Raw genomic sequence first — 128,626 nt, 5'->3', positions numbered from 1 at the left:
CAGGTACGGGGTGACTGAAAGATGCGTTGTATTAACTAGACCAAGCAAGCAATTGACGAGCGATCGGCGCAAATCGGCGAAGAACCAAACACTGATCGCCTGTCATCCAAGCCAACAAACTTCAAACGACACATATTAGAGTTTTGTACACCTTTTTTTCCCCAAAAAGTTGATTGCAATCAACACCGCCGGTTGTTTGTTTATTTGGTCTTTTATTTGCTTTTGCTTGCATAATGAAAAATAACTTATTGCTCGGTGTGGAGTTTCGTGAAAACGAATTAAATGTTCTACCAAAGGTCGCGATAAGATGTCGAAAACTGGCCCACTCGAGGGATTCAATTTTATTCCATTTTGATGTGCGCAACTTTGGAGAGAATGAACTGTGGAAGATATCAGTAGAAATAAAAAGGTGGAAGAATACTTCCAGAATTATCCACCAGTGTTGGTTGATGGAAACAGATAAAAAAAACTCAATGCCCATTCGTGGACGAATAATGGGCTGTAAAACACAAACAGCACGGTTTCTTAAGATATACGAAGTCCGACATTCAAAGTCACGAAAAACTCCTTGTGCTTAATGCACACCAGCAACGTGATAAGTAGAGCCCTTAATATCTGTTATCAGATTAACTAGAAATTTTTCGCCATTGATGCAGTTCAAACTTTATGTCAATGTCCAGAACAGGGGTCGGCAAAGATAGAAAATTTTTCGAGACCTCAAAAAACAACGCAAGATCTCTTTTACACACTTGACACTTGAGTTTCGCGAATTCGTCTTTTGGTATGTCATCAGATCAACTATTCAAGTATTCGGCTTTGACGAAATTCTCTCGATCTCTCTATTATTGGACGGAACCTTTATAAGTCACCTAACGGCTGGATCTACACTAAAGTAGTATCTGATGTAATGACGGCCATTGTCAGTTGAAGAATTGAAATTGAAGTTTATCACAACTTTTAATACCTAAAAATTCTTTTACAAGGATCTCAAATCTTGTTGATCAATTTCTCAAGGATATCCGATGTCACTCCATCGCATAGAGCGAGTACTTAGACATCTTATTGGATCATGTATTCTTCCAACATTGTTTATTGGGTGATTATTAAAAGTTGAAGAGTTCATCCTTCAGAGTTCGATGTAATGCCTCGAAAGTCAGAATACGAATTGCATCAAAGTAAGTCAAGATAGGCGATTATATTCCAGGCATCACCAATCACCGTCCCTACCGCCTATTAACGAGTTATCTATCACGTCTCTCTTCTCATCTCGCAGGACAATCAAACTCTCACTGATTCACCACCAACCTTATCCAGAAGAACTCCGTATCTTGCCGGTGCAAAACACACAACCGATCATGGAGAGCTCTTAGGAGAACGCTAAGCAACAACAACAGCAACAAAACTCCTCAAGATCGGAAGCAACCGTTCGTGGTGCAAAGCGTATACGCCCTGGGGGCGCTATTTTCGTCAGCCCGATTCCCCAAGCCAATTTTTACTCCAGGTGCCAAGCGAATCGCAAAAAAAAAAACACACACACAGCGAAAAGGTAAATAATAATAAAAAATCACCATTCAGCTTTGACAGAATAAGGCAGCAAACAGAACAACATCGTAAGCCCCCCCAAAAACCCGAAAGACACGCCCGGGTGGGACTATCGGATTGGGGCGGACCGGCGTACATAAATCAATATTAACGATACACCTTAACCCGTCCGACGGGACCTTCATCTCCTGCCTGTAACCTTGCCTCGACGGTGGTGCCGGTGTTGCTTTACGAGAAAATTTATATGAGAACGGGCAGCCTGTCCCTAATTAGTATGTTAATTGTCAATTTATTTCTAACATGAAAATTGATTACTAACCAACGAGTGCCTGGAACCAATCGGGTCCGGTGCAGAAGCTGCGTAACGCTACCGGTCCGCAGACATACCTGCGGATACCGGTGGCGGAACGGGAACGACGCGACGAAAACATTGTAATAACTAAAATAATCACCCATTCTCATTGTTCGTCACTAATTTCGGTTCGGTTTTGCCGAGCATTTTTTGCCGGACGCGGGTCCGCGTACACGGACGGCTGTCAGGTTTTGTTCCGGAAAGCGAAAAACGCTGACATTTTCCGTACCGGCCATAACTCATTCGCACATTTCGGCTGATGATGCATGGTGTGCACGGCGAGATCGTTTTGCATATTTTATGGCGCACGAGGTAGTTGTCCCGGTGGTCTGTACTGGTAGCGAGCAAGATGACACACACAGGACTTTGAACAGAAACGGTTGATGTCCTTCGTGAGCTTGTACTTGTTGAACTTTTTCTACAATTTTTTTACAGCATTGCAAATGTTACCGAGATTACAACAATGAAGTTTCAACAGTCTTCTACACGAGCATATCATAAAGTTTTTTAACAATATCTCGTCTCGTGGAGCCTAGCTTCTATTCGAGCATCTAATAGGATAATGTACGGAAAGGTGAACAAATATGAAAATCTTGAGGTTAAAAATCTCGTTGAAGTAACAGAATACATGAATACGTTGGAGAAATAGGGAACTTAGAAGCTTGCGCTCGGGACGGACCAATGGTGTATTGCTAGCGGGGCCCGGTCTTCACACGACAGGACCATAACCAAATCCCATCTGCAGCAAAAATAAAAACATTTTTCATGCTTTGCTATCAATTAAAGACAGAATAATGAGTTTCTAAGATCAAAAACTAACAGGAAAACTCATTTCCTTTTGATTTGGAAAAAGTATTTCAAGGTAAGAAATCTGTCGGATTTCTGGAAGGTTTTATAGAACTAATTAAACTGATATACTCTCACACTTCATCGAACTCTTAATTTTTGCTGTTTAGTAATGCTAATCTTATTATTAAAACCCTTTTTTAAGTAATTGGACCATGGGTGGAGTTCCTTCTTGGAGTATTCTGGTCAGCGGCGGATCAAACGGTAGGCGGAGTAGGCGGTCGCCTAGGGCCTCGCCGTGTTGGGGGCCCCAATAAATTTGTGCCTATTGTGCGATTTTTGAAAATTTTAAAACAAAGTTAAACCTTACGGCGCAGTACCAGGAGCTACCTCTTCCGTGCATGCTCTCCTGGTATTATACATTCGGAAACTGGTAGTTTTAGAAGAAATTTTTCTCTACCAACGGGAAAGTTAGTGTTTAAATATTGCATACCTTTCGGCGGTTTTCGACCAAAATTGCTGTACTAGGTGCTACCTCTTCTGTGGATGCTCTCCTGGTATCGGCAATCTGAAAACAGCTGGTTTTGTATGGAATTTCGTACCAGCTAATGGCGATCCAAGTAGTGGCATTATGGTTCTCCTTAGCGCATACAAACGTTTATATATAGAGACTAGCTTACTAGGCCCGTTTACAGGGCTACGCAACAGAACTCTAAGATGTACGCAAGGGAGCTTTCTTTCCAAGACTTTGCTGGTGTTGTTACATCATGTTTGAAGTACATCTCCCTAACACCGATAATGCCGTAGCAAAATTATGGGCCCCCCTTAAAACATTCCGCCCTGGGCCTCCAAGGGGATTGATCCTCCACTAATTCTGGTAGATATTCTGAAATATTCAAAGTTTCCAGAGCTATTGAGACAGAGTCGTATCTTATTGTCCTTGCCATATCAGTCACGAAGATGATTTGAAGATGCTCTAATCTAGCTGAATAGAGCAAGGTGTGTTGAACAGGCTACCTGTTGGAGGTGTCCGAAGATACCTTAACTTCACTTGCTGTGCACACCTAAATACAGGCGCTTTGCTGGGCCCTTCATGCTGCAGCAATCTGTGCGAAGCACTCGTCCATCATGCAACCGCAAATTCTTTACCCTTTTCTGCAATAAAACAAAAACAACACCCCAAAGCAAAACCCCAACACACATGCCAACAACAACAAACAAAAAAAACACGCATACACACACACACCGGGACAACAGCGCTTTTCTTTCCCAGGAAGTTCCCTCCCGGGTGGAGCACCGGTGCCCGGTCCGAAAAAACTCGGCTGCTTAAGTACACAAACCGTTCGAGAAAACCAAACATCGTCCTTCACACGCCGGTTCGCGGCAATGGCGAACGGGCAGCGAAAGAAAAAGGCCAAAAATAATAGCACAGTTACAGTAACAGTAATAGAAACAATAAAGTATTAATGGCAAACCGATCCCGGGCGCGCATCAACCCTGGTACGTGTGTAAACAAGAGTGCAGCGCCTCTGGGTAAAGTGCGCGCGAATGTGAGGATCGGGATGGGCGGGGAGGTTCTGGTGTGTTGTGCTCCCTTTCAATCTTCTACTATTTTTTTTTTATACTCGGCTTAAAACATGCGTCTCGCGCACTTGGGGGCCGGCCCTACCTGTCCGTTCCCGAAGGGCGCGTCTGGGACTTCACGAAAATGGGAAAAATTGATAGGACCACCCCTTTAATGAAGCCCTAATTATAGTGTGCGTCCGGAGCATGTGGCACCCACGTTGGCACGGCGTTGAAAATGCAAACCCCGTGCATGTTTGGGGATTTTTGTTGCCGTTGTTTTGCGTATCCCCTTTTAACCAGGCCTTCCGATTTCTGTGGTGTGTCGGACGGCTTGTTAGACGTACGCTGCCTCCAGCACCTTCGCACCGCATTTGCGCCTGCGCTTCCCCAAAGGGCCCTTCGCGGATGAGGAAGGGCGTGCCACCATTCAACACCTTCCGCCTTGCATTGCGTTACCACCCAGCAAGATTGCCTGCCCGTTGTCGAACAAAAAGGCTGCTGCTGCAAGTGCAGCGCGCCGAAGAGTGCGGCGGTTCTACCCCTTCGCAACGGTAACGAGGTGTGCGTGTGTGTGTGTGTGCTGAACTGCATCCCATCATCGCTGCGGATGCTGCGGCGTGCAGGTCATGCGCCGATTTCGGGTCAATCCGGCAAACCAACTCTTGGACGATGTGCAGCGATTAATTACGGTACGACCTTACGGGCGAGAGTTTATCAACCTTGAAGGGATGGTGGTTTTCTTTTCTTTTCCGTTTTTTTTTGGTGGGGGGAGGGCTGGATCTATACCATCAGCTTCGTGGTTCAGGTGGCAATGTGCTCATAAATCTTCCAATACGGCAGCCCTACCGTGGCCGCCGATGGCGCAGATGGCGCGTGATTTGCCACGGGAAGACCGGAGGACCCACCAGAACCTCCGCACCTAGAATGACCAACCGCAACGTTTCTGCGCAGGCTATAGTTTAGGCGGTGTTGCACCCGATGCTTGATTTATCGGTCCAAGGGTAAAAATTGGGATCGTGTATCCTGGTCACGGCACCAAAACGAAGATCCTCCATTTGCTTGCGGCTTCTTCTGTCTATGTGTTGTTTGTGTGTGTGTGTGTGTGTGTGTGATGTTGCTTGAGGTTGGGGGGGGGAGGGTTGGAAGTACATCTCTCGCAGCTCATGATTACCCTACCTCCCTTCCTCCCTCCCTTCCGCCCACCGAACGCTGATAATGAGTGAAGGCGCTGAAAAGCAAATCTCGCGCGGCATTTTCCGCCCCAAAACCAAATATTCGAGGGCAAAAAAAAACGAAATCTCGCCAACCTTTCCCGCATCATATCGTTACCATGTCCAAACGGACCACCGGCAGTGCAGGGCGCACAAGAATTACGAGCTCGTACCAGCTTGTGCGTCCCCCCCCCCCCACCCCTTCGATGACAGCGTGCCTCGGCAAACCGGGTTTGCTCTTGCAGATGTGGTCAAGGAAGTAACCGAGGACGAGGCGAAATTTAATTTCGATATTTATTGCCTCATCGGACGTGGAAGGGTTGCGATAAGATCGAAGTGGGACCGCCTAGCGACGGCGTAACGTACGGTGCTGATGCTCCGGTTCGCACATGAATATTTATACGTGCGGCGTGAAGCGTACCTGCAGCAATTGGGGACATAGGTGCACGGGTGAAGACAATTCACGACCCATGATGAATGGGGTTCGGTATCTTCTTCAAAAATAAAGAGAAGAAGATGCATAACCGGCACTCTTCCTCCGAAGCAAAACGTTATTGGTGTAGGTTAGATTATGCAATGGGAACTCGTCCGCTTTACAAACTCTGGCAGAATTCTGTAAGTCCACAATACCCCAGTGGAGGATCAATCTCCTTGGAGGCCCAGGGAGTTTCACGTAAACCAGGTATTGACCAGTTCCGGAACAACACACCGACTGCAGGTGAGATGGGTCATGTGTGTTTGTGACGATATCACCGGTGGTATAAAGCCGCTAGATGGCGCCACTTGCTCGCAAAGGTACTTGCCATATTTTGCGTTACCAGGCAACAAACAACTTCCAACTTTGTTTGTTCGATTCCGCTGTGTTTATTTTGTGCCGCCAGACTCATCACCGACGGAGGGGAGACCGCGGGGAAGTTTTGGATTCAGTCTACGACCATCGTTCGTAGTGGTAGCACACACCGCAGCTTCCCCGCTTGCTGGGCGATGGCCGGCAAGGGCAAAAAAAAGAAAGGAGCAAAGGATACGTCCGGTGGGGGCAGTGCGGGTGGTAGCGGTGGGGCCGCCGGTGGGTCGAGCACACCGGCCAAGGATAAGCCGGAGGCAGAGGAGGGCGACGAGGAGGACGGTGAGGCAAAACCGAAAAAGGGCAAAGGCAAGAAGGGGAAGGGCAAGGGTGGCAAGTCGTCCAAGTTCCAGGGTGACATCTTTAACGAGGCGGCCATGGAGAACGCGTACTACATCTGTCACAACATCCAGGACGTGCTAAAGTCGCGCGGATTCGCCTGGCCGGAGGGCCAAAAGAAGAAAAAGAAGGGCAAAAAGTAAAAGTAATGTGGAGAAGTACAAGAAGTGCAATGTGCGTGCTAGTGTGTAAAAACAAAGTTAGTAAGCGAGTGTGAGTGTCCGTTAACGCCTGTTTCTAGGCAACCGGTACCATACGTACGGCCTTGCAATTGCCATCAGGAATAAGACTATAAACAAACGGTATCATATACGGTTCGACGAGTAAGTCGAAATACAAACCCCAAATAAAAAGTGATTCGCTTTATACAAACTTTCTCAAAGCACTTTGACACAGTTTTCCCTTTGACGCAGTACATTCCACACTCTGGTGTCTGTCTCTTTGAAGTCGCTTCCAATCCATGCACCTCATCCGTCGTGTCGTATGTCATCAATCAGCTTCTGCAATCCGGCGGAATGTCTTAAAATGAAGCCGCCCGCAGTGCCTACCCGTATCAATCAAATCCCCGGAGCGTTCCCGGTGTGTCCGATTCGGTGGTGCGACCCCCAAAAACGAACGCTTTACGGCAATCAGCTGGAAGCCTTGGTGGATGGAGACGGGATGAAGGCTCTGGAAGAACGTCAACCAGTACCTCGAAAGCCCCCAGAATTCCTTCAGCAGGGCAAGCCAATTTTTCGGTGTCCAGCAACCAGTAGTACCGAGAGGCCACGCATCTCAGACAGAGGTCACGTTTCGAGCTGGAGAACCGAGCGTACCGGGTGAGTTTTGATTGACTGACTCAGCGCTCCGGATACGATAAAGGTCTAAAACAAACACATCACCCCGGGATCCACCGCCGTACTGTGGTCGATCATTTTTTTTAACTCCTTGGCCGAGCAACCAGCGTGCAGCGATGATGGTCCCGGTTCCGAGGCGATCTCTCGCACGCCACCGGAATGAGGCAAAAATGGGTATTTAAATTCGAACCACCCGATATCTGTCGGATGCCTTCGCCAGTACGCTTCGCACACGTTAGGACCACGACCAGGACACGATATATCCAATTCCAGCACCCTCTACATTCGCTGCACAGCATGCAAATTGATGATTAGTAAAATAAAATGGACGAAAGAAAGGGGGGAATACAAATAAACAACAAACGGGAATGTAAAATGAAAAGCAGTAGGTGGTAGCTAAATGGAACCAGAGATAATGCGAATACTGCCAGCGCATTCGCGATCGATGATCGAGTTTGTTGTGCGAGATACCTTAGGTTTTTTTTTTTGTTTGCTGTTGTTCTCCTCTCACAAGCTTTAGGTTCATCTACACTTAATCAGGTTCATCTTTTCCCCCCAAAAAACAGGCACACCAGTGTCACATACTCTCAGGGCCCCAGCCTGTCAGATCGTAGAATGCTACTGAACACGGGTATCTCTGGTGAATTGCTGTTGTTCCGGGTCCCGAATCTTGCTTCACGAAGCGCCATCACCTGAATGCTTCTGCACAGCTGGGCGTTGGGAGTTGTTTAATTTGGTTTGTTTTCACCCGGGGCAGGAACCTTGGTGCCCAAAGCATCAAATGGTAGTCCGTGATAGATGTTCCAGGGACACGCATCCATCCATCCCGGAACACGGAGATGTAAACTGACTGACTTGATTTCGAAGTGATACGATCATCAATCATTGCCAGCCAGCGCAGCGGCATTCCCCGAAGCTGGAGCGAGCGAGGAAGGAAACGAACACAAACGAGGCTCACTAAACCAACGATACCAGCTCGACGTAACTTGACGCAAATCGAGCTGACGTGGGCGTCATATTAGGCTCTCTTAGCCTCTATCGTTCTACCCGCAATGATCGCAGCTTCCATCGCAAGCAAGCTGGAACAAGTTAAAGCCCCGATGGTTGTGATGCTACCGGGAAGCGCCCATTCGGCTCAATACGAGTGGCCAGATTGGAATGTCGACTATCATTAGTTTTGCGACCGGTTGGCCCGGCTGCGATAATAAATAGCGATCCTAACGCAATGGTACACCGTGACCAGATGGGCGCAGCTGTCACGAGCGGATCGCAATCGAACCGGACGTCGAGTAATGAACCTTAATTAAACGTGAGGAAACTGCACACCACAAGCCGATTTGTATATATTTATTGCGATAACTATTGGAGCGCTTTAACAGTACCTTCGGTTCAAGCACTTCCTTGATGTTGTTGATATGATCAAACTGATTCGATGGTTGGAACAGGAAGATTTCATTTAAACTGGTATTCTAACGTACCTAATATCCGTTTCAACCGATCTTTTGCAACTCTGGTGCCAGCGGATACAATGAGAGTCTAACTAGACATCTACATGATCGATATATAAGAGTGGATAGGGCGAAGTGAACGTACTGTTAAAGTCGACTGCGAATATATCTGACGCTACCAAGTAGTGTTAAAAACATATAATTTAAATCTTTTATTATTTATCCTAGTGTCGGGAGACCTCTTCGGGAGAGATTCTTCAAATATTCAAATTCTTCAGTCTTCTTAGAACCTGTAGTTAGCTCATTCCAAAGTTTAGGTACACTGATATCTGACAATTTCTGATAGCTCGTGTAATAATTTGTTGATATATTTCTGGGTCTGTCTAATGTACGGTCCTATGAACCCTGATGCCAGTGCTGCCAAACAAGCACATATTATTACAGCTATTCACCGATAGTTGAAGTGTTACCGATAACAAGTAGTGTTAATATCATTTAGATGCTTTATTAGTCATCCTAAATCTCACGACAGCTTCTCCAAGTATTCCAAATACTCTGACTATTCGAATTCTTCAGACTTTTTAGATCCTGTAGATAGCTCATTAAAAAGTTCTGGACACTGATATCTGGTCAATATCTGATAGCTCAACCACATTGGCGACGACTCTTCTGGCCGATCTAGTAGACCTTCACCGATAGTTTGTACTGGTTGAAATCTTAAATAGGTGACAACGGTAACTCCCCATACATCTCACACACGCACCATTCCCTTTATTCCCAGCATCTGACGGTAGGGAGTTGGCAAGTAAAAGGTACCTGGTTACGGTATCACCGCTCCATGCGGGGATGTATAATTACACCCTAATTTTTCAATCATCTCCTCTTCATCGTCCCATAAATTATCTCCCGAAGGTGCTCTCGGGACGTCGCTTCGGGATCGAGCGTGCCGCACTCGGCAGCGTCGTCGTGCCCGGGCGTGTTGGCATGAAGGCATGCTTTCGCTTCGTTTTGGTGTTGTTTGGTTTTGGGGTAGTTTTTTTGTTTTGCTTTGTTTTGTTTTGCTGGGGCAAGAATTCTGCACGCTCGGTTTGTATTCAAATTTCTTACGGGACAATCTCTTACGCTGGAGAAAACCGGCACACACAGTCGGCAAGAATTGGCAAGAAGACCTGCATATACACACATGTGCAGTGCACAAGGTAAGTCCCGAAATGGGCGCTCGGTTCCAACCGTGCCAGTGGACTTGTTAGCCCAAGCTCCACATTTCCGAAACACTCCTTCCCACCCCTGATCAGCCAGATCCAGGTCTCTGGACGATCATGACGTGCCTGGATGGAGTCGCGTCTTGCAGCAAGGAGGCATATTTTTGTTAGTTTTGAGTTACCTCCCGGTTTTGCTCCACCTCGCCTCGTTCCTTCCTGTTCGGCTGGTATCGGATGCACTGGGATGTACTGCAGCGGAGTTAAACTTGCCGCATGTGTGTGTGTGTGTTTGTGTGAGGTGTCTTGTTCTTTTCGCATCTGCCTTCAGCCGTGAACTGCTCCGTTCTCACAGCGTTGTCTGTTGGTTTTGTTGACGGTTAAGCCCGCAAGGAATAAAGGTAGTTCTGGCGCTGGTCGCTGCTCCATGGCGTCTAGATACTTGCAGGCATTCGCGGCTCTTGTCCACGTAACCACCGCACCGAGCTGTTCAGTGTATCAGTTGGCCGTGTTGCCAGTGTTTGCAATGCATTTCGCGAAGCAGTAAGGAAGAATTAACATAATATCTCCACAGCTCTGCTGCTTCTGCACCCTCCGATCCTGCTGGGACCTCACGAGCTCTCGCTTCCAGATCATCTACCAATCAACACTAATCCACTCCACTCATCCTGTACCTCATCCCTGGAACCCAAATACCGCAGAAGGGAGATTATGTGTTGATTTTCTGCCCGTTTTGGCCTTCATGTTCATTCTCGAGATAGTTTTGTGTTGTGTTTTTTTTTTCTTTCTTTGTTGTGATTATTATGCTATATTGTAATTAAAATTAAAACTGATTTTTAAGGCGGATGAATCTTGTTAAACCTGTCTTTAAGTTCCATACACGCCTCCAGGTCTGTTCCCGTTTGTTCTTGTTGCTGTTTGCTTGATACCTTCCTCTACCGGGACGCGTTTCGAGGAGGCTCCTCACCTGGGATGGATGTTTGCTGGCTATTGATATGCTCTCGCCACTATCTCGCTTATCGCATCCGTTCGCCTGCCGCCCTGCCGTGGTTCACGTCACTCCACATGGCAGAGACAAAACGAAATGAAAACAACAAACAAAAAATACACACACCCCTCACACTCACTCACCGCACAGCAGGGGGTAGAGACAAAACCATCAGATTGAAGATTTCGAGAACCTGAAATACGATACCACCGCGCGAGATGAGCCTGATTGTCGCCGTCTTCGGCGTCTTCCCTACGGTTCCGGCCTGGGCGAACGGCCACCACCGTTGGAGAGGGGTTGGAAAAACGCATCGCCAACTTGAGGTTGGCCCGCAGCTTACAGCCCCGCGTGTGAGGTTTTGCTAAGCACTGCCTCCCTGAGATGTTTCCAGTTTCCTTTCCGTGAATGTTTGTGTGTGATTTTTGGAGTTTTCTTTGTTTGAGTTCGCCATTTTTTCTGTATCACGGGGGAGTTTTTTTTTTTTTATTTGTTTCCCCTCTCGTAACGGAACCACACGAGATTTTTTGACAACATTCCTTCGAAAATACCACGCACCATGACGCAGCGCGCACCGTTATGTTGTGTGAGACACAGGCAGCATCCAGGTATGCCCCGGGAGAATGGTTGCGGATCAAGAAGGGTTTTTCCTTTAGTGTGTACCAGGAACACCGGCACTGACGCAGCAGAGCGTCCTGCAAAACCATCCATTCGGTGTCACCCGTCACGTTGACAGCAATGCGAACTTGGTGACAGTTTTCGCATCGCGAAAAATAAAATCAAACACTTCGCGCCATCCGAACACCCAACAGCACTGCCCCTAGACGGGCGAGAATTTTCCATTAACCCGGCGGTGATCTTACCCCCCTCCTTTACCCTTTGGAGAGACACTTTTCCAAGCGATTTGCGCAACAGCAACATGTGTCAAACGGTCGGCTTCTTCGCGCAATCGAACGCCTCCGCCCGGCAACGTCCCACCGGTGAGACGACGTGCCAAACCAGCCAACTCCCCGTGTACAACGGCGTACCCGCGGTGTAGTTGCGAAACACGGGTACGCGTCGGTATTAGAGATGGGAAAATATGAACGAACCTGGTGGAACGGTTCCGCTCCATCACTGGAGTGAACGACACCAGGTTCAAAACATTTTGCTCCTCAGTTCCAAAATTCACTCCTTGGAACGGCTCAAAAATTCACTCCTTGGAACGGCTCCGAAATTTCACTCCTACGAACAGTTCCACAGTTCACTCCTACGAACAGTTCCATAGTTCACTCCTAGGAACGGCTCTAAATTTCACTCCTAGGAACGGAACCAAATTTCACTCCTTGGAACGGAACCAAATTTCACTCCTATGAACGGCTCCAAAATTCACTCCTAGGAACGGATCGAAATTTCACTCCTAGGAAAGGATCGAAATTTCAGTCCTCGGAACGGTACCAAAATTCACTCCTAGGAACGGCTTGAAATTTCTCTCCTAGGAACGGTATCAAATTTTAATCCTAGGAACGGATCCAAATTTCAGTCGTTATAGTTTATAAGCTAGCCCGTGCATTTTGTTGTTGTGAAATTTATCACTCGTGGGTTTTGTTGTGAAATTTATCTTCGTGTTAATTTGTTAATTTGTTAGAACGTTGTATGAAGATTAAGAATGCATACGAGTTTAATTGGTATGCATCCAATGTTAATTTTATGTTAAATAAATTTAATGCATCCAAGTAATGTTAAATTATTATAAATGTAAGATAAATGAAATGTATAAATATATGAATAATAGTGATATAATATTATGCACATGTTTTGCGATTATCCCATTTTCTAAGGTCCAACAACATTATCCTTTGCATTTTTTTCCAATTGCTGGATGGTCTGATTTGCGCAGTTCATGGGTCCTTTCCGTATCATAGTGTCATGCAAAATTTCGCAACATTTTTGTCTTACCTACTTCTTCCTTGAAAACTTTATAACAATTCGTATCAGTGGTGGATCTAACGGTGGGCGGAGTAGGCGGCCGCCAAGGGCCTCGTCGAATGGAGGGGGGGGGGGGGGTGCTTTTTAGTAGACAAAGGTGTATAGAATGTATGTCAGAAAGCGAAGAATAGAGGGGCCCCGAGGAGTACAACAAGGGACCCCGCGAAAAAAAATGTTCGCGACCCCCCCCCCCCCAGCATTTAATTTGAGGCCCCGACTATCATTCCGCCTAGGGCCTCCAAGGGGATTGATCCGCCACTGATTCATATGCATTGTTTACCACGTTGAGCGGCACGTCGTTCACATGAGCCCGAGCCCGACAGAAAATCATTCTTTGTCACGCTTGCACTTCCACTTTGCGAAGTTCTTCACTGTTTTTGACTATGTCAATGCGGTTACGCCCAGGGGGAATGGTAGGGAACTGCGCTAGGTCAACAAGATTTTAGGAAGTGTTCTCGGCTGCGCGGATGGATTGGCCGAGTTTCCTTTTGAAAGGATTTTTTTATGTAGATCGAGCGTTCGAGCAACGAAATCAACACTTTGTTGACGGGGGACGGACATGTCCGTCCTCGCTCAGCCGAACGTTGTTCACGGGTGACGGGCATTTTCGTTCTCGCTTAGCCGAACGTTGTTGACGGGGAACGGACATGTCCGTCCTGAAGACCGGCGCATCGATGAAAGACGCGTGCGCACATACATGCACACGGGCTATTTCTGATTGTGTAGTTGTTTTCTGTGTTGTGTGTGTAACCCGCGAGGTAGAACATTTTACGAAAGATATTTATTTAACCAGAAATGCCGATCCTCTTAACTGGTGGAAGCAAAATAAAATATTTTATCCTAACTTACATAATCTCATGCTGAAACGGTTGTGTGTTCCAGCTACATCTGTTCCATGCGAGAGAATTTTCTCTAAAACAGGGCAACTTTCCACCGAGCGTAGAAATAGATTAAAGTCCAAAAAAATCGAAGAATTGATTTTTCTGAATTACAATTACGGTAGGTAAGAGTTTGGCAAAAATTCAAAAAGGAATTAAAAGTGATGTCATTTTTTTAATGTTACATGTAAAACAACTTAAACGGTATATTATATTATATTTATTGCCGAAAGCAATATTGATCCCCCCCCCCCCCCCCCCCCCCACCGGTCTGCAGGGTATACATCAGGCTCATACATTTTTTTTTGTAGGACCAGGTTCAAAAACCTGTTGGAGTGATTCCGCTCCTTTCCAGGAGTGAACGTTTTCAAACCGCTCCTTTTTTTTTGGAACTTTTCCCATCACTAGTCGGTATTCCATTTATTTGCACGGCAGACGAGATTTATGGGTGGCGGCTTCGCACAAAGCCCGACGACGCGCACCCTTTAACATGCGGCCTAGAGGTCGGTGCAAGCGAACTGCATTCTCACGAACAGGGGCCTGGGGGGGGTGGGGAGGGGGAACAGTGGTTAAGAAAAGAAAATGTGTAAGATAGGGAGAAAGAAAGAGCGGGAAGGAAGTAAAAAAAAATGGCGCAACAACAAAGCGGCCAATGTATCGACTCGATCAAAATCCGAACCGAAACATTAAATCAATATATGAAACAAACAGCGATAGATCTCTGGCGGATTTGAGAATAATCATTGGAGAAAGATGGCGAACGATGACGGAGGGGGGGGGGGGGGGGGGGGGAAGGGTGAAACAAAGGTGCATCTATATTCCGTACATTCATGTACGGTTGTCCCTTCGAGCAGCACGAATGGAAATGATCGAACGAACCGAATACAGTACACCCGACAGGCGGCCCCCGGAGACTGAGTACGGAACGGAAAACCCATTGCGGCGTATGTTGCCTTTGATGTGAGAGCCCCTGTTTTTTTTTTTTGCAATGGAGAAAATGTGCCGCTTGCCTGGCATTGGTTGGCCAGAAGAACAGCGCTTGCAGGAGAAGGTGTTTTCAGGTTTTTGGCTTCCATTTGCCATTGAGTGGATTACTCCAGGATCTTGTTGGAGCACAACTCGCTAGTGAAGACCTCGGATGCAATCTTCTCCACAAGTCCATGACGTGCGCTGATGGCTTAGACAACATTGGTTGGTGACTCTACTGTGAAGTTGGAGGTTACTAAGATAATCTGCAAATTAGAGATGGTACTATAACCTCAAGAAGTATGTCTAGTCTGTCATCTCTGGCAGACACTGTATCTACCCATAATAGGATAGTTAACTCTGTGAGTGGCCCCTGAGATTGATTGTTGATCGCTTCTTCTTTCTTGAAGCCCTGAACCTGGTTAGGGCTATTTTTTTCTAGAAATCTAGCGACATCTCCACGGTATCATCTCGGTGTTGCTCTTACTTTGTCGTCATCCATTGCTACTGTGGTAAGGTTCCCATGCCTATCTTCATCCGGTCTCGAGGGTTGTCTTCCGGTAGTGGAATTCGCGATGTCGTTCGATGTTATTAGGGTAACAACCACACGTTGGATTCTTCCAGCACTTTGGGGGGTCTCGAGGGTTGTCTTCCGGTACTGGAATTCGCGATGTCGTTGGATGTTTTAAGGGTAACAACATCAAGTTGTATTCATCCTATTCAGCTTAGTTGGAGGTCCCTACAGTATTTGGACTACTTCTTACAGAGACATGACTTAGTGAAGTCTTCTGAGCACCAAATATGTGATGCTTTGAGTGTACAAAATTTGAAGGATATAGTTGAAGGTAGAATACTTCCTTGGAATCGTGGATATCGGGAGATATAGGAAGGAACAAAGAAGCCCAGTCCAGAGCACTTCCTATTGCCTTAAACGATTACCATCTCACTACAAACCTGAGATATCCTTCAAGCATCGTCCTCTGCCGCAACTTTATTCTGACTATTTCTGACGCAGACATGATATATTGAGGCCTTCTAAGTAAGATGCGTGTGAGATTTGGAGAACATGGTTGAGGGTGCTTAAAATCCCTCTTATCTCTTAAGTAATGTCTGATTTCTCATTTTTTTTTAAGCAGAAACAACTGACGCGTGACATCTCTTTCTATTTCAAAGGGGTTCATTGTAGCATTCCTAGTCTAGATAAGGATTTTATAGGTTCAAAGAAATTATTTGTCGTCCCCATGTGTCATTTCTGGCCCTGTTTATGTTTTATCGTCCAATTGCACTACACAAATGGGTCAAAAAACTCAGCTGTATTATGAAAACTTCATCTTCCGAACGGTGTCGTACCAGCTAGTGATCCTCACATTCACTCCAGGATGCGCCAAAGATGCTCCACTGGAAGCGTTGAACGGAAAGCTTAAGAAAAAGAATGAATTAAGCAACAAAAATGAATAAAGAATCCAGCGTGGAGGAGAACGGGCACGAAGAAAGCAATAAGTTATCGGTGTACTTAAGTCGCTTTAGATGAAAATGAAATGGAAAAATATTTCTGTTTGCTTGCTGGTTTCCGAACAAAAAAAAACACAACAAACCCGTCGACATGGTGTCGGTACGCGGTACGCCAGCGGCATTTTCACCGTTCCCAATTGGCTTTTCAGTGCATGCGAAATGTTGCATTTCTGCTGCAGTTTACCAATGCCAACCGGAATGGGAAGGAAGAATATGGATTAAAAGAAAAAAAGGCACACACTCAACACAGCTCGCAGAAAAAAAAACATGATCGAAATAATCAAATAATTCCAGCCGGGAGATTTATATTATCGCAATATTTTAATCCTTATTAAGCGATTTAAATACGTAAATATGTGCGCATGGATGGTGTGGCGCCGTGGCGGGCATCCGCATGAAACTGATCGCGACGCTAATCGAGACGAAACGAATGTTGCATTTGCGGCACAAGGGAAAAATTGAAATTGTTCTCGCACCGGCACCGCCATTACCCCTCCCCACTACCTGTTTATCAGGGCCGTACATTACCGTGGTGGAATGGTGAGGAAAATGAGGCAATGCAAACAAGCCCGCTGTCCGGTAAATGCGTGGCGCACGCTGTAAATGCCGCCCAAAACATCACCTCACGGACGGGACGCGAGCGAGAAATGCCGTGAGAGAGACTGTTTACCTTATGCCATGCCATCTCCTTCACCCTGTGTCCTTTCTGGCGCAACGGAACGGAAGGAGCTGCGTCGTCCAATCCGGAACGGAACCAGCTCCATGCGTGCGTGTGTGTGTGTATGCGACTGCGCGGTGGAAATTGATCATAAGCATAAATCATTCACTCAACTCGGCGGCGGACGGAATCGGAATCGAAAAATCGATTCTGCAGCCCTTTTGTCGGCAAACCGAGTACGCTCAAGTCGGCGACGATGTAAAGGGATGATGCGTTTTGTACTTTTTTTTTGGAGAACGGGAGGAGAAGAGGGGGTGGGAGGATTTCTTTCTGCGGGTCTCCCCACCAGGTAATAAGGGAGGCAGATTTTCAACTTTATATTTTTGGGAAGCTGTATTACACGCATCGGCACTGCTCTTATTCGCGCCAGGTTTTCTTTTCTCCTCTACAATGTTGCCATATAGAAGATTTTTTTTCTTTAAAAAAACATTGACTTTTTACCTCAGTATCTTAGGGAAAATTATTTAAATAAATCGGGCTTTGTATATAGGAAATAATACGGATCTTCTATTTGCCAACCTCTTTAAACAACTATCGAATTTAAAGTTGAATGAAAACCTAATTAAATAATCTTCTATCTCCAATTTGTCCAAGCACTTTGACATGTGTCAAACTTAAAATTAAAGGAAAAAGTTTGTTAAAAAGCAAAAGGTAATTTATTTCTCAAAGCCATTTGACATCTGTCAGCTTTAAAATCAACAGAAATTAAATAATAAAGAACTTTTGTTCCTCAAAGAAAGTTAACATTTTGCGGACTCGTGGTAAATGAAAAAGAAAAAATGATCATAAATATACTCAAGGATACTTTCTTTCCTTCACTTACAGTACGCGCACGCGAATATCTGCTGCATTCAATGAACAAAAAAGAAATGTTGGCTTCTATTTGCATAATTTAGTCACGCTCGCGACCTTCAGCGCAAGGACCTCGGTGCACGTCGCGTGAAACGTTCCCAAAAAAAAACTAACGAGCACCTACGGTGTGTCGCACGCAGTCACAAGTGCAATCACTTTCACCCGCACCGTGTGTCAGTTTGTGCGCACGCCAGGAAGTCGTTAATAAGAAGCGTGCAAGATATGGTGAAAGCTAAACAAACAGTGGTGTATAGCAGTAACGTGTAGCGTATCGTAACCCATTCACCTTCTAAACAGCCTGCCCTCGGTTCTAAACGCGCTGTCGATGTTAAATCTAAGCGTAAATGCCTAAAGTTTTAGCGTGATTGTTTGTTTTTCCTGGTGAAGAAAACCCAAATCCCAATAATTAAGGCATTTTATGTCTTGCTTGTAGTTTGAATACAATTAATATAGCTGCTAAGCAGCGCTTAAGAAGCGCCTTTAAAGCCACACACAAAAGCACCAACCCCATACATATATCCCATTAAGCCATGTTTGTTTACATAAACCCATTAAAAATGGCACCTCTAGCAATAGATGCACCCGCCCCTAAGGGCTCCAAACCCAGTTAACCCCTCAAGAAAACGGAACTTCTGAAATGGAAAAAGGCAGAACAACAGCACAAAAAATAAACAAGCTCTCTGTATGCAATTATTCACGGTACGTTCGATGCAAACACTCGATCGCAATAGACAGACGGGGAAGGGAGAAACTTTCGGGGTTGGCGTGTCGTGGACGGTGCTGAAGTTCCCGCGAGTGCGTGCCGTGCCACCGTCCCCACCGTTCATAACTGTTTTGCATGAAATTGAAAATGAAATACGTCCATCGCGTGCTAAATTAAATTCACATTTAGTTATTGTAACGTTTCACCCTTCTATGTTGCAGGTCGTGGAGAAGGGTGCAGGTTGGGAGCTATGGTGTTTGTTGTTGTTTGCTTTTGCTTTCCTTTTTTTTCTGTTGGCTTTTTACTCGCTCGTAATACTATTATGGAGCACCTTCATACTTCGTCTCCAATTTTTTAGAGCACACGGTTGACCAACTATGTGGGATGTTGTTGTGTTCTCTTTCCCTAAGATATTTAACACAAGGGGATGATGTAAGTGATTGTAGATGAAAGCAGTCTCCAAAGATGTCAGTAATCTTTTGGTTTTAACGAAATATTCATTACTCCAAGAAATTGCCGTCAGATGCTTCCAGAACTCTCGATATAAAATAAATCCTTCCAGATTTCTTTCGGGAACTTCTTCCAGAACTGTGGATATAGAAACCATTTATCCAGACCTCTCTTTAGAACTTCTTCCAGTGCTCTAGATATATAATAAATTCTTCCAACACTCTGGATATAGAATAAATCCTCCCAGAGCTTTTTGTATAACTCTAGATATGGAATAGATCCTTTCAGAATTCATTTCAGAACTTCTTCCAGAACTCCTTCCAGAATTCCTTTCTAAACTCTAGGTTTGGAATAGATCAATTCAGAACTCCTCCCAGATTTTTTCTCCAGAACTCTGGATATAGAAGAGATCCTTTGGGAACTCTGGAGGAACTTATGCCACCGGTTTCACGCCATTACCAATACAGCAACTGCACTAGTTTGGTAAACCAGGGATCGATTGTTTGCGGATGCCTTCTAAAACATCAAGGTCCTCTGCTGCAACTCGCAACCTTGTAGTTACCAATCTTGACTCGGGATGGTTTATCTGTCCCCCGTTGCATCCCTGCACCACCGGACACGTTGACTTAATTTATTCTCCCATATTACGAGATCCTTTTTCCCTCACCAGGGGTGTCCGAGTGCAGCAAAAACGAAACAAAAACCCCGCACATAAACACACACTTTGCCAAAGCCAAGCCAAACAGACCCAAAAAATGCATCCGGTCAAGAATTATGACCATGGCGATAAGATTCATCGCATCCTGCGCGACGCCGTCGAGTTACTTCAAACAAACAAAGCCACCAGAAGTGTAGGCACGGGGTCAACGCGAAAAACGGGGATCCGTTTGCGGATGGGGCCAAAACCTACAACGCTTCGCACACGAGGCGAAGTTTCGATTTCAACGACAACCTACAAGCACGGTTTGGAATTCAAAAGGGTCGCGCCCCAACTGCCCCCTTTGGGCTGCTCCTTTCCCACTGCGTCATTCCCACCGGGATTTGGTATCGCGACCGCAAAGATACACCGGAGATCCTTGTGCGGTTCGGTTTTAAGAAATATTGGAAGCGGAAGGGGGGAAAGATGTACAGTACAGCGATGAAGATACCGCGCCATATTTGAGCCCGCTGGTTGGGTGTCTGGTGGGTTTCAAGGGGCTTTTTTTTATTGCCGTTGCTGTTGGTGCTTTCCGTTTGTTTGTCCATGTTTTCTGCGTGTGCATGTTATCTAATATTCATTCCCCGAAACGGTCCGCCACTCGTTCGGTGTCGTCTGCTTCGAAGCGTTTTCTCCAAACGGCGATGAGCAGGACCCGGCGCACAAGTTCCCCGCTATTGGAGTGAAGGTTTTTGCCTTTTAGCAGCGGTTCCGAACTGTCGCAATTCTTTTGACAGAGATAAATTATCAATTACGGATGAAAAATGTCCACAGGTGACAGGCAAGCGAAGATCGGGTCGCCGAACAAGCCCTCCGCACCGGTGGATGAGGTTTGGGCCGGGCGGATGGACGCTTTGGATCAAATATCAGCGCAGCGGTTGTGCTATTTGGAGGGCTTTCCGTTTGCGATTTCAATCGACGTCTCAGGACACACGGGTGTCAGCAAAACAATGGTCCGGGCGGGACCCACCAGAATGGCGAACTTCGGCGCAGAGCGGCGGAACGTTTTTATTCAACGATTTTGATGCTGTTTCCTTTCCGTTTCTGGCGGCACACTGAATCCTTTCAGGGTTGGGATTGTTCTCGCGATGGACGCTTCCTTCTTGCGCTTGCCCGTTTCGCGCTATTTGACGACGAACTCCAAGAACGTCCCAAGAATCGTCCGATTCGAAGGGGTGGAAAAAAAACATTCTCCTTCATCTCATCTTCCTGTTTTTTTTAAACCGACAAAAAAATTAATACACACACACACACGCACCCAACACTGTATCCTTTTCGGTTCGCGCTTGCCGCGCACCCCGCACCCCGTAAGGATTGAGTTACGGTCTAAATGAGAACATAAAGTGCCATAACAAGCGATAACATGCAAACAATAAAACTCTACAAAAGCACCCCGTCGCGTTGTTGTACGCGACCGCGGTGACCGTTCCGATCCTTTTTTTTTCCTCTCTCCCCGTTCTTCACGCCGGCTCTTACGCAGGGCATGCACGCAGGGCAGATCGCGACCACAGCAACCCAGTAGTCAAGCTGCGGTGTATAAACCGCCGTGTGCCCAAGCCCAAAACGGTACCGCCCTACGGGTACTTTATGACCCCCGACACAACGCGACAAGATGCGCATTGTCGGAATGAATTTGTTTTGACAGGTTAGCAGGGACATGCGGACTACGAGGGTGGACTATAGGAAGGGCACGTTACCGTTGTACCGGTATTAAGCCAACGGTTGTTCGCCATCGTGTGCATATTTCGCTAAACATCCTGCCCGGTGCATCACTCCGCTGCGTCACTATCGATGATACACAGCTCAAATATCTCAAGGATTTCTGCAACAACAACAACAACAACAACTTCACGAGGCCACTATGCCAAAATCGACTTCGTTTCGTGATGATTGTCTAATTAGGCCCCGCAGAGTTGGCAGAGATTGGCGGAGGGTTAGAACCCCTCCAACAATTGGTAACTAGATCTCGTCCACACATGCTCTCTTTTTTTTTTGGTTTGATACATTGTACTGCTCTTTTTGCCTAGCTTCATCTGTTCCCTATTATCACCCAACGCTTGATGACAAAATGAACAAGGGAGTGGAATGGATAAGCCGCGAGCACTCTTATCGTTCCATCTCAATCTCGACAAGAAGCTGTCATCCAGACATCATACACCGACCCCCGGAATTCCAAAATAAAAACAATACAGCACTCTCTTACTAGCTCGCAGAATACTAACCAGCAATACGTACAGAGCAATGTCTGTGACATTAATGGCGCTACACCGAGATGTTAATCCTGGAACTCCTCCGGATACGCACACCCGTCCAGGGAGGTTTTTATTGGGTTACGGTGGCGGTACGTTACTACTGGTAACGCGTGTACGAATTCACTCCCTTCAGCACGATTCATTGGACTCCGGTAGAATAGAAATTGGATCCGGATGGTGTTGTCCGGGGTTTAGAGTTCACCCTAAACATGACAACTTCCAAGACTCCCAGGGTGGTTCCGTACCGGTTCTGCTTGATCTAAATTTGATTATGTTGCATTAGATGCGTTGGGTGGAGTGCATTAAAGGAATGAAAATAATTGTACCGTGTCTGTTTGCTACTTCCCGCAGGGGTTGAGACACACTGTGAGTGGATGTAGCAAACAATGCGAATTGAAGAAGAGAGTACCTAACATTCACAACCTTATTCAAATACAAAACATCAGAATCAATTACCGTACTTTCGTCGTATAAAATATTACACTTAGACATCTTTTTTTCCAGAGAAACACTTGCATGCCTTGAGTATCTTTTCATTGAAGATCATTTCCTCAAAACCATCCAAATAGTCTCGTCAAACATCTCTCAAACAAATTGTTTCCAAATCGATATTGGAACCGAAAACAAAACAGAGCCTCCGATTATTTATTCCCACCTCGACCATTTCGCTGTAGATAGATGGAATCTTTCTTTTTTTTCAAATGCCCAACCAGCAAAGAAAAAAAGAAGCAACAACCATTAGATCGTAAGTACATCTCATCACACCATCCGAACCGACCGTGTCGCCGGTACCATCTCGGGTGCTGCTTACCAGGAGCAGCCAAAAAAAAAAAACAGAGCAGAAGGGTCGCCAAGTTTTTCCCCCTCGCTCAACATTGAGATGGAAAATTATTTCACCCGCTACGACACCGTACACGTTCGGGCCTTTGCGTGGTGAAGAGTAATTTGGCTATGATTTATGGTCACTTGATGCTTGAAGTGTACCGAAACCCCTAATGCCGGGGCCCCGGGGTTTGGGAGAAAAATGGCACTCGGTGCGCCAGGTTTTCCGATGGTCGATTTTTCTCACCCGACCGAGGCACCCGGACCACCGATGGCAATGCGTGTCCAATCTGCGTTAGTGCGGACGATGCGGTTCTTTATTCCCCTCCTATCCCGGTTGTGTTTAGGCAGTGTCTTGTAGCAGGCGGGAAAGATGCGATGCGGTCGGGTTCTTATCGCAGCGTCAAGATCCGGCAGCTGGTACGATTCTCCATTGGGAAGGCGAACAATTTCAATGCTGAATTTACGCACCGCGATTGAACTTTCACATCTGTGGAAGATGATGAATGCTGTGCCGTCGATGTTGTTGGATCATCAAAATTAATGCACTGATGTCGATGCGTTTATTACATTATCGCATTTACAAATTTTCCTACCAGTTCCATCGGGTTTGGGACTATTCCTACTGCCATATTAATTCTATCTTGACAAATTCCAAACCGCTACACCTGTCGCATACATCACCACCCATAATTTGTGGTTGTGCCGTTTTGGCTTAAAATAGAAACATCAACATCCACAAGTGTTCTGTAGGCTCCATTCTTGTGCTGCTCCAGAGCCTCCCGGAAACCTCCCGACTCGTGGACTGCAACTCACCTCAACGCCAAGGTCCATTCAATCGATGCGAGCCAACGCATCATCCCCTACCCGTTCCGGACCATGCAAAAGCCCCAGCAGTGCCCGGGGTCTACGATGTAGCCCTGCGAAGTAGTTGGCTGCGCGTTTACCCCCGCACGATGCTGATCGTTATCGTCACAGTACGGCTCCAGTTTCCCCGGGGGCCCCGAAACCCAAACCCCGGGGCCCAACGTTACCACGGGGCCCTCATTGTTTTACAGCCATTTGCATTAAACGATCGTAAACTACGGTATTTTATTAGATAAGTTTTCGATTTATTTGTTTGCTCATGTTACGGTTGTCGTTCTCCGCTCGGTCTCGCTTTCCTTGGGTCGTGTTCCAACCCTCATCCCACCCCACCGTCCCTCTTTGCTTGGGCAGGTTGCCGCGTCATCCATTTTGGAGGTGGAGGTGCTCCATATTGACTTCACCTTGCACGGGCGCACAAAACCCATCGGCGAGGCATCTGCTGCGGACTGGTGCATCTGGTTTTCCAACGGTATCAGCCACGAATAGGTTTGTAGTTGTACATCCATACACATTTTATTAATTGATTTTCATTAAGTCGCATCCAGCCGAGCAGGATCACAAATCAAGCGTGAACGCACTGCCTCAGACACCTTCATGTAAGCTGAGCGTTCCGTTTCTGGTGGTAGCTGTTCGGGGTGTATTGTGCCTCCGTAGATCCCCTTATTCTTCTATCCCCCTGCGGTCCTAAACCACATTCAACTTGATCTTTTGTTTTAACTATCAAGAAGACTGGGATAGGACGCGAGACTCAGTGGGACTCGACGGCAGTACGGCAGCACAGCAGCCGGACGGGTTCGGACCGGTTCCGTCCGAAATTGTTCCCCGCCGCCCATAGACATCGACATCGGGGGGAGACGAAAATAGCTCCCATAATTAGCTGAGGCGCGCTTGTCACGCCTTAGGGGCCTCCGGGGCCTATTGCTATGATAGTTTCCAATTAGGCTGCGGATTTCGATGAGATATCCTGAAGATAACGTCGCTTTGTTTTCCTTTCCTTTTTTTCAGGTCCACATTCTCCACATCTTCCACGGGATGAAGAAGAATCGTCTTGGTCGGACCCCAAACAGGGAGCCTCCCCTAGTATCGACGATCTGTCAAACGCACCAGTCTAACGAATGGTCATCGCCTAACCCGTCAGCTAAATCTCGGAAACCTTCACTCTCGATGAGGTGTACCGGGCGATGGTGGGAATAAGCTGTTTTGCATGTTCATTTTCGTACGGGTACGATATTTGTTTGGTTTTTCTTTTTTTTTCTGTGTGTTCTGTGTTCTGCCTCGCAGTATCATATGTCGCTGGCCGTACCGACTAATTGGTAGCTGTCCCTCGTCTTTAAGTTTCTTATTTCACTCATCAGCAGGATTATTGATCGGGTCCAGTATGTGTTAAATATCGCCCCAAACTCTGACCAGCTTCGAGATAAACGATCGCATCCAACGGGCATCCGGAGGCTAGCAGACATTTCGCAGTTGTTGCGTACCATTCGGGACACCCATCGTTCGTCCGCGAGTGACACAGGTTTAATAGCTTAATAAATGTCTTCGGTTTTTACTTTCCCACTCGGGGCGAAACATTTAATGTGTGCGAGGTTGCCATATGCACAAGCAACCTTTCGCAGCGGTCGCTTCCGGACTGGTTCGGGCAAGTTTTATGATGCACTCGATTTGATTACCGAACGCCCACCATTAACCGTGCGTTTGTGCTGAATTCCGAGGGCGTTGCTCTGCCCAGTTAACCTTTAATTATTCGCTGGTTCGCTAATAAAATGGTGCAAAAATAAAACTTCACCAACGCGACCATCATTAAATCGACCAATCCAGCCGGCTGGCTACCACAAACACTTACAGTACTTTCCCGGTAGATATTTCGTTTCTTATCTGGCGCACATTCCCGTGCGTACGTGGACATACGGTACACGCGGCAGGGAGATTAATAATGCAGCAATCTATTCCGAAGGCTCGTTCCCACTGTTTAGGAGACTTGTTTTGTGATAAAAATCAAATATACTTAAGCGCGTACAAAAACTCGGTTGTTGCGACACGCACGAAGGTGGGGGAAAGAGTGTGATGGAGAAACTAGACAAATCGTTAAAACCGATAGCTATTATCCCACCCCTATCCCATATAGACCTCCAGTAGAATATTGAAGTGATAGCTCCTGGACGACCAGCCGTATGTCGGGAAAGTAGAGATGAGAATAATCACTCTTTTCAATGATTTGAATCAGAGTTAAAGAGTGGGTTTAAAGATTTGAAACCTTTACTCACTCTTTTGAGATTCATTACAAAATATTACACTGCATTAATGTTTTTACTCTCACTCTCACTCTCTGTGTCGACTAGAAACTCACTCCGGAGTGAGTAAAACTGTTTTATCACTCTTTAGATTATAATCACTCTGTAAGAGTGAGTGAAAGAGTATTATCACTCTTTTGAGATTGTAAACACTGATGATGAGTGAGCAAACGTGTTTTGCCACTCTCTTCGGATTTTACTGCCCGCCAGAGGATTTAGGGGTTAGTAAGAGTGAGTGAGTGTTTTATCACTCCAATTTGGATTCAAATAATTGTGTACGTGTGATTATAGATTAAAAATTTATAAAGAATAGTTAATCACATGTACAGAATTATTTCAATCCAAAAGGAGTGATAAAACAGTTTTACTCACTCTTTCAGAATGATTATAATCCAAAGAGTGATGAAACAGTTTCACTCACTCCTGAGTGAGTTTCTAGTCGGCACAGAGAGTGAGAGTGAGAATAACAAGTGAGTAGCACAACAGAGTGGTTAAAGGAGTCATAAAAACTCTTCGTGCTGATTTACACTCATTCACTCTCTCGAAGGTTTCAACTCACTCACTCACTCACTCTTACTCAGCGCACCGATACCGATTAAAATTATTGAAAACGAAAAGTTCTACCGAATGCCAGAAGGAAAGTAAGTTATAGCTGTCAGATGGAACGAGAGCTGTTTGCTTTGCCATGGTACCTGTTTTTTTTCCTCCCTTTTCGTTCTCTTTCTTGCCCACTCGCTATCTCACACGCTGTGTCCCTTTATCTGGGCGAGCATTGTTTTAGGAGGTTTGGGGAAGATTATTCCTTTTTTGCTCTTCCCCGAGTTCGAAAGTATTTCTTTTTCGTGTTTTATTTGCTGCTGTTTCGAACCCGCTTCGCTTGGGTCTCCTTTGCATTCTTCGGATACCCATCCGGTACAGAAAACTGTCGTGCCCGGCCGTTGCGGGGAATGGTACGGGCACGTTGAGGTTATGAGATGAAGATAAGGTTCGCTTGTCTTAGATTATTCTTTTCTCGATTTTTCATCTCCCGTAGCCGGCTGCTGTTGTTGCTGCCTACCTCGCAGCCAACCATACGCAGCGGTGGTGAAGGACGCAGAGTTATCTAACCTAGGTGAGGCTGGGAAGCATGTTTTTTGGGCTTCCATGTGTAAGATAACAATGAGATAATGATTGAAATCAATTCCCTCTCTTCGGACTACGGTGTGGATGAGGTGGAATCCAACACACAGCCTGTAGTGTTGATAGGTTCGTTATTGTGTCCCATCGTTTATGGTTGATTTGATTCCAAACCTACCAACCCGTTCCAGCATCGCGAGTCGCTCCGGAGTCGCAACGGTTTGTCCGGGGCTCTCGGCCGCGAACTCCTTGCTCGATCGCCTTACCTGGGCTCTTCCTTTCCGTCGTACACGTCCCAAATGTCGCCCAGATCTTTTTCGTAGGCACGGCAAGCCATATGGATTTCATAGTCCAGTGACTCACTGGCAGTAAACGACAGACGACGACGAACACGGCGTTGAAAGGCGAAACGTGCGCGACCAATCTTCCGCGACTCTTCGCTACTCGGTCTGTGGGACTTTTAACGCACGCACCCAGCAGCTAGCGTGTGCGAGCGAGAGGAAACCCCCGAAAAAAAGCGAACGAAACGAAAAAAAAACGCAACGAACGCAACGAACAGACCAAAGCGGAAAAATAACGCTACCAACATAAATAAAACAGAAACCATTAGCATAATTCCATAATTTAAACTTTTCGTATTTTGTTTACCTTTTATTGTTAGCTTTGAATTGGTCGTTTAAATTAATTTACTTCCAAAGTCAATCCTTTAATTGGACTCGTTTATATATTTATATACACACATGTGACAGCAAAACAAGCCCTCATTTATGGGAAACCCATCAGGCGGAGGGAACCGGTGAGGTCCAGCAGACCGTGTGTGTGTGTTGAGGGGGGAGTTCGAAGTGGTGGTGTGGAAGGAGTGGTGTGCATGTTCGGGGTTACGGGCCGTGGGTTGACAGCTACGAAACGGACAACTGTCACTGGTGAAATAAAATAATCTATAACTTTCGTTAAGTGATCAATTTCCGAGCGAACGGACAGGTTCCCGTCGCCGTTTGGACCTGTGGGAAGGTTCCCGGAATCGGTTGCCTGTTTTCCAAACCACGGGCGTTATTATTCATTATCTGTCGCGGACATTCGAACTTCGATCGCGATCGAACGATTACGGGACGGTATCGTATCGAGAGAGAGAGAGAGAGAGAGAGAGAGAGAGAGAGAGAGAGAGAGAAACAAAAACCCTTACCGGATCACTGGCGGATATCTGGCATGGTAATGTCCCCACGGCTTCCAACTGTCAAACATTGCTGCATACTCGGCTCGGGTACTCGTTGCGCGAACACTTACGCAGTTTGACAGATGTTGAAAATGGTTGACACACACGCGTACTATTAAATGTCGTGCCAGCCCACACACAGGGCGTGCCTCGCGTTTCGCGAGCTTGTACCAACCGAGTGCCACACATTGTCCTCATTGCTGTGCACATTTTATTGTGCGAGCTGTACTGACATTACCCTGCCACACATTGTCCCCGGTCCCGGTAATCTGATCCATCGAACACCCGAAAGCCGATATCAATCCGATCGGAAACTCTCGAAAAGATGAACGATATAGCCGACAGTTTGTCGACCGTAACCTGATGCGGACTAGGTTCGGGTACGGGAATCAGATCAGCCTGATATCTCCGGTCTCGCTGCACGTTCGCAGGATCTCGATCCTGTTGGGAAGACATTGTGCCCTCCGAAAACGGATATGGTAGAGGCACAATACGCTAACCGATCGTAAAGCATACCTCAAACAGTCGCTTGCCAACGGACCGTTTCCATTTGCGTGAACTACCCCGCGGTTCCTCGCTGGCGCTGACACAGTGCCCGTACCGAGTCAGATGAAGCGCATCTCAGTGGCTTTAAAAAAAGGCATTAAAATGATTGCATTAATCCTCAATCCCCGATGGTGTATTGGTGGCCGCAGCAAGAGAGAAAAACCAAGTGACTTAAAAGAAGCGAACGTTAAGCCTTAATTTTAAGCGTTCCACCCATGCCCGTTTGGGACACCCCCGGTCGGACCATCAAACAATGCGGTCGATGACGCTGTCGACACGGCCATTAATCAGTGGCACCGTCATGGCAGGCAAATATACCGACCAGCACCCCGGAAGCCGGAACCGGGCGGTGGGAAAAGGTGGGAATGAGAAAATAAAACTTACGATCCGGTGCGCAAACCAAACCGCGGGGCAGTGCCGGTAACATTGCGCACCGTCGGCGCAACACCCCGAACCGTCCGAAGTCACCGTGACGCGGTGGTAAATGCGCGGGAGCGCTTAAGCCACTTTGACATCTTAATCCTAAGTGGTATTTAAGGTTTCAAATAAAAATCATGATACAAATGTTCTCACATCGTTGCATCCTGCCCTGTAACGCGACTCGTGCCCCGGCGCACCGGGGAACGGTGTTCTGGCGAAGAGTCCGCGCCCGCACGTCAGACCTCCGGCGGTGCTGCCACCTTGTCTGCGCTCGTACTGAGCCCTGCTGACAGCACAGGGATCGGTTTTTAATGTGACCGCGAACAGTACCGTCGTTGACGGCAATTTATTTCCTATTTATTTATCACCACGGTACGGAAGGCACACCTAGCAGCTCGTTAGCAATCGCTCTGTAGAATGTGCAGCTAGAAATGGGGAATACTAGCGTCGAAGTCATCTGGGGGAATCCAAGTTGGAAACTGATGCTTTATTGATTACATTCATTGCTCCAAATATGTTCAATCCTGTGTTGAGTTCCAAGATATTGGAGCTATTGCGTACAGAAGATCTTCAACCTCCTTAAATACCTGAGGTCTTCGATATAACATCAAGAATTTCTCTGGGTATTTCACATTTCACACAAAACATGGTACGGAAAACCCCGTGACATAACAACAAGATCAACGACATTGGCATATCCACAAGAACGCATTCTCGAGATGCCGACAAAATCTCTGAAGGATGTCTTCAGAGCCAGCATCATGTACATCAGCTGTCAGAATGCATACTTCTGCTTTGGCAAATGTCATAAAGAATACTAATGGGGAACAAGATAACGATTTGTACGAGAGTCTGAAGATGTCTACGTACCATCTTCAACTCCCAGGATATCACATATCAGTTGTACAGTATATCAACCTCTACGATATTATAATTCATTAGCTGCAAGATGAATATCTCGGTTGGTTCGGAGCTTACCCTCGCGTCTATCTAGATGATTTGTTGCAAAAGAGCTTACCATTACGCAGGTACGCGAGCGCAGCGTCTATCCGAACCCACCTTCTCAGATCTTACGATCGTACCCACATCGCATTTCATAAATCGTCGGAAATAGATTTTTAATTATTTCACTTAAATCTCTCACTCTCTGCCGTTCTAGAATGGAGCAGAGCAGGGCGAGGTAACGTGTCGGTTGTGGTATACCGCACGATGACGCCATTTACGTCGAAAGTTGACGGTTTTCGCCCGGTCACCGAAATAAAGGTGGCACGGTACGTGAGCCGTTCTAATTCATTAGATTCCTGTCAAGGGTTTTGCTCGGTGTGCGTTGTTCTTCATTTCCTTTTCCTTCTGCGTGTATAATTTGTTCCCTTGCTGCACGAGTTCCTGGCATGGGCATCAATTTCTCTACGCCTCTCGGGTCTGTTCGTGTCGTCGCCGGGCGCCGATATCGTTCACACACTCACACGGTCTCCCACACGCACCAGCACGCAATGTGTCCACGCTCGTCTGCCCGCGATCTTTTCAGATCACTTTGTTCATTCACGTCCACGTCCCCGGGACGTGCTATGAGACCGACTGTCGGGGGGCCGGAGTCGTCTGAGACGTCTTGAGAAAATAAAAATAATATTTACGATGATTATAAAAAGCATTAGAGGCATAAAATATTAACTTGTAGATTTTTGTTACAATTCCCCCGTTTGCCCGTTTGCTTCCGATGGCTTCACCAAACCTTGGCTTTCGGAGACTCCCACTCCCAGCAGTAAACCGAAGCCCATTTGTCGGTTGTGAGATCTATTCTTAGGACCCTTTAGGATGCAAGGGCCCTCACTTATCCCTTGCCTTTCTCTTTCTTTCTCTCTCTTTCTCTTTCTCTCTCTCTCTCTCTCTCTCTCTATCTCCCTCACTTCCTCACAGCCAAGTGTTTGGCGTGTTCGCGATCCAGAAAGATCCCGGTTCCCGGAATCGGTTACAAATGGATGGCAGAGTGAAGATTTATGCTTTGTTTGTTGAAATTGATGCAAACATTTGTCGCCTATTTCTCATGTCGAGCCATGGGAGAAATTGAGACGGCAGACGGCACGGCCGTCAGTTGCCTTCCAGCAAAAGGCAGAGGTCTCCCGCTCATCGCTACCCCAAAAGCAGATTATACTGGAGCTATGCTTCCCTATACTTTGGGCGGCCTCTGTCACAAGTTGGCCGGAAAATGAGATTCATCTCATGCGGTTAATTACTTCATCTTGTGCGTTTTTCTCTTTTTTTATGTTCCACCTCATTTTCCCTTTGCTTGGTTCTCGCTTCTACTTGTATTTTATTGTTATCTTAATCGATCCTCAAACCTACATCTGCCATATATGTCACAGCTAACACAAATTTTTAAAACCCTTTTCCTAAAAAAAGAAGAAATATGGGATGAAAATCCAACACATTCAACAATATTACAGAGCTCCAGAAAAAAACACTGCTCCAAAAGCACCTTCAGCAATGAGGTTGCTGTTTGTTTTTATGTAACACAAAGCTCAACCTTCTTCTTGGTGCTTCTTGTTGGGGGAAAGCCGCAAGATAAGACGGTGAAATTTCGCTACACAGCCCATCCACCATGTGGCGGTGGCTTTAGGGAAACGGAACGGTATAAAATTGCACGGACGTAACAGACTCCGGGACACTCCGCAACGCTACTAACACATTGCTTCCAAAGGTTATTGGTCGTCCAGAATGTTTGGAAGCCTTCATGGGTAGTGAAACCATTGCATTCTAGTTGGCGTTCCCGGCGTAAGACATTTCCTGAGCACGGAACGGGCGGAGTGGCGTTGGGAAATTGGAACCCCTCAAAATAAACAGCTCCAAGCAGTGCGCCTGCACCGTGCAGGAGTACATTTCTGTGCCAGAGCTGTTTGCAAAACAGATTTTTGAGATGCTCCAACTGCAAGTGCGTATAGGGTGTGTACCGGACGTAATTGCTCTGCGGGGCCCGTAGGTAGCACGAAGAAGCGCATGAGGTGAGCTTGGGATTTTGTTTTTTTGTTTGCTCGCTTCTTCGTCTGCATTTACGAACATAATTACATTATTTGCTTTCAACAGGTCTGCGGAAATTGGGTAATTTTTGAAAAGTGGCATGTACTTAAATGTATACACACCCGGGGGTTGTGGAAGATGCGGGATATGTGGGGTGAGGCCACCGATGCCAATCAGCGCACCCGCCACCCTATCCGCAGTGCGTGATGGGTGTTTGATCAGGCACCGGGTATCCACAACAAGTGGCAAACGAGTGTGTACTTTTGGGACCAATTGAATATACCGATGCTACCGAAACTGTTGCGGTTACAGGTTTATGATTTACCGAACCCAGAACCCCATTCACCCTAACGAGCAGATGATCGATGGCCCGGTAATAGAGGATGAAGAAAGGCAAGATCAAGCATCTAATAACGAAACCAACGGATAACACACACACACCAGACATCTGCATACGTGCTGTATGCACGAACAACCGGGAAGCGTCTGTCTTGCTGCTAATAGGCGCATGCGATGCGCTGAACTCACTTATCCGCTGCTTAACCCGAGCACCAAATACACCCAAAGTCAGGTTTGGGGCAGCTGTTTTTCTTTCTTTTTTTCTTTGACGAGTTAGCGCCACTATTCGGACAAAATTGGGCAACGTTTCCCACCAATTATTTCCCACTGCTTAGAGCTGCAATTGGCTTGGCAGGAACTCCTCGTGCATTTTGTGCACTAATATTATAATGATGCACTTTCAATACAGCTGTCAGATGGGTGAATAAAAGGCGGAAAATGAAGCGGCGAAATAAGTTGGAGCACACACAACAACAAACAACAGCTTAATCTATCAAGGAACGGTAGATTCGAGAGAATGACATTTCGCACACTAAGCTACTAGCGCGCTGCTGGACCGCCGTTTATACGTGCGGGTTCAACACTTAAGTATCGATTATGATGAATTTGGCACCGGTTTGGCCACGATGTTTCGGTTGTGATCGTCCCTACAAGTTCTTTTCCTTACCGTCACCTCGTTGGAGCAGTCGCACACGAAACAAATAACTCATTGGTCCTAAATCCGTGCCGGTGCCGCGTACCCAAAACCCGCCGCATGCCTGCGCTTGCTTGATTAATGTCCACATTTGATCCATTACTGCTGCGCGTTCCGTTTCCGAATGGAATGTTTATTTATCGGTCATGCCACGGAAAATAAAGCCCCGCAAGCCGTTCGCTGCAGGCAAACGCCCGTGATGATTCTGGCATTCCCAATCCATCTCCGCAGTGTACGTATCGACGGTGGCAGGTTCCATCAAGCGGGGCCTGATTATTTCCGACCGATAGCACCGCTCGGTTCGCTTACCACCGGCGTAATGTGTTTTCGATGTCGCGCGTTTTTCACTCGCGTACTCGTTCCTGCCGCTCCCTAGCGGTCCAGCTGCGGTGGCTGTCAAATGGCAGACGAACAAAAAAAAAAGCCTTCGAAAAAACGTGTGTGCAACGGGCCAAAGCCAAGCGATAAAAGTTGCGGGAAGGTAGAAAAAAAAAACAACGATCGAAACAAAGCGAAACCGTACGGGAACCGTAAAGAAGCTAAACACTTGGAAGTGATCGATTTTTTACATCACAGGATAGGCAAACACCTTTTGCCGGCAAAAGATTACCACCTCGGTGGTGATCCGAAACCGGGACCGGGATGAGTATGTGCGCGGTCTAAACAAATCATCCGAAAAATCCGACGACGACGACTCCACGATGCGATGCGACGAAGCAAACACGAACCGGCTGCGAACGATAGTGTGGTGGATATGATTAATAAGCGAGTGTCCCATTTATTTATATTTAATAAATTATCTAGCTCTCTTGCTACGCGAGCTCTCCTCCTCTTTCTCTCTCTCTCTCTTTTACCGTCTCTTCTCCCATCCTTTTTGCTTGTTGGGCACGAGTCGGATGGGAGTTAACCAGGGGAGATGGATTCTGATTCACTCAAACTAACTCTCCTGTACAGCTCCAACTCCACGAGCCTGCCAAACGGAGGATAGCAATCCGGCCGACCACTCTTGACAGTCTTAGTGTGCATCGTAGTGACATTTGCCACAAACACTTTGTCGCCCATGCGCACTACAAACTTGTGCACTATTGTCGTATAAATAAATTACCCATTAATTGACGTTTGAGCGCTGGCGATTGAAATAGTGTAATAGACGTACCGTGCGTTTGACATCATGGCCGGTGTGCATAACGGAGCGCCCAGGTAAGTGGCCGGTGGTCCACGGTCGAAGTCTGCCAGAAATGCCACGAGAAATCGTTAGACAGAAAGCCACGGGGTGCAGGCGCCTTGCGCGTTCTGGGGACTGCCATCAAGATTGTGGGGGCATTCCGTCGTCGGGTGCGTTGGTTGGTCTTGTAGGTTGGCATACCTTCCGAGTTTGCTGTCCGGTGGTTGTCGTCGTTTTTTTTTTTTCGTTTCTCGTGTATGTTTCGTGTAGTTTGGATACGGCGCGGGGGAGTTACACCGTAACCGGCTAGTTTTGATGCGTCTCGATGCTGTTTCCCTTTGTTAGAAACAGCATGAGCCCTCCCGTCCCCCACAACTGCTCCAAAGATTCGTTCCAAGACGCACTATTGCCTGCTACAGAATCATTCTGTCAACGTTTCGCTTGTTCACGTTCTGCCCGTTCACCTTCGCTCCGGTTTTTATAAGCCTTCCCTGCCAGTTACCTCTGGAGCTGCTGGTGTCTATTAATTGGATGAAATTTGATACTTTCGCTTCGTCTCTCAACGGGGCCCGTGGGTTACTCCGGTTTTGTGTTTTTTTTTTTTTGTATACAGGCTCACCTCACATAACCAGCCCGAGAGACGAGAGCCCTGTCCGAAATGGAAAGATCATCACGATCGATTTCTCGGTGAGTAGGATCTTTTCCTGGGGTTTGTTTTGTTTTTGCCTTGTACGTTTCCTCATACACCTCTTTCTACTGCTCTTCTGCACACCAGATGATACGATCACGACATCATTGACCATCGCGCAGTTCCAGTTACCATGGCCGTGTTACTTGTTGGAGGTCGTGCCACGCATCTCCCCGAATATTACCCAGCGAGAAAGGTTGGTTTCATTTTTAGTTAAACTACAATATTATCGGTTGTTATTCTCAGGTCTAAGCGTGGATGTGGTTGGTCAATCCTTCATATAAGGTCTAGGTCTAGTCAAGAATTGGGTAATATCCATTTTTTCATGTGTCATTATTATTCCTGTAAAAACGTTGGTTTGCATGAATCTTCAAGATATCCGGTATCAAATCCGCTGCAGACTTCAGCGTTGATTGCTGTATCGACTTCGGAATGGGCTCCGGAATAACTAAGAGTAAACACTGAAGATATCATCAGAATTCATCAGAGAACTCCGGAGTAAACACCGATAACTTCGATGTTAAATGCAAGGTATCAAACCCGGAGTTGCTTGCGGAGTTATCAGGGAGTCAAATCCGGAGTCAACTCCGGTAGTCTTTCGAAGTTGAATCCGATTTTTCGGCTTCGAAGAGTTAAGGAATCCAGGTTTCCCAATCACTAGTCTAGACGACATCTGGAACTCCCTCTGTACGACATAAAATTACCTACCAAACATCTCACTACATATCCATACCCTAATGAGATTTGATTCACATCCTTCGGTATGTTATCGGTACATTTCCATTGACTGCTGAGCTCTTCATGTCCGAATAAGGTATTTTACGGATCCAAAGAGATAGTTTTATGGTAACAATTGTACATTAATGATACACCAAAAACTTGTTATTTCTTATATTTAAACATTGACGAGACACTCAGATTCGAGTGTGGAATTAAATGACATACATGTCGTAAATTCCTTCCACCACTAATCAGCCCAAATGCGGTTCTATTTTCATCGCGATTGTTTTACCCATTTACGACACGATATTGCCAGATGCCAATGTGCTGGCATTTACTGCTTCGCCCATCTAACGCGATGGGAAGGTTTTATGGTCCAATTCTACGTCCGCGTCCGTCATCTTACGATCGGATCCCTACCAGCACCAGATAAACGCAACTCCACCGGGTGAGATGATCTTAATTGAGGGCGGCAATTATGATAGTTTAATTTCGGTTCGCCTTTACCGCCTTTTAGTGGAGTTTGCAGCGTTTGGATTGGTTCGCTCGGCCGTACCATGTGGGAGGGTTCCGGACCCGGTCGGTGTGCTTTATCGCCCTTCGTTTAGTCTCCCCAAGAAACAAAAAAAAATCCCAACATGGCAGACATGTTTTTTTTTTTGGTATATGGGGAGCGCACGCAACAGCAATAAATCCTTTTTGTGTGGCAATGGGATGGAGCGCATGTGGAAATAACCAGGAAAGACTAAGTCAAGCAAAAAAAATACACACACACACACGTCAGGCTATAAATGTTGTAGTATGTAAGGACGTTCGAGGAGAGGGTGGCTTCATGAAATTATTTCTTCGTTTGCTTCCGGGGAACAACCGGAGCAGTAAAATGTAGCCATAATTTTCTTGTAAATGTGCCATATAAAGCAGGATTTAGTGTGTTGGTCCGAAAGGTCCCTGTAAGAGCACGGAAACGCGGTGATGTTCGGCTGGCTAGGAAGAGGACAAGGAATACCGGCGCACACACAGTGCAAACAGATAAAAAAGCAGTAGCGCGCGTGCGGTCAGTATCGTTCACTCAAACGAAATATCCCCATGCCCAGTTCGTCCCACACGGGCACGGTTTTTAGGGGTAGAAATGTGGTGAGAAAGATCCCAAACCCACTCCACTCCATTTCCAGCTGGTGGAAACGATCAGAAGCAGTAGAGCAACTGGTAACAGCGAGGAGAAGCAAACAAAACAACAGCAACAGCAACAAAAACATACAAAATCGTCATCATCAACACTTTATTCAAGTTTTATCTCGCCCTCTTTAACATCTCCTTAAAGTTCGCTACCGTTTCCGTGCCTTTCCCTTTGCGGCATTACCAACCGGACGAAACGTTCCAACCGTCCAAAGAGTTTGAAAGGCTGGATCAGATCAGTTTTATTTGTCTTTCTTTCCCCCCTCCACTCGATTCCGTCAACTTCATATGGCGGGGTGTTTCCCGGATGACTCTTCAGCCTCCAGCATCCGTTCACTGCCAGGGGAATGGGTAGGGAATCAAAAGTCTCCCCAACGACGGGAAGAGTTCATCTGTATCAGTCGCGTTCCGGTGTGGTCTATTGCGGATAATTACAGTGCGTATCACATTGATGTAGTCAGCGGCCCAGGGTTTACCGTGCCGTTTTCGGAAGGCAGAGAATCAAGAGTTCCCCGGTATTCCGAATGAATAACACGATTCTCGATGGTGACGAAACTTATCAATCGCTGTATTGTCGCCTCGTTCGTAGTGGTGGGTTCATCTGTATCCGTGCACACCCCTCTATCGCACTAAACCCCTCCAAGCGTGGGGTTGGTGTTGTGCACGCAATGCGATGGTGGAAGAAAACGCATTGCAGCGCTCGAAGTGGGCGTGGTCTAAACGACGGAATGAACACCGAACGGATATCCTTTAGCACTAGCACAAACTCACACACGCATCGGGTCGATGCGTAGCTCGTCCACGAATCGGAGACCGCGACCGCGAACCGTACGGCGCGACCCCGTTTTTTCGCCGCACGCAACCGCAACGAACGGCAAACATCGGTCAGTAACGTTCGAGTAGTTGCCGGGTACGCAGGGTCGTCGAAATTCCGTCGGTACTCTGCACCGTTGCGCCGCCGTTGTTTGGGGCCCGTGCTGGAAAGGAAACAGTGATGAGTCGACAGTTGCGGACACAGTTTGGTTTTTAACGCATCTCCGGATCTGTTGCCTCGGGTTTGGTGTTTGGGGAAGCAAAACCACGAGCAGTGCACAAGTGTTTTGGGTGTCTATTTTTCCTGTTTGCGTGGCGTGGAGAAGATCCTAAAAAAAAAAAAAACAAAGCAAAACAGTGCCCAACCGGGAAGTGTTGTTGTCGGGTGGGGTCAAAATCGACAGAAAGTGTTTGGGGGTGGAGTGGATCGCACAGACCCAAGCGAGTGCCGGTGACTGCAGTAGGGTGGGTGTCAGTGCAGGAGTCGTGTCAACTGCAGTATCAAACCCTCCAATCAAACCTATCAACCGAACGCGCTGCAGCATCGATGTGTTGCTGTCTGCCCCGATCTCGTCCGAACATTCGACGGGTGTTCTTAGGTTAAGAGGTGACAGAGGCATCATACCGCCACCGTAGTGCGGTGATCTACCAAATTGTGGTCGCTTTAGTGCTACCGTCGTTCCGTAGTGCTTTCAACCTGCCAAAATGCTCGTCCCGCCCGAGATGATAGCGGTCCAGTCGAAGCTTATCTACCAGATGAACAAGTACTGCGCCGACCGGGTGCAGGCCCGCAAGGCACAGATACACAAAACCATCCAGGAGGTGTGCCGGGTGGTGCAGGACGTGCTGAAGGAGGTTGAGGTGCAGGAACCGCGCTTCATCTCCTCGCTCAACGATTACAACGGCCGGTACGATGGGCTCGAGGTCGTGTCGCCGACGGAGTTCGAAATCATCATCTACCTCAACCAAATGGGTGTGCTGAACTTTGTCGACGACGGCACACTGCCCGGCTGTGCCGTGCTGAAGCTGAGCGACGGCCGCAAGCGCTCCATGTCGCTGTGGGTCGAGTTCATAACCGCGTCCGGCTACCTGTCCGCCCGGAAGATCCGGTCCCGGTTCCAGACGCTCGTCGCCCAAGCCTGTGATAAGTGTTCGTACCGCGATTCGGTGAAAATGATTGCCGACACGACCGAGGTGAAGTTGCGTATTCGGGAGCGTATTATTGTGCAAATAACGCCCGCCTTCAAGTGTGCCGGCCTCTGGCCACGGTCCGCATCGCACTGGCCCCTGCCACAGATACCGTGGCCCCATCCGAACATCGTGTCCGAGGTGAAGACGGAGGGGTTCGACATGCTGTCGAAGGAGTGTATCGCACTGCAGGGGAAGAATTCGGCGATGGAGGGCGATGCCTGGGTGCTCAGCTTTACCGAAGCCGAAAACAAACTGCTACAAGGTGAGTTACTGTAGATGGGATTTATTGAAGCCAACCAGCACGAAAGACCTTTTTCTTAGTTAGATAACTTAAAGCAATTTTTGGGGTATTCTCAAAGATCAGTTAACTACCCTTTTGTATGTTCCTCCTAAACGCATCACCTTCGAGAGCGGCAACAAATAACATACAACTCATAAAACAGATAATAACGCATCGCTAGATCAACATCTAAAAACAAACCATCTGAGATTAACCTCCACTAATGGATGTAGACCATCAATTGCACAAGGAACCTTTACGGAACGCCTTCCATATCGCATACACGCACCAGAACTAGTTCAAGTTAATGCGTCTTAATATCGACATTAAAGCATACACGATGACTGAAACGCGATCGTTTAAAGGCACTGCTCCCGTCGTTACGCGGTTAACGTTCGTATCCACATTAAGATATCCGCAGCGCATTATCGTTACCCTGCTCAAAGGCAGCGCATCCGACAACCGCAGATAGTAGCTGGATGGATAGGTTTGAGATAGTTTCGGAATGGGTTACGCGAATGCGTGCTAGGAGCGTTAGCAAGATTTATTGCCCAGAGTTTGTGTTTGCCTTTAGTTTGTGGCGAGAGGAATTGTGAGGTTATAGATCTGTCGACTAATTCCTGAGGAGCGTTGGTAAAGTTGTCAAAAAACGCAATACAAGCTACCTTTTTAAGCAGTTTAAGATATAGATTTATACTTTGATTGATTTGAATAACCATCAAACTATATCAACTGATTCTCCCATTTGTATGTTTAAGTTGTCTTATAGTGAATATCTTGAAGTATCAGGATCTCAGGTGTAGGATCTCTGACTCTCTAATAGTTTAATATTGTTGCAATCTTGCTATTACATTTTTTATCTCAATTACTGCATAGACACAGAAAAACGGCGTACAATCACAGCACTAATCCCCTAATGTACGTGGTTTCCAATTTCCCGCCAGGTGGTTGCCGAAGGCGTTGCCTCAGCATCCTGAAAACGTTGCGCGACCGGCATCTCGATCTGCCCGGCAACCCGGTCACCTCCTACGTGATGAAGACGCTGCTGCTGTACGAGTGCGAAAAGCATCCGCGCGAGATGGAATGGGACGAGAACTGCATGGGTGACCGCATCAACGGGATCTTTCTGCAGCTGATCTCCTGCCTGCAGTGTCGCCGGTGTCCGCACTACTTCCTGCCAAACATGGACCTGTTCAAGGGCAAATCGCCCGGTGCGCTCGAGAACGCATCGAAGCAGGTATGGCGGTTGACGCGGATCATGCTGACGAATTCGCGATGCCTCGAGGAGCTGTAGGGTGGAGTGGGTTGTAGGGCTAAGCACTAGGCTAAGCAAGAAGAATGGGACCGGTGCAAAAGCATGCCTCAACTCGTCTCACCTATCCAGTGGGCACTAAGAAGCATGAGAATAATGCGAGAATAATAGAGAGAGAGAGAGAGAGCCGTATGTACTACTAACTCTAGCGAGGTACTAAATTATTATGCGCGTATACTATACACACTAAGCTAATTCGTCGATAACTTATATCTTAAAAGGTGTTTTAATCTACTAAACAAAATTGGATGTTTACGGGAGGTAGGAGTTGAGTACCACCGCCAAATGCGAATTCGTTAGCTCATCCTTGTTTCCAAAGTATTCGTAGACCCGAGTAAGTCGGCAGCAGAAGAAACGGAAGGTATTTATACACTACTAAGCTGCCTCAGTTGCATCTGACGTTCAACAGGGTTTTAAACAAATTATAAACCAAGCCGAAGCATAGCAAGCAAAAGCACACACCCAGAACAATTCGACAGGAGTTGCTCAAAAGCGGCAGAAACGAATCTCTTTTATGGCTTACGTTCCTTTTATCCAGGCCAAAGCGTTCCCAGCACCAACCGGGGTCGCTGCAGGCAAGTGTTTGCATGGTTCAACGTGGATAATACTGTGAGTACAACCAGCAATCCTAGGGTCTTGGTCGCAATACGCTAAACAAAACCGAATAAAATCTACTAGCATGTAAGGTTACGTTGTAGAAGAAAAAAAGGGACGCTATCGCAACCGACGGTACAGTAGCACCAGCACGCACCAAGTTGGACACATCGGTTGTGAAATTCACAATCTCATGTCCAAAGGAAAGATAAGGAAGTAGACAAAAAAAGCGGTAAACAATTTACATTTAAAATAAACGATTCAATACCCCTTTTTTTCAGTGCAGAAAAAAGGATCAAGAAATGCAGGATAATGGTTTGAAATTTCCGCGGAGAAAGAAAATGTCGCAAGTGCATCACAGCTTCAGCACATCATGTGATGTCGGATTAAAACATCGCGAATAGCACACCAACAATCATTCAACGGTGAAAAGCATCGAACTGCATCAGAAAAAGCCGAATTGAGCTTATTCTCATACCATCCCAGGCCAAGTGTTCCTGCTCGTGTGTGCGGGGGTGCGAATTTTCCTTTCACCCCCCTCAAACAAGTGAAACAAAGTGTCAAAATCCACCACAAAACAAACAGTGTGCAGTTGTTGTGAAACCACAAACAAAACAAAACAAAAAATTACAAATCAAAAATAACACAACCCATTCCCGATAATTATCCGCTTTTGTCTGCCCGAAATCGTGCTCCGCGCAAATGTTTTGTTTGAAAACATTTAAACCATCAGGTTTGATGGTTTTCCGTTGATTTGGTGTCATTTTTGCTGCCATTCCTTGTGGCTGTGGGGGTTTGTTTTCGTTCCGTTTCATTTGTTCATTTTTTCCGCCACTGTCAACACCGCTTATCGGCGTCCGTTATCGTTGCGAACTGCACGAAGCCAACGACAAAACCAAAATAATTCTCATACCGTGCGTAGACGAGCATGTGCGAGCCCGCGCGTGTTTGTGGACAACACCCAACAGGTACCTTTTCGAAATGCAATATTATAATCGGACGGGCTAATAACCGTCTGCACGGGGTTGAAGACGATCCGAGCGTCCGACGTGCCGCAATAAACGCTGACAGCTTCAACGGCCGTACAAACCAATTTACGATTATTGGGCTCATAATTTCTCGTGCTTCTCCCGTGCAGCCGTGTGCGTCCAAAAAGGCGTTAGGCTGTGCCGTTTGCTAACTCCGAATAGGAGAAGAAAAAAAAACCACCTAACAAAAGTGTAAGTTCCCAATGAACCATTGGAAGGGAGGGAGAGAGAGAGAGAGAAGGAGAGAGGGAGAGAGAAATGCGCAGCAGGTATCAGTATACGCGCGCCTAATCGGAGTGGTTCGATTAAAATTCGATATTCAAAAACCGGTGAAAGGTGTCCACAACACCGGGGTAGACAACGGCCAGAATCAAGAAGATGTTCCACCGGGAGTTTCGGTGTCTACGTTTTGCGCTAATATGTAGACGATAAACCACCAACAAAAAAAATACACAACGCACAACAGCTACAAAATTGTTATCCTCCACCAATAAAATGCTTAATCGGAAAGCGAACAATGTTAACACGCACTTTCGCCCATATTCGTCCGCGTGTGGCGCGCGTTCCACTGCCTGTGCGGCAACAGCTTCTTCCAGCACCGGAACACGACGTCACTGCGAGGCAAGAAAAACGCAAATTCGAGCCGAACGGTGCGGAGACGGAGCCGTAAACCATTCCACAAAACCCCGGGCACGTCAACGTCATGCGGACCTGCCATTATTCGACGCGAAGTTCATTTTAAATCAGCAAACTGCAATTTGATATGGCAGGTAAGGGATGTGTGTATGCTGGCACTGTTCCAACCTTCTCTGGCTCACTCTCTCTCTCCGCGAATCGTGCAACTTGTGTTTGATCCAAAAACTCAGCATGAAAAAAAAAACAAAACAAAAGGATAACGCTCCTGAAACGAACAGCGCGTTGTTGATGTTGTTTGTTTTATCGAGACTTTCAACCCTCTATATCAGCCTGTGTGTGGGGAGGTTTTAGTTTTTATTAAACAGGCGGAGTGTGTATACATACAGCAAGCGACAAATTTTCCATCCCTCATTTATTACATCGGTACAATCACACACGGTCAGCTTACACGCCCGAGCAGAACGAAAAATGCCCTGCAACACACACAGAAAAAAGGGCTCACGGTGCAAAGCAAACAATAATGAGCGATAACAATAGAGCGGAATCTTAAATCTGGTCTGTCGAATCTTAAAGTATCATATTTCCCTTCGCTTTGCACGCTTTTCTTTTTCGAGCAGTAGCAGCAAGCAAACTTGTTCACCTTCGAACCGTAAATCCTTTTGCCTCTCTTGGCTGGATTAAATACGTTCAGTAGCGTGCGCTCTGTGCGGTCCCGCTTATAGCGTAGTTGATAGCATGCTCCACTCGCACTCAAAGAGCGAGAAATCAATTCTCGGTTCAACCATCATCGCTTTGAAGCATGAGAAAAGGAGCTACTCTCATTAATTCACTCTCTCAAATGCCCAAATTACACTCTCATCTTACAGCAGCAACACTCTCTGTTATTAAGTGCACTGTTGGTAGTGATACGATTCCATAGAACGAATGTAATATTTATCGTTTAATAAATACTTACGGGTACTGGTGGTCGAGTACTGGGAAAAATAGGCAAAAGAACATTTTGAAGACAGTTGACCTACTCTTCTTACTCTTATGTAAAGATCTTTTTTATTCAGGTCTATTTTATCCCTTTAATTCTGGAGAGCTTTTTACCAGGTTTGTTTTATTGGGGATACCTTTCGATATTCAAATAGAAGAAGACGCTAACAATGCAAATCTTCAAAACATGGACTGCAAATATATCGGATAAATTGGATATTCCACCGCATTGGCAAAGTTTATCACAATACTTGAAGTATTTCTAGTGTCACCTCTTCTTGATTACTCTGAAGAGAGAGAAAGAGAGTGTTCTTCTCCTCTAAAGTCCTTGTTGCAACCGGGGATTGGGCCGGATGAGATTTTGGACCGGTCCTGTCGTGTGAAGGACTGACGCCGCTACCAATGCACCACCGACCGCTCCATCACATACCTAGTTAGCTTAAGATATAAGTTCTTACAATTACCGTTTGATTTCATCCCCCGTCTAGACATTTAAAACCAATGCAAATTAAGATCAGACCTCAAACTATTCTAAGATTCACAAAGATCCGTAGAAAACAATACTGAATAAATAAACAATAATACAATAAAACGTACATCAACACTCAATCAACTTGAAGACCAATTAAAACATTCAAGAAATTTTAGAATTATTACATTTTTAAACATGTTATACGTCTTCAACCCCAATATATAACTTTATCGATCTCTAAACCTTAAGTGCTAATGCCTTAGCTCGTCCAACATCCTTACCCTGGTGGCTACCTTTAAGTTCCCACGTTTGAATAAACCACCAGAACCAACGAAAAATAACCCCAAAATAAAAAAAAGAGGCAGATAGAGAACAGATAAGGAAGACACCCAAAATGCACGCACGCGAATGGTTTGGCGACGGGATCGATTTATGAACCATTAATCAGCCGGTGGGACAAAAACTCATGATCATGATCATTCACGATGATGATGGTCATCACACTCGTTAAGTAAACAAACGGCGAAAGAAAACCCTTAGGGGGGGGGGAGAGGAAGTGGCAGACAACAGCTAAAAACAAAAGAAAAACCCACACCGCAGCGGACATTCTTCATCTTCTGGTTAGGGTTTGGACGGGGCGTAAGACGATACAGCCGATAAACCCCGAAAACTCAAATCGACACTAAAAACAATTAAGCACACGGTGCACCGGTGTCACCGTGTGCCACCCACAACAACCTAAAGCCTCGACACAAGTAAACATGCGCACCCACGCCGGGCTGTCTCGTTGGGGTTCGTATATAATTTTTGTTTTATTCAACTTCAGCTTCAGCGTCCCGTGGTTTTGGTTGTGAAGATTCTTTATGTGTGTCGATGTGGGAAAACGAATCAATTTGAGGTCGTGTAGCTAAGCGATGACCGTTTCGAAAACTCGTCTAGAGGCTGTCAAGCTGTTTAGATAACGATAGATGACTTAGAATGGAATATTTAGAGCAATCTGTATGCAGTTTTTTTTAAACTCATATGTTACACAATTCCTAGCAGGTTGCGATCCATTCCGATAGCCGATATGCAGATGAGAGGAGATCCTGGCATCCAGACAATACACGAGGTATTTCAGCACCCTTTACCCTATTAGCAGGATCTTCGTCCCCATCGGAACACCTCCCACGGATGCGACATCCTCGCTGCAGCTAAGCCAGATCCGATAGGTCTTATTTCAACGCTAGCGCATAAATATACATTAATGATGTGAAACACGAACCGGGCGACCCCGCAGGGAACGCACGCGCACGAACGCCGAACACGATGGGAATGAAAATCAATAATGAAAACCGCACCCCGCCCAGCGGTGGCCACCGGGTCCCGTTTCTGCTCCACCTGCTTCAACCACCACACCCAGCCTCCAGCCTCCAGCCTCCAGGGATTTCCATCGTCTGGTGCTATTGCGCTTTAGCCGTCGCTGAATGTATCGAAATTCCCATCGATTGGCGCGACTCGCGAGAGTGAAATGAAAAAAGAATTAAATGAAGAACTTAGTCTTTGTTGTAACACTACTTAGAAGAAGGAAGAATCACAAACACTAGCATGTGCCATGTGACAATCGCTTGATGCTCACTTTCATCCCGTCTAATCTATCACCCTCCTCCCCACCGAACAAACCTTTCCTGAGCTTGAGAAAAAAAAAACCCGGGAGAAACACATTTATTTACACCGAGCCGAGCACCAGCCCGGTACAGCAACGTCAATATGAAAACATGATAATTTCCTAATTTATTGCCACTATAAATTTAACGTTTAAAGTAAATAAAGCCAAAAGCGCAAACGCGCTTGGAAGGTTTTTGGGGGCGGTGACGGTTGTGGCGCTGCTTTATCTCGCAGGCTCGGATGCAAAATAAACACCTGAAGCATGAATTAATAACACGAAACCGGCGTAGATGAATGGGAGCTACGCGATGGCAGTTGGAAACAATATATGTTTAAATGAATTGATGGTAGAACGATTTGAATGATTTGATAGCGTAGTGCTGTTGCGGTGTGAATCGGCGGCTGTGCGCTGTTTGCGCTTTTATTTTTGTCAACGGGATGATTATTTCGTGATTTCATTCGCATTCGCGCTTGCCCGCCGACCGGACCGGAAGATGATTGCAGTGTGACAACGGTATGTTTTCGCGAAACAGCCGGAACCGGTTAGGAGTGTGTGTGTGTTTTTTTTTTTTTGCTGCTCGGTGCGTTTAGTATTATTGCTTCATTTCGTTTCCTGTTCTGGTTGGAAAGAAAACGCGTTTTTATGGGTTTTTTTTGCGCATTTTTAAATGCTCGTTTCGATTGGCTTTGGAATTTTTTGTGTTTTTTTTTTGTTGCTTATTAATATTTAACAGCAAGAAACTAATTACCAGCGCGTTCGGTTACATTCCGATGGCGGAAGGTACCTCAAGAATGAAAAGGCGTACTTGCGGCGTAACCCTTCCGTGCGCTTGCTGTAGAATGTGGTTCCTTTTTAGCGAAGTGCATGTCGGCTGAACCGAATAGCGTAATCGGTATGCGCGAGAGATCACACATAGAAAAAAAGGGAGAGAGAGAGACAGAGTTCGAATCTCGGTCATTGTATCCAGTGAGATGCATACTTATTCAAATACTTTCTCTCTTATCTGGAATAAACAAGAAAAATAAGTACAAAATTGGAGTAAGTAAAAATTTTAAAATAAAAATAAATTCCGATTTTTCGTTCAAAATGTCGTCGAACATCCAAAATAATCGACCAATAAATTGAATTTTTAAACATTTTATAACGCACCTTGTTACAGAACAAGATGTCCCGTGCATTTAAGAGTTAAGCACCCCATCACACGTGTGTCGCTCGTCGCCGAACTCGAAATCAAATAATTAAAACCCTCGCGCACCGGGCGCACATCCAAGCCCTAATTATGACGTTGAAAGACGACAAAACAGTCATTTCTTCGCGCGTTCCACCGCGTTCTAATTGCGCGGCCTCCACACGGCAGTGCGGGCGAAAGGATGCTGCGGCCCTGCAAGGATGCCTACGGGTACCCCGTTCGTTTGCCAATGTCATGTTTAACACGTGTTTCATTAGGCGTCCGGAACGGAATACTAACCGAGCCGGGCGAACCACCCAAAGGTGACGATGACGAGTCACCCGGGGGTGGGTGACTGGCCAGTGGTGAGTACAGCAGGGGTTGCAAACAATAATAGTAATAATAAAAAGCATCAAGAAAAAATGCTGTTTCGCGCAATGAAGCCATCCGACCGGGGGAATTTGACGCGAATTCCCTGCACTGGCTGGACCCCATCATCGGGGCACAAACTTGCCAAATGTATGAGCTTGCTGATGGTCCCGGTTGAATGTCTATAAAATTAATAAACATAAGCACTGCCTGCTGCTGGTTGCGGCAATACGCCCGAACTTTGCGTTGTTGGTGGATCGGTGCAAAGATTCTTATCCTTCCGTTCGGTACAGTTTTGCTTTTCTTTGGATTCGATTCTTAGGTTGTGTTTTAAGTATTTTCTTCACATCTTTATTTCGTTTTTTTTATCAATAACTGATTTGGCCTTGATTTATGATTTTTATGCACTTTTGGTGCACGATTTATTACTATTTGTTTTTAATTTTTTGTATTGTGTTTTTTTTAGTTTATTTTTATTAGTTTGAAACCCCTGTTTTGGTTGATTTTCAACTTTTTTTTGTAATATGTTCCTTTTTTAATTTTATTATGCTTTTCTATTCTTCATTTATGTCTTTATTACTTTATGCTTGATTTTTCATATGTTTCTTTACAATGTTTATGTTTTAAATCAACAATTTTTTATGTTTTATTTGTATAATTTAACTTTTAAAAATTTTATTCTAACTTTAACAGCGTGTTTTATTAATTTTGCTTTTCATTCTAATATTTTACTACAGGAATCCCTCTACTCAGTGCGTTTAGCTTCGGACGCAGCGTATCTATTCCACCAGAGGCCGGCACTCACGCGGCACTTCCGTATGCACCACGCGTCATCGGGATATCAATAAAATTATTAAATGTAACCGACTCGCGACAGTACGCGCATAAACTGGTTGATGAGTTCCATTGCTTACCGTTTTTACTTTTTCTCTTTGCAAACCTTCGGACGCTCCGTTGTGTTTTGGGTCGATTAAAATGTGATAACTTGCGCCTGCCCGATCGCATACAAAGTTACACACGTATGATGGATGTGCAGAATGTCATCCGTTCCCAGGCACGTTCCAATCGGACTAGCGTTCGGACTGGTTCGTTGCCATTTCTTAGAATTCGCTCAATATTCACTCGATTTTTGCACAAAACATCCGATACTTTTTTAATATTTATGTTTAATATAAACCTTTTAAAGAATGGTGGCTTAATTTGTTATTAACATGCTCCGAAACCCTTCCACTCGCAACGGCAGCTGTTTGTTCCAGCAAACCATTTCCATTGCAAATGCTATCGCCTGATTCCCGATGCAGCTCACAGCACGTTCGCAAGGCAAAGCAAAAAAAAACCGTTTCATCAACCTCTGCATTGTTTGTCATTTTAATCACTCTCTCCGTCTCCTCGTCCCAATAAGTACCCCGTGTTAAACACGATAGTGTTTTTATTTTGTCAACAGTTATATAGAAAATTTAAAAAATTATATTTTGTTAAACCCCTAAATGTATGCAATTACACAAGCAAATGGGTTTAATACGAGGAGATGAAATATTAATTAGATGCAAAAACCTTTTTTTTTCTGTTGAGTGCAATCGGGATTTTTGTTTTAAGTTAAGGTACTCCTCATCCTCCTTCTCCTTCCTTTCCCCCCTTCCTTCTTCCCACTCCTTCTCACCCTCAGCCCACCATCTTCCAGACGCTCTCGTTGCCCCAATTCTAGTTCGGGGTTTCTCTCAAGCAGCAGAAGCAAAACCGAAACCTCATAAAAACGACGCACATTAGCAAGCTCTAAAAAATCATCAAATCATAAAACTGTGACCGTCCACAAACCGGCAGCCAAACGAAGCGGACCCAAAACCGTCCACATTTATAACTCCCCTCTCCTCCCTCCTGGTGGTTGTGGTTGTGTGTAGCATGTTTTATTCTATTTTATTCCTTTATAGTCCTCCCCGCACACGGAGATAGCAAATCGGTCGCTTGTCTTACAATTTAATTGTTAATAGACTCTCCTCTTAGACGCGATACCGATCCCTTAGAGGGGATGGAGCGAAAGGAAAAAAATAAATGTTTCAATGGCAAAAAAAAGCATGGACAGCCCATGTTCCCGAGGGGTCACATTCGTACGATGAGCGCACCTTCATAAATTAGTGTTTGTGCAGTTGGGTCCTGCTTCCGAAGGAGGGGGATTTTCCATCTGCCGATATCCAGAACAGCAGCATGGAACCTTCTTAAACCATCTTTCAGCAGTGTTTGTTCTTCTCCGTTTGACTGCTCCCATTTTTTGTTGTTGTTGCTTCCATGTTTGTAATTTTAATTTTGCTTTTCATTGTTTTTCCCCCCGCTCGTAAGTTTTAAGGCCACCATTAAGAACGTTTTCCACCCGAGTTTCTTTGGCAATGCTCGCTCGCTTTCTTTTCTTTTGCTGCCCTTAAGACCACAGTAAGTGTTGAGCTTTGTTACAAAAAGCAAAAGCTCTACCCACATACACACACACACACACAACATGCTACACGGCAAGCGGACGAAAGATGCCCGGTCTATGGGCGGTGATGGCGATCGTTTTAAATCGTGCCCGGGCTGATATCATTATTAGTGCCGGAATGTGGCATTAATTAATGCGATTAACTACGCACTTTGGGGCGCGATAATTGAATGTTGTTATGCTCGTACCAAGCACGGTTGTGCTGTAGTGTTTCTTTCATTTTGTTGCTCTTGTTTGGTTTGGTTTGATTGTGCGTTAGATTTTATTTGCGTGGTAATAGTACTGTGTTTCCATGTGGATGATTAATCACTTGTAACGAATCTAATATAATAATTTATCAGACGCCAATACTGAGCAGTAGTTTCCCGAAATAAATAATATTATAAATTACAAAATCAATTCGAGTTTATTTTTTTTTAATTCTATCGTTTAGACGCACCTTAATCGTCCTTTTTTGCCTAAATGTCATTTAAGTAAATGTTTTGTTTAAGAATGTCATCAAAAATTTCCCTTGTTTCACAAAATACGATTTACTTCCATACATAAGCGATTACAGAGCCCCAACTTAACACATTTCCCGTTGGCAAAGTGATTGTTTCGTTTTCTCTTAATATTTACACACAAAATTCACGAAACAAACCGATACCGATGGGTACTGTTTTTTGACTTGCACCTTTAATTAAACCGATTAAAAACGGTGTGTTTTTTTTCGCACCACAACACCCTGGAAGCAACCCAAGTAATGGCAACAAGGACACCTTAAACACCTAACCCAAGATATCACGCACAATGTCACTAGTGTAATATGACCTTTATTTCGGATTGGAAACAGAAACAGAATCCTCTAAAGAGAAGCACTAGCAGGAGAGAGAGATGGAGAAAAAATTTAAAAAAAAAACCATTACGTACCATACGACGTGACAACAAAACTAGAATACAATTGTACAAACTAACTTACACTAACTCACGCACGTCACGTGCGTACGCGTCCTAGTATACTGCTCACTCGTTTACTCCGTACACTAGCGATTGATTTAGGAAGTCACTTTAGCAAACAAACCACAAAACTAAGGCAGACACATCGTATACAACGTTTGTTTTCGGCTCGTTCTCCTCTTGCTGGCAACGTTTATAACGTTAAGCGTTTTCGCCAACCACTACACACTCGTCTTCCCAACCGTCTCGTATACTACCGCGTACAACGGGTCCGTTTAACGTCCCCGGGTTGGCGGCTTGAAATGTGTGTGTCCAAGCGACACTCGCAACGGCTCGTTCCGCTGCTGATATGGTCGACAGGGGGCCGATCCTGTGCACTACTACAGCCGATCGAACGCTTTGCTGCTGGTTAGTATGTCCCGGCAGAGGCGCCACACGTGCTTGGACGCGTTGTCCAGTGCCGTCGGCGATTTGCCCTTGAACAGGTCCAGGCTTGGGAGGAAGTAGTGCGGACACCGGCGACACTGCAGGCAGGAGATCAGCTGCAGAAAGATGCCGTTCAAACGATCCGCCACACAGCCCGCATCCCACTCCGTTTCGCGCGGATGCTTCTCACACTCGTACAGCAGTAGCGTCTTCAGGTGGTAGTACCCGATCGGTGCGCCGGGTAGATCCAGATGCCGGTCGCACAGCGTCTTGAGGATGCTGAGGCAACGCTTCCGGTAGCCGCCCTGCAGCAACCGATTCTCCGCCTCGGTGAAGTGCAGCAACCAAGCGTCACCTTCGACGTTAGCGTTCTTCCCCTGCAGGATGACACTCTCCTTCGACAGCAGATCGAACCCTTCGGTTTTAACCTCCGCGACGAGCGCGGGATGGGGCCAGGGTATGTTGAGGATCGGCCAGTGGGCGGCGGACCGTGGCCAGATGCCGGTGCACTTGAACGCGGGCGTTATCTGGACGGTGTACCGTTCCCGGATGCGCAACTTCACCTCGGTCGTGTCCGGCACGAGCTTCACCATGTCCCGGTACGGGCACTTCTCCACCGCCTGGGCGACGAGCGTGTGGAACCGGGACCGGATCTTCCGGGCGGACAGATAACCGGACGCGGTTATGAACTCGACCCACAGCGACATGGAGCGCTTGCGGCCGTCGCTCAGCTTCAGCACCGCCGCACCGGGGAGTGATCCGTCGTCGACGAAGTTGAACACACCCATCTGGTTGAGGTACAGCACGACCTCGAAAGCCGTCGGCGATATCACCTCCAGGCCTTCGAACCTGAAACGGAATGTCTGTTTGTAGCGCCCTCCAGAGCACCCGGGTATTCCAGCTATTCGTCAACTCCAACTTACCGGCCATTGCACTCCACCAGGCTGGAGATAAACCTCGGCTCCTGTACCTCCACCTCGCGCAGCACCTCCTGCACGATCTTGCAGATCTCGCGCAGCACGATGGCGATGTTGCCCATGCGCACCTGCACCTTCTCCGCGTAGTACTTGTTAATCTGGTAGATCGTCTTCGACTGCACGGTGATCATGTCCGGTGGTACCAACATGGTTCGCGGTATATGCCTGCACCCCCAAAGCCACCGTGTTGCGCCACTAGGCGCGGATGTATGTCGCACAAGGATCTCGCACCTGGTTGCTGTTCAGTACCACTGCCGGCAGTCCCGCGCCATGCAGTTGGCTATTGCAGATGCGTGACGCTCTCCACACAAATCAGTGCACAACGCGTATTGTTCTTGACACGGGATGCGATCCTGTTCACGGTACGTCATGTGGCCCGCCGCAGACCATCGCCAACCGTGTCCGGTCGTACAGTACCGGGCGTACGCGTCAGAATGCCCCGGTCACCAGGTTATGATGCCCGCGGGAGAACAAAAAACCGTGCAAACCGTGGCACGATATATCTCAATCTCGTTGTCGCAGCGATACTGTCGGGTATTTACTGACCGGGTGCTTACACGGCATCCGCTCAAACACACATACACACATATACACACGCACGCACGCGCGCGCGCACGCTCGAATCCCCGCTCGCGTATCCCCATGAACCCCCACAACCCACAACCACCAACCAAGGGTGCAAAAGGGCACGGTCACGAAGCGCTACTAACTATGGCGACATGTACGACTCTAGGCATCCCGCGGCCATCCCATCCCATCGCACACACACACACACACACTGGACCGCCATGCTCCCATTTCACCATCCCCCTGTCGCCTACCCCCTCCTTCTCCCTCGTAAACATGCGAATAAGGTCCGCGAGGGCGTAGCCACCCGGTCCCTTACACACGATGTCCAGCATGTCCTGCCGGCCATGTCTCTACCTTCCACCTCCACCCCCACTCAGGTCCTGGATGGGGGTGGACGGGATCTGGCAATGGAGGTCTCACCCCCATCCCCCCCTCCCAAAACATCATGACGAGCTGGCTCACTCGCTCACTCGGTCGCTTTGAGCTCGCTGTTTTGCTCCGACTCCGTCCGGACATATGGCGCCGTTTGCTGATACCATCTCCAAGCTGCCGCTACTGGAATCTCACTCCCACCCCCCCTAGTACACCATCCGATCTCGCAAAATACGGCTGACGAACGAATCGGGCATCGGGTTTCTGCGTATCCCCACCATCGCACCACACAAACACCAACAACCGGGCATCGGAACAAAAAGGATACCTAATTTTTTTTTTTTGTGGGAGGATGGCGGACACGGATAAACACAAGATCTCGTTCAGATAAGCTTTCCACCTTTTTCGGGGGGTATTATCGATTTAGCAGCCTCGTGACGTACGTTAGACAAGCGAGATTCTACAACACCTTCTCCCCATGCCGCGCCATCTCGCTGTCTCCAAGGAATTGCCGGAAGTCTTTCGGGTTTCGGGGTTTTTGGCCACACATCCACCCAAAAATTCCGTAATACCCTCTGTGTGGCAGCTGCATCCCCTTTGCCTAGCACAGGGTTCATTTCATTCATTTCTCAACACACGTGGCCACACGCACGCACACGACCTGGTGAAGGGTTGATGGCACGCGATAAGTGGGCGTGGCTTTCAGCTTCGCTTGCGCGTGTGTGCGGCAGTTCATTCTTTTATTTATGGACGAGTGAATTTTTTGGAGTTTTTACTTCGTTAACTACAATGTTTTATTATTATAGGTGTTTTTTTGTAAAGTTAAGTGCTTTTTTGTCTATAGTAAACTCAATGAATGTAATGCTTAAATTTACTTCGATTAGGCACCATTTGTACAGTGTATTACAAACTTTTGATGTGAAATGTTCATCCAACGTTCATGAAAATTAAATAACAATAATAATTATATTATCTTTTACATCTCATTACTTAAAGTTTTAAGAATCATAGAATATTTTAAACCAGTGACTCTTTTAGCTAATTATCTTTTATATCATTTATTAAATATGTTTTACTCTTATTGCCCTCTTGATCGCTAGATTATCACACAAACACATTATACACACTCGTTCATTCTCAGGGAAATTTTGGGGCGCAAAGATAAAACATGTCACTCGGGGGAGTGGTAAATAACTCATAAAGCTAAACTTTTCTTATTCCAGCTGCGTAGCGGACCGGCACTATCTAGCACTTTACCCTCCTATTAGGCCCGTAATTACTGCAACCGAACCGCGAAGTCCAACTGAACCATTTTACCGGCATTTTTGAAGGCATTTGTGCGTATGAAACACGAGGTAATGAACCTTTGCCTGACTTTATGGTAAAAAACTACCATAAAATGGCTCAATTGAGGAAAATTATTAAAACATTAAACAAAGGAGCACCACAATGTTATGCGTCTATTCAAAACAAATCGTAAATGCACAAAGTCATAAAACAATCACTTGAAAACAGCACAATGGTTATGGTAAGTAATAAATAAGTACGTTTATAAATTGGAAAAGTAAAAGCAGTGGGACTAAACAACAAATAAAGTTAATCAACACAATTAAAAGATAAATAATAAATAATTTAAATGAACTATGAAACCGAATTTACTAAATTAAGTATTCAATGAATGATTGTTTACTAAATGAAGTAGTTAGTTATTGAACGAAATAAGCAAACAAGAATAGAAAACTAAAGTAAAAATAGACATTTTGGTCGTTTTAATGTCCTTTCTGTCTCGATTGACGTTCTACATCAGCTATAACAATAAAAGATTTAAAATATTTTAATTATGTTTTAAACTGCATTCAGTTAAGAGCTTAATGAATTGGGAATAAATTGTTAAACATCCCGTAAATGGTGTCATAAGTTTGGTTCTAACTCGTACCGTCACCGCAATCATCCAATCTTTCCTTTCTTTTAAGTAGGTCTAAATCGAAGATCTTGCAAACAGCGGCAACATCAACTGAGATCAGCACCGGTACGCGACAACCTCCATGCCCATTGATATTCTGGCCCGTGCTGCCAACAGACGACGGTTGCACTTTCGCATCCTGGGCACGCACACACGGCCACAGTCGCTTGCACATGCACGGCCGGTGTCCACATCCGAATCCGTTTATCTGTCATTGGCGATCTAGCCAATGCTGTCAGCTGAACCGAGGCTCATAAATCCTGCCGCAGTGCTGGACGTCGTGCAGCAGGCAGGTGAGGCATTGTCGGCAAAAGTGCTTGGCAGGCTGGGGCAGCGTAACGTGTACCGCGCTGAGATGTGTGTCATAATCTAGTTTGGTAACTAGTTGCTGCTACCGGGGTGTTGACATAAGATAAAAAATTTGTTTGAGAGTTTGAATTAATTTCCCCACTGCTCCCTATGTAACAAACCCCCTCCCCCGAAATCAGCGTTACGTAACAATTGAAGGAGCCCTAGTGTGAGTGCAAAAGCCCCAACTTCATGTCAACTATATCCATTTTGACTACAACCCTCAAGGTTATCCAAAATCCAGTACATTCTAGAACCTAACCCGGAGATATCATCTCTTCTGCTCTCTTATATCAATTACCACACAGTTTTTCCTTACGATCTCTCTGTTTCATGCGACTTTTCTACAAGGTCCCTTTATGCTTAAGATAGTAAAAGATGTTATCCCTGGAACAACTTCCTGGAGTTCTGTCTTAAAGGATTATCACAAAGAATCTCCCTCAAAAGTATTTAAAATGAGATTCTTCAACATCCGTGATGCTGTCACCCAAAGAGTCTTCTTTGTTTTTCTTCTGTTCCTATAAACTTGTCAACATGAATAAGTTTGAAAGAATCACCAATTAAGTGAGACAGGCGTGAAGTTTCAAAGTTTCCAGCTAATCGATGGCAAATTAATTGGATCTCACTGCTCTTGTCACCCCTTACACACGTGTTTGTCGGAGTTTTTTCCTCCTGCATCTGCCCATACTTCACCACTGCATCTTTCATTCTTTTTTGTTTGGTTGTTTCGTGCCGAATGTTCAAGCGACTTTACGACTCTTTATGCAAACTATGAATGCAAAAATGGTGGTGCAAAACGTATCGCACCCAGACACGCATTGACGAGTACGCAACTGATTACTTCCGAGCGTAGTACAAATCGGTTTCACTTTTCCCCGGCGTGTCGTAGTAGTGTGTTCCACCCGAAACCTCCTGCTCTCGCTGTTGATGTTGCAAAACAACTTCACTGTAAGCGCGAACATCGCGCCTAGCGCCAACGATACTACACCGATCGAATCCGGCATCCTCCTAACGCGGTGCGGCCTCACTCTCACTCTCTCTTTCTCTCGCAGAGTACGCATCGGGACCATCGGGTGTCTGACAAGTCTAAAAATGTGATTTCATTTTAATTATAATTTATTCATTGTGACACACTCTCAGCAAACACACAGCAGAGGCGAAAAGATTCTGGCGGCATGGTTTTCTCCCGGTTTTCCTTTTTTTAGCTCACCACGGAGTTTTCCACGTGGTACACCCACGGGAAGGGGTTCAGCAGGCAGGGAAGGGGATGAGATGCACTTTCACCACCTTGCTTCTAATTGCATGCAGGCGACGACGCGGGAGCGAGAGCGCGCACACGGCTGCATAATTTATTGTCTGGTGCCGTGACCAGGATCCGTGTAACGGTGCGGGGAATGATGATTTTCCAGGGCCGAAACGGAAAACTCCCGTGCCGGCTGTGTGTGTCGGTGTTGGCTTAATCATTCCAATATGTTTGTCAGTCATAATCAGTCAGCGCGGTTGCGGAGATCGTTTGCCTTTTCTGGCTATTTCCGTTAATTGCTCGGCGGTTGCAGGCACTCAATTATGATGCCGCGCGACTTCTGGCTGGTGCGATCTGTGCAGCGCACGATCGATGGGTCATTGTGCCTGCCTTTAGATCTTCGTGGCGGTGTTTGCTGCTCGGCACGGTGTGTCACATCGTTTCCCGTGGTATCCGGGCCGATCTTCCACCGAAAGAAGGTAGTTTCGACACTCCAGCAACGCGCATGTACTGGCAGTTGAGTGATTGTTTCAAGGGTAAAAGCAGTGTTCACCCTAACGTAACGGGTCGTAAACAAAGACAAAATCCCATTGTGCCAGTCGGAGGATATCTCCGGTCCCGGGGACACCTTTCGCACACCGACAGCAGCAGTTCCGTCAGGACAGACCGGAGGGTTATAATGGAATTAGGATATTCGGCCATCCAGTTCGGCTGGGTTGGCGTTCGCACAAGTGCATCTAAAATAATTAGAAAGTAATGAAATTATCCGTGTGCACCCTTCGACTAGCTGTGTCGGCAACAATAAATCACAAGCCGGTGTAATTCGATTGAGATGACATAATGAAGAGATATCGTTTTCCGACACCATTTTTCCACGTGCTTGTGTGTGTGTGGTGGTTCGAAGGAAACGATTTGTATTTACTTTACGTTCATAAAAGTAGTTTAAAGAGGGACGACCTGAAAGAAGTTCTACACTTAACATAATTTAAATACAATGAAATAAAACATTCCTACCTATTCGACACTAACAAATGAAGATCACGAAGGGAAAACCTTACTAAAATGGAGATCAGAAAGGAAAAGTCTGCTTAAAGCAAAAGAAACAACACCCCCCACGAGCTTCTCTCGCATCTCGTCAAGCCGGGTCATACGCTCATAATAAGAGGGATTTGGAGGAAAACCGGAACCCCAACAGCCGGGTTAGGAAAATTGGAAAAACTTTGCCCAAACGACCCTTTTTGCTTTGTAATCAAAAGAGACAAAAAAAAACAAGACGGGAAGAAAAATCCGAAAGCAGTGAAGCGAAAAGCCATCTGTAATTCACTTTCGGACCGGCCGTAACATAAAACATTCCCTCCATCTCTTCCCAGCCGACCACCCCTCCCCTTCCCCTTTCTGCCCTCTTCTGTTCCTAATCGTGCATCCCACGGGAACTCTTCCAAGTACCGCCTGGTGCTGGATTACTGGCCCCTTCACTGTCGCTGGTGCTGGTGCTTTCCTTGCCAAGTGCGATGACGTATAATTTGTACCACAAACAATGGAAACATGAAGCCGACAGTTTTTGCGACTTAATGGGGTATAGGGTGTGTGCTTCTGTATGAATGCGATTGTACATTCACCCCGAGGAAAAACGCTTTTCAAGAGTGCGCGAATGATGCTTTTGCCGGTAGTGGCAGATCATCCCGTGCCATCGCTGGGAGAGAGGGGAAGATTATGTTTTTGCCTCGTTTCGGTAAACATTACACCCCCATTAACGTGCAGTCCGGTACGGTGGCTGGCTACGCAACCTTCGAGGGGAATCTTCAGCAACCTCCGCGCACTGCCACTGGTGATGGTGCGCCGTTGAGGGTTTATCTATGTTTTGTGGATTAATCTCAGCGGTTGTGACACCGGTTTGGTGGGTGGGAACGTGGCGTGGTGCTGGAACACTTCAACGACGCGCCTTATCACGACGTGCACCGTTTCGATCAGTTGTCAAACAAATCGTGCCGCGTCCCTAATGTTTTGTGGGTGGGGGGGGGGGGGGAGTTGGTCGGATGCTCTTTTCTACAGGTGGACAACCAGCAGCAGTGATTACCTCCAGAACCACTCCATCCGACAGTTCAAAATTTCACGTGCTACGGAAAGCCTACTTTTAGGCGCATAAAATATCGATTCGCAATTTACAGTGCATTACCGCACTTGAAACGATTTTTGGAACCGAAAGGGGGTAGGAAAGGGGGTTAATCAATTTCGGGGGTAGGAGGAGGTACATTTGGTAGGAGTGCTAGTCAAGGTCCGGTAGAACCTACCGGATGCAAACTCCAGTACATTCCCCAAACGATGGCCATCGGCAGCCTCATCCCAGAACTCCAGAAGGTACAATGCGGCCAGAAGCTGTTAAGAATTATTGCGGAATACCCTCTTATATGCTGAAAAATTGCAGCTCGTTCTTCGCCCCAATCCTCTCCCACTTATTCCATATGTCTGTGGGTGGTGGTTGTTTTCTCTTGCTCTGGAAATCTGTCTGGTTCGTCCGTAATCCATAAGTAAGGATGTCGTGTACTAATATTGCCAATTTTAGAGGAATATTTATTCTATGGAAATGTTATCTACACCGACTTGCTTTCAACCTACGCTGATCCTATATCTTAGACCCTTTAGAAAGTCTCTTCCAATAATAGAGCTTTAAATAGAGCAAGATAACTATAAATACCACTGGGAATCTTCGTTGTATTTATTTTGGTTATTGACTCTCCCATTTCTCATTCATTTTCCACCCCCACTTAAACGATATCCTGAGCATCATGAGTTTATGTGCTTAATTAACTGAAGATCGATAAAGTTCTGATCTGCTTTAATCCGTCCTGTAAGATCAATTTTATTGAGCATTTCATACATGTTTAACCCAAACGAAAAAAAATAGTTCGATTACATTTCGCTTATCTGTTGCGCAAAACACGTGCACGCGTGCGCGGTCACGCAAACGGGCGCAAAAATTGTGAAGAATTAAAAATTAAAAAAAAAAACGGACATACTAACATCCTAACGCAAGTGTACTCGTACGCTGCAAGCTCCTCCAGCGCGAATTCCATTGTATGACGACGTTCGATTATTTACAATGTTATAAGAGTAGATTCTTTCCTTTTGCTAAACACACACACACACACACACACGAACATACACATTACACCCGATATAACTCATCGACCGTAGACCTAGCTGAACCGGATGCTAGTTTCGCTATCTTCTCGTCAATTTGCTAATTTGCTAGTTGCGTCGTAAAAGGCGCTACAATGCCGTTGCGTAAAGCGTTCGGTATTAAGGAGGGTATAAAGTAATGAATTTGTTTTAAACTGTATAACGTATAAACTTGTTTTAGGGCGGCCCGGTGGTGTATTAGTAGCGGCGCAAGTCTTCACACGACAACCGCTATTAAAAACCCTATCCGAACCTATCTCCTCGTACGCAGAACTGACTATCCAGCTGCGGGTAAATAAAGTCAAAGAGAGCCAAAAATGACAGGCCTTGACCTCTGCAGGTTGTTGTACCGATAAAAAAAAAACAAACATATAAACAAGACAGTAAACACTTAGCATGGGTTGTTGATGGGACCGTGCGGTCTTCTTACAACTTATGTGTTTTACCCTACGTGAAAGTAAGGTAGTTGGTTGCTAAAGACTGATGCTAGTGGAGCAAAATCACTCCCTAGTGCGAACGAACCTTATCGCAGGCTGCAAGTAACAAACAAAACAATACAAACATACAACAAACAATACAACGAAGCGCACTCGAACATACTCCTTCTACCTGGCTGTTAGTGTGCCAAACCATTTTGCAGTATAATATTTTCCTTGCGAGAGACTTATCATTATCCTATATATCTGGCATTGAAAATGATTGGGATTAAGTAATGCACAGAGAGTGTGGGCAGGGTGGTAAAGAAAAACGAACAGAGTTATCTCCTCACACCCGACCCAAAAATGAAGGGGAATTAAAACAGAAACAACTAAACGGCGCGGCCCAGCCTAATTCAGCGCGAATGATCGTTTGTCGCGATTTTTGCCGCGGGAAATCGTGCGCGCCTTGAACGCGGCTGCATTAATGAAACGCTGTTCGGCTTTCACGGTTTTCCGTAGCCGTTCCGGTTCGTCCATCTTCGGCCCGAGCTGGAGCACCTCGCGCACAAACACGTTCTCCGCCAGGTGCACGTTCATGCCAAACCCGAGCGCATTCCGCAGACACGTGTACTGGTGATGGGTGGCCCACGTGTTCAGCACCAGCAGCTCCCGGCCAAACTTGATGCCAATTTCGGGCGAAATGTCTTCCTCCAGATAGTGCAGCACGTCCCGGAACGTGGCCCGCTGCACCTTGCGATCCCGCTTCGCCCGATACTTGTGCGCATCGGTGGCGAGCTTCTGGGCTGCCTCGATCAACAGCGGTAGCTCCTCTTCCAGAAATTCGTCATCATGTTGCCGGCCCAGCTCAAACATCAGTGCGAGCGTTTCGCCCGCGACCATGCGCACCTCGAGTATCGGGCTCTGCAGCATGCCGACCAGATTGCCTACGGAGGGTACGACACCGGTACCGGCAGCACCGCCCATCAGCGCCACAAACTCACCGGGCGGCAACAGTGTGAGCAGCAGCGACCAAGCGCTCAGTGCCGCACTGTGCAGTGCACCGGCATCGTTGGTAGCACCGCTCGGGCTATTATCACCCTTCAGGAAGCTGCCAGCGAACAGGTTCTGCAGCACCTTCATCAGCGGCAGTATCTCGCCGAGATCATCCACACCGACGAAGCACAGCAACCCGAGCGCAGCACAACACTTCGCACGGGCATCGTACGCGGCCGAACCGTCCTGGGCCGTGCTGAGCAGTACCGGCTTCAGCACCGTCACCAGCTCCCCAATATCCTCCAGCGCCTCGATCTGAATCACCAGCAGCGGTATGATCCGGGCGGCCCACGACTGTTCCACACCCTTGCCACGTCTCAGCGACTTCTCCACCGCATCCATCAGCGTCACCTTCCGGTCGTCCAGAAAGTCCGGGATGTAGTGGTGCACCAGCACCTCGTTGATCGTCTGGAACGCGTTGATGCGCGTCTGCTGCGCCTTATCCGACACATTCTCGATCGCCTGCAACAGCTTCTCCTCGTACTTCTCGAACCCGCTGCTACCGGATTCACCCGACTCGCCCGACTCGATGCTACCGTTGTGACCGTCCGCTAGTTGCGTCTCCGAATGGCACGAGTACGTGCTCGCATTATCGTTCGACGTTTCATCATCGGACTGATCGTTATTCTGTTGCCAGTTGTCGGCGGCTGCAGTTTGTTTTTGAGGAAGAAACGAAGGAGAACAAAAAAAAACATGAGGATAGGAATTTACAAAGCTCCAAAAAGTGCTGCTACTTATATTGTTTAGTAGTGGGGGGGGCTCTTTTTTCTGCCTTAAACCCTTATCTTATCTCCATACGCGTTCAGCTCACCTTCTGACCCGCTCTACACCGCAAATTACAACACGATTTCAACGTATTGTGTACTGTATTGCACATTTCTTTGCAATCGAAATTGTACTATTCATCAATAAATGATTTACGGTTTAGGAAAAACAAATAAAAAATAACATTCGTTGATCAATGTCAGTAATTTTTAAAACGAAATCAAAAATCACATAGAACTTGCATGAACTAAAGGAAATGTTCTAATCTCAATTGACCCAATGATGTAAAATGTTATCTTATGCTAACTTTATGGATGTTTAGAGTCTTCCTTGCAATGGTCAGAGTTTTGGTCTAATCAAAATACTGTCAGACACGTAATTCATACATTCGCAACATTTTGGCTGTTTAACAAAATTAATTATTCGGAAATGCAATACGGTCTTCAAAAAAAATCTATGTTTGCTGTTATTCTACGAGCTATTCCTTAGACCATGAGCAACGAAATGCAAAGCACTCAATTTGTGTTTTTCCCCCTTAAGCATTCTCGACCGTATATTTGCCCTTGAGCACCGGATATATTTTTAAAAATGCCATCTTGTGCCAATTCTACATTCCCATCAAATTGGACATTTCTTTCTCTGCTACTGACGTTCCAATTGACTGATGACACGGCAAATGAGGCGACCACTCGGCATCCCACAAACACCTTTGTGAGATGAAAGTAAGTTCGCGCAACTTGCAATGATGAATCGAAAATTGGCCGTGCACAGTCGTTGCACAGTTGTTCACCTCCTGTATCACCCTCACGGCAGTGCGCAGTCGCGAACACTAACCAACACGCAGCAAATCTGCAGTCACAGGTGTATGAGTTTAGCTTTCGTGATTGTTTCGTTTCTAACACACGAAAAAAAAAAACAATACCTTAACAAAGGCACCAACACAATGGATGGTGTTGTGGCCCAGTTTGGGTACTAGTATTGCATTTTCCCCCGGATAATTTCGCTGTGCTTTGGTTCTAAAAAAAATGATGTATTAGTACAACTATTATAAAATTATGGTTCGCTCCAGTTTCTGCATCGCCGATGTTTACCGCAATGGCCTTGCCTGGAAGGGGAAGGAAATGTTTGCGTACTGCTCATTGTAGCGTTGTGGGCTCATGCTTACATACACACGCAATGCAACGTTCGTGTCGCATAACGAGGTCAACCGTGAACCTAAAATGAAACACCGAACTTATGCTCAAGGACGCCAGCAGCACGCACTGGAAAGTGACACGAGACGGTATCGTGCGGTGCGCGAATGTATGCGTGCTTTGTGCTGGATTTTGTACGCGAAATGCGAAACAACCAATACACACCTGCGTGTTTTTTCCGATTTCGTGGCATGCTTGATGTGGTGCGCTGTGTTGTTCTGCGTGCCTCTTTAAGAGTAATCCTGGCTGATTGAAGGACGGGAGCCAATGGGCCTGTTTGATGTGGGTTTGATTGATGAAACCCACCCAGCAGCAATGCACACTATGTTCTGCGCCCTGTATGGAAGAAAGCAAAAGCGGGTGGTGTGAGTTGAAATAAAAAAAAAGGAACAACCCCCACGGGGAGCACCCCAAAAATAGGATACAATTTGTATGTTGAGATGAAGGCAAATGAAAGAGCGTATGTGGGGGTGCTAAACCCCGGAGTCTTTTTACGTTTTCTTCTATGATAATGAAATGAACAATCGAAACAAAAAAAAACACACACACAGGTGAAAGGTTTTTTGTTCTAAAGGAGTTAGAAATCGAACCATTTGCGCGGTACACTTGGGCTGTGGGCCACATACTCTACACATTTGCGTGGAATGCAGTTTACTTTTACATTCTTCTTTCGCTACATTTTATTTACTGTTGGTTTCTACCTTCTGTATCGAAATTGGGCAAAGGTATAGGTTTTGATTACGGGCCAAAAAAAAAACAAACACGGAACTAGATCTCTATCGGAGCAAAAAGATTGGTGGAAGTAACATAAGAAAGAAAAAAACACCTAACCACAGCTGTTCTAACCCACCTAAAGGTGCTCACACAGTTCACCCACGCACATAAAACTCACGAAAAACACACTATGCACTAAACAGTCACAGGAACGGTTTTTGTTCTTGCCTGCGGGAGGTTTGAATCGTTTCTACTAGGGAAATGCTTGTTGGTTGAACTTAATGTTCCTTTTTCTACAGCTTTTCGCGCCTAAAAAGTCGCGAACTCCACCAGTCCCTTTGACACCTCGTGAATGTCCGCGGGTGTTGCGGCTGTGGTTTAATAACTACACACGGTGCACGGACGCGCGTGTATCAGCTGCACCAGTATCTATGCGATGGCATTAATCAGGAACGTCTCCTTTTTATAAGCCAGTTATTAGCACCGATTTCAACACTGGTCGCAACAAGCACCACCGCACTGGCAGGCGCTGCACATTGAACCACTTCCGCACCAACACCACCAGCCACGGACGCAAACGGCACCAGCGATGAGTAATTGTCGTGGCCAATGTTATGAAATAATGAACAGTGCATGATGTAGTCCCGCACGCGTCTTTTCACTCCCAGTTGGATGTGGTGTCGCGACTCGGCTGGGGATGGAAGAAGGAATCGGGTGATGCCAGTCCAACAGAAAAATAAAATCGATCAACGTTTTTTTGTTTCACTGCTTAACTTGTTCCCTGCTCTAATGATACCCGTGATAAACCAGCGCACGGTGATTAATGGTAAAGCAGGTGAAAAAATTACGTACGCTTGGTGAACAAGGCGTGCGCGCGTTGTGTGTGCTAAAAGGAAACGCAATCCACCTGTCACATGGTGCTTTTCTTTTTGGTAGCCATTTTGTTATTATTTACGTACCATTTGACAGCTCGAATGAATGACCCAAACGTCACAGACCACCGCAAGGTTGCTAAAGCAAAAATAATCAAAAAATGTCCAACAAAATTGTTCAAAACTAAACATTTTTGACTTATTTGCTTTACATTGTAACGACAATGATTATTTGCATTTGCTTTGCTATCAATAATGTTGTATTTATAACGAAAAAAAGTTTATTTAGGATGAATTTATTTTCTTTACATCGAATGTTTTCCCACATAAAATTGAATGTTTCTACATAAAGTCGCCTAATTTGTTGTTTAAATTAAGTGCAGAGAACGAAGGTGACTCTGTGACTTTGAAGAATAAACGTAATTGCAACAGTATTCGGCTTTCGCGGATTTTTCCCGGGTTATAGCGTTTCACTACAATAGCGTATCTCGGAAACTGTTTGTATATCTGTCAGCTCAATGATTAAAATCTACGTTTCTAATTGCATTTCTTTGCACATAACTGTTTTACATGTTTTACACACAAACCAATGATGTAATGTTTTTAGAAAAAATGTCAACAATTTTTCTTTAAAATTCCATGTACAGCAAAGGGTTATAAAATACGTACATTTTATTTGAATCATAGTTTTTAGTACTCGTCGGTTTTAGTACATGTTTGTCTTCGTGCATAAAGAAATTACGGTTTGACAGAGTAACAAATATCGAGCAGTCGAATTTGTCCTCATTCAACGTGCGTTGGGCAACATTTTTACAATCTAGTAGCGCTGATCTATGTGGCTTTTCCTTTAGGAAAGTGTAAAACAAACGTTTGGATATTTAATCAAGGCAATCATGCTAAGAACAATAGAAGAGCCTTTACTTTTCTTATTACATATTCGAAGTGACAAGCCAGTTCAAATCTTGTTTATACCGGCATCGGATGATATAACTTCCAGGAGATCAGTGTCAACACGAGGTTTTAGTGGAATCAACATCGTATCCGGAACATATCAGGGCACAGAGCAATCGTGCCGTACCAAAACGGGAAAAGTTTGTTCCATTCGTCACTTTGTGCATCTGAAGTAAGTCAAAATGAACAAAATTGACGTAAATCAGTGAGAAATTAAGTGCATATCCCAAACTTGCCGCTCTGAACGTGTGAAGATTGTTCGGAATAACTCAGAAAAAGTAAAGTGGCAATGGGATAAGATGCGTTTGTTAGTCGTTTAACAATTAAGACAAGTAAGACAAATTGATGTGCTTGTTCGGTGGGAACTTAGATGTAACATACCCTGTCGAATTTCGTAGAGGGCAAAACAGACGAAAAAAGGCTTAGAATCAATGAGAAAGAAGCATTATTCTAGTAATCACTTTGGTAGAGAATCGAGCAAGCCATGAAGGTAGTATTGTTAGGTGCAGAATGCAGCGTCAAGGTGGTTGGTAGTGATGTTTAATGTGTGCTTTTTCTTCCGAACATTGCAGTCAGAAAGTTATTCAGGGTTTTCTCTTTTAGGAACAAAACGATGGAGCACGTGGAATAGCGTCGCTTGTATATGACATGGAACGCCACCTAGCGGGGGAGGCTATCTCAGCAACCCGGAAAGTTGATTGAATACAGTAAAAACTAAACACGGTTAGGACAAGTGCGTAACATTCCGTTCCCATTTCATCCTTTTCTGTGCACCCGCTAGGTATGAAATCCTGTAAAACCTCTATGTTATGCTCTGGATATTTACTTTTTTATTCTTCCTTTGTATCTCGTGGCCAAGCGAGCTTGCAGGTCAAGGCGAACAGTCAGTACTGGGAGGTTCTCAATCTCGATGAGATTCGAACAACGAGCATCTGATGTACCTTGAACGATTACGCAGAACACCATGGGTTTATTATATTACGCACCACAATTATACCATCATCTAACCTCACTAGTTTTTGTTTCAGTTATCTGCTTTTTGTGATAAATGGTGTTTGTTTTGCTATCGAATGATGCCAAAGAAGTACTTCAAATGAACTAAAAACTGATTCACTCAAAGATCGCACAAGCAAAGACAGTAGGTAGTAGCTTGGCTATATGTTATCCTTGCAATCGTAGAACTAACACCCGACATATGTTCTTTCTAATTTCTTTTTAGTATTTTGGGGTCGTCGTAAAACCTTTTTCACTAACAGCAATCATCATGGAGCAAAAGGAGGAAGGTGAGTAATGAGTAGATAAATACCATGGAATGCTGATTATTCGTGCTTGCGATTCTCCGGTGAGCCAAATTTCGTTGACTTGAATCACCGTTTGGCAGAATAATCAGTCACTCGGATAATCGACATCCCACACTATAATATTCTTTACTTCTTTTCGGCATCACATAAACTTCCGTTCGAGCTCGCATTTGCAATCGAACCGAAGTGGTGTACAGGGAGTGTCCCCGAGATACGCGGTTTTTTGGTATTTTGACAGTTGAGTTTGCTGATAGCACAACATTTAAGCAAAAAGATGAAAAGTTGGTCGAAAATACCTTCGCTTGTCATATAAAACATGTGTTTTTATTATATTTTAATGTATTCTTTCAAAAAGTCGCCTAATTTTCTGAATAGATTAAATATAGAGAAGGAAGTCAACTTTGTGGCTTTGAAATATAAACGAAATTTCGCCAGGATTCGACTTACACGGAAATTTAAGATAAGCGAATTTTTCCCGTATTATAGCTGTCTGCTATAATGACGTATCTCGGGGACTGCCTGCATAATTGTTCGCTGGGAACGATTGACCAAGCTTGTTTCACAATTGACAAGTTGTTAAATTGTATAAATAAGAAAAGTGAAGCTAGGAGTTTGCTGTTTCCTAGTGCTATGTAGATTACGTACAGTGTTAAACACTGTACTTAATAGTGGATATTTAACTATCATCCGGTTGTTTTGTAGTACCAAAGGAAAAGGCGGACGCCAGAGTCGAGGAGCTAGAGAAGGAACTAGCGATAAGTCGGATCATTATTGATATGTTAGACAGCTGGTACATACGCAGTACGAGCGACGAAGCACAACGAAAGAGTCCTCTCATGACTTTGATAGAACAAACGCCACAAGACGCTTTCGAATCTATGATGAACGATGAATCGCAGCCCATGAATCCGATTATGTCGATGATGAGCGATGAGGCACAGCAACAGACTGCGATCTTATCCATGATGAATGACGACGAACCACTGCAGCAGAACCCCATCATGCCGGCATTAAATGAACCACCAGCGGTAGATCTGAGCAGCAGTGTTGAGGACGAAAGTGATGAGGATGAGTCGGTCACGTACGTCACCGATTATAGGGCACTGTACGCTGAATTGAAACAGAAATTCAAAAATATTATTCAGGTAAGGCATGCAACAAGCATTGGGGTTCGCTAAAGCAGTCGTCGACAATTAATCTTTCCTAAACTTACAGGAAAACCACTATTTTAAGGATGTTCTTAAGAGTAGCCAAAGACGATTGCTAAAAGTTTCGCGCGATCGTTCCTTTCTGCTTGAGCGTCTGGAAAAGTATGTTATGGTAGATGGATCGTCGTCCGACAGTGACGCAACAGTCGTTTCGGAAGATTCGGATTGTGTGGTAGTATCAACGAGAAAGCGAAAAGTAGAAACATCCACCTCACAAGGCACCAGCTCCTCAATGAAGCCTCCCGCTGCACCGCGACGGAACAAAAAGAATACCAAAAAGCAGCAGCAGCAGCAACAGCAACAAAAGCGGCAGCAACAACAGAAGCAACAGAAGCAGCAACATCAACAAAAAAAGCAGCAACGGCAGCCGCAGTTGCCACAACCGCAAGAACAACTTGCTGAATCGGTTGTACAGGTGCCTACGCCGCAACTCACGGTTCCGCCGCTACAGCTACAGCCACAGCAGCAATTATTGCAGCAAACCGAACAGATGGCACAATCTTCGCAAGATATGCTTGACCAGCTAACGCCAGAAGAGCAACTGTTGCTGCAAATGCAGCAAGAAAAATTAATGGACTTGATCAAACAAATACCCCAATCGCAACAGATGTTGCAAGCATCGCAATCACAGTCGCAGCAACAGCAACAACACATCCAGCCACACCGCCCGCAGATAGATCAAACACAGCAGCAATTGATGCAGTCGCTGCAGCTGCAGGCTCAGCCACAGCAGCAGATATTACAATCACAACAGCCGCCCCAAGTTGTGCAGCCACAGGCGCTGGTTGACCAGCAACAAATGTTGCGGCAACAGCAGATGATGCAGCCGGTTCGACAAATTCAGCTGCTGCAACCACAGCCGATGCAGCAGGTTATGACAACAACGCAGCAGCAACCGCAGGTGCAGCAGTATTTAAACAATCCTACGGCACAGGTTATGCCACAAATGAGGCAACAGCAAATGAACCAGCAGCAGATACGCCAACAGCAGATCAGACAGCAGCAGATCGACCAGATGGAACTGCAGCAGCTTCAGCAGCACATCCTTTTCCAGCCGCCCTCGTTCGTGCAGCAACCGGCCACGACCAATGCTTATCAGTTTCCACTCTCCATGATGTCGCAGGTGCCGAATGAACTGCTTGCCACAACTTCCTACACCGACATAGACGTACCCGGTGACGACGGATCGATGGAGGGACAGATTACGAAGGAGGAGCTCGAGCGGCATTTGCAGTCGCGGCAAACAATGCCACAGGTGATACCGGAAGGGGAACTACCGATTGAAATGTTTAACAACAACTCATCAACCGAACCCAACGATCAACTAAATTAATTGTAAGGTAACAACTCCCTAAAACAAACATACAACGCCATCGCGCCTCCAATGCTTAACCGATAAGTGTGTTGTTTGCATTTCATTAAATTGATCGCGATACACTAATTAAGTGTAAATTTTTGTTTTGCTTACAATTCAATGGTCTTGGCTATCCTTAGTCATTAGGTATTACAACAGTCCTTTAAGGGATTCCTCCATGGGAGTAAACCATGTTTTATTTCCGGTAGCTAGATAGGTAGCTAGATGAAAGCATTATCCCCTCACCGTACACTTCCCTTACTTACACTTCTCTTTTCAAACGAATAGCTAATAACTTTTAATAAACAATCGAAATTAAGTTTGTTTGTTTGATGATCAATTAACAGACAAAAGCTCGGCATGATGGCGTTTGAAATCTCTTTGTTAAACAAAACCTTTTTTTATATTCGTTCAGAAACACCATTTAACGTTGTGTCTATTACATTTTTGTAATGTAGTCAAAACAAATTCCCATTTTGTTTATAAATTTTTTTCAATTTTTCAAAATCACCTTATGAAGATAACGCTTCACCTCCACGCTAGGACAAGCTGAACAGAGAATAAAGTGTACCAATCTATATAAATGAAAAAAAAAGATGTCTTGATAGCATGGCTACGAGTGGATATGGCATGGGGCGTTCAGAAAATGATCACCAAAAACAATAACACCGCTAGCGCGGTGCTGACCCAGATCAGCAAGCACGTACGCTTCTTTAGCGCCTTGATCTTGTACTCCCGTGCCTTCTGCAGCTGATGCGCACCGTGATCCGTGTTAAGCGTCGCCTGTTGCGCGTGGTACTCGATCACCTGCACCAGGCTGCCCTGCTCCATTACCAGGCTCGATATGCGCACGAACATATCACGCACCTCCATCAGTGACTTTTCCAACGCCTCCAGCTGACTGTGCCGGGTCATGATGTCGCGCAGCATTTGGCGCTCTCGCTCCGTTTCCTCCAGCAGCTGCGTGACAAGCGAAAGGGGATGAAATGGCAATCAAACTAGCTCATTGATACATACGCCGCTCATGCATACATTGCCTACGAAGGGTGACCTTTGATTACCGGTAAGTTGCTCCAGTGCCTCATCGTCCGTGATGTTGTAGTTCACTGTGGGGATTTAGCATGGATGTCAGTTAGGTACGGGCACGGTACTGGCGGTATTCGGCTCATCATCTTACTTGCTTTCGCTTCCAGCTTCATCATCGACATGATACGATTCTCGTAATACGACACAAACTCCTCATGCTCCCGGTATGCGCTCAGGTAGTCGTCCCGGATCACCAGGAACTGGGTGTTCTTGATGCGAAACAGTACACCGGTTCGAATGCAATCGTCCCCGAGTTCCGACTCGAGCTGCTTGATAGTGCTGTAAATGCGCTGACAGAGCTGGTTGTTTTCCTTCAGCTTTTCCTCCATCCGATCACGAATGGCTGCAGGGGAGATAACATTGGGAAAGGCATATAGATCAGTATAGGGACGCTGACTAACAAGTGGTGCTGGTTTAATACGTTTGTCATTGTAGTGAAACTTGGAGGAACCAATCTGCTTCCGCATTTCCGCAATGTTGCCTCGTATCGTTTGGATCCACGCAGTAAGTTGAGAAAACTGGATGAGAGGATATATTAGATGTAGGATAACTTAATGTGGTAGAATAGCTCTTTTCAATTTCAGATATAAGGTCTTCAATTAAATAAGTGATATTTCATTTCAAATATTGGTTTCAGTTCGTTCAGGCGATCATTACTTGTACGCCTTGTAAATTTGGACAGAGTTCACATTACAGATCTGTATATGAGTACTTGAAACCTTCGCACCAGGTGTATCAGTCATTGGCGAAGTTTGTAGAATTATTGATTGATTGCTAGCACCCTCTTTTACGCGTCTTAACGAGTCTACGAGCCGAGTCCTTTGCCTAGATAAACTTAAATTAAAATAACACCTCAAGAAGAAACCAATTCTTCAAGGAATTCTACAGCATTACTTTTGGAGGACTTTTTAAGGAAGTTAATTTGGAACTGGTGAGACAAAACTGTTGAGAATCCAATAAAGATCTTGAATAAAACTAACCAAACCTTACTTATTCTTACCTTTTCGAGATTTTGAAAGATTTCCTCCTGTGATTTGGACAGTGGCGTTTCCACCTGGCCTGGTTCGTCCGCATTGTGGTTGGCGTACTTACTTTTCTGGCGGCCGAAAACGAAACATAGGAAAAAGCGTAATGAACACAAGTGACTTGATTGCTGATTACATTGCGAATCGGTTCGATGAGCTAGCGACTTTTGTTTTGTTGCACTCGTTTCAATTGTCGCCTGGGGATGGTTACAGAGTACAACAAACAAACAAACAAAAAAAACCCTTCGGACAAGACTGACCGGCTACGAGCCCCACCACCAACGACCCTGGGGTACGTTGCCACTAATTGACACTAATTGAAAAACGGTTCAGCGCTGAAGTCGGTATCCGGTCGACGGAAACTGGGGCTTGCCGAACCGGTTCGGAGTGTGGTCAGGGAGGCGGTCCATTCACTTACGCTTTTCAATTCTGCCAGCCGATCCTTCACCATGTTGGATGCGTTGCTTGGTTGATCGAACGGACAAGGACGTGTGAGATGCCGTTGCACGGTGCATTACACCCCCGTTTGCTCTGACTTTGATTGCAGTATAATCTCCTGAGCGGGTGTAGGTGTAAACGATGCTGCTACCGTGGTTTGATCCCGTGTGCTCGGACCAGTGCCCGTGCCCGATGGAGCGTTTAAAATTTCGGATGTATTAGAGGACTGCTAACGTACAGCAGAGTAGGGCAGGTAGGGTGATTACCGTCAACAAGGTCCCGCACGTTTAGATCGATATGTCTCACTACGCACACGCTTATCAAGACTGTCAGGTGCGGCTATGATTCATTAGAGGAACCGAAAAATAAATACACTGCGTGAGCCATCGAGTGGAGTTCCACCGATGTTGTGAACCGGCCTCTATTCTGACCCGCACGGAGACGAACCGCCGTTAGCACTAAGCCGCTAATAGCCAACCGAGGGAGAGCACAAAACCACGCATATAGTGCACGCTGTATGCGCAAACGTACACCACATTGCTGATGTGGTCTGAGCACATAAAGCACGACTCGCGCCCGCACACACACGGGGGATTCGCGCGTGCTGCCCTTCGCTTACTTGCTTCGCGGGGCGCTAGCTAGTCGCTGCCTTACGCATCCCATCTCGTTCGGTTTGACTGGAGCCCATGGTTCAGTTCTTCTACCATTGGCTCTGGAATCGGATCACTGCTGTGTTGGTTCAGCAGCGTTCCGCGCACGCATACCGATAGCGAGATGTAGCGATAAGATAATGCACACCCGTGTGCTTTCACGATCGCCGTCCGTTGTGAGGGGTGTTTCTTTCCCCTATTTTTTTTTCACTCCCAATATCTAACATATTCTGCCCATTTTGTTTTTGGACAGGAAATAGAAAGGTTAACTGTAGTGAAAAGCAATACGAGGGGGTTTAAACTTAAACAAACTAACGATAGGAGGTGGCTCAAATATTAACATCCTTGATGATGCCTTTTTCTTCTGGCGAGTTATAAAAAGGTGCCTCCCAAGTACACAAGTCCTCCAGGTACGCGAGCTCATGCATTCCGTCTTACCCTGTTAGGAGAGGGTATTGCTTGGAGATTCATGACTTATTGAGGATTCTATAATCTTTGCAAATTCATAACACTTTCAAGAAACCTGAACGATTGATAAAGATAACATAATGCCCATGACATCATTATGAAAGACTTCACAAGAGAGATTCATTCCTCCAATTTAAAAAAATCTCATTCGTATTTAAACGACCCTAATGTCTAACTCTGTTAGCTGCTCAGTAATTTCACTGCTCACTAGAATAGACGCTGAGTCTAGGACGCCCTCAAGAACATTCAAACAATCGTTAACATCCTTGTTGCATCCACCTTACACAGTACGTCAAAATACAATAAATCTGCATTATAAATTTCTTCTCGTAGTAGTAATTCCTCTTCGTCTTCTTAACCACACATCCTTCACTGTGGAAAAGGAATATGGGTGAGGGAGGGGGAGGTATATGTTTATTTCGCTTTCACTTCTCTGTACACTCTTTGTTCGTATGTGGCATATTTCTTACAATAGTTCATACAAATACCGTTCCTACTCGCTAGTTAAACAAACCTACTCCAAATACCTGCCCTGTACACATAATAATTTTTTAAGTTCTTTATAAAATTTTCACAACAAAACGGCTTTACCTTAGTTACCAGAGTTGTGGTACCATGAGTCAAACATGAATTTTTCAAAATTGTACAGAAAGTAAGTAAAAAGGTAGATGAGTTTAAGTGTGAATTAAAACGGTTACATGAAACCCAACCATCTTCATAGTTAAACTCATTCCCAATATAAAATAACACAAAAACTTAACATTCACATTGTTTCCCAACTTTTACATAATTGCTTGTAACCAATTTGTGGCAATAACTCATTAAAATTTAACCAAAACAAGTAATGAACCCTTAGTAACGGTTTAATTTCAAATTTAAAATTATGTAACTTTTTACTTTAAATTTCGTAAAAATATTAGCACAACAAAATTCATAAAACTGTTATGTTGGACACATGGTACGACACAACTCTAACAACTACCAAAAGCATTTTCTAGCAGAAATTATGTAAAGCACTTAAATAATTATTTTTAACGTTTTAGAATTTTTGCGAAAAAAAATCATGCGGCTTAGAGTAGAGGCGACATATATTAATAGCAGTGTAAAGTTAAATTAATGTTCATCCCAATAATTGCATCGATATTGGATTACGTTCTTGAAAGTTATAAGCCGCCAAACTGTCTGGCAATGAATAATATGCAATACTAACTGAATATTGAATATTGAAAGAAATAGTTCGTGGGCAGGCAACGCATGGTAACGTTTGGAGAACTAACAGTTTGAAATATCAGGCCCTAACATCTGCCCAACCAAACAAATGCGTAAGAAATGAAGGATGTATAAGTAACACTTGGAAGTTGCGTGTAAGCTTCAGCGTGTTATTAATTATCGAATCGTTTGTTGGCAATAAAAGGACTTACGTCCCAATGTTTTGTCTTGGATTTTGATTGCGCCCGTTATAAAGTGGACGATTTAGATACATTTCTAAACATAAAAGGATTTTCTGTTTGTGCGTAACTACAAGTTAACACTTGTAGTGTCGCGATAGCTAAAACAAAACAAAATATAAAGCTAGTTTCGTACGGAAGCGTAAACACGAAGCAATAATCTCGAAAAAGGTAAAAACCTAACACACACACACAAATAATACCTAAACACCTAAAACTGCCCCGTCAACTAAGCTAAACTAACGGAAATGGAAGAATAATAGTAACTGATTTCATGCAACAATAATTCAATAAGCACCGTTGTGGTTGCTCCAGTGCAAGCAAAATCAACAAAACAAAATTCCGTAATACTTTCAATCAGCTGAAGTTTCTAACTTCTAAAACATTCTCGTGCCTTTTTTTGTCCTGCGTTTCCTGTTTCGCGTATCGCCTACCGTGCGTTACCGTGACGAGAAAATACAACTGAAGAGAAGCCCAGTGTAACAAGCATTACTCCGTAACGGATGTGTAGTTTAACAATGTTGATATAACATTTAACAGAATCTCTTGTGCAGAATTTGACTTTACGATGCAGAACGCAACAAAGCAACGATATATCGATGGCACTGCCATGCTACCCATGCTACACATACATCAGTCGAAAGGCCGCAAGCTTCGTTCTCGCTAAGCACACTATTCTTTCTTGGCTATTAGTTGCCTCTAGTGTTGTGCTCAAAGAATCTTTTGCGAAGACTCATTCATATGCATCTTTAATGAGGAGTCATTTCAAATCAGGAGTCAACTCTCAAAAGATAAACGAATATTCATAGATTCATTAATCTCTCCGAAAACATAATTGGAAACTGTTTTTTTTTATCTTTTTGCGTACAACATAAGAAACTTTATGCATTTTTTATATTTCACTAGCACTTCATTAGCATGCTTAAAACTAGATTGCTTGAAGCAATCGAGCTGAATTTTATTCTAGTTACTGCATCTTTGCGTTGTCCTTAGAGTAATCTCAATGTGTTGGAAACTATAAATATTGTGATAATATTGTTTCAAGTAGAAAAATAATTGTGTATACAATAATAAAAAGCTGTTGAACTTTAATCTGTGTTCCAGAACGTATACGTATAGGATTACTAATGTTTAATTGTAAGAATAGGTCGGCTGCAATATGTGTAACTTAATGCTCTCGATGAGCGTGGCGGACGAGAAATTTTTGTTATATAAACAAAAAAAACGTAGGGCAACGCAAATTTACGGCAGTTTCAATAAAATTCATCTCGATTAGTTTAAACAATGCTAGCAGTGCTAATAATAACTTCATTTGTATAAAATTTAAACAAAAATTTATAGAAGTATGGATGCAATTATACGAAAGTGTCCAACCATCGTGCCATTGAATGTTGAGATCAACGACGACAATGTTGACTTGGATCTAGAAACCCAGTATTAAACGTTATCTTACGTATAGCCATGACCGGCACATCGTTTAGGCTCATCTTTGACAGATTATAGTGCTGACTGCAAAGGTATAACCAATGCATTTCTGCAAACCAAATTCTTTCGCTCTCTCTCTATTTGTCTTTCTATTTTGTTGCGAGTTTTGGATGTACCCTGTCGTGAACTAATACTTCTATCGCTTTAAACCTCATGTTTGTTTGTTTTCTGTCTTGGCCCTAAAATCTTATTCTTTGTTCTGTGTGGTGCCCAACATACTAATTCTTGCTTGCTCATGTACCCATTAATCAGTCCTCCGTGCGGGAACAACAGATTGAAGGGAACTATTTTAATTCCGTTAACACTATGCCAAGGCATTCGGGGAAGCCAAAACGATTTTGATTGCTTATTTCTACCCGAAAGTTTCGAAAACAGAACATAGCATCGATACTGGTTTCACAGATAGCCGATTGGCCGGACAATAATGTTTTTGTGGTTGGCATTGACAAGGTTTATTACAGTAAAACGATTAAGGTAAAATGATATGGCATAGGTTTGAAGTCTTTAACAAACTGTTGGAACGTGTTAAGAAGTAGAAATATCAATTTCGTTTCACGGACGTTTCACGTTTTTTTTTCACGCAAGAACGATTGGTAATAAAATTTCATCCCGAGGACATCCGTTCCCCCCACGAAGGACTGATTAATCATGGGTAAATAATGTCAAGAATCGCTACAACTGGCCATCAATAGATCCCCTGAGATTGTACAGACCGAAAATAAAAAAAAAGTTGTTTAACTGAACTCTATAACCTCATTAAATCAACAGCTCTTAAATGGTTGACAAACAAATACTTTTATCGCCGTATCACAACGGTGGGTTTTTTGGCTGCTTATTTGCTATCAAGTCAGATTTTAGCCAAACCCGATAAAAGACCAATAAAAGTGACATTTCGTTCGATAACCTTTCGACATCTCTACTAACATCATCTTTTTCAACTCTACTTAAACGAAATAATGAGGTGAAATAATTAACCGGTGACTAAACAAACAGCAAATACCTCACTTAGAGAGCCTTAAGTCTGCGTGTTGGATAGAATCTTCCTTCTAATCGTTGTCAACGCTTACACCATTACCACGGCGCTCTGATTCGAACTCACCTACCTTGCCGTAACATATTCTAGACTGTACATTACGTTGAGATTCATAAGGGTAAGTGTAAAACCGGCCATACGATGCATCCAAACATCGCCGTGCCCCGTAGACTAGGGATTCTGTTGAGCACGCATCTCTTCCGCAATGTCCTGAAAGCGGGCGATATAGTCGACGGTGCTTTCGCTTAACATTGACATATCCACCTACGGGAGAACGAAACATAGCACGATTATTAGCGGTAAAACACTGACGACACTGACTGGCACACAGACACACGGCTTACATCCGGATCGATTGGTGGCCGCATCGGGGACGGGAACGGTTCTAAGCTGCTCAATATGCCGGACAGCGATAGATCGTTCAGGTTCACGTCGCCCATTTTATCGTCGGAAATTTCGTCGGGCAGCACCGCGGACGATGCGCCGCTGCCGGTCGGTACGACATCGGGGAACAGGTTCGCCATCATGGAGGATGAGGTGGATGGCAGCGATAGATCAAAGATGCTGAGGCTTAGATCGTTCAGCGATAGTTCCGTACTCTGGTGCTTGACGGGTGTGCCCAGCTCAAACGATTGGCTGCTAAACGGCACGTTGGAAGACGTTGGATTGATATTATTATTGTTGCTGTTGTTGTTGTTATTGTTGGAGAAGATATCGTCCAACGTTGGATTGAAATTATCATTGCTGTTGTTGGGGAAGCTATCGTTCACCGGTGTCGAGATGATGCTTGGTGTACTGGCCATGTTGGCGCATTCTTCAGCGATCGGTTGAAGCGTCACTTTAACGGGTTCCTTCTGGTTAAGTGGCTCGGCCGGTCGACTGCTCTCACCGACGCTCGGTGCAACCGAAACCGAAGGCGCCGGTTGCGTTACGCGTGCAGAATAGGCAGATGATGAGGTAACGGTAGCGGACGGTGGTGGCCGTACCATGTTTGGAAGTAAAGGATGCATTGTATTTTGACGATTGACCCGTGTTCGCCACCAGCGTGACTGCTTGTAGCGGGAAGGAACGTGCTGTAAGAATCGTAAGAATAAAAAATTGTGGTTAAAATGCTCCGAGAGAACTACACGAATACTTACAAGGTCCGGCACAAGGTGGTTGATAGGGTTGCGCACAGGCAGCATTGGATGTTTGAACTGTGAACAGTCGTCCTGCGTAAATGACATGCCGGACTCATTCTCTGAGCGCTGTAATGATTTAAAGCAAAATATTAATTAGTTTCAACAACTTCGATCCTGATCCAAGTTTGGCACAGTTACCTTGGGTTTTCGTTCGGCCGCATTAGCGTTAGCCATGCGCTTCTTCATATCCTTGTTCTCTAGCTTCGCTAGAAACAACAGGCTCTGGATCCGACGGCTAATTGTATCGACCGGACATCGGCACCGCTCCTTCACCTCTTCCTTCACGGTGACCCCCGGATCCTCTTCCATCCGATCGGCAGTTGTTCGCTTCCCGATCGGTTCGGGGCCGGGAATTAGTTTCGGTTTCGCTTCGTCCGGTATTTGTTCGCCACCGTCGTCCACCACCGACGGCACAGGTGTTGGTGGACACTCCTTCACCTCTTGCGTTACGACCGGTTCGACCCGCACCCAATCGTACTCGAGCTCCACCTTCATCTCCGCACCGAACATGATGTAAATATCGCCCACGGTCAGATCTCCCACACTGTCCAGCGTCCACCCGTCCCGTATCCGCTGCATTTGTTCCTCCGATACGAGCGGCCGGAAGTGGTTCATCGATGGTGGGGTCGTGTTCGATTTTCCCGTGTCACCCTTCCGTCGGTGGCACTTTTTCTTCTTCTTCACCGTGACGATCGTGGTGGTGGAGGTACTGGCGGTGACGGTCGTGGTCGTGATGGTGGTCGTCGTCGTCGTCGTCGTGCTGCTGGACAATCCGTTGCTACCGCTTCCCTTGTTCGCTTCCTCGCCCGCCGAACTTTCCGCCGTATCGGGTTGATATCGTGCGACCGGCACTATCTCACCATCGATCAGCGCAAACCCATCGCAAGAGTTGTCGCTTTGCCGTGCCACAAGCACATCACAGTCGGTCGGCTTTGACGGAGCGTATTGGTGGCCATAGCTCCGGACAAAGTCCTTCATCTCGGTCGATTCGTTCGAGGCGTTGGGTGATTTAAAGTGCTCGGTAAAGGGACCGTTCTGGGCCAGCAACTCACCGAACGGTTTCTCCTCGTTCGGTTCTTTGCCGCCTTCCTCGTATTTTGGCTTCTTGCTTTCGTTGCCTACCTTTTCCGAACCGCTGTCCGTGCGCTGTCGCCGACTGGTGGCCGTGAGTCGTTCCTTGCAACCGGCCGGTTTCTCCACCACGCACAGCGTTTCCCCCGGTATCTTTACCCCAATCCGCTGCTCGTACGAGTTCAGACAGATGCTGGTGTTGCTCTGGAAGTCCGTTAGGCTGATCATCGGCCGATGGATGACGGCGTTCTGGGCCGGTATGAACCGCAACACCGGCCCACCGCTCTTTACCGCACCTTCCTTCGGTTCCGGTGGCGCAAACAGTTGTATCTCGTGCTGCTTGCGCTGACGCGTTAGCTTTGACGAAATGGTCGCGGAGGTGCGGCTCAGCTCGTCCAATCGCTCCACGAGCCGCACGTCCTGGGCGCGCCATTTCTGCTGAAACAGCTGCAGCAAAGCGGACAACCGTTTCTGTATCGTAACGGTGATGCGCACGCGCGGATTCTGCGCCAGCGACTGTACCCGGCCCCAAGCCTCGGTGGTGGAGGGCTTCAGCAGCACATCCACCTTGGGTGGTAACTTGATCTCTTCCTGCCATTCCTCGAGCTGGTTCAGTTTCCGAAGCGCCCGGCACGAGGGCGTTTTGATGCGAATGTTTTTGCCCTTCTCGCGCACGGTGGTGAAACCCTTGTAGACGAGATCCTTCAGTTTGTGGAAGTACTTTTTGTTCTGGAACGGCACCTTCCGGCGCATCTCACCGTAGTTGATCAGCGCATACAGCTCCTGGGCTTCCTTCTTTACCTCGTCGGAAAAGTGTATGTACTTCATCGCCTTTTGATTGAACTGGTAGTACAGATTGCGCACGTCCTTCGATTTAAACACCTGCTGCTCCGTACTGTCCTTTCGGCGCTTCTTCGTGTTCAGATAGTTGAGGATCGATTCGAAATCCTTCCCGTACTCGTTCAGCGCTTCGAAGAACAGGTTCTTGTCATGGTTGCTCCAGACGACGCGCATCTGTTTCGGCTGGTTGGGTGTTTTCAGCAGCGATGAGGTGAGCGGTTTTACCGGTTCCTTCCGCTCGGTCAGCGGTGGCGTATTGCTGCGTATCGTCTCCATCCGCATCTTGTGCTTCACTCGGGCGCTAGTGCGCAACGTTTGCCCATTCTCCAGATCGCCCGACGGGTAGAAGGTGGTCACCGATCCGAGCAGCTCTTCGGCCGGCAGCGAAAACGAACAACCACGCACGTTCTCCTTGCGGGATTGCTTGGCCAACCGGCCGGATGGGGCGGCATCCGGCACCGGTTGATCCGTCGTACTCGGTGCAAAGCAACCGAACTGTTCCAGTGACGTTGGCATCTCGCACGGGACCGCATCTTCCGAACCGTTGCACGGCTCGATCGGTACCATCGTAGCGTCGCTCTGTTGTTTGGAACCATCCGCCGATCCATCTTGCTGGGACGAGGTAGTAGTTGTGGTGCTGGTGGATGCGAAATGTAATGCAACTAACGATGCGGTGGCACTGTGGTTTGTTGTGTCCAGTTCCTCGCCGAGCGAACCGTTTTTGTTCGATGGTGTTGTGGTGTATCGCAATTCCTGAAAGTTGCTAATGCCCGCGAAACAGTTGCTGCTGCTGGAGGCATACATTCTTCTAAACAGGTTAAACTATGGCCAACGTGTGTGTCATTGGGGGCAGACAGATAGACCGTTGACGACATCCGTTGCTGAGTCACCGAAGGTGAACATTCTCTGTGACTGCTAACGAACCACTCCAATGCATAAGCACCCCTTTGCGTTGGAGTGCCCTGCTCGAACCACGAAACAGGATCGATACTTTTTTTTCTTAAGAACGGCTAGGCCGTATCAACTTAGTTCACTGCGTACTACGTAATCCTAAAAAATATTAAGAAGCTATAGAATGTACGTGGAAATCATCATAAAAATAAATACAAACGCACACGTTTACCTCTCCAGCCATTCAATGTTTGGTTTGGAAAAGATTAGCCTCCTGTGCTAATCTGTTTTATATCCTAAAAGTTTTCGGTTTGTGGTTGTGCTGCTACCAGCTACAAATCACTCACTGATTGCTAGTAGGGTACCAACACAGAGACCGGTATTACGTGTTTGCATTTGATAAGTATTGCTATTGATTGATGATGCTAGGACATGGGATTGAATTTGATTGTTGGGAGTGTTAAATTTCGGTTAAGTTAAACATAAACCCCATCACTACCCCAAACATGCCCTCGGATAAATAGGTACGGCGTTAAGCGTCGTTACTACGTTCGCTTTCGAAGCAACGCACCATTGACACACTTTTCTTCCTTTGCCCTGTTTTACATGTACGCTAACTGCAAATTTCTCCAAATTCAATAATATAATAGGAAACATCACAAATGCTATCGTTCAGTACCGCTTTATCCGGGAAATGGTATTACAATTTTGTGCCCCAACAAAATTCCTACATTACCGTACCGATTTTCAATAGGAAAATGGCGGAGAATCACAGAATGGGCATTGGGTTCGCACAGGAAAAACGGAAATTAGTTTACCACCAGATTTGCGCATCCTGTGCAGCACTATCCTACCGTCTATCTGCTGCGCGTATACGAATAGTTCCACGCGAACGACGGCACAGAAACGAAACGATATTTAAACGCTACTAAATATTTCGAAACAATCCAAATGCAAGGCAGATCCAAAGATGTCGTTCGGCTTCGGTTTTGCTTTCGCGCTCCGGATCTTGTATAAAGCATCCACTGGCGTACCGTTTCTTGGTATGCCGTTCGTTGAACGCTGTCAAAATTGAAACGTCATAATAAACAGCGCTCGGGGCGAGAAAAACAAACTGCCCTTCGAGCCAGATTCTACGAATAGGCTAGCTGTCAAACCGATCGCCCTATGCGCCCTTTACGTTCGTGCCAAGTAGTTGTAGTTTGTGAAAAATGTACCAAGAAATACAGAACAACCAAAAAAAGATTGTGCCAGCAATGAGCACCTACATCAAAGTAGTTATTGCATACATTAGCATTAACATACATTTCATACAAAATTATCATTTTAGAAGGAAGAATGATTTATCAAGGAGCAGCAAGATGCGCTATTAAATCTTGAATAGATTAGTGTTTTAATTTCTTCCTTGTTTGATCTAAAACCCGCAAGAAAAAACAAATATTTAAATCGCCAACGGATACATATTTGACAATGCGCATGGAGCGAAATTGAACTAGCGCGTATAAACGGACGGCGCTTGTCATTCGCCCCGCTCTGTCACATCTCGATAAACCGTCGCCCTTCAAAAGAGCCCTTCATAATTCGTTCTTTCCCTTCTCAGACGTCTTCGCGGTTGCGTGCTTTTTTGAACTCAGTGTTAATCGGTGATAAATAGAATTCAACTAATATCGAAACCGAGTAAAAGCCGGGTGAACCATTTCGAAATCATTTTGAAACCGAGTGAAAAAGTGATGCAGGTATCAAGGAAGCGGATTGCCGCATAATTTCATACTTACATTCCTGGGTGTTGGGGGTGCAATATTAGTTTCAGAAAACGACACCGCCCGTACGGTGAATCGCGCCTTTTGCAAGATTTTTACACGGCGTCGGCCGCCTACCTGCGAATTTGGCACTGCAAATGTACATTTATTGGCAGAACCATTATGCTGGGTAGTCGGTCCATGTTGGTTTTTGTACGTTTTTTCGAAGCCCCTGCAAAATGCATGTGCTGCTGGGTGAATATGCCTAACCGATGCCAACTACGATTTTTGCCCTTGGCGCTTAGCGAAAAAGCAACATGGCTGCCGCCTTGTGGTTTTGGCGTCATTGCGAGTGAATGCGAAATGCTATTTAACTTTCAATAGACCTACTTGATGGTGAAGCTATCGAGTTGCCAACAATAAAAAAAAAAGTCAATTTAGACTGCATGAAACAAAAACCAAAGTAAAAAGTAATTCATACGGAACGTTAAATAAAAGTTTTCATACAATCCTATGTGTTCACACATGTTCGAACATGTTCAAACATGTTCAAACGTGATTGGGTGTCGGCAAAATTTCACACTAAACTATTTCTTCGTATCATCTTCACGCTCAGTAATGAGCGATTTTCAGCTACAGTGTCGTCGTCCTGTTTGTTCTACGTTATTTTACTTATAAAATATATTTTCTTTTTTTAGGACTAGCTGTGACCGGCTTTCTAGTAAAACCAATTCGTAATCAAAACATCACGCTTCAATCCATTTACCAATCCAACGCCAATCTGATCGTGCTTTAGAGAAAACATTTAGAGAACGTTATTATGAAGTTAACAAGCAAAAGCTCGTTAAAAGTTAGGTTAAATTTCGAAAGAGCAATGCAAAGCCAAATTTTCCACACAGAGGGCCCTGGAGATTGATGTCAAATGGCTGTCTTCTATTGATTCTAAACTATAGACGAACTAAATAAGCACTATTTTCTGATCCGTTCACAATGTTATTTCAATATCTTCCTTTTCTGATCGGTGGTCTGATAGTGTTGTGGAAAATATTTGCATTTTTGTTTGCTATTACAATGGATATTTTATTAGTTTGCGTTCAGTTCCACCTCGCATACACCCCAATGCCGGGAAGCAGAAACATGTGAAAAAGGGGTAGCTGTGCGAGCGAATGATACATGCAGTTTCTTTTTTGGTCGTTCTCATGATCGTTGGAACCTAGCGTCAACAGCTGCGCGCACAGACACCATGCGGCTGCGGGTGACTCGACCCGGGTGACAGTTACTAATATTGGGTTGGATTATCTGCGGAGCAAATGCAACGTACTGGCGCGCACACGTTTGGTCGATCCTATCCCGTCCCATTCTCTCTTAATGGCTCGCAAAAAAATTCGGATCGTGGCAATGCGGTGCCGGTAAAGTATGTAATAGTATAAAAGAAAAACGAAACAAACAAAACCTTACAACACCAACAAAAAAAAAAAAAAAAACAAAACCATAGTCGTCCGATCCCTTCTCACACTTACCCCCTTTCCCCTCGCTCCCTCCCCAATATCCTTCTCCACCTCCACCGCCTCTTCTTTGAAGAAGTTCCATCGCGGGACCATTCGAAGGGGGGAACGCATCGTTCTGGACGGGTGATTGTCGGGGTGTGTTTGTGGGAGGCGATGCGTCGGTCTGTATGTTGGCGCTGTTGGCCTTGCCGAGAGGACGCGGCCACCATCGGCGGCAGGCAGGTAAAAAACCCACTTATTGGGCAGCAGGTGCCAAGCAGCAAGAGAGTACCGGGATACGCCCCGGGGGACTTTACTGGCGGAACTTCTGGTGCGAATAGTACTGGCAGTAACCGGTATGCTGGGTGGGTGCGAGATAGCCAGCAGGATGTACGATGCGTATTCATGATCCTGTTGTTTAACCAAAAACCACTCCTGAATAGTGCATTACGGCCTGTTACACTGTTCTCCATCGCATGTGTGGTTCATAACAAACGATGCCCACACATTCACACACACCGCAGATATCGTGCGCGCATTGTGCCAGCAGTTAGCTATACACTGTCCCTCGGCTGTATTCCAGCATCCAGTGGTGCGCACGCGCTGCCATAATTGGGTGCGTGCGACGGGTAAACCCCGAACAACGGCATTCCAGAACAGGACACCCTTTTCGTTTGTGATTTTTTTGTTTTGTTTTGTTTTGCTTTCCCTCCCCATCGGAATTTAGACAACCTAGCGAAGAGCAACATGTTGTACCACATATATGCGCTACAGTACACCCTGCGAAAGGGGAGATGCGTCGCTAGTATTACCGTTTTACTGATTGACTTTCTTCTATATCCGCTTTGTCTTCGCTCTAGCAACCCGTGAACGAGCCGCAAGCAATGGAATCGATGCACGTTGAGATGGACGTCGAGGAGCTGGAACATGGCATGTTCAGTATTGGTGAGCGTGGCGATACCACGCAGGAACGTGGCCACGGTGGTGTACGCGAGCCTCGCCACTACGCAAAGAGAACGCTGACCGCACTGGAACGCAAGAAAAGCGGTATAGTATATAGAATATATCATAGATATTCCTGAAGGCTAGTGTACACTAGAGTTAGTACAAGTTAGAGTTTACTTCAAGTCCTCCGACGTTCTTGAGAGTTGTATTATCGCCCGCTTTCAATTTTTGGATTCTTCATGTCTTGAGTTTTCCAGAGATCGGATCCGGAGATATCTTGATCGGGTCACCCTAGATGTAACTTGAAGTTGAGGAAGGTGTCACGTAAAAAACCATCAGGATTTTAATGGTCGGAAGGCGGGAAACCAACTCTGGAATTCGTATGATTTGTATGTTTATACTCTGCTTGGCTAGTCTTGGGTGTGGAGTTGCCGAAAAGGCAAAAACATAATAGTGGGACATGATTACAAACACTGCGCAAATATGAGAGATAGAACAAAGCTATTTATATACTATACTCACTACAATGATAAGATTGTCTAGCTCGAATGATCCCAAAAAATAAGGCCCCCGCTATTAATTTTCAAGCCAGTTCTAACAAACCCAGTTTTGGAGACAGATAAGATCTTTCGATAAATTAATTATTTACGTTTCTTCCATTTCCCCCAAAACAGAACGAGCACGCAAAGCGCGTCAGCTGCATCGATTCCGCAAGTGGTTGATCCCGAAGAATGCAATCGTGGCACTGCACGAACTGCAGGGTCCCGGTATGGCCGAGTTCACCATAATTACGAACGGCCAGCAAACGAAGGCGGAGATTATAATCAACAACGTGAAGTACGAGGCAACCGCGCCGAACAAGAACCTCGCGAAGGCAAAGGCCTCCGAGAAGGCATTGCGCGATCTGGTCCTGACGCAGATGATGCGTCTGAAGCAGCAGCGACTAGCCGGCCAGGCCGCTGCCACTGCGGGCGCTATGGACGGCGTAGAGGTGAATCCGCAGGCAACCGATTCGCTGGACTCCATCGAAACGGAGGATCTCCCGATGGAGCATCTGGCCTCATTTGCGCTGTACAAGCTGTTCACCCAGTGGGAGGCTGAAGGGTTTGAGATGCCGTTTACTAAGACAACGCGCCCGAAGGCCCCCCAGGCAGTGGCACTGGCTGACAACGGAGCCGGTACATCCTTCCTACCGAAGGTGGTGAAGACCGTTGCGGATCTGCCAGAGAACGCCAGATGGAGCCATCCAACCGTAGTGTTCGCATACGTAAGCAGCAAACAGGAATTTTATCACAATCTCCTTGAGCAGCTTTTGCTGATATTGCTTTGTTTTTTTTTTTGCTATTACACTTTCAGATGCGTCCACAAATTGCATACGAAGAACTCGGCTCGATCAACGACCCGATGAACCGAGAGTTTATGGCCGGCTTACGCACGGACGGTCTCCATTTTATCGGCAAGGGCCGTTCGAAGAAGCTGGCTCGTAAGGCAGCTGCTGTGGAAGCCTGCAAGATACTGTTTGGGCTGGAGTTTGACGAGAACGTGTTGAATGGATAGAGTGCCATCCCGGAGGGATGTATGTTTATAGCACTATTTATTCCTATATATTAATACCCGTTCCAAACGAAGAATCTCAGCCCGAACGAAGTGGCTTAGAGTATATCGAGGCTGCAGCGGAACTGAAGCAGGTGATGCAGCCTCACTATATATGAATTACTGAATTACTGAATTACTTTTTCTTCATCAACGGATACGTTCGTTATCGCATTAGTTGCCGCGTCTCGGCCTACTTTTTGTATGGTATTATTGAAATAGCTCATCATTACTTCCGGTTCATTTTGATTCATTTTTGACTCTTTTCGGCACACAGCAGAGATTGTAATAACAGGCAGAAGAAGTTTAAAGACACACCTACCATCAAATCCATCCGTACGTCTCATATTCCCCTCAGGACCAAAATTAATTCCAACACTAATGCAGAGTAGTAGATTATTATATTGAATATTAAAATTGCCGTACCATACTGACATGTGCCTTCACTTCCATCTTTGTGATCCGAATTTATTGAGTTTCGTGGTGTGTTTGTTTGTAGCAAGTGGTTAGATCTTACCGTCTACCCGGTGTGTTGATCGCTCTCTGAGTGTCCTCTGAAGTTATATGTGGTCCACGTTGTAGCACTCAACAATCTTTTGTGAGATTTGGCCTTAGCGAAGGTCCAGGAAGCTGGAATCCCATCACTTACCACCGAAGTACCTCCTCGCAGATAGGAGAGGAGTTTGGACAAACTTGTAGCTAGTACTAGCAGCTGACAACAAGCAACTTCGTTGATAGAGAACAACTTCCAAGATGCTCTGTGTGCCTAGTATTATGCTCAGAACGTGCAGGTCTCAAAAATCCTTGAAGGTTTGCCCTTTGCAATAGATCCCTGATTCTCGAATGTTAGGGGGCAGTAAATGATGTAATCTTGCAGTAAACCTCAACAGTGACAACAAAGCCCCCTACACAAAACAAAAAGATATAAATGTCCTCTCGTCTACCTCCGTCAGCGAATCGGTCTGTGATTGACATTTACGGGCCCTCGCGGGACAAGTAATGAACGTTGCGAATGTGTGCAGTGTGCGTATCATAGAAAGCAATTCGTCGATGCGGTAGATATGTATCGACGCTGTCCGGCAATATTTATAGGTCGTCCATAAAGTTGAGAATATTGGTAACCCGCCACCCCGCGGAGCCTCTCGCTTCGGAATGGGAAAGAAGCATTACCTGAAAGATACCCGCCGGAGTGTGTAATAGATATTTGGGTTGCTTCAAAAACACTCCACTCGGACCACCCTGCCAGAGATGTAATCGTTCTTTGCGCAAGAGCGTAAAGCAACAGAAGAAAAACAAAACTGGAGTGTGTTGTATGCTTTGAATTACCCATTTGATAAGACTCAATTATTGGCTTCGACTATTGATACGAGGGAAATTATCTTCGATAAGGTATACCTACCCGGGGTTCGGGTTCGTCCGGCAGTAGGTGACCGGAAACCGCGGGCAACCGACGGCAACCCTCGGGGGGAGGACGTCTTTTTTTGATAATCCAACGTAAACCTTCAGTAAAACGGTCGCGCCCGGTGTGGTAGGGTTTCAGTGCCCGTTCGGATGCTTCCTCGATCAACTCGTCCCCAGTGGTGCGGTGTTACTGCGTCGTTAGATCGATCATCGGTGTGCAAGATCCTTATCGTCGGTGTTGTGCGACGTGTTTTCGGACGTGCTTCTTCAATAAACAGACGCGAACGGAACTCTGCGAGCCAAAGGTAATTCGATGGTGTGATGGAGACGCGCATATGGTTGACTGGATACGTGGAGCGTGGTTAAACCGGGCACGTCAAAATGATAACAGCCTGCCTGAGGTCTCATCGTATCTAGACATTCGGAGTGTAATAGCCGAGAACTTTGAGTGTGGCGTGTCGGATGGTTCGATTTATGTGCAGACTAGTTGAGATTTAAACAACTTCAAAACCACTAGACTTGTAGTATTCTATTGACTCTTGGTTGCGTCGAAAACCCTCTAGGTAGGATGACCGAGAACTTCGCGCCTACCTTTATTTATTCCAATTTATTCCATCACCGGGGCGAAATCAATCGAGCGAGGAACGGTGATGAAAGAAGGGAGCGAACAAAAACGTGAAAACTCCCAGAAAATTGTATCGCTGTGTTGGGGAGCTGGGGGCATAGAAATTGCACTGGTTTTTCTGTCCCGAACCGGTTGGCTTTAGACGCATGCAGTGGGTATTGTTCAAGGTCACACGAGAACGAAGTGCTTACGCTCGGATAAGAGGTTCGTAGTTGCAGCAAGGTTAGGCGCTTCCACACCGTGAAGATGTGCGGTGGATACTGGATGTCGCTGCCGAGTAGTGCGCGTAGTTCAACGGCTCCGAAGTGGACGTGCCTCCTGTCAGACAACTTTCATTTGTCCTTGATATGATATGTACCGCGCACACCAAACCGAGCCCCGGGTGCCATCGGCGGCAATTATCGATCGTACGATCCTGGGATACAGCAGAACATGTCATTGAACTGCAAACCGAATCGCGATCTCGTTATTGATCCAGCCGAAAGCAGGTGACCGTAGTTGGCGGAAGACTCGTCGATCATTATCTTCCCGAAATCGGTGGCCATTGCATGCTGCTTTCTGTACGCTTCCTCCCATCATCGCGTTGCCCTAAAAGGGTAGCCCCAAAGGCTACGCGGTGCTGAGTGCCGCTTTTCGTACTTCCATTTAATGATATGCTGATGAACGTGTTCACACCGCGCTGTGCAATAAGAAAATCACCGAACTCCAGCGTGAATGTCACTGAAATATTCCACCTGCCATGCATGTCTTGATCGTAAAGTTCGGGATTCCCAAATGGAGGCTTGCGGTACCTTGACCGCACGGGGCTTTTGATGGGGTTTGGTTTAGTCCCGTGTATGTCATCAAGTGCAAAACGTGTTTCTTGTGGATTTTTTTTTTCTTTATTTAAATCGTATTTGATATCTGGGATGTCACAACAAGTATTTTGCAAGCGTTCCAGAGGATTGGAGACTAAGTCGTTGGGAAAGTTCCAAGAATTATCAGATTTAAAGCCCCGATCGAAAAACTGGTTCCCAACATCCTTCCAAGCGGGATTCCTAAGATCTATGCAAGAGTGAAACTGTCCACACATAGCTCCAATAAGTGCAACACAACGGTTTTGAGATGACCTCGGCAAAGGTATTGCCGTGGGGCCGGTGCTTTGCTGGATGCAAACCCCACATAAGGGCATTCAGGAGGTAAAAAATACGCGGTTCTACCGTTATCGTTACACCGTTATCAACTCAGCACCATTGAGTGACCATTTGCGGTCACACCATCGCACTACATCAACGTCACCTTCTATCGGTGTTCGGCCGACTGTTCGCCCATGTTAGGTCATGCTTTCCTGTCGCGTTCGCATTCGAAAAACCGCTCCAGACCACACAGACCATACTGGCTACCGTGTTACTTCATTGACATTCAAATTATCAGCAGTAAAAGCCGAACAATTACAGGTGTAACGTGCCGAACGGTGTCCAGTTTGAACATTGCTCTGCGCTCATCCATCCCGCGCGAATGTCACCTTCATTGCCGCAACCGGAGGGTTTTTAGGATGAATGGCAAGATAACTGGTGCGTACGCCTGATGATGTAAGGCCCACTTTAGTGGGGGGGAAAGAGGAGCATTCAAACAATGGGACGTCAGTATTACATTATTTATGGTCTCAGATGTCACCTTCGTGCCTGTTCGGAATGGATTGATAATTGGAAGTATTGTTAATATGTCGAAGTTACTCAATATCTCGTATCGGAAATCAGTGATCAAGATACGAAAATGGAGTTGGAGACGGTGCTCAAAGGCATTCCAAGTATCAGAAGTAACCCCAAACCAGAGCTGATTGGTTCTAGAATAATGGCAGTGATAACGAGAGAAATGCTTATATATCTCCCCGCCCTATCTCGACCCCCCTGACCTGATGTCTACAAAGAAAGCCTAGAGGTTGTTCGTCTACAACCTCGGTAGGTGGTGCCCATAGCGCACTTGTAGTGCGATAGAATAAGGGCCCCAGCTATCTAAATCCTACATCCTTTTCGTAATCTTTATTAGTTGATAATGGGAAACGAGGCGGAGCGGTGACTATCTTAATAACAATGCAGTATTAAAGGGCGAGAATATACATCAGCTCTCGTCTTCGGTCAGCATCGGTACGATGAAAGCGTTGGGGGAGGTGTGATAATCTAGATTGGCCCGTTTGACGCCGTATGTTCTTTAGCTAGATTCGATTACTCACTCTGCTGATAGTAGCGATTACAGACCTCTCGAATATATCTGCAGAGAGTGTGTGAGACGGAGAGAGCCCGTAGTCTATTATACAATCTTTTACATTCCAAGAATAGTAATAGCGCCATCTGGTGTAAATGTGGCACGGGTTAGAACACTAATGTGCCACTCGTTACACCACAACGACATCCTACTGACAGGTGTTGTTCGTTGATTGGTTTGCCCTTTCTTTACTGATGTGTAATCTTCGTAAAGAATGCAATGAAGCCGGATGCGTGATAGTTTGTCCATTATCGCAAACACTCCACTCCAGGTACGCGTGACGCAAGAGCGGAAGAGATGGCACCAGGGATTAATCAGCGTAGATACTGCGATTTGATGGGGTATTTCATTTCTTATTTTGCAATGTCAACAGAGATGTATTACGGCAAAGAGAGTAGGCAATCATTTGTCCACCCCTCCCATATACCGGGTCCGCTTTTGTGTGAAGAACATAAAGGTTGTGGCACGTGTTGTGACATGTTTAATTGATTGCCTCAGTGATCTTCGTTTTTTGTTTGTTTTACTACTAATGCCCTACTTATCAGGTCGGCGAAATGGGGGCGAAAAAGGAAACCTCCACACAGGCTTTAACACTGGTTGATTTTTTGCAATAACGCACTATCGCGTTATGTCGGATATTAATGGTGTATCAGTGTGCCATTAGCGTTCCGTGGGTAGTTAAGAGGGTCGGGCTGAGGTTTATGTACTGAAGCGGAAATGGAACAACTGGCGAATGATTTACTAACGCCTCCAGTAACGTAGTTTGAAGTGTCTGACACTGACTTAGAGTTATTGGGGTCGTATTTCTGAGAATCTCATATCGACCGTTAGCTGTTTGTCTCTATATGCAAATTTAATAGGTGTGAGTTCTAGACAAGGAGTCGTACTGAGACTACACCACAGACAAGCAGCAAGAATTATATGGATGTCCGTGTCGATGACTTCCTGTACTGAACTGTGCATATACAGGAAGTAAAGCCACTTGCGGGCGGTTGATAAAAATTCCCACCACCACCGTATTGCCCGTCACGTACCTAAGCTCACATCTTGGTCGAAACGGTTGCAATTTTCCAGCTGGAAGTATTCGGATATTGCATTCTCTGCCCTGCTCTCATCACGTTTCAGCTTCGGCACACGATGGCAATACGAAGCACTAAACTTTAAAACTCAGAGAAATCGAGTAAAACTGCACGCATTCAAGCCGACCTTGGCATTGTCCGAAGGTGGCCGATGTTTTGCAGATGGCAAACTTGCTACTTGAAAGCAATCTTCGGAAGGAAGTGGGTTTACCATGGAGAGACGCTATATTCCGACGGTGGACCCGTTGCAGGGTCGTGCGGGGCGCGATCGAGCGAATCACTTCCGGAAATGTAGAAGCGCAGGGTGCCGCGCTGGTGTGTCGAATGTGGTCGATGGCCAATGTTAATCGCGGTTCATTGCTGATGAAGCATTACTTTTTTAAATACCACGAGACCCAAGCGTGTGTTCCGAGCGTTGATAAGTCGCTGAAAGGTAGTTTGGTGAGACATTTGAAGCAACAGCTGAGTAAATCTAAAGGTGAGGGGAATTTTCCTTCGCACATTGAGAATCCTTGGTATAGCGAACTGGTTTAATGAAGAGTAACATTTACTTTGTAAATTAAATAAGCAAAACAAAAACTGTAACAACTCTGTAAACAGTCTCACGCCGGGATGGCATTGGATTTTTGCTCCAACCCGCAATAGTGGTTTAGTTTAGTACCAATTTTGCTATATTTTCGTATGTTGCGTAGATGTAAACAAAGTAATAAAAAATAAATGATCTAATCGACTTTGCTGCACCAAACACCTCACCTCCATTCAACATTTTCCAATCTCACGAAACATTGAATGAACTACCAATACGAGAATAAAAAACGGTAGTAAACAAGTGTTCTTTTTTTTGTTATTGCTATTTTGAACAAACAAAAAGTCGTAAATTGAACAGACACAGCAGTCGATAAAATTCTTTTCCCTCTCCCCGTGTTGAGCGGGAGGAAAAACTTTGCAATGCCACCCCGCAACCGGCTGAGCGCGTCGCCACGAACCGACGGGCACGAGCGTGCTGGACTTCCACGGGGTTTCCCTGATCGTTGGGGAAGATCGAGACGCGTGATCGTGTGGTTTCGCGACTCGCGACTGCACTTGGTCGGATTGCGAACATCGGCGCTCAGTTCCTCGACGGAAGTCCGACGTGCTACACCTGCGCCCCGCACTGCTTGAGGCGTGTCGTCAATAAAGCATCTTTCTGGAAGTGCGTTCCTCTTTTGGAAGTTTGATCGTGAACGGTGTAACTGTTGTGGAGGAGTTGTTGTTGTGTCTTTTACTCAAAAATTTTCCATCAATCAATCGATAATACACGCGGTACGTGAACTTTTTAAAGTTCTGGCGCGCAAACGATGGTGCAGACGGTGCTGAAGCGGGTGAGTTGATCCAGAATGCGGTTTTGGTTTAGGAATGGAATGGCGCGGAAGTTAAAACAACAGACACGAAAACACACAGCACCATTTCCCGCATCAACTTCTCGCGCTGTGTGCACTTCCGTTCCCTTCAATCTGCTGCACTGTTTACAACGTCACTACTCACTCTCACTGCACAACTGGTTGCATCAACTGGTCGAGTCAAACATTCCGTGCGAGCGGGAGAGATAGAGAGTGAGAGTTGAATGGCGGGTGTGTCCGGGCAGGTGAACGGACTGTGGACGTACAATCGGAATCTAATATCGGCGAGACCGGTTGGAAAGTGCATGGAATGCACTCGCCATGCGTACGGTGGCATGCAGCTAGTTAGAAATAGTTTGCAATTTTTCACGTGGTGAGGGTGAATGTGCAGAAAGCGTGTAAGCTCGAAAGAAGCGTAGTGAAGTAGTGGGGGCCCTATAAAGGGAATCACCATATGGATCACCATATGGAGTGTAGGACTTGAAATGTAATCGCATTGATTTAGTATTAAACGCGCTTATGTGATTGGTATTGCATAGATTCGGGCGCTAGTAATTATTGGGCAATATTCTTATCTCGTTAGCGGTTCATTCCAGGCCCCCGGAGCCGGAATTCACGTTCGATGCATGCCGATAAACAATGTTTGCATCATTGCAGATTGGTTCGGGGTTTTTTTTGCTTTATTTTGCTGTCAATTGTTAAACTCACAATAAAACGGGCCACACCAGCGAGAGCGTGTACACGAGTGGCGCGCCGTTGCATTGTTAACCGTTAGCTGTTGCTATTAAGAGAAGCGTCCGCAACGATAAACATTTAGCAACCGTGTCGTTACAAGCCACACACGAGGCGAAACAAAACAAAAAAAAAAAACGTTACAAGATCTAAAGGCACTTTTAAACGCTACCGTTTTGCCAAATTGAGGTACGATTAGCAGGTAATCAGTTACACAAAAAAAAAATTGCTGCAAGTGTTGTTATCGTTTTCCGGGCTACACAACTCTGAAATAATGAAAAAAAAACCGAGGGGAGTGCTAAAATGTGTAAATAATATGATTTTGTCACAAACGCATATCGCTCGTTTTGTGAACTGATACTGGTGATGTTCAGTTTTGCATTATTTGTGATGTTTACCACAAATCACATGCAGGAAGTGATTCAAATTTTATGCCATAAACAAATGTACGCATTCGAGGCAGTGTTCGAAGAGCGTCTTTTTTTTTCTTCATCAATGGAAAACAAAATGATTACGTACGATTCCATATTTTACATCGTACTGCGCAGAAGACGATGTGCACGCACTTTAATCGAATTTTGTTTCAAATGTTGCCTCCTATGTACAAAAACAACAATATCATCTCGTTTAATAATGCTCGGATCGGATGGTAATTAAATATTAATTGCAGGCGTCAAACAATCCACTCGATGCACTGGTAAAATAATATTTCCCCGTGTGGTGTTTGTTTGTTCACATTGAAGTGTTTGATGAACATGTTCGATCATAATTTTTTTTTTGGAAACAGTTGATTGAAATAGTTTTTTTTTTGTACAAATATTTACAAACGAAGAATACTTTTCCGCAATTGAAAAGGAAAACTTACTCAAAGAAAAAGGATATTACAAATAAAAACGTCTGAACCACCCTGTGACAGTTTGGGCTTATCAACAATGATTTGTACTAAATCGTATCTGTCAAACGAAAAAAAAAATCAAATACACAATAACAAAGAGTGCAATCATTTGTTTTCATAACACGGAATAAAATGGAAAATCACTTATCACTTATCGTATCAGTCATATAAGAGTTTACGTTAAATGGTGGTCCAGTCATGGCATAACATAACTTTCCAATAGAAAACCCTTTTTCCCAAACTCAACACTCTGCACGAAACACATCATGTCGGACGAGGAAAGGGAACCACTGATAACGCCCGCCATACCATCGACCGGGTCCGGCTATGGCAGTGGGGAAAATGTAAATCTATATTCTTCGCTGGTACAAATATGTAATATTTAATCGAATTACCTCTTTTTCTCCCTGTAGGCGCGCGACGCAATGTCAAAGTTCGTGGTGAACAATGTGGCGGGTGAATCGGGCCGGAAATTGCCACAGTATCTTGCCGGACTGGCTGCATCGGGTGGTGCGCTTGCGGCCGGTACTTTTCTCGGCTGGACAGCACCGACGGACAAACCGCTAACCCAGGAGAGCGAGTATGGATTTCCAATCTCGGACGAACAGTTTTCGTGGATCGGTTCAATCTCGAACCTGGGCGCGGCCTTGATGTGTTTCCCGATCGGGTACATGATGAAGATGATTGGAAGGAAGTGGTCCATGTTGGCGATGGTGCTACCTCTCGTGCTGGGATGGTTGCTGATTATCTTTGCGGAGAACGTTGGTATGATGATGGTGGGACGGTTTTTCCTTGGCGTTGGTGGTGGTGCGTTCTGTGTGGCGGCACCAACGTACACGGCGGAAATCGCACAACCATCGATCCGCGGTACGCTCGGTACGTTCTTCCAGCTGATGGTGACGCTTGGCATCCTGTTCGTGTATGCGGTCGGGTCTGGAGTGGACGTGCAGGTGCTCAGCATTATCTGCGGTGTGATACCGCTCGCGTTCGGGGCCATCTTTTTCTTCATGCCGGAAAGCCCATACTATTTCGTAAGTGTACCACTGCGGCGTTCCCTACACGTGAGTAAAGGATTAATTGAGGTATTTTTTTCGATACAGGTGGAAAAGGGCCGGTACAGTGAAGCATCAAGCTCGCTAAAGTGGCTTCGCGGCGCACAGTACGACGAGGCGGCCGAGATCGAAGATCTGAAGCAGGCAGATGAGAAGGTGAAGTCGGAAGCGATTCCGATGCTGGTGGCGTTCCGGGAGAAGGCCACAATTCGTGCGTTGATTATCTCGCTCGGGCTGATGTTCTTCCAGCAGCTGTCCGGTATTAATGCGGTTATTTTCTACAATTCGGCCATTTTCGCCAGTGCCAATGGTGGCAAGGAGATGAGCTCGGCGTCCATTATCGTGGGTGGCATCCAGGTGGTGGCTACTCTAGTCGCATCCGCCGTGGTTGACAAAGTGGGCCGTCGTATTCTGCTGCTCGTGTCCGACCTGATGATGGCCGTGTCAACGATTCTACTCGCGGTTTACTTCCAGCTAAAGCAGGACGACCCTGCCAAGGTGGACGATCTCAGTTGGTTAGCCGTGATGGCCGTGTGTCTGTTCATTGCCATGTTCTCGATTGGTTACGGTCCCGTACCGTGGCTGATGGTGGGCGAACTGTTTGCTAACAATGTGAAAGCATTCGCCAGCCCGGTGGCTGGTGTGTTTAACTGGCTGCTTGCCTTCCTGGTGACGAAAGTGTTCACCAACCTGAAGGATGCGATGGGCGAGGCGGGCGTATTTTGGCTGTTTTCGGGCATTTCACTCCTTGGTACGGTGTTTGTGTTTGTGATGGTGCCGGAAACGAAGGGCAAATCGCTTAGCGACATTCAACGGTTACTAGCTGGGGAGAAGCTAAACACGGAACAAGCCAGCATGGAAGCCCGGGAAGAGGAACGGACCCCGCAGGCCATAGCATAAGACTGTACGCCCTCCCGCCCATACACTTTTGATTTTATGAACCGGAAGGGTTGATTTTTTATGTTGTACACATGACGTGCGGTTTGAATTGTTTTACCTCTATGTTTGTTTGTTTGTTTGTTTGCTTCTGAACGTCGTGATCTAATCGATGTGATAAAAAAGGTTAGCTTCGGACTGGACGGTTCAAACCGAATCGTGTGTTTGCCTAGCGACGGGCAACTGGCATCCAAATGATCAGCAGCGACTGATTGTGTGCGGTATTGTATTGAATAGGCTAAAACCACTAGGAAGATATGTATCAATTATATTGACAGTACATTAATAAAACTGTAATTTAAAATAACATTCTGCTCTAGACAAACGAGATGGAATATCTGAATGCATTTGTACTGCCATACGAAAGAATGGGTTGCTTCGATAAGTAAAAAGCTAGTTTTATAACAGAAAAGTGGATTAATTTGTATCTTATAGAATGTTTGAATTATACGTTAACAAAAAATTTACTGAAAACCGGGTGAATTTAAAATCGGAAAATTGAGAAAATAGTAAAATCGCAGAAGTAACTCTAGGGTGGTGGATGTCCTTGCTGAGATAAAAGAACTCAAAGGCTGTGTACGGGGGAAAATGAGATAGCACCACAATCGCTATTGCTCTTATCATCCGTGTTTACGTAAACAGTCCAATTGTGTCAAAAGCAGGTTGGTGCAGGGATTTAGAATAATTTACCGGTCATCACACAAAAGGAACCACATCTCGATCAGCTGCCAGTCGGTACGGTTGTGTAATTGAATGCAGTCAAGTGCAAGATGGAGTCTTTCCGGTGGGTTCTGGTGTATGCGTTGCTTATCGCTTTCGCAAGTACAGCAAGTACTGAAGATCTGGCCAGATACGATCATTTCCGGCTGTACCGGGTCCTGATCCGGACACAGGCCCAGGTGGAGATGCTACAGAAGTTAGAAGAGCAAAGTGATAGCTACTCCTTCATGGGTCACGCCCGGCAACCAAACCAAAACCTAACGATTATGGTTGCGCCGCACAAAATCGCAGAAATTACGGAGCTGCTGGATAGGTACGAACTACAGGGCACAATATTGGTAAGCAATTTGCTTGTGGAAGCGTTTCAGCAAACGTTATAGCGATGGTTGTTTTTCTTTTAGCTCTACAATATGCAGGAACTCATCGATCGGGAGCAGTCGACGATCAAACCGAAAAACACCAAACCGGAAGATTTTAGCTGGAACTTTTACCACCATTTGGACACGATCAATGAATGGTTGCGGCTGCAGGTGTCACGCCACTCCCATTTGGAGTTGATCGAGCTGAGCGCGAGTTACGAAAACCAACAACTTTACGGTGTGAAGCTAGCGAAGAATCCTGCCAACAGTGCCATCTTTGTCGAGTGTGGTATACATGCGCGTGAATGGATCTCACCGGCCAGCTGTACGTTTGTGCTGAACGAACTGCTCACCTCCGACCGGGCGGACGTACGCCAGCTGGCGGATAACTTCAACTGGATCATCTTTCCGGTCGTGAACCCGGACGGCTACCGCTATACATTCGAGGGTGATCGATTGTGGCGCAAAAACACCAAACCGTACGGGCTTTGCCGTGGCGTAGACTTGAACCGTAACTTTGCGAGCGATTGGAACGGTCCGGGAGCAAGTTCGGATCCGTGTCGGTACGATTTTGCCGGTGGTAGTGAAGCGAGTGAACCGGAAACTCAAGCTCTGGCCAGCTATCTAACGGAGAATGTATCGAAACTACGCATCAAGACGTACTTCTCGATTCACTCCTTTTCGCAGTTGGTTATGTTCCCGTACGGCTATAAGACGGATCGGGTGCCCAATTACGACGATTTGGTCGCGATCGGTCGGAAAGGTTCGGATGCGATCGAACGCACCCACGGCATGAAGTATGTGTCCGGTGCGATGATTGAAACGATCTACCCATCGTCCGGGGACAGTGTGGATTGGGTGTACAGTGCGCTCGGTGTTCCGATCGCGTACACGTTTGAGCTGCGTGGACCACCGGACAGCACGAACATGTTTGTACTCCCGGCGGTGGAAATCATACCAACGGCTGAAGAACTGTTGGCCGCCTTTGTCGCGATGCTCGGTGAAGCCACACAACGAGGATATTACGAAAGCGATTCGAATAGGCAGGAACTTTAAAAGATTGTAGTGTGATGTTTGAACAACAAGATGTAAGTTTTGCTATGAGTTTTGCTAAGAAACAATATAAAAGCTGTTTAGATTCTGTCATTGTAGATTGATTTATGGTGCTATTGAAATGTCTGGTTTGTTCCATTTATCAATGCCATTATCTCGTTTTGCGATAAAATGTGCAAATAAAAACGGCAAATAGCATGATTGTGGAGGCTGCATGCTCGAATACAGCGCTGCTAGATTTTCTGGTTTTTAGTACAACTTTGACATTTTTGCGCACGTTGGGAAGGAGACGGTCAGAAATAGAATATCATTCTGATATTATAAATAATTTTATACTAAACCATTGCATGCGCAGATGCGTGAAATGAGACACTATTTTGTATAATTTATTTTACCGAAAATAGGGCTTAAGACTTTCTGCATCGCCATGGTCCACTAGCCATTAGAATAATTTACCGGTACCGGTTTACAATAGGAACCATATCTCGAATAGCTGCCAGTCGGTACGGTTGTCCATTAGTAATACACCACTTATATATAATTATATGCGACAATTGTCATTAGAATTAGTGTACAGATCGATCGACAGATTGTTCTGTCGTATTCACGTTTTGTTCCCTTCCGAGCCATAGTGGAAGTGGTTTTTAGTACAGCTCATCGCAAAACAAAAACCGAACGGTTTATTTACATTTCAACAGCATCCGCAAGATAAAGAGCATACGACGGTTATCGTGTGTGGATTAATCCTAGTCATTCACCTCAATTTGCTGCATCAATTGTGATAGGTTTACTTCTGCTCGTTTGGGTACGATAAGATAGTTCACGGTGAGGCAATCACGCAGCCATACGAAGGTACGAAAAAGGCAAATTGTCTGATAATGGCCGGGACAGGTTTTAATTTGATTGATTTCTTTCGCAGGAAGGAACCATCGAAACACTTCGTTGTCCCGTTGCAGGATTGATTGCTTCAGTCGCCAGCAAGATGTCTGGTAAAACAGCTTCTCTTTTGTTTGTGCTGTTCGCTTTAATTGCTAATTTTCTATCGATTGAAGGTGATGTTGCCGGTGACGGTGCGGCACGGTACGATCACTACCGGTTGTATCGTGTCGAGTTGGCCACGGAGGAGCATGTGCAATTGTTTCAGCAGCTGGAAGCAAAGAGTGATAGCTGCACGTTCTATGGCCATGCGCGGCAACCCGGCCAGCAGCTAACCATCATGGTGTCCGCAAGCAAGGTGGCCGATTTTGAGGATCTGCTCGCACTGCACACGGTAAGTGGCCGTGTGCTGGAGCGCAATATGCAGCAGCTGATTGATCGTGAAGCGGCCAAGGTGCAACCGGTCACGACGGACCCGAGCACGCTTGATTGGGAGCACTACTATCAGCTGGAAACGATCTACACCTGGATGGATTGGATTGCACGGCAGTATCCCGATTGTGTGGAAACACTCGAAATTGGGCACAGCTACGAGGGTCGTCCCATAAAGGGGTTAAAGCTGTCGCGCCGCCCGGCCAATAAAGCGATCGTGGTGGAGGGTGGAATACATGCGCGGGAGTGGATTTCACCGGCAACGGCAACCTTTCTGATGAGCGAGCTGATCACGTCGGAGGAACCGTCCGTGCGGGAGATCGGTACCGCGTACGACTGGTACTTCTTCCCGATCGTTAATCCGGACGGTTACCGGTTTACCTTTACCGGAGATCGACTCTGGCGCAAGAACCGCAAACCGTACGGACTGTGCCGTGGGGTGGATTTGAATCGCAACTTCGCCAGCAACTGGGGTGGCATCGGATCGAGCGATGATCCGTGCAGTTACGACTTTTCCGGCAGTGGCCCATTCTCCGAACCGGAATCGCTTGCGCTTGCAAACTTCGTGCAGGCGAACGTTGAAACAGCTCGCATCCGAACGTACATCGCGCTACACTCATACTCCCAGCTGCTCATGTTCCCGTACGGACACACCGCCGATAAGGTTCCGAACTACAACCACCTGCAGTCGATCACGGACAAAGCAATCGCGGCACTGACGGCGGTCAACGGGACGGAATATCGGGGCGGTAGCAAGCACGAAACCATCTACCCGTCCAGCGGCGGTTCGATCGATTGGGCGTACAAAACCGGCAACATACCGGTGTCACTTACGTTCGAGCTACGCGGACCACCGGACTCGACCGACATGTTTATCCTCCCAGCGGACCAAATACTGCCGGTCGGTCGGGAAACGCTCGCCGCGTTTGTAGCGATTGTGCGTGAAGCGGCACGGCTCGGTTACTACGACGACAACTAGACGTGCGATTGGGGGGGAAATAAAAATATCTTCGTGTTATCGCACCGCTCTACAGCCCGAAGCAAACCAGCCTGCATATCCATTAATCGAACAGTGCGCGCACAGCTAAATTTATACGAAAATTTTATTGATTAGTTTTGGGTTTGCAAGCGCTCGCAACCGAGTGAGGTGAAAATTTGTGACCAAACAAAGGAACGACTATGGAGAAAAAGCTATATCGTATAGTAAGTGTCCGGTAACGTTACATCTGAAAAAAAAACACAGGAGTTAAATTGTTGTTAATCGTGTGAACATCGATCCATACTCCATCCGCATCGAAGTAGGACAGACTTGCTGAGTTCTTTTTTCTTCTACAAGGGAACACTCTTTCTGCTTGATGTTTGCATTTCCTTTCGCTTGTGACGTAAATTTTCTGGTTTTCCCCCTGTCTGTTCAACGCCTTAACAAGTGAACATCTTTTAATCAGAAATCTTACTTACTTGAACTTTACTTTCATTTGTGGTATATTTTTAAAAAAGAAAACTTGTGTGATTTAGTCGAGATCTGGACAAGGATCTAAAGGGCCTTGAATAAATGGGAAATAAAAGTTTACAAACTATTTAGGATTTTTTTTAGAAAGACAAGTTTACATATCTGTGTGGGTAGATGAAGAAATTAGTCAAAGTATTTTCTTAAATACATGCTACAAACAAAATCACACAATAAATAATTTTAACTAAAATTAAGGAGGGAGAAGGTCAGTTAGAATTTTTAGATTAAGTCAGAACTCCAATCAAATTTTCTCTCAAAGTAAAAAAATAACCTTTTAACAAAGCGCTACGTATTAAGTCATGAATCTAAAGGAAACGGAAGGCAACGTTTTGGTTATTTACATACTCTTTTGAATTGGTTAGTGTAGAAAGTAGAAAAGCTGAAATATCCCCTCAGAACACGGTGAAAAATGCATCAAACAAAGGGTAATGATGGGCAAGAATAGTTATATTGTATGATGCCTTTAAAGCCATTCCAACATTATGATTCGGGTCACGTAAAGCAATCGTAACGAAAATGGTAAATAATTGTTGGGTTGCAAAACTGTGTGCATACTGCAACGGAAGCCATGGAACGCTAACTAAAAATAATGTACATACATGAGCTTACTTTGTAAAAAATGGCCGCCAATGCGTGGCGTTGTTTTGCCGAACGCAGTGTTAAGGTGCCCGTACACGAAATTTACATACACTGCGTGTTTATTGGTGCACAAAAATAGAGACAGTTTCCGTCAAGAGAGCAATGTCTTTATAAAATAGGTAAAAAAGGAAGTAATTTTAATAGAGAAACACACAAACACTAGCGTTAATTGCGTTTGGCTTCTTGTACAATTATCGGCCGCAGTGCAGCCAACACATTGTGCCACGTTTTGTGGCACGTGTTGAAAATAGCACTCATAACCGTCAGCTGGTACAGATCGTTATGATGCGCTGGTTGATGAGATGGTCTTTAAAAAAAAACACACACACACACAAACTTTGTAGTATGTTAATGAGCCTCTATGCTATTGTCGCGTGCTGTTGTCCTTTGACTTGGGAAAGGGACACAAGAAGGGTCCGACGTGTAGATGGGCCGATGTGCGCGGGATGAAATTAATTTAAAGTGAAACGCAAAGAGTGGATCAAATGAATTTAAAGTGAAGAGAGAGAGAGGTGGAGAAATGTGTGTGTGTGTTCCACTCGCGATCGGACCGGTCGGCAAATCTTGTGCCCATCTTTCTCCCTATGGTCGGTTATATTTATACATATGCTGTATTGCAACAGAATTTTGAAGGCACATATCAAGCCGTCCAAACGTTTGCCCACCCCCAATTAACAGAGCGCCGGCGCACTATACCGTCGGCGCTTAAGCCAACTTTACCACCCTTGAGGGTTGACCAATGCATTTCTTCGCGCTATACCGAAAAGTATATTTAGTTGTCGGAAAGCTGTTAAATTATAATTAAACATTAAAGCGACACAAACAGCGTTGTTACAAACACTTAAGAGGAAACGTTTTGAATGATTTGATTTTTTTGAATTTTGGCTCATATTAAGTATTTTATTAAAATATTTTTAATTTAATTAAATGTTTTTAATTTTATAATAATGCCTACTGAATGTTTGTTACTTTGCGTAACTGTATTGTTTTTTAAAAATAATTTTATATGTTTATTTGATTTTGTTCTGTTTTAAAATATTTTTTTGTACGCCTAAATGTAGGCAACCAATTCGGCAAAAGCATGGCGAGACTTCTTTTGTTATTCCACTATTGTGTTTTGGTGATGTTTGTTGTGGTAAATCATACAAAATGCTCACATGTTGTAACCTTATCATCGATTCTAGCAGACTCCAGGTGCTGGACATGTATTAGACGATTGGGCTGACAATTACATACATTCAGGCGCAAATTGCCATCGAAAACCTGCCCAATGCTCGTGCCTTATATGTACAGCAAAAGAGCTACTAGAATGCTAAAAGCGACGAATTCGCATTGGGAATTCCCGGTGTACTGTGGAGCAATTCTTCGCTGCGCATATAAGAACGGTACCGCACATGCAAATCGGCTCTGGTTCGATTTGGCTGATGGGCAGCGTGGTGGGTCCGGCCACGGTTTTTTGGTCCCGCATGTGATCCATCGTCAGTCAGTGCCGCCAGTAGTGAGCCGTGATGACATCCCTCTGCCGTGTCTGTAGCGCTCCAGCGGCGCACCGCTGTGCGGGCTGTCAGCAGGTTGCCTACTGTGGTCGCGACCACCAGCGCGCCGATTGGAAAGCCCAGCACCGTGACCAGTGTCGTCGGTTTAAAGTGAGTGTGATGACCCGCAGAGCGAGAGGGATGGTGCGAAGGGGTCGGGAGGGATACCCCTTTATTTTCCGTCGAGTGACAGCCATAATTACGTTTAGTTTCCTTCGCTTCCGCTGACAAACGGGCAAATTAGTAACGAACCTCGGGGGAAGGAAAATAAAAGTTTGGCAGACTGTGACGAGAGACAAATAGTCTGTCATCTTGAGAAAAGATCCAACACATCATCCAGATTTGATGTGTGTGGCTAGTTGCGTGTGTGAAAGAGCTCGTGAGAGACCATCATTACGGTCAAGTTGGTCAAGTAACCAAACACCGTGTCTTTGCCGTTTTGCATCCAGAATATTAGCAGATATAGTGCTGGATATCTACTCTCGAAATTTCGTGGTCGAGTAGACACGAAAGCTGTCAGAATTTAAATATCACTGGAGGTGAAACAGTGATCCAGAGTGTGTAAAGCCACGTTTGAGGTGTTCGAATGCGTGGATGGTATGAAAACCACGGCACAAAGTTTTGCACACTGCAACCCTTGAACTCCGCTGTAAGTCTCACACCCCCGGCCAACACTTCCTTCCCACCTTCCCCGTCTCGTCTGTCGGTGAAGTGTAATGCCGAAAGTTAATGAATTCGCCGTGTCTCATTTCCATGGCCCGTGTGGGATGTGGACATGTTGTTGATGTTCGTTTTTTGCTGGTCCTTCCTCGCCCGAAGCGGGATTAAATCCGGGAAAGCCACACAACCCCATTACAAACCAGATTTCGCTGATACACATGGATGTGTGTGTATGTGTGTCAACGCCAAAACCCCTTCAGCAAGTGGTGGCTGCGCGTGTGAGTCTATTTTTTGAAAAAAAAAATCCTTTTGTAACCGCAAACAATGTTGCAGGATGACAAGTTCTTCTATCAAGTTCTTTAAATTGCCATCATGCCTTAACGTACCGATTAAGGGCACCGCAGAAGACGCAACGGCTGTGGTACTATCGTGTTCGCATGTGTATCAGCTCGCAGGAACGAATGTGACAATGTATCGGCACGCGGCAAACCCCTCGTCGAACACCGCGCTGCTCGGCGGCTCGAGGGAGAAGGATTATTTAATCGACTTCATACCGTGCGTGCGCTTTGCTTGTGTGTGAATTACATAGAGTTGGGCGTTGCGGGTGGCCCATACCGGCAGGAGCGGGTTCGGAGCGGTATTATCAATTTCGTCACATCAACCGAAGCCGGCGCCATGGAGTCTCATCAAAAATTGTGGTGTGGAATTTCCTTCACACACCGGTGCCTGCTTTGCGAACCTTGCCAATACATATTTGGGCCGGTATAAACTTGAAAGAAAAATAGCTCGTTACATTGTAAGTGGGATACTTTGTGTATGGCTTCCGGGACCAAAAACACACACACACACACACACACACACACACATACACCCGCATCCAATATTATCTTAATGAAGGCATCAAAAATGAGATGCAGGTTACATCAAGCCGAACGGAAGGGTATATATTTTTAGCCGATTGCTACGAAGAATGTCGTTCAATTTCGCTGGCTCATGAATCGAAATAACATTGTTATTAAATTTTTCGGGTTAAATATTCCTGCCACGTGGTCGTGAAGTTTGGCTGCATAAATATGGGCGCAGCAATTGTGTCAGGGTAAATTGCAGTTTAAAAGTTAATCAATTATTAAATATTTCGAAACAAAAGTCTCACAAAAGTATTTTTGTCAATTAACATAAATTTGTTTGAAAGTTTTACAATTAGATGGGTTTAGATTAATATCGGCCGCATTATGTTGCGGTACAAGCAGCAATACTACACTCTGCAACAAATTTTACGCCTGCATGTATGCAACGAGCCCCTCGAACAAGAGCCTTTCTAATGCTTGTTCCCGATTTTGTCTGGACCGTGTACGCCTACCAGTATGCAATGTAAAGCTTGCGCAAACGTCTGCTAAACGCTAATTTATTTCGGAGAACGCCTCAAGGATAATAATGTTGCATACTTGCAGGCGTTGGAAGTATGAGACGGAAGCCAATTAATTGTTTCGGCTAGCTTTACATCCCTAGCGGCCCGTTGGAGCTTTTGTGGTGTATTAGTAGCGTAGCCGTTCTTCACACAACAGGATCGGTCCAAAACCCTATCCGGACCAATCCTCCGTGTGCTGGACTGATTATCCAGCTACGGGTAAATAAAGTCAAAGAAAGCAAGGAATGGCAGGCTTAGACCGCTTGAGGTTGTTTGTGCCAATGAAGAAGAAGAAGCCTCTCCCCCCCCCTCCCCCCTGTTTCCCAAGAAGCTTTAATCAGTTGTTTTACCCTTCGCAGGTGGTACGCAACGATCGGCTCGGGCGCCATCTGGTGGCAACGCGGCACATCAAGCAGGGTGAGATAATTTACCGGGACGAACCGTACGCGGTCGGGCCGAAGATCGCGAACGTGCCGCTGTGTCTTGGCTGCAACCGTAATTTGGTGCCGCTGTTGAAGGCGTCCGGTAAGGGCGGGGAACGTTTCCACGAGTGTACCCGTTGCGGTTGGCCACTGTGTGGGGTGAGTTGCGAGGAGGCGGCCCAGCATCGTGCGGAGTGTGCGGTGTTGGCTGGCAGCGGGTACCGGCCCAACATTCGCCCCCATCCGTCCAATCCGGACCACCGTGAGTCGGCGTACTGTGTGATCGTACCGCTGCGTGTGCTGCTGCTGGAGCGTAATGCGCCTGAATGGTATGCAACCGTGCGGGGGTTCGAGTCGCATCTGCAGGAACGGTTGGCGAGTCCGCTGTACGGGGTGTTGCGGTCGAATCTGGTGCCATTCGTGCGCAACGTGCTTGGCCTGCAGCAGTACAGTGAGCAGACCGTGCTGGAGCTGAGCGCGATCCTCGACACGAACTGTTACGAGATTCGGTTGCCGGAGCAGCACGTGAAGGTGCGTGGACTTTACCCGCTGGGCGCCATGCTATCGCACGACTGTCGGCCCAACACGAAGCATTACTTTGACGACCGGCTGCATATGGTGCTGGTGGCCACGGTTGACATTCCGGAGGGTGCCGTCATCCATGCGTCCTACACGCAACCGCTGCTCGGTACGGTCCAGCGCCGGCTGGCGCTCCGCCAGGCCAAGTGCTTTGATTGTGCCTGCGAACGGTGCAACGATCCAGCAGAGCATGGTACGGAGGCAAGCGGGTTCCGGTGTCCCAACTGTCGCCGTACACCGAGCCTGGTGCTGGCGGTCGAACCGACCAACTATCGGACGGTGTGGCGCTGCACAAGCAAGCGCTGTTCGTACCAGGAACGGCCAGAGCAGTACGTCGCCAGGTGCGAACAGCTGCAGCAGGCACTGCTCGCCCTAGACCGTACCGATCCGGCGGGGTACGAAGCGTTTCTGGCACGTCACGAACCAACGCTTCATCGGTGGAACGCTTACATCCTGCAGGCAAAGTATGCGCTTACGCAACTCCTAGGTAGCGCCCGGGTTTCAAATCGAACCACGACAGGTAAGGGACCCACGGGAAGCGGCCTTTCGATGCGCTCAATCCGAACCATTACTCTTTCCAGCACCAACGGAAGCTGCCTGCCGGCGCACGATAGAGCTCTGCCGGGATCTGCTCGCCGTGGCGGATCGGCTCGAGCCCGGGTACGGCACGTTCCGCACGAAGCTGCTGCTGGAACTCGGGACCGCGCTCGGCGCCCTCCATTCGCTCGGTGTCTTATTGGTCGGTACAGCGCGCAAGCATAAACTACACAACGGACGCCCAAGTTCGGTTCGGTGGCTTCATAATGATGGACATTATTTCTTTCCCGCAGGAACCCGAGCTACAGGAATGGTGTACGGTGCGGACCGAACTCGTACGCATTGCCAAAACGGACCCAACGGTGGACGTCAGCAGCGTTGGTGATGGTGCGGTTAGTGAAAAGGGTCCCCTTTATTGCTCGTAAACCGCCACTCGAGCGTGCCCCCGGGAGAAAAGTGTGTCCGGTAATCGATGGCACACCCCCTTCGCGGAAAACTCTTCCATCCCCCCCCCCCCCCCAACACCACATTGAGTAGCCAAAAGGTGGTGGTGGTGTGTGGTTTGATTTGCTCACATCGACAATGTGCGGTGGTTTAGTGGTTCGTTCACTTTCACCATCCAACCGGATCTACCGCAGACCGATGATTGACCGAGCGGGTTTGAGAATAAATCCCCTAGTTTTTTCTTTCTTTCCTCCATTACCACACACACACACACACGCGCACACCTTCCCAAACCCGAAATCGGGTTTGCGGCCCGCGGCAAGGGATCGTCCGCAATCTTTTCCAGCAGAGCGATTATCGGTGATGGCGTGTAATGTCCACCGGGGAGGAGAAGGAGTAGGAGGAGGAGGAGGAGGAGATGGAGAGGGCGGAGGGGGATAGAAGTGTTGTTATGTGTGCTAACGTGTGAAAATTCACTTACCAAATCAAGGACGTTCAAGGACTAACATTTACCACCGAGAATGGTGGACGTCAAGGAAACGGTCCACCGAGCAATGGACAGGACGTTATACAGTGCGTGTCATACCTATACGGTCACTTATCGATGAGAAAAAAATATGCATAAAGTATAGTAGATAGATGTACGGCTCGGCCGTTCTATTGATAAATAAAACAAAATTTGTAGATACGTAAAAATTACATTGTACGATGTTAAAAATAATAGAAAAGATATAAACGATGGTACACGACTCCACCGGTTTTTTTTTTAATTTTATTTTTTATTTATTTATATATTTATTGTTCAGTTTGTTAAGTTAATTATACGGTTATTTATTTATTTATTTGTTTATTTACTTATTTATGTACAAGTCGTCTTACAGTGGAGGATCAATCCCCTTGGAGGCCCCCTATGCGCTAATTTTTATCATAAATAGGAGAAATGTCTTTTGTACGTGTCATTTGATTATCCAGCAACTGTAATTATTTGTAATTTTAAGAAAAATAAATAATCATGTTGTATATAAGTTTACTACAAATATTTCATTTATTTATTATTACTTTTCCTTCATGTTTTTTACCTTTTCCCGGGCATGCTCGGTTAGTTTACAGTAAATATATTGTTACAGTTATATATTTACTTAAAATAGTAAATATGTCAGTACACTACAGTAGGGATGGAAAACTCTAGAATTTATTTTATTTTATTTAATTTAAAAACTAAAAATAAAATAAATTTACAAAAAGGCCATATGATTATGTGACTCACTGTAGTTGGTCGAATGGTTTTGTCTGCTTTATTTTCTTTCCGTTCGTAACCTTTAGACAGTTCAATGTGCATACACAAACGCACATTAAATCAGGTGAGTGCACACGTGGGGGAGGGCACCCCCTTCTTCAGCACCCGATTTAAACACGCGCACACACACACACACATCGTGTTGTCAGCACGTTAGCGCTTAAACTTCTCAGGAACGTTAAGGGTGAAATATCAATTCCTCACGAACGGTTTCATGTCGTACAGATTGTGCCCGGCACCGGGGTTGGTATCGATATCGCTGAAATTAACAGCCCCGGAAGTGCCAATGAACACCGTGCCAGGTGACGTTCGAGTCGTCGTTGTTACTGGTTGGCCCACGCACGCTTTGCCATCCTGCGAGACCCGAATCACACACGGTTCAAAATTTCTGCTAAAAATAGCGCCGTCCCGATCGCTTACTGTTTTGTTCTTCCAGCTTTGCCCGCTTTCGTACGAGTTTCACGCCAGGAGGTATGCAATCCGCACAACGGGTGTAATTTTATTATTAGCACAAGCCGAAACTTGACGCACTGCGAGCACGGTTGTACTAAAGCGATAAATACACTCAATTATGCTGGTGCAATGTTGTTTTGTTTTCGCTTATTATTTCTTACCTTTGCGTGATGGCAGGTGGTGTTAAATTTATTATCCCGTGCAGTAGAACAATGATCTTAGCCGTGTGAAACTGAGAAGATGTTTTGCATTTGCTCGATAAGAACCGTTGTTTGCATTTCTACAGTCATGCTGTGGATTTAGTTAGAAAATGAAAGCTCACAAACAAATAAACAGTACGTTTTCTTTCATGTTTGGAGTTTTAATTCACACCATGTACTCTAAATCGGGGTGATGGAATCTTACATCGGAAATTCCAGCGTGCTCAAACGAAACCGGAGGCAGGTATCGAGAGTGACTGCTTCTGCTAATCCTCATCACGAATTCTTGTGTGATTACCCGCCGGTATCGCGTAACGCATTCCGTGTGCGAACGTACAATTAATCAATTTAGCATCTTCCGTAGCGTTACACGCTTGAAGACGTAGGCCACCCTGTGGGAAAGCCTTAAAAAGCAACAACAACAACTGGAAAAAAAACCGACCAACGAAACCGAAAGCTTCTTCGTACCGTGCAACAATTACTGACACACCTGGCACACAGATACTCTCGGTATGCCGTACGCGCCAGCACCTGCGAGGAGACAAGCCCGCGCATAATGCGCCCGGACGCGTAAAGCGAATGGATTTAACGCTCGCGAAAACTCGGCAGGATGCGAACGTTTGGGGCGTAAGGATATCGATGTTAGCACACACACACACACACACACACACACACAAACACATACAAACAACTGCAAAACAGCCACCCCGAAAACGCGACATTGAAAAACTTTTGCCCAGCGCTATTACGCACCGCGGTACTAAATTTGCCACGCGCGGTGCCTACATTTAGGCGCTTTATTTGGCTGTTTCCGCGTGCTTCGCCGCGGTGGAAAGCTTCGCCGTGTCGGGCGGTGCAAAAACCGCACAAAAGTGTCGAAACGCCTGGTCGGGACCTTTTTTTGGGAGGGTGGGAAATCTTCCACTATGCTCACCTGTACGCTTTACCAGCTCACTTTATAAAGCCTTCCTTAATAGGCACGTCATTAAACAGGTCGTTTTCCAGCGATATTGTTTTTTTTGGCGCTGCGCTAAAAAAGCATTTATATCTTGTCTTGTCTTCGTGGTGGGGTTTTTTGTTTCGTGCTTTGGCATTTGGCACCACACTGGGTGGCCACCTTGTTCCGTTTGGTCCGTTTGTTTCACTTTGGGCGGGCGTTTAAAAGACGAGTGCCGTTCCGCGTACGCAACACAGCGGCATCCTAGGTGCTTGAGCTGGAGCACCAAAAAAAAAAAAATGGATGAGCTTTCGGGCTTTAGTGATGGGTATCTTCATCGCCATTTCCCCCCCCTCCCCCCCCTCCACTCACCCCACACCAACCCTTGCCTATTTCGTACTTGTTGTTGCGGGGTGGAGATTTTTTTCTCTCGTTCTGTAGCGCCAGCAATATTTTCTTTCCGTGCGCGTTGTTTACGTTCGCACGGAACGGCCTGGCAGATTAAGCTCATTCCCTTCCCTTCATTTCGGCTAAACGGTTTTAGCTTTTTCGATGAATTTTGAAGCAATAAATTTTGCCATCTTTGAAGTGGATGGTGTGGCCCGCACTTGTTGGGTGCCGGTACGCAAATCCTTCGTCCAGGGCGAACGTTTCCATTTGGAGTAGCCCACCGTGGCCAACGGAACGTAAGTGATTAAATGTTTTCCAGTGGCGCAGTGTGCATAAAAAAATGGCTACTCGCAATTGGACAGATTATGTACCGAGTGAGAACCGAATAAATCAACTTTAGTGAAGGCATACAGTAAATTCGTGAAGTGGATCCTGGTCACGGCACCAAAACCGAATTTTACCGTCCCAGGGAAGTTCAGCGCCAGGTATTGGCATTTTTCGATCAGTAAGCTTTAGTGGATGTAAGAATATACAATTCTACCATAATAGGCAATACAGTTGCCATCATGCGCTTGTTGTACTGTATCGCTTTTTCCCGTTTTCCGCATTGCCGAGTAGGTGCTCGCGGGTTTTCACGTAACCATAGTACACGTCTTAGCGCCGGATGCTTATCGGCACATCTGGACAATTTTCGCATCTTCTATATTTTGTAACGCTTTCTTCCCTTCCCTCAACCCGCCCCCTCCGTTCCTCCTTCTACTGTACATCATTCTTACAATTTAATCGACATATTTTGGATGGCAGAAAAGAAAATTTCTGAACGCTCGGCAGAAAGAAAATCGGGCAGATAATAAATAAATTCATGAAACCAGCAGCAGTTGAACACGCGTCGCTGGAAGCGAATAACCTCGACTAGCTTCCACCTTCCTTTTCCTCACTGTCTCTCTCTCCCTTTCATGCTCTGGAATAGAATCTAAGTTCCATCGCACTTTCAAATCCATCTGCCAGAAAAGGGGGACGGTTTTCGTGTGCGTGGAGGGTGGGCTGTAAGTGAAATTCTTCACCGAAAGTGGGTAGCTATGGGTACGCTGGTTGGTGGGTTCGATTAGCCGGTTTGCAGTGCAATGTGCGCCCCTCTTCCCCGCTCATAAAACGCTAACGGGCTTGCCGTTATTTGTTTTTCCCCTTTTTGTGTCCCCTTTCTAACCGTCTCCCAAATTATTCGTTCCGTTACACCACATTTTCACATTAATCGTTAATATTCATCAGCGACGACCAGAGCAAACATGGAATCTGTGACTTGCGACATTATCGTTTCATTAAGATGTTACCAGCAATCGAGCAAGGTGGAATGTTACCGTATTTGCCATCCTTGCTTAGTGTTGCTGTTGTTTACGACGAACGAGCGGCGGTTTCGCTGCGTATTATGTCCGGATAAACAACCAAGCGTCTGGGTCGTGGTGTTTCCGTCTCGTTGGCTTGTTGATGTACTATAAAAAGACCTTCCCCGTACACTGCCACACTATTATCCGGTTTTAGGAACAGTTCTGAAACACACCTAATGCTGTTAGGGCCAGATTCGGCTGGAAGGTTCTAAACACTGAAGTCTACCACTCATGGTTTGGAGCCATGTTTTGTCGGGTGTATGTTGGAGTTCGCTTCATTGTCTAGCACCACTATTATCACTAATCAAAATATGTAACTTACACTGCTTAAAGCACTTCTGTCTGGTACATTTCCATTCTATGCGGCATAACCTTACCAATTGCCCTGTTGACGCTTACCATCTCGGTTCGCTCGTCTATCTGTCTCCATGAGCGTTCGAGGCCACCATCACCTCCGTCAAGCTGAACGTACAAACATTTTGCCATCGTTGTCAACTTTGTGATGTCCGACGGCACGCCTTGTTACCTTTCATTTGTCACCTATCGCCCGATGCTTGTCTACGTCGAAACCCCTGAAAGATTGCCTTCTGTGACACGCACCGCACGGACACGCTGCGCGCTATTCTATTAGTTTTAATTTTTGACATCATAACCGGTTTTGGGAATAACAGACAATTGCGAACAATCGCATGCGTTGGGTGACATCTCGCACACGAGGCTGCTACAAATGTAAGGACGCACAAATGTTAGGAGAGAGAGAGAGAGAGAGAGAGAGAGAGAGAGAGAGAGAGAGAGAGGGGGGGGTGGAACCACCTCTAGAGTCATTGTTTCGGATGTATGTTATTTTTTTCATTTCAGTTTAGCTCGAATTGTATTTACGTTCCCCCTTTTTCCCATTCACAACTCCGGACCGGATTTTTCCATTATGACGTTAATCTCTGCCTGCCTGGGACCGTTTCCCAACCGATGTACGTGGGCGGTTGGAAGTTTTGCTTTGGCCGCTAGATTTGCGTCTTCAGATTGTGTTTATATTCTACCCCGCCTCTCACCCCTTCTGCCACCAATCCCATTCGTAACACAACAAAACAGCGATGATATGCCATTTGTTGCGTTACGTGTCGTTTCCGATGAAATATTCAGCTGAAAATCAAGCGCTACCGTTCGTGCCAAAACAATAATCGTAACGAGTGGCAAACGACCCGCCCAGCCGTACGTATGCCAACCTGTGCATGTGTGTGTGGACGTGTTGCGGGATACGAGAGCGTGCGGATAAATATAGATTTGCACAGAAATTCCTATAAATCTGACACTTAGTACCACGGGGAGGGAGATTTCTTTTTTCCTCCCTGCTGCTGTTGTTGTTGTTGTTTTTTTCCATCTGCCGCTAGTGTTTTGCTAATATGATGCGCGCATACGTTCTTTTTGCCACGGTTATAAAGTTAATTTTGCGCCTCATGCTAGCGCATGGTGGGAATGGCGAATGGACATTTTCACAATAATAAGCAACGGGGTTGGTATTGTAAAAGGAAATTCTATGGGAAAAGTCAGACTGTTCGTATAGAAAGTCACATGGCTTAGAATGAACTCGGTTCCAGCTTCATTGCATGAAATTCCGCTGGATGCATTTGGTGGGACCAACCCAAAATACTGTATTATGAGTTTCGATATTAATTTGCTGCAAAAAGAAATAAAGTGGGACAAATTAATAAAGGGCTTTTTTTTAGTAAATTATTACTAAAAATGGAGGTAGTATGAGTACTCATTTTATGTTCTTTTTTTGTGGTACACAATGGTGTAGACTTTTTACACTGATTTTTCAACAATTTTTTTTTAATTTTTAACTCACTTTGTTTACTGAGACGGTCAAACTATCTTTTGTTGCGTATGTTTTAATGTTTTTGTTAATTTTCAAGGTTAATTAATATTTATTCCGGTGATGTATTGGTGGCGGCACAGGTGTTCACACAACAGGACCGGTTGTCGTTGTGTCGATAAAAGAAATTATTCTTATCTTATCGCAAGTAAGCAATAATATAAACCTCAGTCCGTTGCGTTTTTCAGTCCCACCGTGCATGCATTTGTAAATGTACACCGTATATGCATGTTCTATCCTCTAGCTCTTCCACTAATTTCTGTCTAACCCCTCCACATTGGAACTATCGGTATGCGTGTGTGTGTGCGCATGGTAAGCGCAGTAAAGTAATAAATACTTCCTTCTGACATTCATCAAACATGATGCGTACTAATCGAGCCGGGGGTAATATTACTGAAGCAGCATTTATGACATTCCACCGACGAACGGTACGGGTGATGTAAAGCTCATTTGTAAGCCAGATTATATAAAACACAACCTCGTTTCACATACGTCGGTTGTTGGTGGCTTCGTTGAATGGATGCAAGATATTGGGGATATGCGGGATGTGAGGTTGGAATATGAAGTTACCAGTACCATTTAATACGAAACACTGATTCAGGTTATGACATACGGAATGTTATTCATTTGACCGCTTTCCCTCAGTTGTTAGTTAAACAAGCTGCAAGTTAAGTAACACATTTTTGCGACGAATTCCTGGTAATGAACTCACCATCTATCTCGAACCGTTCGAGTCCTCTGCTGACGTCAGGCAAATCGTATATCTCCACTGCTGTGAAGTTAATCGTAGATCTGCTTTATTTCACCATTTCCCCCCCCCATTTGGGGGGAGTTTTATTTCTCGATCGATTGGTGGTTTGGGGATAATGCGGAAATAAATTCCATCCGACAAGTCGAGAATTGTTGAGGTCAGTACTCATTGACCGGGCAGGGTTGAAATTCCCGCTGAAGCTGTTCGGTACCATTCGGACCGGCGTGGAACGTGAAGCTAGATGAAGTATTCTACCTCGCCAGATGGATTTGAAGAAAATGGTGTCAATCGTGCTTGGTGCGAAAATCCAACCAATGAGCCGCCAACAAGCCACGCACGATTTGGCAGAACCGCCACCGTTGCGAGTCAACCATCTGTTCCGGCGCGAATCACGAACGGTGGCTTTCGTTGGAATTTGTACTTACCAGACTGCGTGACTTCATTATCTTCAGCTGATATAATTTCGTTTGTTTTTTTTGTTGTTGCTGCACTGGTTTGGTTGTGTCTCAGTCGAACAATGCGAGGTTTCGGTGGCCTGCGAGCCATCGGTATGCAGGTCGATATCGCTATCGTGGGCTACGAAGCGCGTAATGAAATTAAGAAATCTTCACCATCCCCCTTCAGATGATGATGGGGTGGTCGCGTACAGTTCGCTCAGTAGGCGAATTAATCTACCCCCTCCCCACCCCCCCACCCCCTCCCGAACCTCATCCCCCTCGCCACCCATTCCGAGATGATCCGAGTGTCTTATTCGACCATTAAAATACACCAGCAGCACAGCTGACGGGTTGCCCGAAATGGGTAAAACTTTACGGCGCACTAATCTGTCGCTTTCCGCACCACACCGCTGCCCAAACCATCCGGATGGTTTTCTGTTTGATTGGCCTCACGGTATGCCGGCAAAACACCGTACAAACACCGAGCCAGACTCCGCCAGAAGCAGCAACCAAAATCCTTTGCCGGAGAAATCAATGGACCGTGGTGGGGACTTCCTACGAATATCTGCTCAAACTAGCTCATCTCAACAGAGGGGGTTTGGGAGGGAGGGCTAAAAGTTGGAAACCGGAAAAATACACTAACCCAACGGCAAATAAAGGTGCGCTCGAGGCGGGTTGGTACCAATGAAATGACACTAAAGGTGGTACGGTCGTCTTGCGCCGGTGTGCCGTTTGATGAGTTTCTTAAGACCCGCCGTTGTCTATCGCTGCGGGCATCGCTGCGGCAGTGGCCGTGCGGGCGGCTTCACGGTACGGATACCACGTACCGCGACCAGCGCAAGCGGGATCGGATTGGATTTTGGCCGAAAAAAAAAAACTCATCTTTTTGTGCTTTTTACGATTATTGTGTATAAATAGAACATAATTTTTCGCACGGTTCGTCCCGCTGGTAGTGTTACCGTCGGGCCCACCGAACCCACCGCGAACGCAGCAAATTACAGCCCTTATACCCCGAAGGCATCGATCCGCCCGGGTGGAAAAGCGGGGAAAATTACGGCGTGAGTGTGATACGGGCGGTTGATGTCGTTTGACGTTATGCAGTCTGGGGACGGTATGATGATGGCAAACGATGATGATGGCTTATGTGACCGGCCGTGGGCACCGCGCAACGGGAAATTGAAGCCGCTGACAGTCGCAGAAGCGAGCATAAAAATAAATGGCAAACACACAAAAAGGAAAGCCAACTGAAGCTGTTGCAAAACTGTCGAAGATGCAAAGCAAAAATGGACAAACAAAGCGAAAAAAAAAAATTGGAAAACCACGCATACACCTGGCCTAACAATGGGTAGAAAAAAAATCTGTCGATTACTCATGTGGTTTTACGTATAAACGTGAGTAAATCGGTCATAATTGCCTTTTTTTTATAAGCGATAATCAAGTTGCGAAGCAGCTGTGTGGTGTATGTAAGGAGCTCGAATGACCGAAACTTTGAAGATGTTGCCGGTAAAACCCGCCTTCCTTTTTCTATATTTTGTATATTGTACAGAAGTTTATTGTTTTAGTTTGTTAGTTGCACTTTTCTCAAAACAATTTAAAATACGCCCAAAAGTATGCAATTCGTAAAACAAATTAACTCTTTTTAGGGCTTTTGGTGATCATTTCTTTCCGTTCGGCACTGGAATTGTTACATGGGAAGCAGAGAGATACTTGGGAATACACGAGAATGAGAGTGGTCTGCGTTTTTATTTTTTTCTCCATGAGCGTCTCCATGAATACCGTGCATCTCCAAGGGTACCAGGCGCCTCCATGTAAAGCTGACGTCTCAGAGCTTTTGGTCCCCCCCTGATTTCGGAATTAAAAAAGCATCACCAATGAGTGGGAAATTTTCTTTTTAAAGTACAGACCATACATCAAAGTTTCAGCTAGCTAGATTGGAAAGAATGTTTCTTTTTGTAAAATATATTAAAAGTTGTGATGACAGCAGGTCGAGAGCCGGGTGGTTAACGAGTGAGCAACTTCTCGTCATCAACATCATCATCAGCAAGCAAGCAGAACGGAGCAATGGTTGCAAACGGAGCCGATCTAGTAGGTTCCAGTCCTTCTAAATTCTAAGCGCATTATAAATACTTTAGCAAAATGTTTTAGTATGGTGGATAATCATCCTGGAAGATGAAAACATCATCAGCTTATGAAAGCAAAAGTTTGGGTTAAAGATGGCTTAGCGTATGGGAGATTGGGTTCGAATGCTTCTACCACACTAGCACAAGCAGAATAAGTTCTGTAACGTCCTAAGAAATTGCTTCCACGCAGTAGTAGCGCATGATGGATTCGGGGTATCAGCATCAATGCCAGCATGATGCACGTAAACGATGTTTTCCACGAATCGCAAAAGCACCCAATCTCAACAAAGACGTCTGTTCAAATATTTTCTTTAAAACTGCTCGCAGTGCGTTGCGGTGATTGCAAGATGCGATTGATAGCAAATGTGGTGGATGCAAAACAAAAAAAAAACAACTTTTCCCTAAAACAGATTGAGACGGCTTCCTACATGTTCAGAGAATGCTGTTCCAGAATACATATTCCTGTGTGGGATATTTGTCTTTCTTAAACGAACAGGTGCGCAAGTTGTAGCTGCACTTACACACTGTCTCAAAACGTCCCTACCTTGCAGCTGGTTTGATTCTGTTTACTTTGGTCACTTTTTCGTTTCAAGATTAAATTGCTGAGGTGGGTACCTTTTGAAGGTTCCCTCCCCGTTAACAAAAAAAAAAAAAGATTAAATTACTGAATGTATACAGTAGCTAGCGAAAATGTACGCAAACGAGCCCGAAGCTGTACTGCTGCATGTGTCGTGTAAAAGCAAATGTTGCATATTCACTTTAGATGTGGAGGAAAAAAAACCTTTGCCTTTTTTATTGTTAAAACTGTATTTTTTTTTCTTTTTCCTGCTTATTCCATGAAGCAGGACATTTCCCTTTTGATGTTTTGCTTTACACAAACCGATCATTCGGTTAATTTCATTTGTTCAACACTATGGTTTTACCTTTTTAATTATCATTATTTATTGTTATCATTATAATTATCAATAGGAGAAAAGAAAATAAGATAAAAACCTAATAACATGCCGATACGAGTGCAATAAAAGCCAGTTAGTGTCTACCAAAGGAATTCGCGAAAAGAGCTCGATAACATCTCTTAAAAATATGATGAACCATTAAAAAACATTTCAAAAGAAACGACCATACATTACACAAATTCAGACTACCAGCGACATTTAGAGTGCACTGTACCCTTAAGATCCGATTATCCGTGGAAATCGGTTAACCGGTCGGAGATAGTAATATCCCAATTTAAGACGCTTTGCTGCTCGAAAAACAAACACGAAAACTAACAGAATAAAATGGGTAGATAAATGAGGTGCACTACATTCAATCTTCGGCCTTCTTCAAATTGTAACTCGATGAGCTAAAGTGGGGTGTACAAAATGGGCAAACACTTACTCCATTCGGATCGCTCATTGTGCACCCTTCGCGCTTTGCCCTTTCTGTCCCTTACGGGCGTATTTGCCCTATTTGAGCGCCCATCGAGGAAACAAATTGAGTCAAGTCATCGATGTGCTGGAGGGGAGAGCCGAAAATTAACATTCTTTAGGGGTTGCCTCCGGTGGGTTGTCTCTTGTTTTTTTTTTTGTTTTGTTTTGGCTCCCGCCCTACGGCAACCCATCCAACAGGTCGTAAGCGGAATGGAAACACTTGGGAGAGCGAAAGAAAAAAAAAACCCCGAAAACAAGGCAAGCGAAACTGTCTGCTGTGTTCGGTTCGGCTAACCTACTGCCTACTGCCCCGTATAATCCTGGGGATGCAAAATTTGCACGGGGCCCGGAAAAATCAGTACGGAAAATCTGATACGCACCGTGTGCGTGTGTCATATTGTGCTGGGCGGCTTTTCAACTTCGGCGCCTGGGAACGGATTTTCTTTCGCCTGCGAATGGTATGTGCCGTGCCATGTGTTGCATATTTCATGAGACTTTAGCCAGGAAGACCAACAGCAACACGCCGTGGTGACGCATTGAAAGCGATCCGTTATTCATTCTTTCTGTTTTTGTTGGTCTCTGCTTTGCTTATAGCCCATTCTGCCATTCGGGCTGCTAGTTTGGCTACTTTTAGCCCTTTTATTATTAGCTTTTTTCCGGAAAGACGTGCAAAGATGTGTTGAGTAATGTTAAAGGCGAGTGTAAAACGCGTGTTGGTCAGTGCTCGTTTTCTTTTGGCGAAGGCGCGAAAGGCATGAGCGAGCAAGATCGAGAGAAAGAGGGGGAGACCGAGTGAAATACGGAGAGCAGTTTGAAGCAAGGTGAGTTCTAACGCTAGGGCTTACACGCGCCCTTTAACACGGAAAAGCACTTTCGTTCGAATTTTGGGCTGTTTCGTACGAGAGCGCAGCGAAGAATACCCCCATGCTGTTCGCCTCGGCAGCCAATACGCTTAACGGGTCGCGGCATCGGCACACTCACCGATAAGCTGTCCGATGGGCACAAATCAACGGGATAAAGCAGATAACTTCGCGCTGCGGCCCAATTTGTGTGCCCGTGCGTTGTGGCGTGGGCGACTGGGCGCCTCCATCGGTGGCATCCACGTGCGGCCGGCCCGCTGAAGTGCGTTCTTGCGTCAAGGTCGAAGAGCCGGACCGGCTCGATTTTGGGGAAATGGGTGAAAGCAGCAGCAGAAGCTGAAAAAGCGGGCACCGAAATCGTTTGACCGGTGAAAACATCTCGTACCAAATTGAGAAGGGTTTTAAACGTTCCTGGAATCGATTTCGGGGAAGGTAACGATTGCTTTTGTTGTTGTTATTGTGCTGTTTGATGCCTTCTCTGATGAACAATCATGAAGAAAGGAATCAAAAGCGTTAACCAATAAATTAAAATCACAAGCGTACCATGGTTTTGTTGGTGCTTAATCTATCATTATGTTTAAGCTGACCGGGACTGGCTGGTAATTCGAGTAATCCAATTAGCTATTTTGCTCCTTTTGTGTTTAAATTTTATTTCATTATGTGTGTTTTTGTTTGTTTCATTTATAATTTATTTATATTTTTTAATTTTATTTCTTTTCGTTAACAACTTTAAGTTATTTGTTTATCTATTTTTCCGTGAAGACAATTTTTTTTAACTTTTTGTTTGCTCTTCTTCGATTTTCAATATTGTTTAGTAATTTTGTCTTATTTAGTTTGTATTTATTTTATATTTGTTAGATATTAATTATATTATTTTATCGAATATTTAATTCTTCTTTAATTTTGTTTCTCCTTACTTATTAATTTCGTGGTGTCCTATTATCGATTAATTTAGCTTGTTTTCCTTTCAATTATTTAATTTATTTAAAATCAATTAAATACGAGGACACTTTGATTTGACGGTCTTACTCGTTCACTGTCTTTTTTTATTCTGTTCTTTTTAAATGACAGCTGTCAAAATTGTGGTCGTCGCTCAATGCTCGTTTACACGTATATACATCTATTTTATTATTAATTTATTTTTGTAAACTTCTACATATACAACCTTTATTATATAATGTTTTAAAGTTAAAAGATTTTGCTTTACTGTTAAATTTGCTTTTGGCAAACCTGTTACATTTTACACAGGTTAATTAATGGTTGAAAGAAAATTTGCAAACCTAAACGATGCTTTTGTTTGCTGTTGCTGAACCTTCATTTCTTACCTACGTATCACAATGCCGGCTCATTGTCAGTCCGGTCCCGTAAACAAGCTTCTCGATTGAATAAATGATCAGCTTACGCGGCTCAGCACACCTTTTTTATTCCGGGTGACCCTAGCAACGCTCAATTATTATCCGCTCAGCGGCTCGTTGACTTCGTTACCGATTAATTATTTACGCTTCGCCTGACATATGAAGTGGGAGGAGGAAGCTCTTTCGACCGTGATTAGAGGCGGGGGCGAAAGGCAACAAAAAAAAAACAAGAAGGATCCCTTTTTCGGGGAGTTAAACGTGCCGTCGAGAAGTAAACCGTTGCACGCACTTCGCCAAACGTTCGCTGCTTTCGAAACTCATTTACGACCGAGTTCCGCACGTTCTGCTAACCAACTTCCTTTAGCTCACATCGCTGACAGGGACAGTTGCTGACTCCCATTTTTTTTTCCACCTTTCCACTTTTGCTCATCGCGGCACCGACATCTTACCGCTGCAGGATAGTATATGCCCAACCCGAACTGTTGTTTGGGGAAGAAGTATGTTAAGAAAATTCTGGCGATGTTCATGGCGATTTAAGGAAAACAGCGCACCGGTCGGGGTGGAAGTGGTTTGTGTGCAAATTAAAATTAATCCTTCCGACAGGTGCCAAACTTTTGAACCGAAACCAAGCCACCCTTGACAGACAGGCCTGGCTGTGCTTACTGGTAGAGTGGTAGAGATAGCGTACGGCCTGGACGGGCTGGACGAAGTTGATGCTTTACAGCGAAAAGAAAAAAAAAGTGTTTGGAAACAAACGTCACAGTGGAGACAGATTTAAAGTGAAGGTAGCAAAAAGTTGCGTCTGTCCATCGTCACCCCCGCCTGTGCTGGTGGCAGTGGATTTGCTATCCGGAACAGCAATCCTAACACGCGACCATGTATGCACAGCGATTAGCAGGCCGAAAGCGTACTAACACCTGGAACGTGCCCCATCGCTTGATAGCTTTTCTCGTGCTTTGTTTTTTGTTTTTGTTCTTGTTTGGGCATACGAAAAAAAAATCCATTTCCGTGCAGCTATGTAGAACGTGCCGTAACAGTGGGTAATAGCACTGGCAGCATCTCTGTAGCCTAAAGTTATGCAATTCGAAAATATGTCCTCCGAAATACCATCAGGACGCTGCCGGTACAGGGCAGAAGGGTGCAAGATAACAGCAGCACGAAAGATGTTTGCAAAATAAAATGCTTTCCCGGTTTTGCCGTACATCGTCATTCTTTCAGGGCTTTCCGCTACGCGGTGACGTAGAATGTAAAACAACGAAGATGAACTACCGACAGTCATCGCGGTGGACGCGCGCGTGCACGAGTCGCGTGGGAGTGTTGTTTTCAGTCGCCATTCGGGCTAAATTTAACCGCATGACTCTTAATCACCGTTCGGTGGAAGGCCGGTGCGCGGTTGCGGTGGGTCAGGTTGTACGTCCGGCCCCGGGATGGCAAATGCTGCGCTCGATTTCGGACGTTTAAAACGAAACCTCTGCAGTTACAACACGAAACCACTCGGTTATGGGGGTGCAACAGAGAGGGGACAAAAAAGGGAACGAAGAACCACCAGGAGGGGGGGGGGGGGGAGGGGATGGGGGGGGGAATGGAATGAAACGTGTGGATGGTATTTCATTCACGATGGTTTAAAAATTGTTTATTCGTCAACTCGACCGATTCGAGGCCGAGCGCAACACAACGCGCACGCCATTCCATTCCAACCCTCCTCCCACACGCCCTTTTTTTCTCAACCCCCGCCATGAGTGTTTCTGCGCATTTTGAAACTTCACCAAAAAACAAAAAAAAAAAACAAAAAAACAAAAACAAAATAGAAATTATTTCTATTTCCAAATAGCACTCACACACAAAGCGAGGACAGAACGCTTACTTGAACCACTAAAAAAAAAACAAACCGTCATTCGGCATTCGCCGTGCTGTGTGGAGTTTGTGTGTGTTCTGTTCGGGTTTCGTCTCGTTCGCTTCGCTTACCACATCCGCTAGAATGGCATGTAAACATTGGCAACGCTTTATACAACCCTCCCCCGCTCCTTAGCCCACAATCACTCGCTTTACAGCGCGTTCAGCTTAAACTCAGCTGCAAGATGGCATGCGACAGGCGAACGACTTTTCGGCTGAATTGTGCGACGTACCGCAAAGGACGGTGGTCAGTTTATAATCACTTTTTTTTCCATTCCTTTCCCCCGGCCTCATTGCGTAATACCTTCTCCCTCGCTTGCCTTCTCTTTTGTTGGTCGCTTTCCACCTGTATCCTGTACCTGGCTGGAAGGTGATAAATTCACTCTCACTCTCACGGCACGCCCGCACGGTACTTCGGTTCGGATAAATGGGAAGATGGTTTTTTTTTATACGCTTTACTTTAATTACCAACAAACCATCCCGTTTCGATAGAGAGCGGGGTGTGTGTTTTTCTTTTTGCGCATACATTTTCTTCTGCCCCCTTCCCACAGTGACTTTGTTTGTGGTTGATATTATTTTCTTTTATTCTGCCTTTGCGTTTTCAACCATGCATTACACTCGGCCAGAAGGAAGTTTTCTTTCGATTGAATCGATTCCCCATTAAATTAAGCGACAAACTGTGGGTGGAGGTGGTGAAGGAAGGACAGGAGGGGGGTTGGGGGGGGGGGTTGAGTGAATCGAGCTAAGAAGAAGCGCATGGGGGTGGACGAAACGAAGTCTCGCCCTCCTCTCGTTGATGGTGTAACTTTTGTTTATTTTTTTTTTTTTTGGAAGGATGTTTCCCGTTCATTTTGTATTCTTGCGCGGCAAAGTAAAATGTTGCCCCGGAAATGAATTTGAGGCAAGATGGTGGCCGCGACGATGGCGATGAACGGGGCAGATTGTGGAGAGATTGTAATTGAGTCGCCCATTGAATCGGGCATGAAATCAGGTTCCGGTAATGAGAAAAGTCGATGCAAACGGGAAATTTTTAAGGGAAAGAGAATTAAGAAAGACGAATATGGTGGAGGTGGAAAAGTTAGGGGGGAGTTTGAGCAGAAAGGGGAGGAAGGGGGAGGGGTGGAAAAAAAAGGAAACTTCCTTCAGTGTATTTGTTTGATCGTAGTCGAATTGTATTATTTGTCAATAGGGAAGTAAAAAGTCAATATTAAAAACTTCGATTGAAAATCTGTTACTGTGTGACTGTTTGGTATCGTTCACGTGTGCTCCCCGGCACTTGAACTAAAAGGGCACGTACAGTGCTAATAAAAACTATAAGACTACTGCGTATTATCGTTTTTATTTTGGTTAATTTTCCGTATTGTGTACAAACCTAAACTCAATGGCTTTATTTACGCGTTCGTCACGACTGGTTAATTATATTTGGTGCTCTTTATTATAATATTTGGAAAGAAGCTTGCATTTGAAAGTTGTCAATCAGAACTTTAACCTGCTTTTCCAAGTAAATTAACTGTGTTTGTCGTTGTTGAAACCTTCATAATTTTCGTCTGCATGTGATGGAGTTGCTGTGCTGTCATGTTGGTCCACTTCGTCCTTCATACAATGGGTTTGGACCATAACCGGTACCGAAGAAAAACATTTCAAGAGCATAGCGGAAAATCTTTCGCTTTTTTTGGGTGTAGTTTTTTGTTAAATTCGCGTTTTGTGGGAGATGTTGTTTTTCTTGCCCCAACCGAACTGATTCATGTTGGATATTTTATTTTTGCTCCGGTCCTTTTCCATTTTCCTGCCATGAGCTATTTTTCTAGCTGATGCATGTTTTTGTGAGTGCTCGTGAAACTTCACTGAATTGTGTGTGATTGTTTTCTTATCCAAACACTTCAGCTAGGAACGATATCAAAACTATTTCATATTTTTGTGATTAAAATCTCATCTCAATAGTTGGCAAATGATGTACGATTGATACTAGCAGCATAGAGATTAAATTACTTCTGGTGTTCTAGCCACATCAACCAGTGCATTTTTCTGCGAATCAGTACTAAAACCCTTTGTTTTCAATCCGAAACGGTCTACTGGGTTTACAAAATTGCTCCGAGTGAACGTATCCATGCATGCATATGGTTTTAAGTCCATTCTGCTTTTTGGAACAATATTTGATTACGACCGTACTCGGAACACCCGGAAGTAAAAGTGGGGTGTACGAAAAAGTACCAAAAATAACAGCATAATAGCACTGACAGCTGCATGGTAGGGATCTTAAAAGGCTCGGAAAAATAAAAAGATGTTACAGACTACTCCGATGTTCGAGACTACTCAGAGTCGCGGAACTTTGGATTTAAACTTCTGATACTTCAAGTTTCAATCCTCGAAAAAACAAATATGACCTTATTTCAGAGAGGTTCAGATTATCGTTATACAGGGTTTGGCAATAGAAGGGATACGGCCTGTCCAACTTATGGAATCGCGCAAGCGAATAAGATAAAGCGCACCATTGATAGGGAAACGCGAAACAGTTTATGGTATTGCATGATATAGATAGGGAATCGCGTGCACATTTTAGTGAATGCCAAATCGGCATTGTATACATACAACGTTTGAAAGATTTAATTCAATTTTTTGAATGCTTTAATCTATATGTTATTAAATGTTTTCAACATTTGTTGTTTTCAAACAATATTTTACATTCCTTTTTTGTGTCTCCAAAATTCGAAATTTCATGCAACATTAATTTGAAATGTTTATTTTTAAATTTCAACTCTTCAACCGGGGTAATATATACCCAGCTTCAATACCGGCCGGCCGATTTGGCATTCACTAAATTGTGCACGCGATTCCCTATCTATATCACGCGATACCATAAACTGTATCGCGTTTCCCTATCAATGGTACGCTTTATCTTATTCACTTGCGCGATTCCATAAGGTGGGCAGGCCGTATCCTATCTATTGCCAAACCCTGTAATAGCTGTCCAGAACTGAAAATTAATTCCTTAACGCATCACGATGCTCAAGGGTTCCTTTTAAGCGGCTCGTATCTCAAAACACTTTAAGAGACTCGTATTTCGAAGTTCCATTATGAAGATATTCTTCATAATTGCTCGCAATAATTGTTTTGACACTTTTACATTAGCTGTACGGTATGTAATACATTGTACCCATATTATATATGCCACCACTGTATAGCGTAGTGGTTATGATGTAAATAATAATAAATTTCAAGAACTTTCGGCAATGCACCCGTCGTGGATGTAGTACATCGTTTAGTTTATTTATTTCTGCACTGCTATCTGGTTGCTTCTCGCCAATGCCACACTTTGACTTATGCGCACACAAATCACTTCGCAATTATAGCCATTTTGCCAGTGGGGTTAGCAAATAAAGGCACCGGGCGTGTAATTTACCGTCCAGCATCATCTTGGTCGGCCGGCGCAGCGTTCGCTTTTCAAATATACATTTCTAATGAGTTTTCGGTATCAGAGCCGTACCGGTACCGTTGAAAAACACGGGAAAATGGTACACTCAACGGGCCAGCCGTTATGGGTACGGTACCGTCTAGTGCGTCTGTCCGTCCAGAGCGCACCATGATACGGGCGATAATTTCATTCGTGTTAGTTTGCTGGTATTTCATTGAAATTTTAACAGTGCTGTGGAATGGCAAGATGCTAGGAAGGATGGTTTTCGCTTCTTGATGAAGGATTGTTTTGTGTGGGTGTTTTGTTTTATTTTTTTTTAGATTGCACACAATGGGTGGCTATACAATATACGAAAATGATGCAATTCAATATCACTGTAGGTTGCTATATTCTCCTCAACGATGTAAATTAGATGATTATTATATTCGCCCACCACTATTCCACTCATTACCAGATCCTGATTACATTTAATTTTTCCAGCAAATGCAAGTTGAACGATTTTATTCCATGCAAATGCACATCGTATCGTACATGAGAGACGTTTTCACCTCTTTTTCGTGGAAAATTGTTCACCTCATTGGGTGTCTGCAGCTAGGAATTTATTCGACAAACATCGAAGGAAATTTTCCACGAAATTAAGATAATACTGCATTCGTTCGAACTAATCCACTCCTCGTGCTGCTCGTTCCAATTGTTCGTCACTGCCTTTCATCGGATTAGTGCCTTTCATGGGAACAAGCAGGTTTTAGACAACTCAAATTAAAAACACAAATCAGATCTCTTACATTCCGATGCTATGCGTCGGAACGAACAATTTTTGCTTTGAATTTTATTGAAATGGAGAAATAAAACAAAAGCATTCCTTCGCCTCGGCCGGGATTCCATTTTAATGGTATTGCCTCTACCCCGGTGGATAAAATCAAACATGTCTGCTCAGAATCGATCAGCGATTGATTGGAAAATCCATTAACGGCAGG

The 128,626-nt window shown here is 45.5% G+C and overlaps 12 protein-coding genes across 20 annotated transcripts; 8 read left to right on the top strand and 4 right to left on the bottom strand.

Moving 5' to 3' along the window:
* Nucleotides 1-6,441: 6,441 nt before the first annotated feature.
* Nucleotides 6,442-6,783, top strand: LOC128307279 (small lysine-rich protein 1). Its single transcript, XM_053045040.1, has one exon. The coding sequence runs from the start codon at nt 6,442-6,444 to the stop codon at nt 6,781-6,783; it is 342 nt and encodes a 113-aa protein (XP_052901000.1).
* Nucleotides 6,784-38,694: 31,911 nt separating this feature from the next.
* Nucleotides 38,695-40,754, top strand: LOC128307172 (protein mab-21). Its single transcript, XM_053044911.1, has 2 exons — nt 38,695-39,442; nt 40,405-40,754. Exons 1-2 carry the CDS (start codon nt 38,695-38,697, stop codon nt 40,752-40,754), a joined length of 1,098 nt encoding a protein of 365 aa, XP_052900871.1.
* A 9,653-nt stretch (nt 40,755-50,407) lies between these two features.
* LOC128306972 (protein mab-21-like) lies at nt 50,408-52,673 on the bottom strand. 2 transcript variants are annotated; one of them, XR_008287603.1, is made up of 3 exons: nt 52,418-52,673; nt 51,091-52,343; nt 50,408-50,989 (listed from the first exon to the last, which is right to left on the bottom strand). XR_008287603.1 is itself a non-coding variant. In XM_053044658.1 (2 exons), exons 1-2 carry the CDS (start codon nt 52,618-52,620, stop codon nt 51,449-51,451), a joined length of 1,098 nt encoding a protein of 365 aa, XP_052900618.1. In that variant the 5' UTR covers nt 52,621-52,673; the 3' UTR covers nt 51,002-51,448. The 2 variants fall into 2 exon arrangements, 1 of the variants encoding a protein (XP_052900618.1); XM_053044658.1 differs by lacking the exon at nt 50,408-50,989 and having other exon boundaries at nt 51,002-52,343.
* Nucleotides 52,674-60,746: 8,073 nt separating this feature from the next.
* On the bottom strand, nt 60,747-65,212 carry LOC128306399 (interferon-related developmental regulator 2). 2 transcript variants are annotated; one of them, XM_053043908.1, is made up of 3 exons: nt 65,144-65,212; nt 63,743-63,913; nt 60,747-62,266 (listed from the first exon to the last, which is right to left on the bottom strand). In XM_053043908.1, exons 2-3 carry the CDS (start codon nt 63,768-63,770, stop codon nt 60,975-60,977), a joined length of 1,320 nt encoding a protein of 439 aa, XP_052899868.1. In that variant the 5' UTR covers nt 63,771-63,913; nt 65,144-65,212; the 3' UTR covers nt 60,747-60,974. The 2 variants fall into 2 exon arrangements, with proteins under 2 accessions (XP_052899868.1, XP_052899867.1); XM_053043907.1 differs by lacking the exon at nt 65,144-65,212 and adding an exon at nt 64,428-65,032.
* Nucleotides 65,213-68,016: 2,804 nt separating this feature from the next.
* LOC128306764 (putative mediator of RNA polymerase II transcription subunit 26) lies at nt 68,017-70,412 on the top strand. Its single transcript, XM_053044370.1, has 2 exons — nt 68,017-68,560; nt 68,631-70,412. Exons 1-2 carry the CDS (start codon nt 68,192-68,194, stop codon nt 69,954-69,956), a joined length of 1,695 nt encoding a protein of 564 aa, XP_052900330.1. The 5' UTR covers nt 68,017-68,191; the 3' UTR covers nt 69,957-70,412.
* A 188-nt stretch (nt 70,413-70,600) lies between these two features.
* On the bottom strand, nt 70,601-72,941 carry LOC128306766 (syntaxin-4). The gene is made up of 6 exons (XM_053044371.1): nt 72,507-72,941; nt 72,064-72,159; nt 71,485-71,581; nt 71,155-71,406; nt 71,010-71,083; nt 70,601-70,937 (listed from the first exon to the last, which is right to left on the bottom strand). Exons 1-6 carry the CDS (start codon nt 72,537-72,539, stop codon nt 70,617-70,619), a joined length of 873 nt encoding a protein of 290 aa, XP_052900331.1. The 5' UTR covers nt 72,540-72,941; the 3' UTR covers nt 70,601-70,616.
* Nucleotides 72,942-77,348: 4,407 nt separating this feature from the next.
* On the bottom strand, nt 77,349-81,506 carry LOC128306763 (protein cramped). The gene is made up of 4 exons (XM_053044369.1): nt 78,930-81,506; nt 78,750-78,857; nt 77,955-78,683; nt 77,349-77,874 (listed from the first exon to the last, which is right to left on the bottom strand). Exons 1-4 carry the CDS (start codon nt 81,504-81,506, stop codon nt 77,782-77,784), a joined length of 3,507 nt encoding a protein of 1,168 aa, XP_052900329.1. The 3' UTR covers nt 77,349-77,781.
* A 1,699-nt stretch (nt 81,507-83,205) lies between these two features.
* On the top strand, nt 83,206-87,785 carry LOC128306363 (uncharacterized). Of its 5 annotated transcripts, none has more exons than XM_053043850.1 (5): nt 83,206-83,329; nt 84,559-84,741; nt 85,680-85,866; nt 86,439-87,031; nt 87,121-87,785. In XM_053043850.1, the coding sequence occupies exons 2-5, from the start codon at nt 84,643-84,645 to the stop codon at nt 87,319-87,321; spliced, it is 1,080 nt and encodes a 359-aa protein (XP_052899810.1). In that variant the 5' UTR covers nt 83,206-83,329; nt 84,559-84,642; the 3' UTR covers nt 87,322-87,785. The 5 variants fall into 5 exon arrangements, with proteins under 5 accessions (XP_052899810.1, XP_052899809.1, XP_052899808.1 ...); XM_053043849.1 differs by having other exon boundaries at nt 83,212-83,329; nt 84,550-84,741; XM_053043848.1 differs by having other exon boundaries at nt 83,223-83,329; nt 84,031-84,741.
* A 1,170-nt stretch (nt 87,786-88,955) lies between these two features.
* Nucleotides 88,956-98,025, top strand: LOC128306785 (facilitated trehalose transporter Tret1). 2 transcript variants are annotated; one of them, XM_053044398.1, is made up of 3 exons: nt 88,956-89,063; nt 96,126-96,743; nt 96,813-98,025. In XM_053044398.1, exons 2-3 carry the CDS (start codon nt 96,138-96,140, stop codon nt 97,662-97,664), a joined length of 1,458 nt encoding a protein of 485 aa, XP_052900358.1. In that variant the 5' UTR covers nt 88,956-89,063; nt 96,126-96,137; the 3' UTR covers nt 97,665-98,025. The 2 variants fall into 2 exon arrangements, with proteins under 2 accessions (XP_052900358.1, XP_052900357.1); XM_053044397.1 differs by lacking the exon at nt 88,956-89,063 and adding an exon at nt 95,792-96,056.
* Nucleotides 98,026-98,431: 406 nt separating this feature from the next.
* Nucleotides 98,432-99,874, top strand: LOC128307055 (zinc carboxypeptidase-like). The gene is made up of 2 exons (XM_053044772.1): nt 98,432-98,758; nt 98,822-99,874. The coding sequence occupies exons 1-2, from the start codon at nt 98,471-98,473 to the stop codon at nt 99,833-99,835; spliced, it is 1,302 nt and encodes a 433-aa protein (XP_052900732.1). The 5' UTR covers nt 98,432-98,470; the 3' UTR covers nt 99,836-99,874.
* A 671-nt stretch (nt 99,875-100,545) lies between these two features.
* Nucleotides 100,546-102,376, top strand: LOC128307022 (zinc carboxypeptidase-like). 2 transcript variants are annotated; one of them, XM_053044731.1, is made up of 3 exons: nt 100,546-100,684; nt 100,752-100,821; nt 100,885-102,376. In XM_053044731.1, the coding sequence occupies exons 2-3, from the start codon at nt 100,815-100,817 to the stop codon at nt 102,117-102,119; spliced, it is 1,242 nt and encodes a 413-aa protein (XP_052900691.1). In that variant the 5' UTR covers nt 100,546-100,684; nt 100,752-100,814; the 3' UTR covers nt 102,120-102,376. The 2 variants fall into 2 exon arrangements, with proteins under 2 accessions (XP_052900691.1, XP_052900690.1); XM_053044730.1 differs by lacking the exon at nt 100,546-100,684 and having other exon boundaries at nt 100,815-102,376.
* A 2,390-nt stretch (nt 102,377-104,766) lies between these two features.
* On the top strand, nt 104,767-108,855 carry LOC128307295 (SET domain-containing protein SmydA-8-like). The gene is made up of 4 exons (XM_053045057.1): nt 104,767-104,935; nt 107,252-108,413; nt 108,475-108,632; nt 108,724-108,855. Exons 1-4 carry the CDS (start codon nt 104,798-104,800, stop codon nt 108,853-108,855), a joined length of 1,590 nt encoding a protein of 529 aa, XP_052901017.1. The 5' UTR covers nt 104,767-104,797.
* Nucleotides 108,856-128,626: the final 19,771 nt, after the last annotated feature.

Source organism: Anopheles moucheti, chromosome X, assembly GCF_943734755.1.
Source record: "Anopheles moucheti chromosome X, idAnoMoucSN_F20_07, whole genome shotgun sequence".
NCBI lineage: Eukaryota > Metazoa > Arthropoda > Insecta > Diptera > Culicidae > Anopheles > Anopheles moucheti.
The sequence above is the reverse complement of the archived record's forward strand: the minus strand, read 5'-3'. Positions and strand labels throughout refer to the sequence as shown.

What these genes read in the sequence shown, in the direction of transcription:
- LOC128307279 (XM_053045040.1), top strand. Translation starts at nt 6,442, where the DNA reads ATGGCCGGCAAGGGCAAAAAAAAGAAAGGAGCAAAGGATACGTCCGGT.
- LOC128307172 (XM_053044911.1), top strand. Translation starts at nt 38,695, where the DNA reads ATGCTCGTCCCGCCCGAGATGATAGCGGTCCAGTCGAAGCTTATCTAC. An exon ending in CGAAAACAAACTGCTACAAG is followed by an intron (nt 39,443 to 40,404) that starts GTGAGTTACTGT and finishes ATTTCCCGCCAG; the next exon opens with GTGGTTGCCGAAGGCGTTGC.
- LOC128306972 (XM_053044658.1), bottom strand. Translation starts at nt 52,620, where the DNA reads ATGTTGGTACCACCGGACATGATCACCGTGCAGTCGAAGACGATCTAC. An exon ending in CTGGTGGAGTGCAATGGCCG is followed by an intron (nt 52,344 to 52,417) that starts GTAAGTTGGAGT and finishes ATTCCGTTTCAG; the next exon opens with GTTCGAAGGCCTGGAGGTGA.
- LOC128306399 (XM_053043908.1), bottom strand. Translation starts at nt 63,770, where the DNA reads ATGCCACGAAATCGGAAAAAACACGCAG. An exon ending in AAATCGGAAAAAACACGCAG is followed by an intron (nt 62,267 to 63,742) that starts GTGTGTATTGGT and finishes AACAAACTGCAG; the next exon opens with CCGCCGACAACTGGCAACAG.
- LOC128306764 (XM_053044370.1), top strand. Translation starts at nt 68,192, where the DNA reads ATGTTAGACAGCTGGTACATACGCAGTACGAGCGACGAAGCACAACGA. An exon ending in AATTCAAAAATATTATTCAG is followed by an intron (nt 68,561 to 68,630) that starts GTAAGGCATGCA and finishes CTAAACTTACAG; the next exon opens with GAAAACCACTATTTTAAGGA.
- LOC128306766 (XM_053044371.1), bottom strand. Translation starts at nt 72,539, where the DNA reads ATGGTGAAGGATCGGCTGGCAGAATTGAAAAGC. An exon ending in TCTTTCAAAATCTCGAAAAG is followed by an intron (nt 71,582 to 72,063) that starts GTAAGAATAAGT and finishes CCTCTCATCCAG; the next exon opens with TTTTCTCAACTTACTGCGTG. An exon ending in GGTCACCCTTCGTAGGCAAT is followed by an intron (nt 70,938 to 71,009) that starts GTATGCATGAGC and finishes CTTGTCACGCAG; the next exon opens with CTGCTGGAGGAAACGGAGCG.
- LOC128306763 (XM_053044369.1), bottom strand. Translation starts at nt 81,506, where the DNA reads ATGTATGCCTCCAGCAGCAGCAACTGTTTCGCGGGCATTAGCAACTTT. An exon ending in CGGCCGAACGAAAACCCAAG is followed by an intron (nt 78,858 to 78,929) that starts GTAACTGTGCCA and finishes AAATCATTACAG; the next exon opens with CGCTCAGAGAATGAGTCCGG. An exon ending in ACCACCTTGTGCCGGACCTT is followed by an intron (nt 78,684 to 78,749) that starts GTAAGTATTCGT and finishes CGATTCTTACAG; the next exon opens with CACGTTCCTTCCCGCTACAA.
- LOC128306363 (XM_053043850.1), top strand. Translation starts at nt 84,643, where the DNA reads ATGCAACGTACTGGCGCGCACACGTTTGGTCGATCCTATCCCGTCCCA. An exon ending in ATCGTGGCAATGCGGTGCCG is followed by an intron (nt 84,742 to 85,679) that starts GTAAAGTATGTA and finishes TCTTCGCTCTAG; the next exon opens with CAACCCGTGAACGAGCCGCA. An exon ending in ACTGGAACGCAAGAAAAGCG is followed by an intron (nt 85,867 to 86,438) that starts GTATAGTATATA and finishes CCCCCAAAACAG; the next exon opens with AACGAGCACGCAAAGCGCGT.
- LOC128306785 (XM_053044397.1), top strand. Translation starts at nt 95,979, where the DNA reads ATGTCGGACGAGGAAAGGGAACCACTGATAACGCCCGCCATACCATCG. An exon ending in GCTATGGCAGTGGGGAAAAT is followed by an intron (nt 96,057 to 96,125) that starts GTAAATCTATAT and finishes TTCTCCCTGTAG; the next exon opens with GCGCGCGACGCAATGTCAAA. An exon ending in CGGAAAGCCCATACTATTTC is followed by an intron (nt 96,744 to 96,812) that starts GTAAGTGTACCA and finishes TTTTCGATACAG; the next exon opens with GTGGAAAAGGGCCGGTACAG.
- LOC128307055 (XM_053044772.1), top strand. Translation starts at nt 98,471, where the DNA reads ATGGAGTCTTTCCGGTGGGTTCTGGTGTATGCGTTGCTTATCGCTTTC. An exon ending in AACTACAGGGCACAATATTG is followed by an intron (nt 98,759 to 98,821) that starts GTAAGCAATTTG and finishes TTTTTCTTTTAG; the next exon opens with CTCTACAATATGCAGGAACT.
- LOC128307022 (XM_053044730.1), top strand. Translation starts at nt 100,815, where the DNA reads ATGTCTGGTAAAACAGCTTCTCTTTTGTTTGTGCTGTTCGCTTTAATT.
- LOC128307295 (XM_053045057.1), top strand. Translation starts at nt 104,798, where the DNA reads ATGACATCCCTCTGCCGTGTCTGTAGCGCTCCAGCGGCGCACCGCTGT. An exon ending in ACCAGTGTCGTCGGTTTAAA is followed by an intron (nt 104,936 to 107,251) that starts GTGAGTGTGATG and finishes TACCCTTCGCAG; the next exon opens with GTGGTACGCAACGATCGGCT. An exon ending in TTCAAATCGAACCACGACAG is followed by an intron (nt 108,414 to 108,474) that starts GTAAGGGACCCA and finishes TACTCTTTCCAG; the next exon opens with CACCAACGGAAGCTGCCTGC.